Source organism: Podarcis bocagei (genome assembly GCF_964188305.1).
Source record: "Podarcis bocagei genome assembly, chromosome: 8".
Classification (NCBI taxonomy): domain Eukaryota; kingdom Metazoa; phylum Chordata; class Lepidosauria; order Squamata; family Lacertidae; genus Podarcis; species Podarcis bocagei.
This window is the reverse complement of record NC_138133.1, coordinates 51,689,310-51,833,488: the sequence shown is the minus strand read 5'-3', so window position 1 is coordinate 51,833,488 and position 144,179 is coordinate 51,689,310. Positions and strand designations below refer to the sequence as shown.

Sequence of the window (144,179 nt, the reverse complement as noted above, 5' to 3'; positions counted from 1 at the left end):
GGTACCACTGTACTTTGGTACTGCAAATACATCCACATTTGCTAGCAGCCCTGCACTTCATTCACATTTATACTGCACTTATTAAATGTGCACAGGGAGTTCAAGTGTAGTTTTCTGAGCTGTGTGACTTACATGAATGAGGGAATTACACCAGGGGTTGAGGGAGTAGCTGTGTTTGCCAGTTGCAGCAAAGACTGTGGAGAGTCTTGTGGCACCTTAAGGGCTGATACGTTTATTGTTCATGGACTAGGGCCCACTTCATCAGTCACTTTTCAAATTTATCTAAGAAGAGATAAAATAGGAAAGGGGGTTTCATCCTGACGGATGTGCCATATCACGTTATTCCGTCTCTTGCAACAGCTTCAGTGGGCGGCACATCCCGTCCCTTCTCTGAAGCATCAGAGCTGGTTTAGTCATGTCTCCAGTACAGCATTGCTCAAAGTGCACTAAGTTCTAATGAAAATGTAGACTTGTCCATGAATGTAAACAAGTAGCAGACGTCCCTTTACTTAATATGAAACCTTCACCTCGTATGTTGAAGTGGCATTTTACACTGACCTCCTGTCAGTCTTAAATGGCAACTTATATACTGCTACTCCAGAATGGGAAACTTGGAGGCTTGCCCCAGGTTAAAATAGCACAGCTGACAGAGATAAGTGTCTGGAAGTGGAATGTGTGCTAAAATTAGTAGGATCACTTACTGTTTTGCTTTTTAATTTGTCGTGATATACCGAAAAATGGTCCGGATGCTGGGTAAAGTAACAGACATAAAGTGTTAACATATTAAAGGAGCTCCTTCTGCATTTAGATGACTAGTGTTTTCATTATGTCCACTGAGGTGTTTATAGGGAGCTAATCATAAATCTGCACTAATTTTATCTCTCCCTCACTCTTTTGGCTCAATGTTTTAACCACCTGTCAAGTCATATTTCTTCACTCAGAAGGGAATTTGCCCCTTTGGGGACTGTTAGATTGACTGACATTCTTTTGCTACAATAGGGTTTTCAGAGATGGAGTAAACATATGCTGTCCTTCAGTAGAGGAAAATCCTGAGGAAACTGGGGAGATTTGAGTAGGCCTGAGTAGCTGACTCAAGATATTTTGTGACCTGAGGTAAACAGTTCGCTCCCCCCACATCCCCATGTGCATGCATGCGCACATGCACATAATCACAGATTCCCTCTTTACCGTCCCAAAAAGGTGGACGCTATATACACAGCACAGGTGCCCAACACAAAAACCACTCAGCAGGCATGCAATATACATACTGCGCACACACACTCACCTCACATGCAGACCAAACACACATGCACACAGCGTACAAACTATCTTTCGCACAGAGATAACAGTCTCTCACACACACATATGTAGGCATCCAGTTCTGTTTTTTTCACACCCCACAAATGCAGGGACACCACAAATGGTAGGGCTGAGCCACTAGAATCAGGAGTCATGAATGTGCTGCTTACAACCTTCCATATTTTAAGCATGGAACTAGCAGGACAAAATAAGATCATTTCTCTTCTCTCTCCCCCCACCCTGGCTTGCTTAGTTTGGGCATGGTAGTATATGCATTTCTGAGAGGTGTTAGACTCTAGAATCCTTGGTGCCCTTTAATTTAAGGAATTTGTGTTGGCAAGCAGTGATCCAGACCTGGTGACACCGCTGCTTAAACAAAACTTTGAGCCCATGACATGTGCCTACAACATGACTACAACAAAGTGGGCTAGAAAGGTCATTTTTAATGGTAGATTATATTCCCCAAATCTCTGCGAAAGATCGCATGTTCTAAAACAGCATTTGCACAACTCTACAAATATTTACAAAGAAAGGAGAGGAAAGTTCATGCTCATATAAATACATGAAGAAGTGAAAAGGTTATCTGATACGAGTACATTTTTTGTTATGCAGGCACAGCGGTGACTACTGCATGATACTGTTTCATTAAGGCTAAGGTCCTTTGTTATTTGCCAGATTTGAATTCATAGTGTGTTTTCGAGTCAATTAAAATACATCTTCTGTTGATGCTCAAATTATATACTCATCAAGATTGATTAAGCAGCCACAGAACACTGCCTTGCTTCGTTCATTTCTAGAACAGTATATGCAAAGCTTGCGGCTCTCATCTGGGAGTGTTTGATAGTCTTCATGTCTCAAATGTTTTTAAACAAGTAGCCTTAAGCATTTGAAATGTGTCAAAATAGAGAATAAAGATAATAAATCATAGTCTCACCAGGTGGAATACACGCTTCACAACTATAGATTTAAATTACAGAAAGGGAGAGGGAGGGAGAGAGAGAGAGAGAGAGAGCTCTTTGAGGACTCACCAACATGCTGTCTGTAAGTGATGAGAATAATCAATTAGCCCTCTCAAGTTCATGTCCATTTTAGAACTGCAAGATAGAAAGGTTACGGGCTGCTTCACACATGCATGTTCATCACCTGATTTCTGATCACTTGCCTGCTCAACACTTAACTATGAAATATCTGCCTATATTTTAAATCTGTGATGCACAACCTGTCCCCTCTTCATGCTGGTCTTCCAGTAATGAAAATCCTGGCGTGAACCAACCTCGATGCTTATGCTGCACAAAACACTTCTTTAAATTTTTACTTCAATCCACCCTTCCTTATTCCAAATATTCCAAGTTCCAGACATTTTTGGAGCAAGTACTATGCACATTTTCTTTCATCTCTTGACCTGGAGATAAAAAAATATTTTATATAGAGAATGATAGGGCAGACATTCTGCAGAATGTCCCTCCTGCTAGAATGTTTGATGTTGCTTTTCTAGAGTTGTACTTTTTATCTTATTATAATGATCTTGCTATTTTATCATGGTTTTAGTATTTTATAACAAGCTACCCTGATAATGTATTGAAGAGGTATTGAACAGTGGGGCATAAATGTGTGTGTGTGTGTGTGTGTGTGTGTGTGTGTGTGTGTGTGTGTGTGTTGTGTGATGACAAGCAAGACCAGACTAAAATGGTGCAATTGGACAGGAATGATGATAAAAATAAAATGTTAAAAGGTCGTAGCAAAAGATGGCATGCACAGTAATAAATACATTATTATCTTGACATTTGGTCCAAAATATAATACTTTGCTCTCTTCTCTCTCCTAACTCTGAAATAGCATTCCTTCCTGGTTTTGATGTGTCTCATCCTTTGCTTTTGGTCATCATTTCATCAGGTGTAACTCTAACCAAAAGCTGTGTACTATTTTCCCCTGAGTAGTCAGAAGTAAGTCCTGTTGAGTTCATTTGGGCTTACTCCCAGGTAAGCGGGCATAGGACTGTAGCCTTCGGTTTCTCTTTGTGGTATACAAATAGGTCTAATAAAATAAATAAATACATTTTTATTTGATAACACTTTTTATCATTTCAAATGTTCTTTGCTGGATGGGGGGTGGCTTTGTAGGGAACTCCACCATGATTCCCAACCATCTTAATCCGGTCTTGATGACAGGGTCCAAGGAGTGAAGCAAGGGCTAGACTTGGTGAACAACACATAGGACAGTGCTGGCTAAGCAAAAGACTACAGTCTGAAGCAGCGGCAAGTTATTTTGTCACTCACACTGACAAAACCATCCATCTATCCTTCCACCCACCCACCTTCTGCCACTCACTGTAATACTGTTACTGCATGATAATAGTTCAAATTCCAGCTGTACAAAAAAAGGGGAGATGACTCATTGGCAGGGGCAATTGCAGGGGTGGAGATTTCATCACAAGGCCTACTTTGGGGTAGCAGAATGATCCAAATCCCAGCCAAGCACCAGCTGGAGCAGTGAAGCCGACATCACATCCTCCGACGCATTGCTCATCCCAGATAGGGCAGAAGATGAGAGCGCAGGCAAAAGCCCACTCCAAGCCTGCAGCTGGTGTGGCAATCAGGTGTGTATCACACCTGATGCTGTCAAGTGACAGCAGTAGGGCTGGCTCGGGATTAGGAGATCCTGGACTAGCTCTGCCCCTTCCTGTCCCTGAAAAAACCCTGTTTCATGACTTTCCATGGGCTTCTGCATGTGGAAACATCACCTGAAGCACTTCCATGAACAGAATGGGGATCTCCAACGACACACACTCAGCACCATGGGGCTGGAGTTTGGATTGCACCCTGAATTGCCCATGAAAAGCAATGCCTTTTAAGAGGATTTACTGTGGCTACTTTATATACATCATAATAACAAGACATGTAAGTACTGCTGATGAATAATCACATATGACAAGGGTGCAACTGCTTCTCTAAATGATAGCCATACTGGTTGGACTGTTACAACAGTAGCATGAGAGAACCTGTGTCTTTAGTCCATCTCTCTGTTGTGGGATTGTTCAGAGATATTGATGAATACCATCTCCAAATCAGTGTTGACAAGCTTTCTCCATGGATCCATGGCTACAGCCTTAGCAAAACACCCAACAGTGCCAGATTTAGGGCAGTGTTGGTGTTTCCCTGCACAGGGTACATAGCTGAGGGGGCACAAAATAAAAATAGTAATAGTAATAATAATAATAATATATGGGTACCTACTGAGAAGATCCATAAAAAGCAACTGTACCAAAAGAAATTATTGTTCAAATAAGAAACATGGGGGGGGGGAGTGCCAAATGTTGTTCTCGTTCAGGGCACCATATTACAAAAGTCTTCCCCTGTACTTAACACCCCCAGCAAAAGCCTACACTTGTCCACTTAGTAATGAAAACATCAATCAGACCTTGAGAATGCTGTAGTAACATACAAAAGTTCACAAAAGTAAAGTTCATGATCACACAAAGCCAAGTGTACAATATGAAAGGGCATCCTGATCAAAACAACAGTCAAGATTTTATTATCTCAGCAGTGTGCTGGTAAGTAATCTTTGACAGATGTGTCAGGCAGAGGCAGTAAAAGTAATCTGTAGTCTTTGCAGAGAATGAGGAAACTGTAACTATCTTCATATTTTCATTGTGGTTCTTTGAATGGTGCAACAACTATAACTCATGTCCTCTCCTGTGTAGGTTTTGTGAGCGAACTGAATGTATAAACATCAGCAGGACACACAAAGTAGACTAAAGGTGATGAAGGTTCAAGAAAAATAAAAGTTAATTCTGAAATTCTTATACCTGTACTCATCCTTATTTTAAAAGCACTGGGTATTTGCAGATTTAATTTAAAGCATTACATCTTAATTTCACATAGTTCTTTTAATTTACACCCCTCCTTTTGAATTAGAGTTCCAGTTAGAGTAATATTTCAATTTTCTATTCTCATCTTAATTAGATACTGCATATATTCTCATTAAAATTAAAAGTGTTGTATAAGTTCTAAGGCAGGTGTGAGCAACCTTTGGCCTCCAGATTTTGCTGGACTACAGTTGTCATCCCTGACAATTGGTCATGATGGTCAGGATTGATGGGTCTAGGAGTTCAACAACATCTGGAGGGCGAAAGGTTCCCCACCTCTGTCCTAGGGTTATCATTTGTTATGTCTTAATTGTGTTAGCCTTTCAGATCAGAGACATATTTTGTATGCTCCGTTAATCCCAATACATTGGCCCTGATGATCATTATAAGAAAAAGAAAAAATGGAACCCCACTGTGTAGCCTAGAAGTTCATGTTGACTTTGTGTTGTTTGGTGCCATAATGTATCCTGTTTGTGGAATACTAGATATGTTGCACCCTCTCTTTCCATCTGTTCTAAGAGATCTCTGTCAGTATCATTTATTATTTATTTACTGCATTTCTATCCCACTTTTGCTTCCAAGGAGCTCAATGTGGCATGCGTTCTTCTCCTCCCTCCTCATTTATCCCCCACAACAACCCTGCAAATTAGGTTAGGCTGAGATGCAGTAACTGGCCCAATGTCACTCAGTGAGCCTTATTGCTGGGTGGGGATTTGAACCCTGGTCTTCCAGGTCCTAGTCCAACACTCTAAGCACCACACCACACTGGCTGGACAATGGGATGATGGGGCACTGAAGAAGTTATGAGGAACAAATGTGCGTTTGTAGAGGGAAATGCTAATGACAGCATCCAGCATCAAATCCACTGCTTGCCAAACACCGCAAGGGCTCATTAATGGTGCCTCAGGACCAAAGTTGTTTTAAGTGCAAGTTAAGTGCAATGGCATAACTTGCTCATTGATAGTTTCATCAACATACAGCAAATCTGCCTGTGGTCAATTTATATGCCCCATGAACATTGATTCCGATCTATAATTAATTAGGAGTTATTCAATATTTCAGTATACCAGACTGGAGTAATTCTTCAACTCCACCATCTTCTCTGAAATGAAAAAAGTAGCATTTTAATAGTGTAGTTTGCTACAATGCATACAGTTTATTGTTATATATTTGTGAACAAGGTTAAGAGTCTATAATATCCTGTCCCAGTGCAATCTGATACTATATGGTGCTTTTATTTCCTGACTCTTATCTCAATTCTCTTGGAAAATTCATCCATGCCTGGTTCTGTCTTCTTTGACTGATTATATATTATGAAATGCTTTCTGTATTTGATTTTTGAAATGACAAATGAATGGCTTGAGGCAGTCAGTGTAGTTTAATTTGATTGAACAGATCATATCTGGTAATCATAACTTTTATAGATAGAGCATTGGTAGGGAGTAAGCAGTGTTCCTGTGTGTGAGAGAGAAAGAAAGATAGAGCTATATTTATGGCCTTTCACTCCCATTATGCCAGTCCTCACTCTGCTGTTTGGACTAGTAGGGACAACGATCTTCTGTAGAAAATACAGTTGGATGGGCAGTGTAAAAGTATAATAAATACACAGTCCTTATTACATTCAGAACAAACCTTCCACCAGGGGTGGTGGACCTTTGACCCTTCAGATGCTGCTGAACTACAATTCCCATCATCTCTGACCATTGGCCATACCTGCTAGGGCCGATGGAAGTTATAGTTCAGCAACATTTGGAGGGTCAAATGTTCCCTACCCCCACTCCTGAGTTTTGTGGAGACTTCTGAGGGGAAAATTCTAAACACTATATCGAGTTAAATATATTTAAGCTCTTTCAGTTCACATTTCCCCCCCAGAATGAAATATAAATCGTAGGTCCTTTTGACCTGTGGTTCCCCACAAAGTTCTTCTATTCTATGCTCCTAAGGGATTGTGCTAATTCATGGGTAGGCAAACTAAGGCCCGGGGGCCGGATCAGGCCCAATCACCTTCTAAATCCGGCCCACGGACAGTCCGGGAATCAGTGTGTTTTTACATGAGTAGAATGTGTCCTTTTATTTACAATGCATCTCTGGCTTTATTTGTGGGGCATAGGAATTTGTTCATTTTTTCCCTTCAAAATATAGTCCGGCTCCCCACAAGGTCTGAGGGATAGTGGACCGGCCCCCTGCTGAAAAAGTTTGGTGGCCAATATGCTAATTATACTTGTTCCACCAGCCTTTCTTAATGTCTCTGGGTCAAATTACACATTATGTTACACACACATTTTTAGTGACATGCCTAGCACTGGTGATTTTCTGTTGAAAGAAAAAGCTGCCAGGTGGGGCCCCGAGCCATATCAGGGCCATAGCACATGCGCAGCAAATTTTACCTCTTTTCTTGCACTGCCTCCCCCACTGCTGAGAATCCCCTCTCTTCCCAAGCTGCTATTTTCTCTGAGGGTGCTGGTTAATCTCTGTTTTCATTGCGAACCAAGAATGCATTTTAAAACAAATGCAATTAATAGGTTAATCCATTAATCAACTAAAATCTAACAATGGTCTCAAAGTCTCTCCCTCTGGAATTGGAATTTCAGCTCAGTTCAACAGCATAGCAAAAAAATTTATTGTTGGTAGTCAATGACCATTGCAATACAGATGTGTGACTAGATGCAAGGAAATAAGAAAAGGGTGTGTGTTTTAATGCCTTTCAGCCTTGGTAGGTTCCAGAGCAGTGCACCAAAATGCAATATATCTTTCCTGTCAGCTGTTTTCCCCTTTGTGGTATTCTTCCAGGTACCCTTGCACATCCACTAATAACTCGGCCCTAAATATGCTTTTCATTTAAGAAAATAACAAAACCAAAAGGCTACCAGGGCTTCTTACATGAATTTATGTGTAATATCTTCTAATCTACATTATTTGTTTCTTTTGTAATTGTACTGCTGGAAGCCACCCCTTGATGATGCCTTTGTCCTAAAAGATGAGGCATAAATTTGTATAAACCAGAACAGGGAACCAGGCTGTGGCTCTCCAGGTGTTGCTAGATAGACTCACTGTTTAGCATGCTGAACAAGTGAATTACTGATTAACAGATTATAAAAAAACACTCAATCAACAACCATGCACTGCCTGGATAGCATCAGAGTAAGGTGATAGTACTGTGGGCCAAGTTAAACAACTCTCAGGGGAGAAAAAGTCCCTATGGCATTCTGAGAAGTGAAGCAACAAGGTTAAATTTATACCAGACACCTCTGCTGCTGGGAAGAGAACAAGTCCTTGTTTGTTGATCCAGAATATTCTAAATTATAATGTGAACTCATTGCTCTCCAGCAAAGGCCAAAAATGTTTGGGGGAAAGGGTCAAATCAGGATGCAGTATATTCTTCACCAAGTGAAACATTTTGCAAGTTACCTTCTAGTAATTGGTACTGGAAACTTAATGGATCTGTGTGATCTCAGGCTTGCCCAGTTGTTGTTGTTTCAACATAATACAATACCATAGAAATTATGTTTAGGGATAGATTGTTTTTGTAATGTTATGAGAACTTATAATGTGCTTTAAGGAGATTTTTTGGCTATTTGTGAAATGTTACAATATTTATTAAAGATTAATAGCCTAGTCAGCCATTTTATACAACACCATCAATTTGCATCAACCCCAACTGAATTGGCAGGGATAACAATTGGACAAAATGAATATAAGGTAAAGGCATTTGCAGACGATTTGTTAATAACAATAGAAGACCCGACGAACTCAATAAAAGAGATATTGGAAGAATTAGAGCAATTCGGCAAGGTGGCTGGCTTCAAGTTAAATAAAAGAAAGATTAAATTAATGACAAAGAATATAGATCTAAGTGCAATTGAAGAAATACAACAACAAACAGAGATAGAGGTGGCCAGAAAGGTGAAATATTTAGGAATATGGATAACCCCAAAAAACATAGAACTATTTAAGAATAATTATGAAGGGGTATGGAAAGAGATTAAAAAGGATTTGGTGACGTGGGGGAAGCTAAAACTGTCTTTCTGGGGTAGGATAGCCATAATTAAGATGAATGTACTTCCGAGAATGCTGTTTTTATTTCAGAACATTCCGATAATCAAAGGCACTAAGATATTTAAAGAGTGGCAAAGAGAGATCTCAAAGTACGTATGGCAGGGCAAAAGACCGAGGATACAGTTTAAGTTACTGACAGGGGCAAAAGAAAGGGGGGGATTCGCACTCCCAGATCTGAAATTATATTACGAGGCATCGTGCCTATGTTGGATAAAACCGTGGATAAAATTAGATAATAAAGAACTCTTAGATCTGGAGGGCCACGATAATAGATTTGGGTGGCATGCGTATCTATGTCATGAAAAGAAGAAGGTACACAAGGGATTTGAAAGCCACATCTTTAAAGGCCCTTTGATAGAAGTATGGGAGAGGTATAGATTTTTATTGGAACCCAGAGTCCCACATTGGATGTCCCCACTAGAAGCCACGAGTGTTAAAAAGATCAACATGAGAGACAAATGGATTACCTATGAACAATTGCTAATTAAAGATGGGGGGAAGTGGAAGTTAAAACCGTATGACCAGGTTAAGGAAAAGGTGTTTGATTGGTTCCATTATTTTCAAATAAACGAAATGGCTAGGAAGGATATTAAAGATAGAGGATATGCAGATAAAGATTCTAAATTCCAGATTGAGATAATAAATAATGATTATAAAATTCTATCAAAAATGTACAACCAGCTGCTAGAGTGGAATTTAATAGATGAGGAAGTGAAGTCGGTAATGACACACTGGGCAAGGGACTTTGGCTATAATATCTATTATGAAGAGTGGGAGAAATTATGGGGAAAAAATCTTAAATTCACGGCATGTGTAACGTTGAAGGAAAACTTAATGAAGATGTTATACCGTTGGTATATTACCCCTGCGAAACTAGCAAAAATGTATAAGACATGCAGCAAATGCTGGAAATGCAGGGAAAAAGAGGGAACCTTCTACCACATGTGGTGGGATTGCAAAAAGGTTAAAGGTTTCTGGGAAAAGGTATATACGGAAATGGAAAAAATTTTAAAATGTACTTTCGAAAAAAAACCAGAGGCCTTTTTGCTAGGTTTATCAGGAAAAGAGATTAAGAACAAAGACGGCAAATTTTTCCAATATGCAACAACGGCAGCAAGAGTTCTACTAGCCCAAAACTGGAAACAACAGAAAATACCGACAATAGAGGAATGGAGAGAGAAACTATTAGATTATGCGGAACTAGACAGACTGACGGGAAAAATCAGATATTTAAGAGATCAAAGGTTTATAGAGGAATGGGGAAAATACGTGGAATATCTGGATAACCTAAGTGAGGGACAAATAACGCTAGTAGGGTTTAAAAGAGCTCTGTGATATCTGTAAGAATATTGTCTAAAGAAAAGGGTGGAAAGGATTTTAATAATGTCAATAGATAGTAGGAGATGCGAAAGTATGTGTTGATAGACAACGGAAGATTTGCGGAGAGGCTGAAGGAAGTCACAAAGAATGAATCTGTTGAATACAAGATGTGGTTATTTAATTTTTATTTGTTTTGTTGCAAACTAATAAAAATTATGCATGAATTGGCAGCTTATTGCTGAAGTTTGCTAAACACTTTCAGCTGATGCCAAAGAATGAAGAGCAGATGATACTGTGTAGCTGCTTTCAAATACAGTGGTACCTCGAGTTACAAACACTTCAGGTTACAAACTCCACTAACCCGGAAGTAGTACCTCAGGTTAAGAACTTTACCTGAGGATGAGAACAGAAATCACGCACCTGCAGCGCTGCGGCAGCAGAAGGCCCCGTTAGCTAAAGTGGTACCTTAGGTTAAGAACGGTTTCAGGTTAAGAACGGACCTCCGGAACGAATTAAGTTTGTAAGCTGAGGTACCACTGTATTGAGCTGGTCTCCCTTCAGGCATTGCCATTCAAATGGTGTGTGCACACCGTCATGTGAACAATTATGCAGGGAGGGATATACATGCCCCCAATATTTTACTCAAAATGTCTGCAAATGAAACACGAAGACTGGCAACATTAACCCCACCCCATGGGGATCCCTTACAGATGATAGCAGTGCCTGGAGAAATGCAGTGAGGTCATGTATCCACAGCATTGACCAAGAAGGATGACCACTGGGAGGACCATAGAGAGAAGGAACGCATGGTGCACCTGTAGCAGCAAAACCAGATGCCTTCACCAGCCCCTATTGCAAGAAAACATGTCTCTCTCGCATCAGTTGCTACAGCCACAGCAGGCACTGTAACTCTCCAATGGTATCACTTTACCCCCAAAGGTGTACTCTTCCATTGTCTCCCAAGACAGACAGATGCCAACAATAGCAACAATTAGCACTTAGAAAACAGAAGAGGAAATGCAAATGGACTGTGTTGTCTTTGCACATAACATAAATTTTTCTACTCTTGTCACTTTTTAAAGAGTAGTGGGTGTTCAGTTCTAATCCTACTCAGAGTAGACCCATTGAAATTTATCACCATGACTAACTTTGGTTCATTCATTTTAATGAGTCTACTCTGACTAGGACTTAGTTAAATAAGTTAAATTGATAATGTTGTCATATGATAAATTACGAAGTTTATCATTCTCTATGCACATAAGGTACATAAGACTTAGTGCAGACAGCTTTTCTTGTAGCACAGTTCTCCACAGTTCATTCTTGATATTTTTCAGCCATGAAAATCACCTTTCTCTTGAGCCGTTTGTCAGTCTGAGACTTAAAAAGTGCCACAATGTTGCGTCTACATTAGGGAAAGTCAATTGCCTCTTCCCTTACATGATGACTTGATACAATTTTTTGTGTAATAAATGTTTTTTATCCAAGTGATTTGTTTGATATAAGCATGGATGTTCTTTATTTCCTCAGTAAGGTTAACATCAACATTGTTGCCTGAAGCTTTATACTGCCACACAACTGTTTTTCTGAAGTTGCGGGATTAAAATGTATATGGTTGCTGGTTTCATCAAGTTGGTTTCAAGTGCATCCATCACAGGAATAAAGGACTCAAAACTTGTCTCTTTGAGAAAGCCTTTCATCAGCATCAAGTGCATCACCATCATTACACACACACACACACACACACACACACACACACACACACACACACACTTTTTATCTTATTCACACATTTGCAGTTTACATCAGGCAGATATTCTTTCGCTTTGAGTTCTATTTCATCAAAACTTTCTCAGGTTTCTTTTAAGAAGTGAGAGAGTGGTATGTAAATATTTGCACATGTGCTAAAAGTTATCTGGGGTTCCTGCAGAGTCCTGCTGCTTTTGTGGAACTGAGCTAACCAACAATTCCACAGTTCTGGCATGAACATAAACTCTCATTCCTCCATTTTCTCCTGAAGTGTGGCAGTTCTCTCCTTTTATCACCCTTTTCAGAATCACTAGGTCTGACCATGAGCAAGGGCCACCCACAACTGAGTCATAGCTCTCAACTATGGCTGAAGATGCCTTTGCATGTGCTTCCCACCTCAGCTGTGCACATTTAAAGCACATGGCAACCCCCTCCCCCAGAACTGTGGGAACTATAGTCCATTAAGGTTGTTGAGAATTGAAGATTAGTGAGGGGTAATTTACAGTCCCATAGGGGCGTGGGGCGCACTGTGGTCTAAACCACAGAGCCTAGGGCTTGCCAATCTGAAGGTTGGCGGTTTGAATCCCAGCGACGGGGTGAGCTCCCGTTGCTCCGTCCCTGCTCCTGCCAACCTAGCAGTTTGAAAGCATGTCAAGTGTAAGTAGATAAATAGGTACCACTCCGGCGGGAAGGCAAATGGCGTTTCTGTGCACTGCTCTGGTTCGCCAGAAGCGGCTTAGTCATGCTGGCCACTTAACCCGGAAGCTGTACACCGGCTCCCTCAGACCAATAAAGCGAGATGAGAGTCGCAACCCCAGAGTCGTCTGTGACTGGACCTAATGGTCAGGGGTCCCTTTACCTTTAATTTACAGTCCCAGGATTCTTTGGGAGAAGTTGTGTGCTTTAAATATATGGCATGCATGCAGCTCTAGTACCAGACAGATATTTTGGCATTGTGGAATCATGACCCAATAATGATCTAGATACTGTGCAGCATTTTGTAGAGGCACAGAAAAATGTGCATCTTTTTTGCACAACAGTAACATTGGAATGGCATAGATGGAAGAAGTTAGGCTGTCCCTTTCCAGATGGGGAAACAGCTGGGCCTCTAGCCAAAGCTGATGGAAGGCACTCCGGGCCACTGAGGCCACCTGAGTCTCAAATGACAGCAAAGGATCCAGAAGAAACCCCAAGCTATGTACCCACTCCTTGAAAGGGAGTGTAAACCCATTAAGAGCAAGCAAACTTCCACCCATCCTGCCTAGGTAACCAGCCCCTAACAGTGCCTCAGCCTTGCCTCGATTGAGCTTTTTTTGAATCTCATCCAGTACATTACCAATGCAAGACACTGGTCCAGCACATCCACTCCCCCACCTGCAGATGTAAAGGAGCAATAGAGCTGTGAATTATCGGCATATTGCCGATACTTCAAAACTCCAGATAACCCAACTCAGCCGTTTCCTGTAGATGTTAAACAGCATGGGGGCAGTGGCGTAGGAAGGGGTGTGCAGTGGGTACGGTCCACCCCGGGTGTCATCACTGAGGGGGTTAAAAAAATGGCAAAAATATGGTGTTTTTTTTAAAAAAAGAAGTGTGTGCTTCTTCCCTTGCGGCCTCAGAGCAGAAAGTGCACGAGGCTCCTTTTGCTGGCCTGCCTGCCTGCCTCTTGCCACTTGCTCTCACCGAAAGAGAGTCAAGCATCAGCGCCACCAGGTACAAGAGCATGGAGCTCAAGGTGGAAACCCCATCCTCCAGTCTCCGCGTCCTTATGTCACATGGCTCCCTCACTTCCTCTTCAAGGCGTGGGCAATGGTTTCTCTTCGCCCCCCCCCCACCTTTGTACTGAGACAGCAGGCTGGACGTGCTTCGCCCCCTCCTTCATCTTACCCCCCCCCCCCGTTTCTTGTCCTGAAGTAATGAGTTAAAACATTTCTTCTCCCACTCATTTCCCTTGATTCTATGAGGTCATTTAGGCAGGACAACAATTTTATTTAGTAGCAAAGTGGCTGCATTGTGGGCAGAGAAGTGGCCCAGGCCTCCTACATGGTATGGGTGGGGGTGGGGCTTCTGATGAATGAAGGTTAAATCCCTTATAGAAACCAAACCCCGCGCGTGAGATCCTCCCAAAACTGCCAGGGGGTGCCAACCTGCATTGGCAAGCAGAATGCAGGCACCAGCACTCAGCAAGAGAACAAAGTTAAGAAAAAAGGTTTTAAGTGCTTATGCTCACAATGTTAAGTAAATAAACCAGAAAATAACACTTGCAACTGTAAGTATCTTATTTTTCCTTCTTTTAATAATTTCAATGGGGGGGGCGTGACAAGAATTTTTCCGCACCGGGTACCATCTGACCTTGCTACACTACTGCCTGGGGGATAAAACTGAACCCTGAGGCTCCCACATTGAAGGCTCTGCAGGGCCGAAGAGCACTCCCCAAGCATCACTCTCTGGAAACAACCATCCAAGTAGACCTGGAACCACCGCAAAGCAGCGCCACCCACCCCTAACTTAGACAGCCACTCCAGAAGGATACCATGGTTGATGGTATCAAGAGCTGCTGAGAAGTCAAGGAAAACTATACTTTCCTGCCATGTTGGTTGCATTAACATAGGTCTTTCCATCATGGTGCTGGGGAGGGCTAGTCCATATATCTTATGACACTCCTTCCCCCTGCACAAAGGCACTCTTTAACACCATTGTCTGGTGGGTTGGATGAGAGCAAATAAACTAAATCCTGAATTAAATCCTTGTCAACTGAGCCCTGCCAAAGTGGAAGCGCTGTTGATAGGCCATTTTGGGCCTGGGAATTGGGTAGATGGCATAATAGGGTGGGCTCTGAAAACACACCTCTCAGCTGTCAAAGGCCAGGGTAGAGAGGTACATCTTCAGGATCCACAGAAAGCTATACTATGAAGAAGCCAGAGACACCTCTGTGAGGAGGGAATTCCACGACTTAGGAGCTGCCACAGAGAACGCCTCTCCTGGGCCACCACAACTCAAACAGCAGAGAGAGGTGGAACAACCACAATGGTGCCCATTGCTAATCTTAACACCTGGGTGGGTCTGTCGAGAAGGAGCACTCAAAGCGCACTCAGCCACTTCAGCTCCTACCTAGACTAGCAACTAAGGTCATGCATTAAAAGTCTCAGGGGATGTGTGGGTTAGCAGTATTCCAGTAATAAGACAGTCTTTAGTGCTCAAGCCCAGTTATTTATGCAGGCGGGTGTTCCCCAGCTGCAATAATAGCTCATTTGCCCTAATAGCTGCACATCAGAAGATCTTTTCCTCCTATGAACTGCTGCACCACAGCCATTGACTTTCCAATAAAATAAATAAATAACCAAGATCTGTGTCAGCAGCTCCTTGTGTTATCTATTAGCCACATTAGGAATGCTGCTTTATGCATGCACTACTGGGGGAAGGCATTTTAAGGTGTTTAAAAATTGATATGTTTTGGAGTACTTGCTGATAATGCTGAGCTCAGCACAGAGGCTTCCCTCCTTTTCCATTTTCTTCACGCACTGCCAAGCTGTTTGCTAACCAGCAGCAACCTTTGACCCACTTTTTCAGAAGACTCTCAAAATAGGCTGTTGCGAATGTGATTCTGCTATTCAGTGTTGACTGAATCTTCTGGTAACCAATCGGGTCTTTCTGGAGCAAAGGTGGCTTGTGTGGGCTGAGAAGCCCGGAAAACTAGTTGTAGGTTTAATCCTACTGACTAAACAGCTCCCACCTGACATTTAAGCAACCTTGGGACTCAGATTTTCCAACAGAAATGGTTTGTTCCATGCATTCTAAATAATCACAACTGGCTGACCCAAAAGGAGATCAAGGTGCTTAATAAGGGCTTGGCTTAAAAACAAAACTCATTAAGGCTAGAGAGAAAGTGAAGGTTTTATAACCTTCCACTATTAAAAACTTTCAAAGGCAAACACAGATTTGTTGCTCTGGTGTTGCTGCACAAAACTGGAGGGAGATACACAGTAATAGCTTTTTACTGGGTCAGCAATAGTTGTGTAAAAGGTCCAAAGAATCATGGGAACTGTAGTTTGTTAAGGATGGTGAGAACTGTAGCTCCGTGCAGGGTAAATTATGGTTCCCGGGATTCTTTGGGGCAAGTCGTGTGCTTTAAATGTGCATTAAAAATACTATACATGTGTACTGTGGGCATGAGCCTAGGCTGCACCACACACTTCTGTTGAAAACTACAAATCAGCTTGGAATTACTTTTATCATTAAAATGTGCGAGCAGAATTCATTTTGCAATGAGGTTGCACGTCTTTGTGAACAAAAGGCTAGGCGTGATTGCCTGGGAGAACGTTTGCTAAATGTACTATTGCCTCCAATGAAATAACCAGTTTTGAAATGTGTGGTGGGGAAAGGGTTTCTTGGAAGCACACCAATAACTGATTATCTCCTGTTTTAATGGTGAAATTTCAACTGAAAACCAATTTTCTTCTGAGCCATGTCATATCAGTTCAGAAAGCATCTTTCCCCTGAAGGACCTGCCAGTTCTGAAATGGGCATGTGCTAACTGTTGGGGTTCTGGCTTTGAAAATACCAGACCCCCCACGAATTTAATGCCCCATCATCTGTCATAATGATTGGCTTTTACTGTGACAAATTGCCTCCGTGCATAGACAGGAACTATAAAAACCTGGCCTCTCCTTTCCAATGTACCCCAAAACAGGCTGTTTATAATCCCTCTATATAAGTACAATTATCCCATGTAACTAAGAATTCTGTTAGCTGTAATGCAATTCTGAACAACAGACGCCTTCTGAATACTATGCGATACTTTCGTTTTTGACATGGAGCCCATGACTTTTTTCCCTCCTCCTTTTCTCTCAGCTTCACACTTGATGTGACTAGGGAAATCTGTATTTAGATCTCCCAAGATTTGGGGTGATTCCTTGGATATTGGGTGAGACCTTGCTGGAAACTGGCACCCCGATACCCCTTCTCCACCATTGGTGGAGGCAGCTGAGCAGGTAGCGTGCATATGAGGGTGCCACCTTGCGGCTTCACCATCGGCAGAGGCAGCCGGCTAGGTATTTTAGGCAGCTGCAGTGGCAGGTATGGTGGCACTGGCAGCAGGGCAGGGTGACACATCCCGTTTCACCTCAAGTGGTGATATGGGAAGCACTGCCCCTGCTTCCCAGACTCCGCTAACCCAGAAATATTACCTCGTGTTAAGAACTTTGCTTCAGGATGAGAACAGAAATTGTGCTCTGGCGGCGCAGCAGCGGGAGGCCCCATTAGTTAAAGTGATGCTTCAGGTTAAGAACAGTTTCAGGTTAAGAACAGACCTCCAGAACGAATTAAGTTCTTAACCAGAGGTACTGTTAATAGTAACAAAAAACCACCATCAGTTCACATTATGGATACAGTAACCATCAGAACATATGCCTCTTAAGTTAAACACATAAATTAATATATGCCCTCCTCTGGAGGCCAATGAAGTTCTTGAAGCCCTAGTGAGACATATTCACAAACCAGCCACATCTGGTAGGCTTTGTTTTGAACAGCAGGCTCCTAATAGTCTTCCAAGGCAACCCTACACACAGTGCATTGCAGTAGAGAACCAGAGCATGCATAACAGTAGCCCTGCTTCTTTATCAAGAAAGAGTTGCAGCTTGCATCCCAGAAAGGCATTCTGTGCCATTGAAGCAGGGCTGCCCCACCTATGAAACAGGGTGAGGCAGCCACCCCAGGCAGCAAATCTGGGGCTCCATCATCACCACCTCCTCCTCCTCCACCACCTCCTCTCTTTCCAATGCTGATCTTCATTTCCCCCTTTAATTCCAATGCTGATTTTCACTCCCTGCTTTAATTTTGATGCTGATTTCACTCCTTCTTTTCATCTCAATTGGAGAGGAGGAGTGGGGGGGCACCATTTTGTGGTTTACCTGGGTTGCCTCTAGTGACCGTGCTGGACCAATGAGCACCCACGGTCTGCAGACCTATTCTTTCAGAGAAGAGCAACCCTAGCCAGAACAGGTTGAACAAAATCTGATATGATTCCTTCCTTCCTGGCAAAGAAGTCTGTTATTGTACAATAACAAACAGACAATAATCTGCAGTTGTTCCGGAAGATATTTGGGTCATTCCCCAGAATGAAATACCAGAGGAACACTCAGCCAAAGCAAATGTCTTTAAACATTCTAACAAACATTCAAGTGAATCATTTCTAAGAGTTATGCTTTGGCTCCTAGGCCTCTTAAAGAGATCGGTTTTGGATCACTGCCTTAACGTCTGCAAAACAAACGGCAATTCTTATCTTCCAAAGTACTATAAACATCTGAGGTGTTGGCATGCCCAGCTTATTCTCTCCCAGGCAGAACTACTGCCCTTGATTTCTGAGTACATGGTACAACATGGCAGTGACGAAGACATGGGTCAGAGTCTCCTGGTCTGCAGTGCCTTTCCCAGAAAAAAACACCAAACGTTTGTTCTTCTTCTAATGATTGCAGCTGAGGTTAAAGTCCATTCACCGCACTGCTTTCTATTTTCAACATGGGGTTGAGTAAAGAAAAACATCTCTCGCTTTGTTCTGCTTTCACAGAACAACATTTGTGAAATGAATGTTATTTATTCTGTAAAAACATTGTAACAGCACATCCTTCAAATCAGGAAGAAAGCACCACATAGCCATTATAGCATTTCTGTTGGATGTAGACTGTGATCATACCTCATTGATCAGAATAGATGCATGGGGTCTGCGCTGTCAACCAAGCAGACTGTCAACGTTCTGAACAGAGCATAATAAAGCTTTTGTGTGTCTTGCTTGGAAACAAGAGACTTCTGAAGATTGACAGGAACTCTGGCAGATTCGCATCTATTCCTGTTTAGCCACTTTGCCTGTTTAAAAGATGCAGGTATTTCCACATGATCAGTTTCTTTTAAAATTGTAAATGCACTGTTATTACTTGTAAGCACAGTCCAGCAAAAGTCAAGACTTTTTAGACCTATTGATTTCAACAAGAAAAACAAACACATTTTGATGTTTCATCCACTGATATCAATGAGGTTTCAAATTAAGCAAAATTTGGCTGGATTGCATTCAGAGTTTTTGGATAAGTTATGTTCTCACCTTGCAACCACTGTACTGGTATTTATTTATTTTTTAAAAAAGTGTGTGTGTGTTTAATTTTGCAAATGACAAGGCTACAAATCATAAATGCCAAACATATGAGAGAAATCCCTAGAATTTCAGAAGGTAAGTAAAAATAAATAAGATATAAAACAAAGGCTGGCATTTAGTCTGATCATTCTGTCAATTTCCAACAGTGCCATAGCGTGCAACCCAGAGTTCCCAAGATAGTGCATCGGTAATGACCGCAATGTAGAATGCATCTGAGTCAATATCACAATACAGGCAACGGCACTGGATAATATCATTAGTGATGAGTGACAATCTCTGCCCACTCCCACACTCATCTCTGGGCCATTTTGAAACGTTTTTAAATGATTGTATTTTATTTTAAAATCCTTTATAGCTGAGCCACTCAAGCGTAGGAGCTCTGAAGTGGTTTTTTACAGTAAATGCAAGCACTTCATTCTTCCATAACAATGCCCCGGCAAAAATGAACAGCTTTTTTTATTCCCCCAACCCTTTTGTGCTTTTAATAATCTCCATTCCTCTCTCCTAGCACCTTTTAGGAGAAAAGCAGTATACTCTCTGCACTCAAGCAGATATGGTCAGAGCTAGCCCACCCATGACACTGGGTGCAGAAGTTGCTTTGGGTGGCAGAAGTCCAATTGGAGGTGCACCCATGAGCACCCCACAACCTTTGCTGCCACTGGAGAAGTGGTGGCAGCAGCAGTGCCTGCGTCCATTGAGAGCTCACAGCATCTCACAAAAATCCCATGAGATCTCACTGAAATACTGTGAGATCTTGCGAGATCTTGCTGGAAGCTGCCATCACTTCATGGGTGCTGCCGCACAAGCCAGGTAAGGGAGACTTTGGCGGCGCAGTGGCACAGCGGTGGTGCAGCACATTCCCATTTTGCCTCAGGTGGTGAAACAGGACACCTCACCCCATAATACAGTTATGCATTGAAACAAGGTCTTCCCAGAGCTGGGAAAGTGTATGTTGCTACCTGACACTGAATCAGGCTAGGTCAACTGTAGTTCTAAGCCAGGGGTCTGCAACCTTTAAGACAAAAAGAGCCACTTGGACCCGTTTCCGAAGGAAAAAAAACTGGGAGCCGCAAAACCATTGCGACATTTAAAACAAATATATCTCCGGAGCCGCGATCTGACAGCGGACGGGAAGGCAACGTTGGGACGGTGCGTGACTAACGCACACACCGCCCCCATGCGACATCACAGCCAGTACAGCGCCTGCCATAGTGGGGAGTGTCGGGGCGCACAATGCGCCTCCTCCCCTCGCTAGTATCTGCCCTGGAGCCGCGGCAAAGGTGTAAAAGAGCCACATGCGGCTCCGGAGCCGCGGGTTGCAGATCCCTGTTCTAAGCAATGCTTTTTTTCTTAAAAAATGTTTAGGGGTACTCTCATTTTGACTCAAGAAAATCACGATTTTATAGTTCAAATCAGGAAAAATACAGTACAGTGGGACCTCTGGTTACGTACTTAATTTGTTCTGGAGGTCCGTTCTTAACCTGAAACCATTCTTAACCTGAGGTACCACTTTAGCTAATTGGGTCTCCCACTGCTGGTGGTACTACTTCCAGGTTAGCAGACTCTGTAACCCAAAGTGTTTGTACAGTGGTACCTCGGTTTACGAACTTAATCCATTCCGGAAGTCCGTTCTTAAACCAAAACTGTTCTTAAACTGAGGCACGCTTTCCCTAATGAGGCCTCCCGCCGCCAGTGTCCTTCCACCATTCTTAGACCAAGGTAAAGTTCTCAAACCAAGACACTATTTCCGGTTTTGCGGAGTTTGTAAACCAAATCATTCTTAAACCAGACTGTTCTTAAACCGAGGTACCACTGTAAATGGACAAAAGTTTCACAAAATGTTTAGGGGTTTGGGTACTTCTGCGCCCCCCCCCCCGAAAAAAAAAACACTGGTTCTAAGGACAATAATGGAAGGAAGGCCTCTAGAACTTTGCCAAAATTATCTGATTTAAATTGGAAGAGCTGAAAGGTGGCTTTAAGGGGTATACAAAGCATCCTCCCAAATCCCTACCTTTCAGCCTTTCCTATTTTATGCACCTCTTCTGTCACTCTAGCCAGTACTTTGTAGGGCTTCTTTTCATCTCACTGTATGATCCCACCCCATCTCGGATCATGTCAGGAATATGATGACGCCATGGTATCACACAGCTAATCAAATATGGTTACATGGCAAAGGCATTAAGAGTGAACAAAGCAAATAGTTGGCCTCAGACAGAATGGAGAGGGAGGAACTCGCATCTTGAGAGGAATGGGGAAGGGAGGAAATGCATCCCGGTTGCCAAGGCAACAGGCCTGATACACCATGATTTGCAACCGTGTAGTAGGATGAATTGCAGCAGCTCCAGGCCTCTCTGTCTGATCCTTGGGACTCTTCCCAGGCCGCCACCACACTCCTTGAGTGTTTTTGCCTGATTGAAATGTGCCCTTAAATTCTGATCATGCCTTTTATTTTATTTTTTATTTTATTTATTGAATTTATATGCTCCCCTGTACCTGCCTTGAGCATGTGCGAGTGGATGTAGAAGCCAGTCTAATGTGCAAATGTAACATTTATGTCCATTGCTCCTCTTGGCCTCACCTAGCACTGGCATGCGGCCCCTGGGAGGTGTCCCAGGAGGAAATGTGGCCCTTGGGCTGAAAAAGGTTTAAGAGCCCTTGCCCTGCTGCTCTCCCTCCTCCTTGCTGTTGCTGCTTGCTTGCCTTCTTCTCTGTGAGTGAGTGAGCAGTGGCGGGAGCAAGGCAAAGGAGCAGCAGCCAACATTTGCCTTGATTCACTGGGAGTCCACGACATCTGGAGGGCACCATGTTGCCATTTTCTATGTTAAATAATGTGTGAGGGGAGACAGAGAAAAGATACTGCATCTCCAGTTACTGCTGAAATGCAACACCAAGACCCAGAGCTTTCATGTGCTGGCATTCTCTTTTCCAGACATCTGGCAGCCAAAAGTAATGCAGTCTTCTATGTACAATTGGGGATGTTGTTATGGAATTCTACCCCTCACAACTTTACTTACACCTGTGAGGTCTTAATCAACACAGTATCTTAGACACTGTCTGCTTGTGTGGCCAGTCAAGTATTAAAAAGTAAGCATAATTTTGTACATTTACATACTGTAATTTCACAGCTCATTGTATCATTTAGCAGAGATTAATTCTGATGCATTCAACAGGATTATTGCATTATCTTAAGAGCATGGCACATTCTCCCAGTAATATATTGATTTGTCAGACTTCTAGACAGTGGGGTGTTGTTCCCTGGTGGTCTTTGCCACTTGACTTACCTAATGTACTTCATGCACTCTGCTATGTGACACCTTCAGTAATTGTAAATAAAATGACGAAAATTGGATTTTGCAAGCATTTCATCACCACATGTAAACAGAAATTATCTGAGGTTTATATTAGGAATGTGTTTCATTAACATAATTGCACTCTATAATAAAGTGATTTCTTTCTATTACAGGCCTTATTGTCTCTGTCACATGAAACTATTCTGTTCTAATTGTTTGTCTATGGCCTTTCATTGCAATCCTCTTATACTGTATAGTTATATACAGGGGTACCACTATACATAGTGGTGCCCCTACACTGATGGAAGACATCTGGATATGAGTTAGGGAGAGGGGCAATACTCAACACAGACCCCAAGTCTACTCCAGAAGGTCGGGGGACACTGTGGGGCAGATTTGAAGAGGCACAGAGGACTACAAGGAGGAAGAGGAATCACAAAAGAATCCCTTCCTGCTCTGCTGATTGTTGCCTTCTGTCAACATAGGGGACACGAGTGGATATCAGCATAAAGATGATCTGTCTGCTATTAAAATATGCAGCACTGTGAAGCTGATGCTGTGGTGAATCATGTCTCCATGACTGGCAGAGGTCTGCACTATCAGCACCTTTCCTCTGTTCTGTCTTGTTTTTATTGAATTTGAGACAAGCCTTTTGCTCCACAATGAACACAACAAAGTGGTTTAACCCTGTGCAGCTGGAAAGTCATGCCTGTACAATTATTTCTAGGAAGGGAGCAGATTGACGGTGATTTGTGTCCAATGATTCATAAGATTTACCAGCGGTGAACTCCAACAATATGAGATAAAAACAAGGGCATAATCTTATGTCATGGGCTGTGAAATAAGTAATGCTAGCATTTCAGTATGATACAAAGCTGGACCCATAGCAGAAGCAAACACAAGGGAGGACAGAATGCAGAGTTGTGTCCACATCATCTGCAGTGTAGACGTGCACATGTAAAGTTTTCCAATCACAGGTCACCTGCTCAGAGAAAAAGAGATGCTGGGGTATTCCCTATTCATCTTTGGAATGCCCTCTCCATTGAGATATGCCTGATGCAAACATTGATTACCTTTCAACACTGGTTAAATACCTCTTTTGTCTTTGCTAAGGCTTTGTAGGAGGCTGGTGTAATTATTTATTAATCCACATTGCAAAGGGTGGATGGGTGGGGGTGGGGGGTGTTTTAGTGGGAAATGTAGCAGCATTCCTGCCTAAGGTCTCAGCTAAATGCCAAATGGTCATGTCACCCAATTCCACATTTCTGGAGAACCTATGTAGCCACCCTTAATCTTCCCATACAGCTTTGAGCTTTCCCCTTTTCTATGGTGTTTGGTCATTTAGGACAGTGTTTCCCAACCTTTTTTGGGCAAAGGCACACTTGTTTGATGAAAAAAATCTCGAGGCACACCACCATTACAGCCCCGTGACGTCAGCGCGCAGCGTCACGCACGAAAGTGTAAGTTTCAATTTTTTCCCCTCCCCCTTGCCGGGGAACCTGCAAGCTTTGGGGGTGGGGGGGGGAGGAGGCAGCAAAGCGAGGCAGGAAGGAGAGCGCGGCTTGGCTGGGTGAGCTTTGGCAGGGGCAGGGAATGAGAGCCGCGAGGCGGGCGCTGCGGACGGAGGCGCTGCCCGCCAAGCTCGCAGGCAGCCAGGCAGGCAGATGGCGAGAGCCCCGCGCTGGGCGGCCTCTCCTCACCGCCGCCGCCCCGCCTCTCGCCGCCCGACTCGCCCGCCTCCCTCCAGGCAACATCTCGCGGCACACCAGACAACATCTCGCGGCACACTAGTGTGCCGCGGAACAGTGGTTGGGAAACACTGATTTAGGAAACAAAAGGGCTAGGTGTGTTCATGCATTTGATAGGGGGATTATCAATGCTTTTCTGTGGGGGCATCATGTAGATGGCTCCCCTGTGGGTTGGTGCCACAAGCAGAATGCAGATGTGCCACAGACCATGGATGTCAATAAAAGGGAAAAAAATCAGATCACTCAAGCAAATGCATCAGATTCAACACTAAATGGGAATGCACCATATATCCAATCCTTTCCTGCTGAATCAGTCCAGATGCCTATGCAGACTAGCATCTTGCTTCCTCCTGCAGCCAGCCAAATGCCTGTAAGAAGCCCATGAGCAGGATGTAACCACAATGAGTCTTGAGCTTTCATGAGGCAATTATTGAAGCTTTCCCCAAAAGCTTCCGTCATGTTTCATAGAATCACAGAATCATAGAATTGTAGAGTTGGAAGGGACCCTAAGGGCCATCTAGTCCAATCTCCTGCAATACAGGAATATCAAGTTACCAGTAAGTACCCATGGCAGGTGGCCATCCAACCTTTGCTTAAAATCCTCCAGTGAAGGGAGCCTGCCACTTTCTGAGGGAGTCTGAAAATTCTTCCCAATGTTTAGTTGACCTCCTACATTTTTTTCACGTATACTGCTGGTAAGCCAGATGAAGGGGCGTAGGAAATGGGGGGAGGGCGTCCCAGGTGCCATCATGGAGGGGGGTGACAAATTATCAAGGAACAATCACTGCCCTACTAGCGTGCTTCATAAAAAAAACTTTTTTAAAAAAATGCCTACTCCAAAGGTCTTATGGGATTATATAGCTACATATGAAATTTCATGCATATCAGTTAATATCTTGATCCTCCTCCATGAAAATAGCTGTTTACTTGGCTGTTTTCCTATGTTGTGAAGGCTGAAATTTCAACAAAGCATGTGCCTTTGCTAGACTCTTTCCGGGCACCTGCTAAAAGCATTCTTCTTTAGGCAAGCATACCTAGATGCTTAGGAAGTTGAAGAAATTTTAATCTTAATATTTTAGCTTTTTATGTTTTAAAGTAGGATTGTTAATTTTTCTTGATTTTACTGCTGTGGTGTTCTTTTGTTTTGGTAAACCACTTTGCAGGTTTTTTAAAATAAATTTTATAAACTAAATAAACAATAAATATAAATAAAATAACACAAACCAAAACACAATCCATCCTGTAGATTTAAGTATCTGTCCATAGTCGCTTACTTGTTATCAGAGGCTCAGAATCCACATTCCTTTGAAATAACGTAAAACCATTTTTGCAGGCAAATAAAAAAAAAATTTAATGTGCGGCGGGGAGAGACAAGAAATTTTCTGCACCGGGTACCACCTGACCTTCCTACGCCTCTGGCCAGATGTTCCCCATCTTATATTTGTGCAGCTGGTTCTTCGTGCCTAACTGTAGGACCTTACATTTGTCCCTATTAGAATTCATTTTGTTAGTTGTTCCCCAGTTCTTCAAACTTAATGAATCTCAATTCCTTTTGCATTTCACAATAAAAACTGTGGTATTTTCCACTATTGACTGAAGGCCCTCAATTCCAAAGGCAAAACTATTCTGTGTTAGCAGAAGGGATTTCTCAAGAATTTCTCAAGAAAAAGACATGAATAATAAACCAGTATTCTGTTTTTTCTCTCATAAAGACACACATTTCTTGATTATATTTTCATTTTCTTTCTGTGTCCTCATGTTAAGGGAATACTGTAAAGCATTCTCCTGTTTCTCATTTATTTTAAATATATGTACAAGGTAGAAAAAGGATTTTTCACACCTCAGACATGCTGACAGCCTGATAAACAAAGTTTCATTTGCATGGAAATATCATTTAGCAACTTTAAGTCATTGCCTAGCCATACTGGCTTACATGTACAGTAGTACCTTGGGTTAAGTACTTAATTTGTTCCGGAGGTCCATTCTTAACCTGAAACTGTTCTTAACCTGAAGTACCACTTTAGCTAATGGGGCCTCCTGCTGCCGCTGCGGCACGATTTCTGTTCTCATCCTGAAGCAAAGTTCTTAACCTGAAGCACTATTTCAGGGTTAGCGGAGTCTGTAACCTGAAGCGTATGTAACCTGAAGCGTATGTCACCCGAGATACCACTGTACATATTTCCTGTTAGTGGAACAAAAAATTATTAGTATTAGCTTGAGTGGAAGGGAAGCGCCCTCATTCTTTCTGTTTAAAGAAACAAATATTGTTGAGTGGAATCTCTGCATTTGGATCCACTTCTAAATCTGATGCTGGGTGTTTAAGCATAAATAACAATAAAACAAAAAAGAAAAAAGGCTACTAAAGTGACAATATCATTTTCAACACTATCATCTTGTCTTTTCAAGGTGGGTCATGACATACAAATAAATCAGATTCTGCTTCATGAATAAACCTATAATCCATAAAACCTGTAATTTTGTGTTCTGAAGTGACAGCCTTCATTATTTGTACCTTGGCAGAAATCCATCCTTCTTGTTCATTCACTAGTCAACGTTTGTTTTTGCTTCCACACGCTATGAGGAAAAGTATAGTGATATGATTTTATCTGCAATCGTTTTTATCCCTACAACACCATCAGTCTCTTAATAATGCAATTGTAGAATTGTAGAGTTGGAAGGGACCGTGATGGTCATCTAGTCCAATCCCTGAATGCGCCAGGCACCACATTTTGGTATCACACAGGGCACTGCCAAAATTTGAAACTCCAAGGCACACCACTGCATAATCAAACCTGGCAGACTGTGGAGGGGACACCTGGTGAAGGGGATAGAATCACAAAAGATCATTGCAACTCTGCCTTCTGCCCCCACACCTCACCTGCTGCTGCACCAGGCAGACAGAGCCAAGAGACACATACAAAGCTCCATCCAGCCAGGTATCTGTAATGAAAGCCAGGCTAGCACACTCATCCAGGATCAAGTCCCGAATTGTTGTTGTTTTTCATTCAGGTTCACCATTCACAGGCACTATTTTCAACCCAGGGAGCCCGTCACCATGGCTATCCAGCTTATTTGAGCTTGGGTGGGTGGGTGGGTGGCAGTTTGGGGGCAACCAACACCCTGTAGCTCTCCTCTCTCCCATGATGATACAACTGTCTTTCCAGCTCTGTATCACCACCTGCCCCTTACAATTCCAACGGCTGCCCCCTGTTTCTCTTCATCTACCCGCCTCTTAGGATAACACATCCCCCCTCTAGCCACAGAAATCACTGTTCCACCACAACCCCTGCTCCATGAGCAGGCGGGACTAGTGCCACCCTGAAATGAACCCCCCAAAAGATAGAGTCCCCCCCTTAATGGTGTCGCCAGGAGTGGCCGTCCAACCCTTACAGGAGTCCAGCCTTTATCTCTCTTTCCCTGGATGTGGTAACAGGCAAAATGCAAGAAGATGCTAACTCAGCAAAGAGGTCATATTGTCAGGCTAACATCCCAGTGGTGAGCTCATTACTGCATATTGATTATATTTCCAGACAGTTGGCTGAAAAATCTTCAGAAACCATGAATCAAAATACATAGATCCGTTTTCTGGACAGCTTGTTACAGTTTCTAGCAGCCAAGAGTTGCTCAAGATTGACCACCTCTCCCCAGTCTCCTTTTCTATCTCTTTTTGATTAAGGCCTTTTTTACTTTAACTGATCCATTCAACTTATAAATACTTTTTTCTGCAAAAGTAACTTTCTCCGAAGGACCAATTCATCAAAATAAGATACAGTCAGCACTTTCCTTCAGTCTAGCGATGAGGGCTAATCTACTTCCGATTCTCCGTTGAAGGATATGATGGCCGATAAAGAATTAAACTAAAGAGGTTCAGTCAGATAGGGAGTTTTTCCTCCTCCCTCATCGTACTAGAACTTGGGACCATCAGATGAAGCTGAATATTAGAAGATTGAGGACGGACACAACTCATTATTGACACAATAACATCCAACACCCTTTTAGTTTTTTTTAAAAAAATGATATTTATTAAAGTTTCAAAAAAGGTTACAAAAATAAGAAAAAGAAAAAAAAGAAAAGAAAAAATACAAAATACAGAAAAATAAAAACACTTAAAAACCAATCAATCTTTCCATGTCTTGTCTTTCATTTACTTGTTTCCCTGACCTCCTCACACCTCCCTTTTTTGTATTCCAGTTCAGTTATTTAATTCAGCAAATCCTTTCCCTCTTTGTTTTTATCCTAATCCTTTAACTTAATATATTTTAACTTTGAATTCTCACCTGTTTACAAACCATTTTTACATACTCCTTTGTAACATTGCTGCTAAAACCACTTAACTTCATTCTGACATCATTCTAACATTCATTAATTTTGCAGTATTTCTGTAAATAGTCTTTAAATTTCTTCCAATCTTCTTCCACCGGCTCTTCTCCCTGGTCTCGGATTCTGCCAGTCATTTCCGCCAGTTCCATGTAGTCCATCACCTTCATCTGCCATTCTTCCAGGGTGGGTAGATCTTGTGTCTTCCAGTACTTTGCAATAAGTATTCTTGCTGCTGTTGTAGCATACATAAAGAAAGTTCTATCCTTCTTTGGCACCAATTGGCCAACCATGCCCAGGAGAAAGGCCTCTGGTTTCTTCAGAAAGGTATATTTAAATACCTTTTTCATTTCATTATAGATCATCTCCCAGAAAGCCTTAATCCTTGGGGACGTCCACCAAAGGTGAAAGAATGTACCTTCAGTTTCTTTACATTTCCAACATTTGTTATCGGGCAAGTGATAGATTTTTGCAAGCTTGACTGGGGTCATGTACCACCTATATATAATTTTCATAATATTTTCTCTTAAGGCATTACATGCCATAAATTTCATTCCGGTGGTCCACAACTGTTCCCAGTCAGCAAACATAATATTATGTCCAACATCTTGTGCCCATTTAATCATGACCGATTTAACTGTTTCATCCTGAGTATTCCATTTCAACAGCAAGTTATACATTTTTGACAAGATCTTAACTTTAGGTTCTAGCAATTCTGTTTCCAATTTAGATTTTTCCACCTGGAAGCCAATTTTTTAATCCTGATTGTAAGCCTCCATTATCTGATAATAATGGAGCCAATCTCTTACTTTATTTTTCAATTTCTCAAAACTCTGCAGTTTCAATTTATCTCCTTCTTGTTCCAAAATTTCCCAATATTTTGGCCATTTGACCTCCATATTGAGCTTTTTCTGGGCCTTTGCTTCCATCGGTGACAGCCACCTTGGGGTTTTATTTTCCAATAAATCTTTATATCTCATCCAGACATTAAACAATGCTCTTCTAACAATATGATTCTTAAATGCTTTATGTGCTTTAACCTTGTCATACCACAAATATGCATGCCACCCAAAAACGTTATTAAAACCTTCTAAATCCAAAATGTCTGTGTTCTCCAGAAGCAGCCATTCTTTCAGCCAGCAAAATGCTGCTGATTCATAATAAAGTTTAAGGTCTGGCAGGGCAAATCCACCTCTGTCCTTTGCATCAGTTAATATTTTAAATTTTATTCTAGGCTTGTTGCCCTGCCAGACAAATCTAGAAATGTCTTTCTGCCACTTCTTGAAACAGTTCATTTTGTCCAAAATTTGCAATGATTGAAATAAAAATAACATTCTTGGCAATACATTCATCTTTATAACAGCAATTTGGCCTAACAAGGAAAGCTTCAAATTTGACCAAATTTCTAAATCCTTTTTAACTTCCGTCCAACATTTTTCATAATTATCTTTAAACAAATTTCCATTTTTAGCTGTCATGTTAATCTCCAAGTATTTCACCTTCTTAACCACAGTCAAACCTTTTTCATTCTGGAACTTCTCTCTTTCCATCGATGTTAAATTTTTCTCCAAAACCTTAGTTTTTAATTTGTTCAATTTAAATCCTGCCACCTGACCAAACTCTTGAATTAATTCTAATACCCTTTTAGTACTAGATTCTGGCTCCTGTAACGTCAAAACCAGATCATCTGCAAATGTTCTCAATTTATACTGTTTAGCTCCGACCTGTATACCTTTAACCAACTGGTCTCTTCTAATCATATTCAGCAGGACCTCCAGGACCGATATAAAAAGCAATGGGGAAATTGGGCATCCCTGTCGTGTCCCTTTTTCTATCTTAAATTGTTCCGTAACCACATTATTTACAATTAGTTTAGCCTTTTGTTCAGAATATATTGCACCTATACCATTTTCAAAACCTTGGCCTACCCCCATACCCTGTAGGTTCTTTTTCATAAAACTCCAAGATATATTATCAAAGGCTTTCTCCGCATCCACAAATATCAAAACTGCTTTAGTGTTTATATTCACTTCTAACTTTTCCAAAATGTCTATTACATTCCTCAAATTATCAGATAGATGTCTTCCCGGGAGAAAGCCCGCTTGGTCCTTATGAATCTCTTCAATCAATACTTTTTTCAGCCTCTTAGCCAAAATATCAGCAAAAATTTTGTAATCCACATTTAGTAAGGATATGGGTCAAAACTCTGCAATTTCAATCTGTCTCCCTCTTGTTCCAAAATTTCCCAATATTTCGGCCATTTAGCCTCCATATTGAGCTTTTTCTGTGCCTTCGCTTCCACCGGTGACAACCACCTTGGGGTTTTATTTTCAAGTAGGTCCTTGTATCTTATCCAGACATTAAACAATGCTTTCCTGACAATATGATTCTTAAATGCTTTATGTGCTTTGACCTTATCATACCATAAATATGCATGCCATCCAAATACATTATTAAAGCCTTCTAAATCCAAAATGTCTGTGTTTTCAAGAAGCAGCCATTCTTTCAGCCATCAAAAAGCTGCTGATTCATAATAAAGTTTAAGGTCTGGAAGGGCAAATCCACCTCTTTCCTTTGCATCCGTTAGTATTTTAAATTTTATTCTAGGCTTCTTGCCCTGCCAGACAAATCTAGAACTATCTCTCTGCCACTTCTTGAACACCCTTTTAGAATATGGCTTTGGGGGGTGTTATTGGGTTTCTGCTTTTGGTTTGATTTTATATGTTGTGGTTTTATACCTCCGGGTTTTTATTATTATTATTATTATTATTATTATTATTATTATTATTATTATTAAACTGTGGAATTTGCTACAATATGGAGGGATGACCAGTAACCTGGATAACTTCAAAAGAGGATAAGACAAATTCATGGGCGAAAAGGCAATCAGTGGCTACTAGCCACAATGACTATGTTCTACTCCACTATTGACTCTGAATATAAATTGCTAGGGATAACAAGCAGGGAGAGTGCCATTGCACTCAGATCCTGCTTGAGGGCTCCCCATAGGCATCTAGTTGGCAGCTGTGAGAATAGAATGCTGAATTAGTTAGGTCTTTGGCTTGATTCAGCAGGTCTCAAGAACATAACTGGGGGGTTAAAAACACCCATTCTGTTTCAAAAGTAGAGTATCAAAGCAATGGACAGTGGGAAGACCTCTAAGAACGTGCTTCTGAAGAAATGTTCTGCCACTGTGGAGAAATATTAGCATGTCAAATCTCCTTTCGCTGGAATTTTAAATTACTCTTTCCTGGTCTTCTCCCACACAGTGCTGATGGCTTGCTACACACCAGACTGCTGCACTCTGTCTGCCACTGTCTTTCTAACAAAGACAGCCCCACTTAAAGCAGCTTTGTTAAAAGCCATATAAATCTCCAGGGGCTTTTTATACTCTTGGAGTGATAGGTCCTGTCCAATTACTAGCCTTACTAATAGGTCTAACTGATTATAGCATCTATCTCGAGACATGACAAGCACTGGAACATAGCTGTAAGTAATGGCAGATACAGTGGGCATCCTGTCTAGATAAGGAGCCGCAACTGCCTAAAATAGAAATGGTAGTGACAGGTAGCTTCATATCTAGACAGGGCAAACTTCATGTTCACCTGTGTTGTAAATTGGTTGGAGATTCTGAGAAGAACTTTGCTCAGTGGACATTTTTCAGTGAACCAACCTCATCTGCATCCCCCAGTCAAATACATGGATTAGAGTAGGGCTGCCATACGTCTGGAATTTCCTGGACATAGCTGGAATAATACAGTCAGAAACAGTTTCTGGGCAGAAATCACTGAAATGTCTGGGGAAATATGTCAGAAGTCTATATTTTGGTGAGATTTTGCAAACAAACAAACAAACAAAGCTTTCTCCCCCCAAAGGAAAAGTTCAACAACTTTGCCAAAAAACACTCATATTTCACAATATGGCAACCCTACATTAGAGTGTAATGATGCTTCTGAGTTCACACTACTTCAAATTTTGTGACACCAAAACCTAAGAATGTTCTACTGGAATGACAATATTAGGTTGGTTCTGTTTGATTTAGAACACAAAATAATTCATAGAATCTATTTTTCAGCTCAGTATACAAATTTTCACACCCATATTGGAATTAATGTGTTTCTGGCTGCAATTCAAAATGATGACCTACCAAGCCTACATGACCTGGCATTAAAATACAATGATTTTAAGAGAGAGGCTCTTCTTTCTGTCTGCAGTGTCTTAGGGGCATTTGGCAGAAACTCAAAAGATGATCTTCTTTAAATCCTTGCTAAAGGAGGGACATCTAGCCCCATCTCTGATGTCCTTCCACCAGCAGTCAATGATTCAATTAGGGCCTTGGCCCATTACCTGACTTAATATAGCCATGGTAAATATGATGTGATTGGTTTAATTGGTTCTTTTTATCATGGTTGCTTTTATTCTGTTTTATTTTTTATTTGCCTTTTTAACACATACGTGTGTGTGTGTGTGTGTGTGTGTGTGTGTGTGTGTGTGTGTGTTATGTAATACAGAGAGAGAGAGAGAGAGAGAGAGAGAGAGAGAGAGAGAGAGAGAGAGAGAGATTTTTTTCTGGGGGTATGCATAACCCTAAACATTTTGTGAATCTAAGTTTGGCCTCATTGAGAGGCAGTATTTCAATATGAATAGGAAAATGAGAGTACCCCTAAACATTTTTTTAGAAAAAGCACTGTGTATACTGTATATGTATGTATGTATGTATGTATGTATGTATGTGTGTATTACTTTGTATTTTCTTTCTGTTATCTGCCTAGGGCATTATTTGATGAGAAAGCAGGGTACAAATTTAATACACCAACTACCGTAAATAAGAAAATGTTTCATATGCAATGACTGAAAAAAAGTTCAAAGTGGTTTTGGGCCCACAAACAAGACAATGCTGTGCTTTAAACTGCCACTCTTTAATCCAGAGAAGGGGCACATGGCCCTCCATAGGCTGTAGAACTCCAATTCATGTCACCTCAGCTGGCCTGGTCAGTGATCAGGGATGATGCAACATGCTACAACAGGGATGATGCAACATGCTCTAGTCCAACAATCTCTGGAGGGACACAGGTTCCCCACCCCTGCTTTAAACTAACTCCAAAGTCTATTGATTCAATATGTCTGCTCTGAATATGTCAAATGTTGGATATTACCCTTCATGTCCACTTTCTGGTTTAAAATCTTTAATTTTATGATGGGGTAGGAAGCCTCCAGTCCACGGGTCCTCCATCTGGCTCCCGAGACTCTGCCAAGGCTATATCCTCCTCCACCACCTGCTCTCCTCCACACCCTCAAGTGCTTTTGCTTGGAACATTTACTTGCTGTGATTATGCTTCTTGCTTAACTGGAGGTACAGATGGGCAGGGCACAGAAATCTCTGGCCCAGCCACCACTGGCATGCAAAGCCTGTAAGGTTTCCACAAGGGAATGCATTCATTGTGCTGAACAAGGGGCCCACACCCACGTTTTATGGTGTGATTCTCTCAGCTATCTGAGTGGTGGGCTATAAACCTTTTAAATTTTAGACAAGCACACAAATAAATCACTGCTGAGGTGCACCTAGAATTGTGAGGCCAGAAGATATTGTGATGATGCCTTCCCAAGTATTGCAATTGGCTGTGGACTCTCTATGAAGTCACAGAAGCACATGGCAGTTGAGTGGACATAAGGGTGGGCCAAGGGAAAAGCAAGTGGAATGAGATCCTCTTCCCCAACAGAACACTGCAGGAAACAGCTGAGACATGTCACATTGCCTGGTCTTTGTCCAGGTGGAGGAGGTGAATTGGTGAAAGGAAGGAGGCCGTCTTCTGGCTTCATGATGCTATTGATCAATAATAAGGCAAGTTCGCTTGCTGAGTGGAATCACAGCTTGAAGGTCTCTGATATCTATGGTCAGAAGCTGGCTGATGTCTAGTAATGGACCTAGCAGAAGCTAGCAGATGCTGGTGGGCAGAAATGGTGGTGTTTGCATTCAGAGGCCAATGGATGCTGTAAGACTGAAGCAACTCAATATTTGCAGATGTATGTTGGTTTAAGTTCACCTTTGGAAGCTCATTGACAGAAGCCAGTGGATATTTGTAGGTTGAAGCCAGGGCACCGAATGTGAATGAATGGAGAGTGAAAGATGAGTGAATGTGTCTGTTGGCATTCTTCAGGGATGTTGGCTGGCCTATGTTTGTGTGTGAAAAGGAAGTTGTGAATGAATAGAGAGTGAATGATGAGTGAATTTGCCTGTTGAATGTTGGCTGGCATATGTTTATGTGAATGAATGCAAGGGTTTGAATGAATGGTGGGTGAATGATGAGCGAATGTGTCAGCTGGTGTATTTTTGTGTATGTGAGGGAGAGGTTTTGAATGTGGTCAAGGCAAATGAAGTTGCCAGCCAAAAGCCAATGGAAGTAGATGATAGCCATTCCACTCATTGTCCCTGTGGTTTTTTTCTTCTAGGGATGTCTGAAGCCACTGAGGTTTTCTCAAAACCACACATGAAAGCAATAAAGAGAACTGCAGAGCTTAAACAAGCCAGCTTATATTTCTAAATAAATGTCTTTTTAAATACACATGCTTTTAGTGTTCATTCTGTCTTTTCCTTCAGATAACGGGATATCAAATACTTGAGTTTTATGGTGTTCCCTCTCAGTATCACTAGACATGAAAAGTGGGCAAGATGAGAAATAAATAATAGTCACTGCTGAGATGCCCCCACAATAGTCAGGCCTCAGGGAAGTTGTGATAATGCCTTCACAACTGTTGTTATGGGCTGCAGACGGCCTGTTTCGACCCACTGATACTCATTAACTCCATGTCACTATTTGTTAAGGGAGGAATGTTACAGTACATTTAAACCTAGGAATCCAAAGGCAACTCTTAATGAATAATTTTGACTAGACTCAAATTAAATTGGAATCTGTGGAGCCTCAACAAAGATAAATTTGGTGAGGAGATTCATCTCAGACATACATCTTCAGGCGATATATATTATTCTGCCATAATGAAAGTGAATTCAGTCCATCTGCTCATTTTATAAACCTCCTCAACACGGAGCTGACAGGCCATATAATGCTTGCCAAGCCTCTTTGTCTTGGCAACTATCAGATGTACAGGATAGATTATAGCCCTGGAAGAGCAAGACAAGCGCCAAGGCTGGCCTGCCTATTTACTTAAACATCAGTATAGACGCTCATTCTGTCCAAGTACGAAAGTACTGCCAGAGCCATCTATCTTTTTTAATTTGTGAGAACATCTTGTGCCACAAAAAAAAAACAGTAATTTAACTTAGCCTGCTTCTCTGAGGAAAGTTAAAAGGTACATGGGTAATAGTGCATGCCTAATTGAAATGGAGACAGTAACAGCTTCATCTTCAACATAATGCCTGAAATGTTCATGCCACACCATATTTTGAGATGTTCTGTTGGCTACGCATTAGGTGATACACTCTACGTTCATGCTGCATAACTATTTTTGCTTACTTGGGAATAAGATCCATTGAGATCTACAGGGGGCACTTCCAAGGAAGCATGTGATTATAGCTGCTGCTTGCAATCCTTTGTTATCCATGATGTTTGGTTGACTCATTACTGGGAACCAATGATTAGAAGTTGGTCTCCTTACCTTTGTTCATTTATGGCTCGCTTTCTATGAAGCATCTCCAAACAAATTCACAATAGAGGACAACAAAACACATGTAAACAAATGTCACATATAAAAACCAATTCAAACCCAAGTCCACAGATACTGACTGGGAACCTCTTTGTGGTTTTGAATGAGTTACCCATCAGAGTCTGGATAAGGTGACAGGAGAGAGGTGAAATCAAGAGAGCAGACAAACATGCTGTTAAACATCTACAGGAAGTTACTGGGTGAGTAATCCAAGGTCTTAGAATGAGGTGTTTTTCATTAGGGTGATGACACCCAACTCTATTTAGCCTTTCATCTGACTCAGATGAGGCTATGGGGTTGCTGAAACATTGCCTGGAAGGAATAAGTAATGGGCTGGATGGAGGACAATAAAGTTGACCTCAGTCCAGAGAAGACAAAGATGCAATTGGCCTGTCTGCCCTGGGAACGGTATTCAACTCATTCTGGGTGGAATAACGCCCCTCCTAATCAAGTTTGCAACCTGAGGGTGCTGTTAGATACTTATATTTGTAAGACCAACTAATTCCCATGGTACAAAGTGGCATTTGACCAGCTGAGGCTTGTGTACCAGCAGCAGTCCCTCCCAACGGGTCAGTCATCTATTCTTTGGAGCACCCTGTTTGGAGTACTGCAATACATTGTACATAGGGTTACCTTTGAAGGCTGTTTAAAAACTGCAGTTGGTTGACATCCTAATTTGTACATTTTTATGTACTTTGTCATCTTGAAACTCTTTGAGAGGTTCCTCCTCTCTGACTGATGCAGCTCAATGGATAGATGGATGGATAAATATTATACAACTTATATCACTTGAACAGGTAGCCACATACATGAATTTGTTATAATGGCTTTCTCTTTTTTTAAATCAGCCCATGCAATTCTGTCAAGTCACACAACACTTTTCCTAGTGGAATTTAACTTCCAGCGAGTCGCCATCAGCATCACCTGGTGGCAGATGTAGACATGGCATCTGTTCTTAATTAGTGTACACAACATGTCGTAATGCCCACTATCTCTTGGGCAGATGCAGATGCAAAGGCATCTCAATATTTGCCATGCTTTCAGCCTAACACAATCTTCACTAAAGAAAGAAGGCAAGAGGGTGTCATGTTAATTTCTATCTCATTCCAATTCTGCTGATCTTCTTCCCTATCATTAAGTAGCATAAAGGAAGGGTGTATAAGAGTTTCCTAGTTTCTCACAAGTCTGAGCATGTGTGCAACATTTCTAACTCCTTGGTCAACATTTACCCAGTTAAATATATTGCATATAAGGGTCGCCGAACATATAGTTCACTGGAATTCTATAGTGGAATCCTAAAATTGTAGGAAGTCTGGGAGCTTGGATGAAATAATTGTTTTAGTGTTATAAATAATGATGAGTGTTCTTTTTTATAAAAAAAATGTTCAGTGACCTCATTCACACTATTTTTCAAAGAGCTGTTTTAGCAAGAATGATGAATGTTTCTGGACACACTTGTGCAAGTTAAAGACTTCATTATCATAAATGGCTATGTGTATTAATGATAACACCTCTCAATTTTTCTTTTTTAAAAAACATGGTTTTATCAGCACTGAATCAACTTTGTGAGAGACTTGTGGATTTGCTGTCCACTTTCTTTAGATTACTAATGCCCTCTTGTGGGCAGAAGCTACCAGAGAGCCTGTTCTCCAAACAAAAAACAAAACAAAAACAAAACCCTACGTCTGATTTTTCATTTCAAGCATGAAGCACTTTCTGATTCCATTCCCCTAGTAGTACACAAATTAGATTGCAGTTTGGCAACTGCACTCTTCTCTTGGCAACTGAAAGCTTCTCTGTAGATTTGAAAATGACTATGAGTATGAAAAGTTTATTCGCGATCCTAGGTTATTGGCAAACATTTCAGGAATATTTATTCTACTTATCCTATCCCCAGAGTTGATATTTTGTCCTCAGAGCACCACTCTCTGTGAGATTGTTTTAAGAGATGGTGACTTGGAATACTTTCAGTCAAGCAGAAATCAAAACCAAGAGGTGATAAGGCATTACTCAGGGTAATCCCACTGATCTGAATATCTCTGGATACCAATCATAGTCTTTGAAATAAAAACACCCATACAATTCTAATAATCCATTTTATGATATCTCTATATATACTTAAAGAGCTTTTTATAATCTTAGCTATATATGCAGCTTTGGGTATATATTCTAAACTTTGGCAGTATGGGGAATGATTTCATTGCAAAGGTCTTCCTATACCACCACCTGCCCCAGCCCTTCTCCCACATGCACTGAGCTGCATGCACTCATTGCCATAAAGAGATCAAGTGTAGCTGTGCATTTTTGTCACAAGAAATGATACTGAGGGTATGTTGAGCCTGGTAGTGAATCATTAATATCAAGATTGTAGTTTATGTTGATAACTGATTCCATCTCAAATGAGATCTTGCATGTATGACAATTACTGTGCGTTCAGCAACTGCAAACTACAGATGCCATGATGCAGAGTCATTCTGAGCAAACTGCAGGTGCATTCAAGGGCTGCTTAATGTTCTAAAGAGCGACTAAAACAAAAAACCCCCTGGGGGAGAATGATTGAAGGTCCTGATGGTGCTCCTGTCACACTCCCCTCATGGATGGTTAATTCTACTTTTCACTGAGGTGTCAAACCTCTGACTAGATTAGATCACTAGACTTCAGGTAGCATCTCAGCTATTTATTTATTTAAATCCAGCACAAAGAAAGTCAGCATATTAAGAAGAGGCCAACTAACACACACACACACACACACACACACCCCAACCCAGAAAGGCTAGTCTTCAGTTTTGTAAGCCTTCCCCTGCAGTCTGAGAGTTGCTGCAGCCCTGGATGCAACACTTCCTGGATAGCTCAGCTGGTTAGAGCATGGTGCTGAGAACTCATACCAAGGTTGCAGGTTCAATCCCCATGCGGGACAGGTGCATATTCCTGCATTGCAGGGGGTTGGACTAGATGACCATTGGGTCCCTTCCAACTCTACAATACTATGATTCTGTACTGTGATAATTAGCATCACATTCTATGGACACAAGCTTCTGGTCTTAAACACACCCTCCCCATCAACCAAAGCATCATATAGGTCAGTGGTCTCTTCTAACTCTATCATTCTATGATTCTATGAATTAGCATCACATTCTATGGACACAAGTTTCTGGTCTTAAACACACCCTCTCCATCAACCAAAGCATCATATAGGTCAGACGTCTTGCAAGCATGATAAATTGTAAGGTGTAGATTGTGACCAGCAAATGACTAATGTACGTAAAATTCCAGGCTGGTGAATGCTTGCAGTTGGCTGTTATAGATGATAGTGAAGTCTTCCCAGAATTGCTTTAGAAGATAATGTCTGTACTAACTTAGTAGCTCTTCTTCACAAATCTAATGGTAATGACTTTGGAGACATCAATACCTCAAGACTGTGTTTGGATGTAAGTTCTCCTGAGGCCTTCATTTAAATCCTGTAAGACACACACCATACACCATGAAATACTTTTGTAATGACAGCAAAGCAGCCTCGGGTTCCTGTGCTCCATCAGTTCCACTTCTTAAAAGCGAAGACTGAGGACAAGGATCTTTGCTGTGTATCATGATTGCTAAGTTGCAGTTTGCTGAGTGAAAATGCTCAAAGTGTATAAGCCTGGTTTCATCTCTAGATAAAAGTGCAATCATTTATTTTCAATGAGCTCTTCATATTCATCATAGAGGCCATCTTTTGTCTGCTGTTTAAAATAAATCTTAAAAGTGATCTCCAATCTCTTGAGATTTATGTGGGACAAATGTTGCCATTGGAACACTGTTCCTTTGGGCAATTACTTTGGAATGATTTCACCTCCAATAGTCACCTTGGTATAAAAAATAGATCCCCCCACAACATACACATGTGCAATCTCTCTCTCTCTCTCTCTCTCTCTCTCTCTCTCTCACACACACACACACACACACACACACACACACACACCGGGGCAGATTTAGGGAAGCACAACCAATTCAGTTATACTGGGTGTGGAGCCTTGGGGTTACTGCAGGGGACGCTGCAACTATTAATTAGAATGGAGCGTGAGAGATGGGGGTGCCGAATATTGCCATTGCACAGGGTGTTGCTGAAATTTGAGACCCAACACTGCACACATATTTGCTGTTCTGTCAGCAGTGGGAAGGGTAGGGGTGCATAATCTTTGGGAACTTTACAATATCCAAATGCAAATAACTGCACACAAATTCAAAAGGAGTACTGAATGTTATGCTTACAAAAAGCAAGATCTTCTATTCACATAAAAACTGATGTAGGGGCCTCTCACCTCTTACTCTTCAACTGGAAAAAAAGCTTTCTCAAAAGCAAGAGAAGGGCAAGAAGGTCAATTGAAAAACATATGTTGTTGCCTCCTTGACTCCAAAAGACTGACTTGAATTTCGTTACTTGACATTCATGTATTTCCCCAGTGAACCATTTTCCCCAGGTTGAAGCACATTGAGGATTCTGAACTGTGCTTTGTTTCTTCTGACTGCACTGCCCTTTGTGCAAGGGGAGTATATTTATGACAAAAAAGAGAGGACATACTGTCTTTCTCTCAAAATAGTACAGGCATGGTGAGAACAGCAGTTCTAGAGAAGTGAGCATTCTAAACCAAGACCACCAGCATTTGGGGCTTGCGAATCACTCCTCTCTTCATCTTTTGTGGGGTGAGAAAACTACGAGGCTATATCACTGGGCCAACCCTACCATTAGGTAAAATGAAGTGACTATCTTAAACCACAGGTGTGGGGTGGGGAGGACAGTGCTGGCAACCCCCGGGTGTTAGAAGGAGCAGCCATTTTCATCTATTAGACAGAGATCTGTGTGCAGCACAGCCTGCAATGCACCCCGGAAGCAAGCCTGCTGCCCTCAGTGGTGAATCCTGTCTTGTCACCAGGGCTGAAGAAAGATTCAGCTGCCAGTCTGTACATGGATAGAGAAGAGGATGCGCCATCTTGTCTTTTTCTTCAGGCAGCAAAATGTCTTAGGCTAGCTGTTCTACTTCATTTCCTAGAAGGAGGAGAAAATCTTAAACCTGATTAGTATTTATCAGTGTTCCTGTCTTGGCTTTCCCAGTTACATAGGGAATGAAAGAAAGGCTTAGAGTAATCAAATGAAACTTTAACACATGGCATGATAAAACCTGGAATTCATCAGAACAAGTTATTTGTTGTTTATTGTTGTAATAACTGTTTTTTCAAAATTTATCTTCTGTCTAAACCACAGAGCCTGGGACTTGCCTATCGTAAGGTCGGCAGTTCGAATCCCCGCGATGAGGTGAGCTCCTGTTGTTCGGTCCCAGCTCCTGCCAACCTAGCAGTTTGAAAGCACATCAAAGTGCAAGTAGATAAATAGGTACCGCTCCAGCGGGAAGGTAAACGGCGTTTTCGTGCGCTGCTCTGGTTTTTGCTAGAAGCGGCTTAGTCATGCTGGCCACATGACCTGGAAGCTGTACACCAGCTCCCTCGGCCAATAAAGCGAGATGAGCGCTGCAACCCCAGAGTCGGTCACAACTGGATCTAATGGTCAGGGGTCCCTTTACCTTTACCATGAAAAATAAATAAAAACATTATTTTTAAAAAAGAAGAAGGTTGGAAATATATGGGAGCTATGCTCTTCTCTAGTGACTGGCATTCATAGGTATGTTACCTCATCCTGTAGCTATAAATCCCCAGAATCTCCAGTTAAAACATCTCAGACTGTAGGCCTCAGAAGATCCCTGCCTGAGAACTTGGAGACCCTGTTTTCAGTGTAAACAGTACTGGGCACAATGGAGCAATGATCTGGTCCAATGTAATGCAGCTTCCTATAGTCAGCCAGCAAAGCTTGAGACTCTTAGTCTCAGGGCTGTGGGCTTCAGCCTCACATTGGGAACAAGGATTCCTGCATTGCAGGGAACAGGCCCTCTCCCTGGTTCCCTGTAACCTCACTTCTCGCAGCAAGGGAACCGCGATAAGTTGTCCACCTCTCAACTGTACTATGATTCAATGATCTCTTTGTCCTGTGATAAAAAAAATAGTGGGCTGGTGATCCATCCATTCTTTTACAAAGATGTTATACTATCTGTCTCTCCCTCCTCAATGTATGACATGATGAAATAATCAGAGTGCTGTAACTAGTTCAATAATACTGAAGTTAATTCTTTCATTTCAAACACTTCTATTTATTCCCAGGATTGTGTGTTGTTGGAGCCTTTCAGCCACTGTGTAGCTCTAGGCAACTCCACCAGGAGTCCTAAACACTAGTTTTGTACTCACTTGGGTTATGCACAACCCTCAGCCAAACCAAAGAGGAGAGAATTTTATAATGCTGATATTTTTAAAATGATACTAGGGAGGACAAGCGGTTATAGGATAATTTTGTACCTATAATTTCACCTCCATCCCTAAATTCCACCCTTGCCAGAACCTGCAGTACCTGTACAAAACATTGAAAGGGCATTGTTCATTGGTTGAACTATCTTTCAGAGATATATCCCATAGCATAATAGCAGTGCAAAAAGACTGGCATACTAGCACACATACTTAAGTCTGCAATGAACTAAGGGCGGGAAGGAGCAGCAAAGTTAGCAGCAATTATCCTGCCTCCAACCAATCTGGGGTAGGCTGCAGGTTAATGCTGAGCTCATACAGTCCTGCCCCTGGCGCTGGCATTATGGGACTTAGAACCGTGACCTAGTCACTTTGAACCTGAACTTTTCAAGCTTGCAAATCAGAATGTGGAAACCTATGGCCTTCCATATGTCATTGGTCTCCATCTCTCATCATACCTGACCATACCTGATCATGCTGGTATTTTGATATTCTCATGCTTCCTCCTGAGTGTTTTGTGCCACTTTGATGAATTGAAAATTGGCTGACAGTCTACTCTTTCACACATTTTGTAGTTTCCATACTTTGATTTAAACATTTGAGCCACCACTTGCAACCTTCAGGGTTATTTTAGACAATTTTGGTCTGAAGTAGCTTTGTGATCAAATATGGATAGGATACCAAATGTATGAAGTAGGCAATATTTTGCAAGTATTGTATACAAATGCAAGATTACAGATAATTTAGTCTTCAAGGATAGGCTTTCCACATAAATTTCAGCTGTCAACTCTATTAAACAGATATTTAGTGGTACGATCAAGGTGGCAGTGTGTACTTCCTAAAAGTTACGAAGAAATCCTGGTTTGTTTGTGTGACAGCAAATAAATATGCCTGTGAAAGTAAAGCACACTATAAACAAATGCCTCTGAATTGCTCAGAGTTGTAGAGACGGCTAAGCACTATCAAGAAAAGTATATACACTCATTTAAAATAATTTATAGCTGAGGTGCCTTGTGAAATGTCTGCTCCTCACATGATTTCAAACCCTGTATGGTCAGGATTCTAAATCACTTAGGGAGCTGACACAAGAAGAAAAGGCTTCCTGATGCAGACATTCACCCTCAGCACATGGAGGGATGTGGGAGCAGCATCAGTGATGGGAGGGAGGGAGGGAACAGGGAGCTTCCCCCACTCCCTGCCCCTAATTGCAGTGTTCTCTCTCTGAGATTAACTTTGCTCGCTTTTTTGCAATTTCCCATATTTGAAGGCACTTTGTTCAGCTTGTTCCTCCTGTGACATCAAAGTTCTTGTGCATTTTCAAGAAGCTTTGAATCACAAAAGTGTAAGAGAGAGCTACCGTAGTTTTATAGCATTTAGATAATGATCAAGAGCTAGCATTTTCACCAGATAATCCTATACATGAAAGAGTAATCTCATCCATTTGTGAAATTCAAATAGAGCCTACTTATTTTAATTGGGGGGAAATATTGTACCCAAGGCAGCAGACTGTTGGCTTTGGATAAGGGTTGCTATGCTCATAAATACTCCATTAGGATGGCATGCACCCTTTATATTTAATAGTAGTAATAGTAGTAACAACAAAATCAACATCATCATCATCATCAACAGCAATAAACAACTTATTAGTAAGTTTCTACTATCGCTGTTTCTGCCCCTTTTGTTGCAGTCTGATACCAATGAACAAATGATTTATATGCTGAAGGGCCAAGTCATGGAGAGAGAAATCACATGCAAGATTTTTGCATGTCAGGCTGATGTCAGAAGCACACAAGCAGGCCTAGTTCACAACAAAAGTTGGCAACTCTAATCATAGCTGGATAAGCTGACACAAAGCTCCAATTTAACATGAAGGACTTTTTTTAAAAAATGGTAAATTTAAGCTGCAGTTGTATAGTCCCTGGGAGAACATCTGGAGGCCATAGCATGTCAGATTTCCCTCTCCCACATTGGATGGAGAGAGCCAATGTCAGATCTCCACCCCATCCCTCGTCCTGATGCTGAGGAAACCTCCAATGCTGGCCCAGTGGACACTGGAGATGTGTGTTTTCAGGGTCTTCCCTGTTCCTGTGACTATACAGGGGTACCTCAGGTTACATACGCTTCAGGTTACATACTCTGCTAACCCAGAAATAGTGCTTCAGGTTAAGAACTTTGCTTCAGGATGAGAACAGAAATTGCGCTCCAGCGGCACGGCAGCAGCAGGAGGCCCCATTAGCTAAAGTGGTGCTTCAGGTTAAGAACAGTTTCAGGTTAAGTACGGACCTCCGGAATGAATTAAGTACTTAACCCGAGGTACCACTGTAAACCGTTTTTAACTGCTTTTAATACTGAATTTTAAATTGAAGTAACTTGTCTGGGACCTGCTGGGGAAAGTCAGGTAATAAATATATTAGGTGATGTCTCTAGAGTGCAGTTCCACTTCTCTTCCAGATTATTGTCTTATGACATGAATAAAATGGTGCGTTCAATTGTAGGGCCACATGTTTGCCCTCAACTACTAGTGTTGCATATGGATAACAAATGAAGTACTACTGTCACTCCAATAGGCCTTTTCAGTATACGCTGGCTTTCCAGAATGAAACAGATTTCTTATCTGGTATCTATCCTCTGCCTCTTAGCATAAATCATATACAAGAGTGTCCATGCTTGCAACTGAACTACAGAGATACAGTCTCTGGATTCAATATCCTTTACTATCCAAACAGATGAGGTGCACTATCACTGATAATCTACTATGGGGCTATATGCATGTATAGTTAGATCATGGCCAATGACTGCAAAATTTTGACACAGGTATGCAAGATTAACAACAACAACAACAACAATAATTTATTTATACCCCGCCCATCTGGCTGGGTTTCCCCAGCCACTCTGGGCAGCTCCCAACAGAATATTAAAAATAGAATCAAACATTAAAAACTTCCCTAAACAGGGCTGCCTTCAGATGTCTTCTAAAAGTCAGATCATTGTTTATTTCCTTGACATCTGATGGGAGGGCATTCCTCAGGGCTGGCGCCGCTACCAAGAAGGCCCTCTCCCTGGTTGCCTGTAACCTCACTTCTCGCAGGGAGGGAACCGTGGTAAGTTGTCCACCTTTGAATTCTCTCCACAACATGGCAGTGCCATGTGACCATTTGCTTCTCAGTTCCTTAAATTTATCAGAAGGACTAGAGGCAAGCAGTTCTAGGAATCTTGAAGTTTGAAATTCTACCACCACCTCCCCCCAGAATCTGCCTTTAAAACATTCAACATGTTCATTAATCTTTTAATAAAGCTCTGATTTCATTTTAGAACTAGCATTTTTACAACTGATTGGGTGTAATGCACTAGCAGAGACGTACCGTAATTCCCTTTCAATCTAAAAATTAATGTAATCAGTGCATATTCACTTCTTTGCTCAGGTTCCATTGCTTATACATTACATGAATTATATGCATATTACATAATCCAAACACAGCATGGAGTGAATATACACTGATTACATCCACTTGGGGAATTAATATAAATTGAGGCTAAAACTGACTCATAATTTCATGTTATTAATTATCACAGATTTACTGGTCCATCTACACTGGTAATTTTGTTAGACCTATTCAAATAATGTACCTTTCAGCACTACTGTGCCCTCATAGATATTGCTCACATGCTTCAGCCAGAGTATGCTATTCAAAAACTCCCATGATCATAGCTGTCAACTTTTCCCTTTTTTTGCAAGGAATCCTATTCAGAATAAGGGAATTTCCCTTAAAAAATGGGAAACGTTGACAGCTATGCCCATGATACAGAATGTAAAAAAAAAGGACACAGTTCTCAAAGTCAGGCATCTTAACTTCCTAAAAGAGCAACTGATTTCCCAAAATCTGTACCTCTGTCATATATCCTTGGCTTGCTTTGAGTCCCTTCAACAGACCCCACAATGTGTGAATCACATCAAAAGGTTGTCATGCATAAAAGAGAGCTGTTGGACCACCCTGGGCCCCCTCCATGAGGTCACCTGCCTCCTTGATCCAGTCCTTAAGTCCTGGGTGTCTGCAGGGGAAAGCCAATGCTAGCCTGATCTAAGCAGGCCTGATCCATGCTGAGCTGTTACCCAGCTTCTTTCACGTAAAGTGGAGAATGCACAAGATAACATCATCACAGATTGTGCCCAATAGATGCATATGCTTAAAATCTCACTGTGTGTGTGTGTGTGTGTGTGTGTGTGTGTGTGTGTGTGTGTTTGGACTTTATTTTGATATCATGGGGAATTCAAGATAGGAGTTTACTGCCACAATCCTAAATAGGCTTATAAAGCATCAGTAAAAGAATGCTCAGGACTATAATAAAAATAAAAATAATGGAATGAACGGAGGCAGGTTATACAATATATAACAAAGGAACTTGGAATAGCTGTGAGTGGAGCAGATTATTTGTTAATGTTATAATGTAATATAATGTGAGAAAAATATTTTAGAAGACTATGAAATGCAAAGTATTTCATATTTGTTGTTTGTTATTTAAATACATCCTGTTTGCAATATTTGTACTGTACATGAACTATTTTTAATTCTTAGACGGTATAAGGAAGGCATTGATTGCATGAAATCATATGATGCTGCATATAAAGAAACTATTTATTACTTAACAAAACTAACAGATATTTTCTTGCTTTATTTGAGCTAGGAGTATTCTGAGGTGCTTTTTACAGGTTTCAAGTCGTTCTCAAATCAGCATAGTGTCTCCATTATTCCAGAGGCTGACAAAAATCTTAAGGTTCCTTCTAGGTGAAATTCATTTATTGGCCACTTGGTGACATAACTTGATCTCTTTTTCTCCTGACAAACATTCTTTAAACTAAGAACAACAAAGGTTGGGGTTGCAGAGTATGGATATGTCCAGTAGGTGTCTCTTCCTAACCATATAATAATCCCTGAAATGCCTATTTCACTCAGTAGGGCAGAAAAATAGCCTTTTCAACATTTTTGCTGTCTTCCTGAACAACTGCTTACATAAGAAGCTTAGGAAAAGACAATATGATGCTTAGAATACTATCTAACCAGCTCATTGCTCCACAGTACATTTTCTTGTCATTTCTTAAGCCCACATGTATGGAAGAGCCTAGCAGAATTTAACTGTGTTGTTTTATAATTCTTTAGTCCAGATGTTGCTGGACTACAAGACCCCACCATCCCTGACCATTGACCAAAGGTTCCGACTTTGAGCCTGGGCAGTTCCTAAAATCATAGTATAACTTGCATTTGTCTCTCAAGGGATGCTCAGGGTGGTTCATAAAAGGATCAGCATCCGATTGCCTGATGGCTCCACAGAGCAATAGGCTGCCTTGGGAAAACCACAGTGGACTCATGGTAAAGGCTGGATTTCTAGAGGACAGGAGGATGCATAGCTGGTGCACACATTCACTGATAACACATCTATGTTGACACCTTAAGCATCTGTGAAGTAAAGGGGGAAAACTGCACCCCTAATGTTCAGCTTGCATACCCATGATGCAAATTACTGTGCTCCAGCCTCACTGGTTGGTGAATGTGCTGGAAATGTTTCTGCAAATGACTTTCTTGGACAGTTTCATTTTTAGAGGCAGGCCTATTCCTACAGTCACACAAAGGTGGGGTAGTCCTCCCATCCCAGGGCTCTTGTTTATTTCTAGCACTTGCTGCTTCCACAGAGCTGTTTCCACAGACACAGAATGATGTTATAATGGAACTTGGTTATTTATTATAGAACTGGATAGATGCTTTACAGCTTAATTAGCTATCAATTAGCTAGCTAGTGTTGCTGTGTTTTTCAGATTAAATTTCAAGAATGTTTAGATTTGGAAGGAAAAATTAAAATATCTGAGTTCAAACAGGTAGGAGGAAATTTATCAGTGTGTTATAATTAATTCTACACACTGCTGGGATCATGACCTAGTCCTTTTTCTTGCTTTCTTTGTCTATGGTACTGGATTTCTTGCTTTAACCATTGACCACATAATCCTGTCTACTGGATCATATCTACTGAGTGCTGACACAACAAAAACCTGTGACTCCCTCCAGAAACATTTGTGCTTAAGTTGCATTGAAATCAATAGGACAAACTAGTTGTAACCATGTTAAGTCCCATCATTTCAGTTTCCCCTGGACTAGGGTAAACGGATGAATACAAAGCACCAATCCCTGTTCTCTTGTCAGATGTCAGTAGTGGCCAGTTAATAGTTTCATGTTATTGTTAATTATGGTTTTCAAGTATATAATGACCAAGTACATGTTGCTGCTAACTGATTGAACAGAGGATAAGCTATCTCTCTAGAATTGCAGCTGTGGTGTGCGTGCTTCCCTATATTCACTTTCTCTGATTTCTGTCACTGGCCCCATTCCAGAAGTTAACCGTCAGAAACTGTGCGGCTTCTAAAAGGGGGGGAAAGATACATAAATTACCTAATTACTCAAGATGTAACATGTTAAATGTTACTTCACCCTTATATGAACAATAGACAATTGCCCTTTACAACCAAAGTTTCATCTACCTGTTCAATATGATTTCCTGTAATTTGATAGTAAAATAAATACGTAACATTAAGCAACCTTCAGGCTTGAATCCAATACGTCATTTCCTGGAAGTAAGCCTCACTGAACACAATAGGATATAGTAATGAGTGGCCAAACATAGGACTGTGTTTCATGAGCCAACTAGTAGTTTGTGATTTTTAACATTCATTTTTTTCGCCTGACTCTTTTTGTCTGGAATGCAAAAACATACACACGCATTGAAAATAAAATAAAAGAATACTGTCAGTCACTGGTATGTCAAAATGTGTCTCCCCTGCCCCTCCCATAACTCCATCTTGTATAATGAGGGCAACTGTATCAAATTCTTCTATATTGATGTCTACTTGGTAACATCTTTTGACATCCAAATGTGTGAGAATAGACTCTCAGCTTTGATACTGAGGGTCATTAATAACTGCGTGTCAAAGGGAGGTTGAACAGATATAGCTTTCCACATAAAAGTTAAGTTCTGATGGGAGAAGCTGTAAACTATACAAATTCTCCCTGCTGTTAAAAGCATAAGCATGAAGTTGAGACAGAACTGGGTGCTTTTGTTGATTTAGGTAAGATCTCAGATCCTGCTTCACCAAGCATAGAGTTACCCTTTATGCTCAACTTGGGGCTGCCTCAAAAAACAGTTTACCTGTGTTACTTTCTCCTGACATCGCCCTTGTCCTGACAACATCGTGTTGTGCCTTTCTCTGTCCTAGCTCCACATCACTGACTATGGCCAGCAGAGCTGGAACAGTACGTACAATGTGGTCATTTTACAATGAGAGAAAGGTGACCCTACACATCATGGAAGAAGAACCCATTTTCAGTGGCATTCTCATATTAACCATAGCATATAACTCTGCACTAAGATCCCTTCATTTCCTGAGATGCTCAGTTTTTGGCTACTCTGACAATGCATTGTGATGTTTGGCATGCCTATTCATTTGCTCGTTCCACACAAATCTGCCATAATTAGCCAGCCTGGGTTAAAAGAAGAAGCTATGTCCCTTTACCCATAAGAATGGAGCAACCTGTTCTCTGCATTCAACTTAAGTGGAAGTATAGTTCACGATAGCCAACCCTCCCGCCTTCCAAGATAATCCAGCCAATGTGAGTTTATAGATGATGCAGCAGGTGAAGAATGGGAAGAGGGTTCTTTCTGCCTGCACAGGAAGGACTGTATTTGCAGTTTCCTCTTTCCACACCAATCCAACAGGAAACTAAGCACAGACTCTGAGATCCCGGCTCCAAATCTTCCTTTTTGCTTTATCACTGGTGAAGAACAGTAGATCAAGAACAGCCATTGGCAATCGCTCCTGCTAAGGTGAAGTCTATCAATTGCTCAACTGGCTGGTTTTAAAAGTTGAGAAATGTACACTGTCTCTAACAAAGCACTGGCTGCTGTTGTCCAAGCTCAATCCATTGATAACACGATGGGTGGTTTGATCTCAGATTTTCAGGAAGCTGATGCAATGCTTCAGAATTAAAAGAGCAGCCTGAGGGTCCATGAAAATGTTTCCTTCTCCAGCTTTCTGAATGAAAAGAGAGATCTGCTTTTCCCTCTAATTTCCTTTCAACTGTGATCTTTTTCCTTCACCCCATTTCACCTTTCTGGCACTATGGTATCTCTGGCCATCTTCATACAAACTCACTGGGTTGTTTAAAGAAAAGGAAAGAGAAAAAAAAGAGAAAACCCCGCTCAGGCAACAAGAGTCATACTAATACCATTTCAAAACCATGTAATGACATGCCTTGCACCCAGTGCCCGGTGCTATTCGTTTTAGCCTAGCCACTTGGCTGACATGTCAAAACATTATGATTTATACAGAAGTCTGAACAGGGGAGCCCAAGGGCCTAATTCACCAAGGCATTACTACACTGCTGTACTGGCGCAACTGCATTTGGCACGAGGCAATGGAAAATGAGAGCATTTATGCCTTTTGTGTGGCATGTACAAGCCTATCTCAGTGTTAGCTGGCATAACTGAACAGACTGGCACTTCTCTGGAATCGTACCCACAATGTAAAGTGGCTTGATCCCAGAGGTATTTTCTGCAGAAGTTACTGCATTTTCCAGAATTAAATAGTTATAGACATTCAGGAAAAGGGCAGCAGATACATTTTCTGAATGTATTTTTCTGTTATTGGTAGTCTGCTGAGGACTTTCACACATTCCATTAAGGAAGGAGTAAGTGGCTGTGTCTTGGGGGGGCATCAACTAATCTTGCTACTTAATGTTTATTTAGCACCAGCCACATGGCAAGACCTGTGCCAAAGACAGAGGAGACACTATTCTGCCCAGTTATCTAACAATGATATTCAGAAGCTGCTTACTTTTGAAAGGGCTATAGCTCAGTGGGAAAACATCTGAATGGCATGTAGAAGGTCCCAGGTTCCATCCCAAGCATCTCCAGGTAGAGCTGGTAATGTCCTCTGTCTGAAGCCACTGTCAGTCACTGTAGACAACAGTGAGCAAGATAGACCAGTGGCCAGACTTAGTGTAAGGCAGCACCTGTTTCATTTTGAAGGGATTTACCAAGAGAAATGTGGTTTAAATGGCAGAACTGGGAAACCTGTGGTGATCCATAGTGTTCAGATCAATGGGAGGAATAGTACCACTCTATTCTGCCTTGGTCGGAACCCACCTGGAATACTGTGTCCACTTTTGGGCATCACAGTTTAAGAAGGATAGTGACAAGCTGGAATGTGTACAGAGGAGGGCACCCAAGATGACCAAGGGTCTGGAAACCAAGCCTTATGAGGAACAGTTGAAGGAGTTGGGTATGTTTGGCCTGAATAAAAGGAGACAGAAAGGAGATATGATAGCCATCTTCAAATATATCAAGGACTGTTACATGGAAGATGGAGCATGCTTGTTTTGTCCTGCTCCAGAGGCTAGGACCCAAACCAATAGAGTCATTGTTACAAGAAAGGAGATTCCGACTAAATATCAGGAAGAACTTTCTGACAGTCAGAGCTGTTCAACAGTGGACTGTCATGGAAGGTCGTGATCTCGCCTTCATTTAAGGTCTTTAAACACAAGTTGGATGGCCATATGTAAATGAAACCTATGTTTCATTTACATCTTGTCATCCTCCTGAAGTTATATGGTTGTATAATTCCAGATGTTGTTGGACTCCAGCTACCATCAACTGCCACCAGCATGACTGGTGGTCATGGATGATAGCAATTGTTGCCTAACACCTGGAGGGCCCATACGTTTCCTAGCCCTAGTGTAAAACAAGAGAGAAAATGGTGAAGAACGTGAACCTAGCTTGAGCATGAAATTCTAAGTTTGTAGCAGAACACACACAAGATGAAGCAATGGAGAAGCAGGGAAGCTGCTGCCAAAGAAGCAGATTTAAAATTGAGATTTCAGGGGTGAGAGAGGTGATCCAACACCCCAAAGTAATGTTGGGCTGTATGCATATTTACTTGGGAGTAAACATGCTTAGAACTGGGCTTTATACTTGCACCCCGTCTCGATCCTGCCAATTGAACTGAATAGACCATAGCTTCTGTGTGTTTTTAAAGTATTTTTTTAAAAAAACCCTATGCACTTTGCTATAAAGAAAACACACTGACGATTTTTCAGCATAGGTGTTCTTAAAGGGGGAAAAAATCAATGTAAACCACTCATGGATAAACACCAGCCTTGGAGCCTGTTAACAGTTGAATTGCTACATGAAAGCAGATAACTTTACTTCTGCACTTGTTTTGGCATCTCCCAGATAAAGAAGTTATGCAGCTTGACAAAGCACTTTGCTCTTACAAGTCTTAACAGAACCACACAGATTTCCCCCCCCCATGTCTTCATTCCAACACCTGTTGCAGAGAAGGCTGGGGTGGTCTCAATGCAACTTCCCTCCACACTTCCTTCATTCTATATATACACCCGTTTTATAGCCCTCAGTCTACTGGTACATTTTGTAGTACAGCTGAGTAGGAAAATATAGGTTTCAAGTGCACTCAGAAGTGCAAATATTCCCCGCCCCCCGAATGAATTTTAAATGTTTAAACAGGATGAATCTGTGCTTGTGTTGCTCAAATCCTTTCCATGCCTATAGGTTTGTTGGTAGTTCACAGAATCATAGAATTGGGAGGGACCTGGAAGGGTCATCTAGTCCAACTCCCTGCAATAGTTGAAGCTGTTGACCCCAAAAAGCAGCAGCAAATGAGACTGGTACTGTGTATGACCAAAGCAAATAAGTTTACTGGACAAGCAAGAAGATACCACATGATACATCAAGCTACTCCAAACTAAAGCACGAACCTTTGAATATTCTATGCTGGCTAAGATGAAACAGGAATGATGTCTTTCAACTGAAGCTGAAGAAAGTGGCTGTCTCAGCCATTCCTTTAGGAAAGGGGAGCTTGAATGTGCTGGGATCATATTCTTGCCCGTCCTTTGTGCATTCCTCAGTCACTGTCAGCTAATCGAAAATGAGCACCGAATTAAAAATGTGCAGCCAAATAATTTCCATTTACGGGAGTGGCTCAATTTCCTCTAGAAGGGAAATGTGCAACATTGCACTGAGAAATTGGGGGAAAGTCCCATGCAGCTTCATCCATTGCATATTTACTCAGACGCAAGTCCAACTGAGGTCAGCACAGCTTACTTCTGAGTAATCAGAGTGCAAATGGTTGCAGCCCTTTTGTGGATTCTGCATATCTCAATTACTGTCTTCCTGTTTTGCGTCTGAGTTGTGCATATGTTTTGTCTTACAAAATGTCCCTGATCCAACTAAAAATCAGTGCACAATTACAGCAATGGGTCTTAAACAGAACTAATTTTAGTTGGATCGGGGCCACGGCACCTCATTGCCAGTTCTTCAACAGCAAACACAAAATATTTCCTTAATCTATTAAGCATCTCGGCTCAACTCCTCTTCACTTCCAAAAATAGTAAGCCCCACATGACAAGCCAAAGACTCTCGTTAGTGTCTAAAAAAGCTGGACTGTTTATCTTGGAATAACTTCCCCTCTACCCTCTGCCCTTTGCCCCTCATAATGAACAGTTTGTCCTTAGCATTTTCATTATCCCACATCTGGGAAGCAGCCTTGTTTTTTGAAAGAATTAATTTTCACTTTGTTGGGATGCAAGGCACTCCAGAGAATGGTGAGGAAGTACAGTGAAATCTAAGCTTATCCCTTACTGAACCTACTTAAATTAGCCCCACTAGTAGGCAGGAATTCTAAGACATTTTCTAGGCTCCCTCTGACAAGAGATTCTTCTTCCTCTGTTCTTCACAGCTATCCCAGTGGGAGGAGTTGAAACCTGACCCAAGTCCTCAGCTCCTAGAAGGGATTGGATCCTCCTTGCGAAGAGCAAGGAATAAGTCTCTTGGCCAAACAGGCAGAGTTCGTAAAAGAACTTCAGCAAATCAGGAGTGATTGGATGAAAAGGAAACCCCTGACCCTCCCCTCCTGCACCTGACGAGTGGGTATTTACAGCACTTTGCAAAGAGCCCTGCACTACACAATTTTACTGCATGGGGTGAGCAGAGAGGACAATGCTGTAGAGGACCAATGTGCAAGCAGTGATTCTGTCTGCTGCTGCTGCTGCTGCCCAAAAGCTGGGGACCGTTATTCTGAAGCTGAAAGGAGGTTTCAGGAAGAAGGCAGCCCTGCATTTCAAGATGCCACGATCCTTCTTGGTCAAGAAACATTTCAACTCTTCCAAAAAGCCAAACTATGGTGAACTGGATACTCACACAGGTAATCCAAGGCTGAAAGCTGTATTCTAACTGCTCTGATTGTTGCTGCTGAAGTGGGACTTTTCATAGCCTGGTGCAAACTTTTAACAAACTTTTTTTACAGATCTCTCTCTCTCTCCCTCTCTCTCTCTTCCTCCCCCCTAAAAAATGTCAATGCCAACAGAATTAAAGCTTCAACTTAGGAGTTTGCTTCATTGCTGAATTCCCCCCCCCCTCTCTGTTGCAAAATGAGTCTCTTGGAAATGTAAGAGAATGGTGTGGATTTTACTGCTGGATTTCCTCTGGCTGCAGCAGAGGCTTGGGGAGGAAAGCTGTTACTTTGAGCAGACCTCCCAACTTATGTAAAGTTTTATCTAAAGTTACAGAATGTTACATTCATTCTGTGTGTTTCACTGGAGCAGACTAATGTCAGTAGGATTTCATCACTTCCAATCTCCATGAGTATTGGATATATTGTACTGCTGTTATAAAGAGAAAAATCTCTGTTGTCTTAAAACGATTCTCTTTTTTTCTTTCTTCCAGTGATCATTTCCCCATACCTTTATGAGAGCTACCCCATGCCTATCATTCCACAGCCTGAGATCCTGAGCTCAGTTGCTTACAACCCCATCACAGTGTGGACTACAACTGGGCTGCTGCCTTCCCCTTTACCCAGTGACCTCTCACCTCTCTCCGGATACCCTTCGTCTTTGGGAAGAGTCAGCCCACCTCCACATTCTGACACTTCATCCAAGGATCACAGTGGCTCAGAGAGTCCCATTAGTGATGAAGAAGAGAGGATCCAGTCCAAACTTTCCGACCCTCATGCAACTGAAGCAGAGAAATTTCAATGCAGCTTATGCAATAAGACCTATTCAACTTTTTCTGGACTGGCGAAGCATAAGCAGTTGCACTGTGATGCCCAGTCTAGGAAATCTTTCAGCTGTAAATACTGTGACAAGGAATATGTGAGCCTAGGAGCTCTTAAGATGCACATCAGGACCCACACACTACCTTGTGTCTGCAAGATCTGTGGCAAGGCTTTCTCTAGACCATGGTTACTTCAAGGACACATCAGAACACATACTGGTAAGAGGGGAAATGTGATTTTGCATAGTATGTATTGCTGCAGTAGCATGTATTGCTGCAATAATTCCATTTTTAAAAATCCATAGGGCTTTATGGTCAGTTTCATGTTTACCAGTTATACTGTTTGCTCTGCTAAATGTTCACCAGACTTCTTTTCTTTTTAAATCATTTATGAGTGGGTCAGCTTATGTACTGGTGTAACACTTTTTCACTTTAGAGAACTTAAAGTTTGCTTCGGCAAGCTGTCACAAGACAGGGATCCATTTGACCCTAAGAATTCCATGCTTCAACATGAGTGTTGGAACACGCTTTTGGAAGGAATGCAGGTGCAAGGTAGACAGATCAGACAGCAAACAAGAGAGAAGGAAGTAAGCAGAAATACCAGGTTCCCTATGCAATAATCTGTAGTCAAGCATTGTATCCAAGCAATGCACACAGCAAACCCCCTTAGTCAGCATATAGGCACAGAATTTTACACTCTGATCAAATGTGCAGTTCTTGGAAATGAGTTCCACAGAAAGCAATAAGTCTTACATGTAAGAAATATGTGTACTGTAGAAAGTCATTTAGAAGATCTGGCATCTCAGTGCTAAACACAAAGGACCTGATCCCATGAAGTAAATCACACAGAAATAAATGGGAATTAAGGATTGCATTTTAAATAGAAGTTCCATTCCATTGACAGTGCAACTGCATTCCAGATTAATGGACGAATCTGCAAACTGCAATCCAAAACTGGAATTTTATGTACAGTTACCTAGGAGTAAGTCCCATTGAACTTAATACAAGATGAATGTCACTGTGAGCAACAAAAGTTAACCTTAAGACAAATTACACTCTGATTCAAACACTTATCATAGAAAGAATTTCTGATTTTCTTCAATGGTACTAAACACCTTAAAGTTGCAGTCCTGTGCTTCGTTCAGTAGGGGGAAGCTCCACTGAGTACAGCCAGCCTAATTTCCAAAGAGAATTTGGCTGCATAGCCTTTAAGCCCAACTAAACTCAGCTGCACTTACTTCTGTGAACAATGCCTAGGGCCAGAGTGTAAGTCTGTTCACAGACTTGAGTAGCTTGTGCATTAATTGCAAACTTTTATTGATCATGTGCAAGTGACTCCTCTTGCTACTCCTTGTCCTGCCTCTGTTTCAAGGAAGCAGAGTGCAATGCTGAAGCATTCAATCTGATGGGAATTCTGCCATTCACACCAATGGCATGTAAACTACAGCCTTGGGCAGCAGTAGGCGTTGCACAGGATACAGTAAATGAATGGAAGGAACATATGAAAATGCTGGGTGGAGCCCAGCCTGCAGGCACTGGCTGCACCTGCTGAAGCAGAAAGTGTCAGTGGCTTGTCATTCAATGCACCATGAATCCTGCAAACTCTGAAAAGTATGAAATAATGAATGGACAGCCTGCAGTGTAATGAATGGACCCTTTAATAATATATAGAACCCAAACACCATTTTCACAGGCATGATGTTTTTTTATTCCTCTGCAAAACTACTTGTCCCATTTATACAGAAAGTTTCTTACTTGAGCTTTAAAATGATTAAACCTCTTTTGTGTATTTCTTTCCAGGAGAGAAGCCTTTTTCATGCCCTCATTGCAACAGAGCATTTGCAGACAGGTCAAATTTGAGGGCCCACTTGCAGACCCATTCGGATGTGAAGAAATACCAGTGCAAAAACTGTTCAAAAACTTTCTCCCGAATGTCTCTTCTGCACAAACATGAGGAATCTGGCTGCTGTGTAGCTCACTGAATTTGCCTGGGCTCTGAACATTTCTCTACTCCTTTTCAACAGAACAGGAGGAACCCTCAGCCCTGGAGGCAGTTTATATTTTACTTCCCAACTCAACAACTCCACTGGAAGATGCAAATAACATCAAATTGATTTTTAGTTCAATTGTTAAGCTTGACAATTGTGTGATACAAAGGAAATCAAAACATCTTAAATACGGGAAGATAGAAAAGCCAAATAGACAACTTTTTTAAAAAAACTAAAATTTACATTCCAAAACTAAGTTTTGCCAGATACCAAATATCACAGGTGCTTTCCAGTGTCTTCTATATCAAGTCATTATGTGGTGAATAGGACCATGGTATTTCTTAGAATAGTGTGCTTCTTGATCAGCACCCTGAATTGTCTCAGATGTCATCATTAGAAGAGAACAAGAATGTATGTCAAGTTGTCTTAACAGTATGTGCCTTTGTAAAACTGTCACTGCAGACATTCCTAGGCACATGCTTGATACACACTTCTTTTTTTAAAAAAAAAACTATTGTGATTGTTAACTTGTGATGTTGTTGTTGTTTTTATAAAAAAATGGGAATAAGTGCAAGCGTGAGGGTTAATGGGATTTTGACAATGGATTTCTTAAGAGCTTTTTTTCCTAAATGCACAAAGGAAATGCAATAGCCTGAGCAATACCCTCCAGTGCCTTTTTTTAAAAAAAGAAAACGAATACCTTTGTTTATTGACATAATGTAAATAGTTTTATTTTTATATGACTGAATGTGTTCTGAATCAAAATATTATCTATAGCCACGTCTATAGATATCTTGAAGAAAGTATGGATACAAATTGTATTGTTTTCTAGAAATAATTTTTGTATAAATAAACATTTTTAAGAAATACCTGTGCAATTTCTCCTGCATTAGGAGACCCAGAGTCCCATCTGCACCCACATCTCCCCACACACCCCAACACACACATGGACTCTGGTGCTGATTGTCAGTAGGAAAGCATGACAAGTAGTGGGTGGGATCTCTGTGTAAAGGCTGGAGTCAGTGTTAACTAGGTCTGTAGGTCTTAATCTCTGTGGCTAAGGACTGATCAAAGAACAGTCTTCAAGACCCTGATAAAAATCCCATCTCTGAAGTTTAACAGAGTCACGCTAGTAACCAGTTGCACCTCTGGGTTTCCTGGAGAAAATGCAGTAAAATATGAAAATGCAGTAAACTATGTAAGTGTCAATCTTGAAATCCGTTCCTCATAATTGTAGCAAACTGATATGAAGTCCTTTGTTAGAAGCAACTAACCATTTTATCTTGATTACAAAACATATTGTTGCATAATTAAGGATAAATAAAAGTATGCCATCTGACTGTACACTGGTCTCACTACACACCAAGCGGTCAAAGGATATATCAAGCCAATCTGATGGCTCCAAATGAACTGTGGATGTAAATGCACAACCAGAAGCACAATTGCATTGATTGATGTGCTTCTGCTTTCTACACTTGGGATTTCCCTTGCTATATCAAAGCTCACTGGCCCTGAAACTCATTTCTTGCTGCAAATGCTTGATTTCACATTAATCAGCAACACCTCCAACCCTTTTTAAAAAGCTTATTTCAAAAATTTTAAGTGTTCTTTCCAAGCAATAAATGCGAAAATTTAAATCAAAATATGGTCGTTGTGAACATCACTTTGTTAGGCACCTTCATGAAAGGGACAGTATTTTTGTAGCCCAATGTGCCTGAAATATGGCAAATAAGCCATTTAAGTGGGATTGCAATGGATGCCCAGGAAGATGGAACTGCTCAGTTTCCCCACCAAATAATGCTGTTGTAGCAATGATGTAATCACATCTTTAGAGGTGATGACATCCCTCACATCTGCAGATATCTATAGGATCAGGGAGCATGATTACTTTGAATGCAGGTTCAGTCTGAAGATGATTGAAAGCACCCTCCTATAACTTGTACCTTCTATGCTTGAGACACTCCATGACCATCAAAAGCATTCTGATTGTGACATGAACAATAATAACAACAATAATTCCCACTGTAGTGGCTGGCCTTCCGGATTAAATTATCAGAAGAAATGTAGTGTGGTTCAGCAAAAATAGAGGACCTTTTAAGTCTCGTTGATTTCAAGCCAAACATGTGTTTAATTCTCCCATTTTAACCATCAGGACTTTAACCTTAGACACTGTATTTCATTCCCTAGGTGCAAATACATGCATGTTTTCGGCAACCCTGAGATCCATATAACAACCCTGCATATCCCCATATTACATACAGAGAGCTGAGCCTGAAAGGTAACCAGATTGCCTGAGACCATGTAGATCTCAAAGTTGAACTGGGGACCATCCATCTCATACCTCATGCGCTTAGCAGCTCTGCTGTACCTCTGGTAGAGCTGCCATCATTTCCAGTCATTTCCAGGCCACAAGTTCCAGCAGGCACACAATACTAGCAGTGGCTCCTGCTACTTCAGCACAAGGAAGTGGGTGGCGGAACTTGCTCAAAGGTCCAAGGGGTTCCCAGGCTCAGTCTATGAGCTAGCATTGCATTAGAGAACTAGCCAGAGACTCTAAACCACAAAGCAGTTGTAAACACTGGATTTTTTTATTATTAAAAAAATTAGTGGCTTGACTTATGTTTTCCAGGATTTGACTCTGTCATTGTGGCACGGTGAATGACACAAGCAAACCCTGTATCAGAAGTGTGAATAACGCTTTTACGTGCCCTGGATCAAATTACATAGGCATGAGTCAGGGCCGCAGCATCTGCTCTGCAGTCCTAAGAAGAGTTAAAAAGTAGGTCAGTAAAGAAAGCAGATGAGACTGAACACAAAGCATCTGGTTTCTTCCATGAGATGTCATTTCATTACCATTGCGTTTCAGATCGCATGGTCTTTGTAAGAGGACTCTGCAGCAGGCGGTTGCAACACCCCCATCTGTTACTATGTACATTAGCAGGTAAGGTCAGAAGCAGGATTTTAGTTTTGATCCACAGCAAATAAGAATGCAGTACTTACCATTCCAAACAGCGCATCGTAGCTCCGAGAAATAGTGGTTGAAGCCCACAAGCCATTTTCATGGGCGTGTGAACCAATTTCATTCCACTGCTGTCGGTGAATCCATGACAGTTTAATATGGCTTCACTTGTCCCATAACAATGTTTATTTTCATAAAAATTAATTTAAATATCCCACCAGCAGGAAAGTTGCAACTAGGGTATGGTCTGAGAGCACATGAATCCATTGCCTTGCTGAAGCTAAGCTGGTCTGGGCTGGTTAGTTATCTGGATGACAGACCACCTCTGAACCACATGTAAGTTGCCTTGGGTTTGATGATGGAAGAAAGGTAGGATATACAGTAAATGTAAGAAAATAAATAAAATCAATTAAATACTGTTTGGTATTTCTTGGAGAGCTTCTTCATATGATTTAAAATCCCACCCCACTACAAGAAGTAGTGTCCATGAGTGTTGTTGTTGTTGTTTAGTCGTTTAGTCATGTCTGACTCTTCGTGACCCCATGGACCAGAGCACGCCAGGCACTTCTGTCTTCCACTGCCTCCCGCAGTTTGGTCAAACTCATGCTGGTAGCTTCGAGAACACTGTCCAACCATCTCAACCTCTGTCATCCCCTTCTCCTTGTGCCCTCCATCTTTCCCAACATCAGGGTCTTTTCCAGGGAGTCTTCTCTTCTCATGAGGTGGCCAAAGTACTGGAGCCTCAGCTTCACGATCTGTCCTTCCAGTGAGCACTCAGGGCTGATTTCCTTAAGAATGGATACATTTGATCTTCTTGCAGTCCATGGGACTCTCAAGAGTCTCTTCCGGCACCATAATTCAAAAGCATCAATTTTTGGCGATCAGCCTTCTTTATGGTCCAGCTCTCACTTCCATACATCACTACTGGGAAAACCATGGCTTTAACTATGGCTTTAACTATCCATGAGTGTAGAACGTCTATTTTCCTGAATTATTTTTAATATCATCTAAGTTTGCCTGGCAATTTGCAGCCTATCAATCATCCACATTAGTCGAGTCTTCCAATATTTAACATTGTTAAGTGTGACGTGCAGTTAATAAATTGCAAACTAAACAAACACTGGTGTTCTAGTTTTATTGTTTGTTAAATAAAATCCTCTCACTGGATTTTGGACAATGTTGTCATTCAGCCCAGCAAGAGTGGAACGAGGCAGCAGAATATTTACTGTATTTTTCGCTCTATAAGACGCACCAGACCATAAGGCGCACCTAGTTTTTGGAGGAGGAAAACAAGAAAAAAAATATTCTGAATCTCAGAAGGCAGAACAACAAGAGGGATCGCTGCGCAGCGAAAGCAGCGATCCCTCTTGCTGTTCTGGCTTCTCGGATAGCTGCGCAGCCTGCATTCGCTCCATAAGACACACACACATTTCCCCTTACTTTTTAGGAGGGAAAAAGTGAGTCTTATACCCACGAGCAATATGAATTTAGAAGTGTTGCTAGCATTTGATCCCAAAGGTGAAGAACAGGGAATGCCTTTTATCAGGCCAGCTTCTGTTCTGAACTCTTCATTCATCAAGAAGAATGGAAAGCAATTAATTCTGAGCCATAAAGAGAACAAGTCTGCCTACAATTACCATTCTGTTAGGATTCTAATAAAAAAATACTGTTACCTCAAATGCACATAATATACATTGTTGGTTATTATTAAAATAAAAATCAGTGTGATACTACCCAAATTGCTTTAGAAATGTTAGATACTATGTTGAGCTGCTCTACATGTTGGAGCTAATCACTTTGAAGTTCTAAGGTTTCCAATCACTTTCTGTTTGTGTCAGCTTTTCCTTTCCATGACAGTTTCTAAACAGTAAACCTGTGTGAAAGTTACAGCATTGACAGATGCTCAATGTAGCATTGTTTCCTATCTGCTTTGGAGACATTTTGGTTTGCTTCAGTTCACCTGACTCTGCAAAGGCAATTTCCTGCTGCAGTTTGCGTGAACTTCCAATAAGTTTTTTCTGCCACAGAAAACAGGGGGGAAATGAATGGGCGTGAAGGGGTGGCAGAAAGGATGGTCCACTGTTTTAGCGACATTTCAGCTATGACAATAGAACCACATCCATTTAAAATTAGCCACTAACCTAAAATAGTTAACATACTCTTTAAAAAGTATGCCTACCAATTCCCATGTGGCCATTAGTTTCCTGCATTTTCAAAGGTGGGGTACATAACATTTAAAAAGAATTTTAAAAGAATACGTATGAATATAGCAGGTGTAGGGACTCCCCATGTCACACCCCATCTCTCTAGGCCACATTTATCCAGTCTGGCTTTCCACCCTCCTGAAGTACTTTTGCATCCATCTGGTGCTTTAGCACAGAACAGAGCCAAACTTGCTGCCACTTTGCCCCTCCCCACTTATCTTGTGGTAAGCATCAGCAATGCAACTGACCAGGGGTCAGGTGAGTGGCTGTGCCCCACCATGCCACCCGCTGCTGTGTTATGTGTCAAAACTGCCAGTACTAATCAGATGGAGTGTTATAGCAGGACAAGGTAGACAAGTCTTTATCAACGACTTGGATGATGGACTCAAGGGCATCCTGATCAAATTTGCAGATGACACCAAACTGGGAGGGGTGGCTAACACCCCAGAGGACAGGATCACACTTCAAAATGACCTTGACAGATTAGAGAACTGGGCTAAAACAAACAAGATGAATTTTAACAGGGAGAAATGTAAAGTATTGCACTTGGGCAAAAAAAATGAGAGGCACAAATACAAGATGGGTGACACCTGGCTTGAGAGCAGTACATGTTAAAAGGATCTAGGAGTCTTGGTTGACCACAAACTTGACATGAGCCAACAGTGTGACGCGGCAGCTAAAAAAGCCAATGCAATTCTGGGCTGCATCAATAGGAGTATAGCATCTAGATCAAGGGAAGTAATAGTGCCACTGTATTCTGCTCTGGTCAGACCTCACCTGGAGTACTGTGTCCAGTTCTGGGCACCACAGTTCAAGAAGGACACTGACAAACTGGAACGTGTCCAGAGGAGGGCAACCAAAATGGTCAAAGGCCTGGAAACGATGCCTTATGAGGAACGGCTAAGGGAGCTGGGCATGTTTAGCCTGGAGAATAGGAGGTTAAGGGGTGATATGATAGCCATGTTCAAATATATAAAAGGATGTCACATAGAGGAGGGAGAAAGGTTGTTTTCTGCTGCTCCAGAGAAGCGGACACGGAGCAATGGATTCAAACTACAAGAAAGAAGATTCCACCTAAACATTAGGAAGAACTTCCTGACAGTAAGAGCTGTTCAACAGTGGAATTTGCTGCCAAGGAGTGTGGTGGAGTCTCCTGCTTTGGAGGTCTTTAAGCAGAGGCTTGATAACCATATGTCAGGAGTGCTCTGATGGTGTTTCCTGCTTGGCAGGGGGTTGGACTCGATGGCCCTTGTGGTCTCTTCCAACTCTATGATTCTATGATTCTATGATTCTAAGTGGTAGGCAGTTGTCCTTCTGCTCCTTGAAGCCCATGACCAAACTGAGAAAATGTTTGAATTGATCTTCAAGCCCTTTGAAAAAGCTTTCAGGAATAAGATGACATTAAGTTAATACAATGGCAGTGTTCTGTACACTTTGAAGAATATATTTCCCTGAACGTCAGTCAACTGGAGATCTTGTAAACCGAGTTCTGAGGCAAGAATCCTGGAAGATCAGCTCTGGCGCAGAAGTTTCAGCAACCTGTTTAAAGTACTCATGACTTGAAGGATGCCAAGCTGCCCATATTCCTAAAAGCTGCAGTGCATGACAAGCTCTGCAGTAGCAAAAGACTATGATGCTGTCTGGATGCTTCCATAAAGTTGTGGCAAAAGAGGTCAGCAAGGTAGTTGCAGAAAGTGGCAGGAGCTGTTGAACAAAAGTTTTCCTCCTCCACTCCAAGAACAATTACAGTGGTGCCTCGGGTTACAAACACCTCGGGTTACAGACTCTGCTAACCCAAGAAGTAGTACCTCAGGTTAAGAACTTTACCTCAGGATGAGAAAATAAATTGCGGCACAGCAGTGTTGCGGCAGCGGTAGGCCCCATTAGCTAAAGTGGTACCTCAGGTTAAGAACAGTTTCGGCTTAAGAACAGACCTCCAGAACAAATTAAGTTCATAACCAGAGGTACCACTGTACAGGGTCTTTCTGCTTAAGTTAGTCCCAAATAACAGAGATCAGCTGGAGCACAGGCTCCATGTGCGTTCATGTGTGCATGGGCTGGCCAGCACTGCTCTGGCTAATTCCTCTCAGACAGGGCTGGAGACATCAACATCTGAGACACGGCTTGGAATGAAGATCTAGTTTGGGCATGCTGAAAGTAAGACTTTGGTGAGTCATGCAGGCAAAAAATATTGAAGAGGCAGGTGGAAGCACGAATGTGGGTGAAAGGGGAAAGGTCATGAGGAAAAGAGATGAAGCTGTGTGTCACCACCAATGAACAGGTGGCAGTGAAGCATGCATGCAGCACAGGCCAATGTTGCAAATAAATTTGTGAGCAAATTGAACCATGCCTGTGAAAGCTTGCAGGGAAAGAGGCATGCTTAAGTAGAAGTGAGCTGTGGTGAAGAAAAAGACAAACGGCCAAAACGCCAAGGTTACCACCAACTGAACTTTATACGAAATGTTCATTTCATTGGTCAGAGTCTCAAAGAATAAACCGTCTTCAAGAGAATTTGTCCCCTCTGCCACAATTACATCCCACCAATTTGTAGCTGTCTTGAATACATTCCCCTCAACTCCACTCAACAGACCTGGAGGGTGAAAGATGTCGTGCTATTACAGTAGTAACCATCTTCACTTTTCTCCATCTCATGCAAAATATGAGAGATATTCTGGCCACAAAATGTTGTGCTTGCATTATTCTAGGAGTTCAGCAGGGAATCTGCTGTTGGCTTACCCTATGTCAGTACTACGCTTTAAAATATAAGTCAGTTCCTCCCCCAACCTCCACACCTTAAAAGAAAAAAATCTCTTTTTTGCACTGTAACAATTGCTCACAAATAGGAATGTGACATGATGGACGACAGCAGAGAAAGACAAATTTGTGGTGGAACACTAATGCATGAAATGACGAAAGAAGAAAATGTCTTTTTATCTGTCTGCAATTTTGTTTTCTTCATGACTGCTTTTAGTGAAGAGACCAACTATATGGCGTAACACCTCTGCAATAACTCATCATGACTGCTGTGACCTTTGCTGCTTCAGCCAGGCTGATTAGCTGCAGATTTCTTTTTCCTAACATCAGCTGACAAGTCAGCCCCTATGATTCTGCTTTGTTATTTTTTGTAAATATATCTGAATCATACAAGGATCTTTTGTGTTCCCCGTCCCCCTTTCGTGGGGAAAATAGTAAAGCGGGAATGGAAAATTAAAATAAAATATCTTTCACAATTAACCTTTCACATATTTCTTTCTTTTTTTTAAGCAAGAGATCTGTTGCAGCAGATCCTATTTCCTAGCTGTGATTTGTTTTTCTTAATAAAAAAAATCTAATTTCTCAATAGTACTCTCTTTTTTGAAACTATACAAATACTTCTCTTGTAGGCTCTTTCACAGCATAAAGAGCAAGCTATTCCTAAATACCAAGTTGTCAATAGGGTCACATTATCTGCCAGACAGTAAATAAAAAGTGGGGCCGGGGGGGGGAGTTGCATTATGGCAGAGGCAGCAACATGGTGCCTATGGACACAGTGGTGCACCTATGGTCTTTCCGTGGCACCTGTGAAGTCTCTGAGCCCCTCTCACTACCCTATAGTTCATGTGTGGTAGAGCTGCCTACCTTTTTCTCCCTTGAAATGCACATACAGCTGAAAGAGGAAGTTGAAGCAGTAGCACTCTTCCCCATTTCCTCTTTCAACTATACAGTGGTACCTCAGTTTATTAACATAATCCGTTCTGGAAGTCCATTCTTAAACCAAAACCATTCTTAAACTGAGGTACGCTTTCCCTAATGAGGCCTCCCACCGCCGGTGCCCTTCCACTGTTCGGCTTCTGTTCGTAGACCAAGGTAAAGTTCTCAAACCAAGACACTATTTCCAGTTTTACGGAGTTTGTAAACCAAATTGTTCTTAAACCGGACTGTTCTTAAACCACTGTATGTGCTTCTCAAGGCTCAGATTAATGCTACCTAATCCAGCTTTTACCCAGGTCACTTGGAAAAGTGAGGCGTATCGTATGTGTGCACTTTCTCTTTCTGTGTCCTAATGGGCAGAGGGCTGCTCCGGGAGAAAGGGGGGGGGAATGGTGAGAGGGGGGGAACCCACAGCACTCACTCAAAAATCTAAATGTGCTCACAGGCCTATAAAAGTTAGCAACCTCCTACAGTACTGAGTAAAGGGACACGGGTGGCGCTGTGGGTAAAACCTCAGTGCCTAGGACTTGCCGATCGTATGGTCGGCGGTTCGAATCCCCGCGGCGGGGTGAGCTCCCATCGTTCGGTCCCAGCTCCTGCCCACCTAGCAGTTCGAAAGAACTCTTAAGTGCAAGTAGATAAATAGGGACCGTTTTCTAGCAGGAAGGTAAACGGCGTTTCCGTGTGCAGCGCTGGTGCTGGCTCGCCAGAGCAGCTTCGTCACGCTGGCCACGTGACCCGGAAGTGTCTTCGGACAGCACCTGCTCACGGCCTCTAGAGCAAGATGAGCACGCAACCCTAGAGTCGGACACGACTGGCCCGTACGGGCAGGGGTACCTTTACCTTTACAGTACTGAGTGCTCCTGATCAGGGTTCCAGACACTCCACTCCATTGCCCCACCTTCAACCTGCCATTATTTCCTCACTGAGCATGCTCAGTCCTTCTTGGATTGTTTTGGGGATCATCACCCCCTAAGGGTTTTTCTTAAAGTCTTTTAAACTTCTGCAACCTTGGGGCTCCCCTAATCATTGCAATATTTCTCTCTTGTGCTTGAGTGTTGCACTTATAAAGGTGACAAAAACACAAAGCAGAGGGGAACAGGCTCTGGTGATCACCGGTACAATGCTTTTTATTAGAGTTCTGTGCCTTTCAGAGCAGAAACTCCTCCTGCAAGAGATTGAAAAGCTTGCAAGTCCTCAGAATTTAGAGATGCCTCATTCTTAAAATCCAAACCACTCAAAAACTAGGGACTGGAAAAAGTGGTAGAGCAAAGATTCTCTCTGAATTTTAAGAACTTGCACTAGTGAGCACTGGAGCCTGCTGTCTTTGTTGTTGTTTTTCCTTCATAGAATCATGGAATTGTAGAGTTGGAAGGTATCCTGAGGGTCATCTGGTCCAACCCCCTGCAAAGCAGCCATCTCAACACTCAGTCCACCATCCAGTTTGAAACCACACCAGACCCTGCTTAGCTTTGAAATGTGCTAACAGTTTTACTGCTACACCTTATCCAGTATAAGGATTACAGTCAGAGCACTGAGATCACCATTAGTACAGTGGTACCTCGAGTTGCAAACGCCTCAGGTTACAAATGCTTCAGGTTAAAAACTCCGCTAACCTGGAAGAGTTACCTCGAGTTGAGAACTTTGCCTCAGGATGAGAACGGAAATCCTGCGCCGGCGGCGCAGCGGTAGCAAGAGGCCCCCATTAGCGAAAGCACGCCTCAGGTTAAGTTTCAGGTTAAGAATGGACCTCCAGAACAAATTAAGTTCATAACTAGACGTACCACTGTATGTACAAGTAGTGACCCACAACAAAATGTTGCAGGATATCCCTGAGTGATACCTAAGCCTGTGGCTAAGGGAGTTGAAAAATCAAGTTAGTATCAAAGACCAGAAAGTAAGAGGATTAGGTTGTGTGTGTGGTACTACACATAGTGGAGGATTGTCTACACATAGATGCCACAGATGCACAGGACACCAATGGGCAGTTTTCACCCCAAAGCAAATACTAATTTTAGAAAATGAATTTTCCTCAGGACCACAGCAAGGGAAGCAGGATTTGCCTTACCCCTCCCCATGCTACCAGTGGCGGAGCTTCATACTCCGGCACCAGGGGGCAGAGAGCAGGTGGCGGCACCCAGCGCAGGCAAGGGGACAGCCACGATGGCACCCACCGGGATCGCGCTGCCGCGGGCGGTGCACTCCCCCTGCACTCCTCTTCCTTAGCCAGTGAATGCTACTCTGTTCTGCATTTGGATCATTAGTTGGATCCACCATCTGGCTCATGGTGACTATGCTGTGCTTCCATGGGTGAAGGCAGCAGTGCTTCTGAATACCAGCTGCTGGAAATCACAGTAGGGGGCTGCGCTCTTGTGCCTTGTGGGTTTCCCAGTCACCTGGTTGGCCCCTGGGAGAACAGGATGCTGGACTTAGGTGGGCTAGTAGCCTATTCCAGCAGGCTCTTCTTATGATGACATACTCCCCAACATTTATCCGATGAAAATAGGGAAATCCCATTCCTTAATGATAATTTTACTATTTATCCCACACACATCTTATTGGGTTGCCCCAGCACTCTGGGCAGCTTCCAACATATATACAAACATAAGAAAACATTAAACATTTTTTAAAAAGTGCCCTATACAGGATTGCATTCAGACGGCTCAGGGGTTGGATAACTGTATACCCTCCAACATTTATCCGATGAAAATAGGGTCATCCTAAGGAAAAGTGGGATATTCCAGGATCAAATCAGCAACTGGAACAGTTTCTCTAAATCAGAGAAGTCCCTGGAAAATAGGGACACTTGGAGGGTCGTGATTATTAAGTCCCACTCAAGATGCAATTTGGATTTAAAATAAATATAAAAATTAGATGCAAAGAGACATTTGACATCACATGCAGTTTCACATTAGTGCACCACTGAACTTACTCTTTAGGCATAAAATCCACCAGGAAGGCCTTGTGCGTAAGACCATCTGAACTGAATGGAAGCTGTGCAACAGCTGCTTCTTGCTCTTTGCAGCTCCCATTTGTTGCAATGAGTGTTTGTTTGTTTGTTGGCATTTAGAGCCTGCCATTCATCATCCCTGTTTTTTGTTTTGGTTTAGGTTGTAAGCTGGTATGGGACCCAGAGGGTGAAAAGAAAATTTAAGAAAATTTGATCCCAGGTAGGTTCTACACAACTCAATACCATTACACCATGTAATATATGCAAATTAAAGTTTTCTTCAGCACACCAATACAGATCCTCATTATCTGGGATAATCCAGCAATGGCGTAACACAAATGAGTATTCTAACATTCATCATCTTGTAAGCATCCCCACTAGGTTCATGTGGGGCCTGGCTTTGAAATGTTTCCATCTTGCAAGAGCACAGAATACTGCTTATCATTTCTTTGTTCCCAAGATTCTGTCTTGACTTAATGGCAGTGCTATTCATCTTCATAATCTATGTATATCCTGTTCCCAAAACTCTGTGAACATTATCCAGGAACCACAAACAGGCATAATATTGGTTAGAAACTTTATAACTCAGGCCTTGGCCTTCCTTCTCTTTTGCATATTCCAGATAATGAAACACTCTCACATTGCAGCTTTTGACAGGAAGTATGTGCTGTACATGCATTAGGGTTGGAATGTCACACACACAGTGAATTTTAAAAGATAGGCTGAGAACAACTTCCTCTGTTCCAAAATTACAACAGCAAGTAATTAAAACATCCCATTTCCTTTCCTGCCTGTGCCCTTTCCCAAGTCTGTGTATGAATTTCATCAGTGGGGAAACTCAAAGGAATAGTTTCAGCTATCTCCACATTACTTCTCAAAGTCTCTGGATGTTTGGATTTCGTATCTCCTCCTCTGCACAGTTGTCTCATGGGCAAGCCAGGAGCTAATGAAAATACGTGTGTGTGTGTCCATTCCTCTATATCTATACATAGATATAGGTAGAAACACACTTTATTTCAAGTTTGTTTGTTTTGTTTGTTTGTTTGCAATTACAAAAGAGCAATACATTTCATTCACCAACATTACACTAAGGACTTGTTTCAAACTTAACACCAATTTTCACTTACATATTCTCTTTTCAGAGATACCAGAGATCAAACCCAGTGTACCTGTGTTTGTGTGTGTTTATTTCAACATTTACCCCCCAAAAATGAAAACCATTTCCCCAAGAAATCATCCTTGCAATTAGGGTGCAAAGCAAACCACACCTTAATAGGAGATACGTAGCTGGGGACGTTTTCATAGACACTGTTAATAAAAGGCCTTTTAATTCACACTGTGTACTTGGGAAATTCACTTTCTGTAAGTAAACCAGCAGAATGGTAAGTGGTTGTGGAACCTGTAATGGACCATATAAAGTCCATTTATATAGTTGAGGATATGCAAACATGTCCCTCTGTTACCACACCTTTCCCGATGTTTATTAGGATATTTACTAGAGTGTGGTACTATCTTATTACTTCAACAGTGCAATCCTGTTCATTTCTACTTAGATATACATCCTAATGAGTTCACTGGGGTTTTCTCCTAGTTAAGTGGGTATAGGATTGCGGTCTAAAAGTGATTTCATTAATATTGATTGATGGTAGGGAAAAGGAGGCATGAAAATTCCACATCCTTATCATTTGTATATAATTTTCTGCCCCTCAGAGACATTAACAAAGAAGTAACTATAGAATGCTTGCCCTTGTTAAAAAAAATATGAGAATATTGCAAAAGATCCAGCCACTTTCAAACCTCAGCATTTGCCTGGAATGATCCGAGTTTTCAATTAAACAAAACCAAGAGTTTACAAGATTTAATTTTCTTCGGGTGTCACTGTCTACCTCCTTCATTAACACTTTTGCCTTTATTTGCTGGTGGTGTTTCAACATTTGCCACACTTAAGCTGTCTGCATCCAAGAGCCTATTGTATTTCATATATGCTTTGGCTGCAGAGATCGCAGGAAGCCTCCAAGGGAGAAGATGCCTGGTGTCTCCTAGCTTGAACATTTTTCATTCTGGCCTAGCTACTTTGCCTGCAGTGTTGCAATCCACAGGGAGGCCTTAACCTCTGAAACCTGCTGACTTAAGAATAATTGGCTACCATGATGCCACTGTGACCAACAAGTGGAACAAATAAAATTACCCACTATTTCAGTACTGTGATTGTTCTGTCTCACTGCATGACTCCATGAGTCTCTTAGAGGAACTGACCTGCTTATAATAAACAAATTGTTTTCTGGGCTCCATTTCCAGTGCCTGTAGGGTAACTACCAAAAGACAGTACCAGTCTGTGTTGACTATATTTAATGCTGTTTTCATTGGATGATTCCAGTGGTAGGTCAAATCTTAAGATGAAGCATAAAGTTGTTCAGTGTTCAGAGCTCAGATCTACAACATCTTATGAAAAACTGTAAGCAAAACCTTTACTAAACCACAGCTTCAATTATAGAAATTTGAACTAGCTAGTGAATAGTTGTTAAAAAGCCACTGGGGCTTGAACCAGATGCCTTTGGATCTGCAATCAGCTGGCCATGCAGTGGGCTAGAGGTTCATAAGCAGAAGCTTCCCTGGTTATACTGATACATATGTATAGCTATCCTCTGCTTATACCAGGAATGGGAAACATTTGGCCTACCATTTATTGCTGAACTACAACTCCCATCAGCCCCAGAAAGCAAAGCCAATGGCCCGCCATTATGGTAGTTGTAGCTCAGCAACATCTGGAGGGCCAAAGGTTTCTCACACCTGGCTTATACCTACTTAACAAGCACAGTACTCTTACCCCCCCCCTCACTGTGTGCACAGGTTTTTAGTGTCTACCAAATTTGTTCCTAATATTGTAGTTCTCTTGCCATCCAAAACTATTGGACTGGCTTCATGCTGTCCATCTTAACAATTAGCATTATACTGTGTACTACTTTTGAAATGGTCCCTCATTAACAATGCCAAAAAAATTAAAACTTACAACTGTTAAAATCACAAATTGATGGCATATAAATACAAACACGTGCTTTCTGGATTGTAGATAAATGTATATTTTGAACTTTTCAAAATGTCTTTGGTGGCAGCATCTCAACAAAGATCCAAGGAAGCAGAACATTCATTTGAGTTGCTCACTGTCAGATTGTGAACTCTCTGTCCATTTAACATAAACAAGTGTACCTGTTTTCCTCTGCCAAATGTTGGAGGGCGTGATAAATTCAGAGTAACTTCAGTAGACCTGGTTTAAATACACATTAGGGTAACTCAAAGCAAAACATAAGAGTGCAGGCCAAGTATTCATTTATTGGGAGGGGACAGATACTTTCCATGTTTCGCACAACTTTTGACACACTATGTTACTAGGCAATAAATTAGGTGCTCCCCTAATGAATGCATTGCTTGTTGCAAAGCTCCATTAATTGAAACATGATTCAGCAAGGCATTTAATTGGGTGCTCTTTCTGAACACCAACACATGGGTGACTACAAGCTTCTCACACAGTGAAGTCTTAAAAGAGAGAGAAAAAGTATGTACAGTATATAAGAAAATATGCTGATATGGGGAAACGTATTCAGGTTTTACATATGTCTGCAAGCTGCAGATATGAGACCAACAATTCATTTTCTGTGACTTTATTTAATTATTATGTGACAAAGCAATGCACAACTTATGCACATTTACCTTGAGTTTCAAACTGTTTTGCTGGTGTACACTCAGCTGAGACAAATAATGATTGCATTGGTTCCTTAATCGTAGAAACAGAGGATGATGTTTTTCCAGAAGTAAGCAGATGCAAAGCATTGATAGAGATGCCTTTACATTGAAAGGGAAAATAAATAGCTACTTTTAAACAGTTTAATTATGGTTATTCCAGAGGTGCGACCACATGGCAATTCCCACGAAGGATTCTGCTTTCAGAATATTTGTGCACAAATATTTCAAAAAAGAAATGATGGGTGTTTCATTATGGGAAAGTCTCCCTATTGTATCTCATCTCTCCACTTCCTGTGCAAATGGCGCGGAACACACTTTGTGGTTGACACAAAGATATATACATCAGAGGTCTGTGTAAACACTGAAAAGCAACATAAGCACATTTTGAAGAGGTAAACAAACAAGTTCTGTTTCTAAAATTCTAAATGTTGGCTGTTTACTCATCAGTCAATGCTGCATAACAACCAATGAGCAATCAGCAATACTAAATAGCATAATTTTTGTCTGCTCCCTCTTCTCCCTCTGACCACTCATTGTCATCCCACCACCGAACCCCTGGCTCAGAGCCTTCTTGCCCTGGGGCTTCCTTTGGCGGTTCCCCAGCTGGTGCCTCCCACCACTCCTCTGTATCCTGCCAGTCTGTGGCAACTACTCTCTGAAATCCTGGAAGGCTGCTGCCAGTCAATGTAGATGATACTGAACAACAGATCTTCTGGATGATCCTGTTTATTGAGCTTTCATTTGCTTGCACAAAGCTTATGCGGATGGTAAAGGTAAAGGGACCCCTGACCATTAGGTCCAGTAGTGGACGACTCTGGGGCTGCAGCGCTCATCTCACTTTATTGGCCAAGGGAGCCGGCGTACAGCTTCCGGGTCATGTGGCCAGCATGACTAAGCCACTTCTGGCAAACCAGAGCAGCGCACGGAAATGTAATTTACCTTCCCGCCGGAGCAATACCTATTTATCTACTTGTACTTCGTGCTTTCAAACTGCTAGTTTGGTAGGAGCAGGGACTGAGGAATGGGAGCTCACCCCGTCACGGGGATTAGAACCACCAACCTTCTGATTGGCAAGTCCTAGGCTCTGTGGTTTAACCCACAGTGCCACCCGCGTCCCTTATGCAGAGGGTAAGGCCCTCCAAAAAATTATTTTTCTTGCACATTCATGGTTATTTTTGCTCATGACGCTATCGGGATGGTAATAGGTGACCTTGCTTTCGGCACCATCTGTGCCTGCAAAGGTTTTGGGATGGCCATACTGCTTCCTTTCCAATCAATAACTTGCTGCTGAAATCCTGTAGCTTTCATATACCACAAACATTGTGCAAGTGTTTTGTCCCACTTCTGTTGCACTATAGCCCCTCCAGATAGCAATAACATGATAGCATTTGGGAAACATCGCAGAACAATTAATAGAGCAGAATAAATCCACCACTAATGCACTATTGTTGTGTCAAGAACATGTTACAGAATACACCTGCAATAAAACACTAATCCAGAGGGGCCCCTATGTCTGCTTCCAGGCCTTACTGATCAATCCTTCTGGGGAGAGTGTATAACAATGAGCATTCATTCTGATTTGCCTGCAGTCTTCCCATTAATATTTTGTTTGTCCTATACATTTCAGAGCATTTTTCTGTCACTTTCCAAATCACAAAAAGTCCACCTTTTGCTGCACTAGGACAACAGGTAGCATTTAATTGCCTCTTTAATTGCACAAACCTAAATTTCTGATATATGCTTCCACAAAATACTGAATGTCTGAAGGCAATTCTGGATGGACTAATTGTGTGACTTAGCATCAGGCAGTGCCCTATGTTCATGTATTTACTATCTTTCTTCAGTAGGACTTCTTCTTGCAGCAAGTACCTGCTGCATCGTCTATAGAGGAAAGAAGTATTCTATCTGCCTTTGTAACTGGTGTCAGGGAGCTTTAACATGTCTGAGTATGTGGCTGGTGTTGTGTTTTGCTTGGCAAGGTGACCTGGAGCCTCAGATAGCATTTCATACAGAAACGGAGAGCTTAGTGCCCACTTTAAGACAGTTGGACAAACGGCCCACCCTCACCTAAGCTGCTTGACATCTGGCTCTCCAGCTAAGCTGAAAAGCATCTCATGACACTTACATGATTGGATGAGATCATAATCATATGCTAGAAGCCATTAGCCCAGAACTGGAAAGCAAAACAGAGTGCATTATGTTGCCTGCAGAATGTACCCATTTAATAGAACTAACACAGCAGACCAGGTTCAAACACCAGGGAACATCTGGCTAGTATTTACATCTCCTGTTTAATTTGGATGCTGGAGTTTAGTTTTCAAGATGGCAGTAGAGAAACAAATTGAGCCCATCACTCTGTTGCAGTTTAGAAAAGCAAGCTTTGTTTATACTTTCTCATATTAATACCTCATCCACTTAGCCAGCAGGCCCCCTGAAAAATATACCTCAATCACACAACTCCCCTTCAGTAACAAAGCTGTAATTCAGCGTAATGCTTTGTTGATGAGAAGAGAAAGGGATTCAAGTAAACTGCAAGTATTGGAATCATGGGACAAAGTTGGTCCATGGGAAACTGAGCTGTAATGTTGCACAGTTTTACTGGCGCCTGTTGAGAAAGCCAGTGGAAGACGTCAGGGGTCCAGCCCTGCTTCCGTGTGTTACAAATGTCAAAGGCATCAATGGAATACGTTTTCACTTTTAAAAAATGATGTCCAATTTGGGGAAGGTGAGGGCTTTGTACTGAAACTGCCATTTCGAGACGCTTTTGAAGCTAGGAAAAGCATGTCTAGATAGAATTTCAATAAAATCTAGCATCTGAAAGCAAAGTTGGCCATGTGACAGTACAATGAGCTAAGATCCAGGATGCTCGTGTTTATAAACAAATGGCAGCAGACTCAAAATATTACACAAGATTTCCATTCCTGATGCTACAACCCATTACAAATTCAAGAACCTGGGCAGGGGGAGTGCAAAATTGGGGGAAGACGTAGAATACAGAGAAAAATAATAATTCTATGCAATCCCTGAAACTGCTTATGTCGAGGCAAAGGACCAAGCACAAAGACAGAGCACTTCTCTCACGTAAATAACTACAGAACATATGAAACTTATATTTGGCCAAAGGTTCTGGGTCAGTGGTCATGGCCGTCTAGGTCTGCCATCAGGTTTGCTTTAAATCAGGGATGTGGGGCATCAGACTGAGGGCTGATGCAGCCCTCTAGGTCTCTCCATCTGGCCTCCAGAACTCTCTCCGGTCACACCCCTCACTATCCCTGCTTCAACCCCAAATAGGTTTGCCCTGCCTGGATGTGTCCCTGTGCTCTGACAATGCCTCCTGCTTACCTAGTGTGAGACTGTGTGCAGAAACCAGCCTATTATATACGCAGCTGACATTTACTTTTGTTGCCCACCATATTGCCCTCGGAAGAAGGGAAGGTGTCTCTCAGGCTGGAAGGGATTCCCTGCCTCTGCTTTAAAATGTTCAAAACCCACGTCTGCCTGCCTTCATTCTGGTATCAGATATTATAGACGTGTCACTGCTAAAGCGTACATGCAATTTATGCAAAGCAGATAGTGATGTGGGGCATATATGCTCCAGCAGGGCAAAACTCCAGGCACTCAAGCTCCAGGTGACCTGGTGCGTGGAAACGGCTTGACTCATCATTGGCTGCCTTCTGGAATCCTGGGATAGACTCCCACTGGGGCTGCCCTTGATACTGCTGCCTGTGCTGCTGCTGCTGCTGCTGCTGTCACTAGCACAGCCCAAGGGATGGGGACTTGGAGAAGAAGAACTGCCTCTGGCCACGTTGCTCCCATTCTTCCATTTTATGTCCTGCCAGGCATTATTGGCATAATGGCGCTACTATGGAACCAGTGTGTTGGTTTATTTAAGATATTTACATATATCCTACCAATTAATGCTAGTTCTCAAGATGGCATACAAATATGTGTGTGCATGAGTGCATGCACAACTATGCACGGTGCTGCCATGTTCTGTGCATTAGTGACATTGTGTTCTTTCTGAAATGAGCTGGGAGGAACTCGTCCATCACTTTAGGGAACTTGGAGAGACACTGAAGTATAGCTCCGTACTAGAGTGGCTAATCTGTGATCCTTCAAAGGTTGTTGAACACCCATTAACCCCAGTCTGCATCATCCATGGTGAGGACTGATGGAATTCAGCAAAATCTAGAAGGCCAAAGCTTAGCCACTCTTAAGAACATAAGAATATAAGAAGAGCCTGCAGGATCAGGCAATGGTCCACCTAGTCCAGTGTCCTGTTCTCACAGTGGCCAAACAGATGCTTTTATGAAACACAAAATTGGATCTGAGCACTAGAGCCTTGTCCCCTCCTGTGGTTTCCAGAAACTGGTATTCCAAAGCATTATTGCCTTCAAATGGGAAGGCAGAGCATAGCCATCATGATGAGTAGCTTTTAGCCATCATGATGAGTCCATAAATCTGTCTAATCCTCTTTAATATGTCTCTATTGGTTAGCCTCACCACAAATCACACAAACCAGCATACATGACGTTTTCAATATCTTCTACACTGATTGAGTGCAGTTCTCATGACAAAATGCTGGGATGCTAATGGGTCCCCAAAAAGCCCATCCCGGGATAAAAACAGATTTGGTCTTCAAAAACTTTCTCTGCCATTGACCAAAATTCACGTGGAAAATCTATCTTTCCAGCAGTTGCCTAAAATAGTGTTGAGGTTACGCTTTTCTAGTATCCCCCCACATGAATACAGATAATAGTGAAATGAGAAATTTGATGAGAAATGTTATTAAACATATTCTCCCCATCCCCAATAATTTGAAATAAATATTAGGACAAATAATATAGGCTATATTATAATATGTAAGCCGGCCTTTACAAATCAGCATGCCAACTCAGGCTTTTTCTTGTGCATTCATGTTAATGTGGGCTCATGATGGTACTGAGATGGTTATATGTGGTCCCACATTCAACACAATTTGCACCAGGAAATATTTTGGGCTGGACATACTGCTTCATTTCCAGTCAGTGCATGTCTCATACTGTAGTTTCCTGTTGAAATTCCAAAACATTTTAAGCTGCAAATGTTCTCAAAGGTGGTGGTGTCTCACTTTTGTTGCACTATCGTGTCCCCTCACAACTGCAAAAATGTGATACCATGGAAGATGCATTGTAGAACAATGAATAAAGTAAAATGATGTGTGTGGACAGTCCAGTACAAACCCACCCCTAATGTCCCTTTAGTGTGTCAGTGACATGTTTCAAAAAACACCTGCAAAAAAACCCCCATCAGTCTGGTGTGGCCTTTAGGCTTCTGTATGTTCCTTTCAAGGCTGTACTGTGATTTTACTATAAAAGATAGAAGTGACAGTTTTAAAAAAGTACCTCTCACTTAACTGGTACTTTCCTTTAATTTCTGGGCCTCATGAGCGCGAGAGGAGGAATATATCTTTACAGGCTCTTCCTTCTTAACTAAAATGGCACTGGGATTACCTAGACATCCTGCCTATAAGGTTTGACACTTCTTGTGCTCAACTGATGGGAGGAAAATCATTAATGGCGAACCTGGTGGATGTATTTGTTTTGGACTGAGTCTTGGGGTTGATGCAGCCAGGCTCTAACTGTTTACCTGCTGCACACTCTTGACAAAGAGGCAAGGTGCTGCATGCTCTGTGTCGGAGTGACTAACAAGCCCTCTTGTCTAGGCTTGAGTGTTCATACCTGCTTGCAGCTCCTTACATACTTTTGGCTCCCCCCACCTCACCAGCCTTCCATTAGAGCCTTCTGACAGAGGTTCTCGGAGAAACAGGATGCCAATTGGATAATCAGCAGGAAACAAAGCCTCCTCAGAGAAGATAGCAGCCTCAGGGCCGTCTAATTACAAGTCCCTGCACTGCTTGAAGTTACTCAGCTGACATGCCTGAACTGTGCAAAGACCTTCAAGTGAACTGTTATACAAAGCTCAATGTATCACATGGTTGTGAAGCAGCTGCTAAGTCTCATTGTAAATGAGGCACAGAGATGATAAGTCACATACCCTCCTGCTCAAGGGGAGGGGAGGAACCTTCCTTAGGCTGTGGTTCTGGAGACTGGGATGGAGCTTGGGAGGTGGAGAGGAAGTCAGAATTGGGACACGAAGAAAGAGCTAGGAAAGATGTTCTAGACTAGAAGCCTACTTTCGTTATGTCCCCGTCTGTTTGTGCGAAGGGATTTGTCTGATGCATTTAAGTTCTTTCAGTGACATCCCCAAAGCTTGGCCTTTAAATAAAAACAGAAAGAGGGCTTTGCATGCAAGCTAATGGAGAGCAAAATAATGAGTTAGGTATGTTTCCCCCCTTCTCTTTTTCACCAAGCTAGTTGATAAACAAATATTCTTAGAGAGAGCATGTTGGAAAATCAGCCTTAATGCAAACAACACTCGAAAGCAGGAAGCTTAGCCAGAAAATGCAGCATGATTAGAGAATGAACTCCTCTTATCACGGGGTAAACAGAGTGGCACAAAGGAACAATATGCTATTGAATATCATTTTTAAAACACACTGAAGTGATGCTTTTTGCCCAACTCTGGCTGCTTTGTGGACTTTCGTACTTCTGTAAAGGATGCATGTGTGATGCACAATTCTCTTTGCATACTTCTGAGATGCCTTTAAAAAATGGAAGTCAGGTTCCTCCACTGCAGGATGTTGTAAGATCCTCATCGTCACCATAGCAATTCTTATTAAAATAAATAAATAAATAACATTAGAGTGCAATGGGTGCACATAGGGACAGATATAATCAGAAACACCCCCATCTCAGCATGCCCGTTTCTCCAAAATAAACTTAAAAATAGTGGATCATCTCAAAATTTATAGCCTAATCCGATGTATGTTTTACTGGAAGAAAGTTTAATAGGGCTTGCAGCATTCACCAAATATTTTCAAAGTGATTTAGCACTGCATGCATTCAGGGGGGACCACACTGCTTTTGAAAAATCTAGTTCCAGGACTCTTTAAACCTCTCCCTTTACAAGAGAGCAGCTACCAAGAAGCCATCAACTGGCTCACATTCCTAACAGGTGGATTGGGTGACTTCCCCTTTCATGAGTTTGGCTTTGGAAATATATTTTAGCAGGAGGTGGAGAGGAAACAGAAAAATGATCTATCCTGAAGACTCTGGAAATATAAGCTGTCCTTGCACATGTGCAGCATTGGGATATCTCACGCCAACATTGCAGCAATTTTATGGTAACAGTTAAACTGAATAAATCTTTAGGTTGAAAGAATATGGAAAATTGTTCAGAGAATATGAGATCTGTGCTAAGAAAATACAGCTATCCTCCCCTGCATTCCCTTGCAAGACCTAAGATTAGCCCACAACATTTCCTTACTAGTATCATCCATGTACCGCATTTCAGCATCAATTTATAGAGATCTTCGGAGTGGCTTCCCCGCAATTATGGTCAGACCACTTTTCCTTTGGAAGCTCATGAAAGCCAGAGCTTGAACATCTTTCTGAAGCCACATGAAGTCTTTTTTTAACTCCTGGAGTTGGCTTCAGGCAGGAGCAGCTCTACTATGAAACCAATGAAGCTTAAGCTTCAGGGCCCCAAATCCTGGAGGGACCCCAATAGTGATTTTAGTCCACTTAAAATGTTGGGGTCTATTAGACCCAATAGGATCCGCATAACTCAAATTGATTAATTATTTGTTGTATATATCAACAACCCCAAAGTTTGAGAGGCAGCAGCACAGATGTTGTAAAGGTGCGGTGATCTGCCATGGAATAACCTCACTGAAAAAGATAACAGTGGTCACCCAGACCTCATTGCTGGTTGCGAGGGGGGCCCCATGACAGTTCAAGCTTCAGGGGCCCCAAAATGTAGGTCTGCCACTGGCTTCAGAAGATTGGTATTAGGATCACCAAGACTCAGCAGTATATATATGTAAAGGCCAACTAGGGCTTTCTTTATTTGCACGGGCCTTCGTAGGATGCTGTGCTGCTTTCCAGCTGTACTACTTTACTTCTATTGGTCATAAATCTAGATAAACTCCCATCAGCCACAGCCAGCATAGCTAATGGTAAGGGACTTGTAGGTCAACAGCATCTGGAAGGCTGTCAGTTAGCGACTCCTGGTTTAAGATGTTGTATTGCTAATACAGCCATGCAAATCTATGCTTTTGCTTATATTCAAGAAGATCACACCTAAACCAGACTTGACTCTATTCATTGTGGTTAAAAACCAGAGTAAGTCAAAGTGGATTTAATTCTTTGTTCCATAGGGTTCTTGACCTGCTACAATACCTCAGAATATCACGCAAACGAGTGTTAGCCAACACTAGAACACTCTGTCTGGGTCACGTAGCCTTATCACATCCTTATGCAAAATAAATTTTGTCTTCCACTGGAGAAGATCCCTGTGTTTAATTATCTCACTCTTGCCTTGTGTTTATTTTACAGTGCTTGTTTTAATCTTAAGGATGCCATGGAACAAAGCTTTGGTTCTGATAGTAGCACCATATGGGAGCAGCTGCTTGGGGTTAGATGGTGTGCTGATCACGAAATGAGTTACATCTTCCTTTAAATGGAACAGCTTTTATGCTTTGCTCTTAAACCTGAAGTCAAGTCAGTACAAAATGATAATAAACATGTCTGGAGAGATGTCTCCAGCTCAAAGCTGTCCATGAACTCTGCTCCTATTCCGTTTCCATTTCCTAAGACAGAATGTTGGCATCTTCCAAAGAATGGCTTTAATGCAAAAGAACTACTGTTAGTTTTCAACAGTCTTTTCCTTTTGCAAATGTTGAGGAGTTTCAAATACATCCAAAAAAATGTTAAATTAACTGGAAAATTACATGTATCTGCCCATGTATTTCACTAAAAACCTAAATATGAAACAAAAGTGAATGTCAAGGCCATGATCTGTCCTCATTGCAAGCATAGCACAGACTGGGTTCCCTTCAGTCTGAATAATGCATATAATGCTCAGTGGGGCATTATGGAGAATGAGATGTCTGTGTGCTCTTCCAGCAACCTCCTTCAGCTCTGGAAGAAAATGGAACAGGGCTTTACTGTATGGAACAACATGCAGGTCCTGCTCCTACAGAGGGGTTGGATCAGGTTCCAGTTCTTTGTAGAGTTGGTGTCATTCTACTTGTCACATAAATTCTTGTTTTAAGAAATTGAATATGTATTTTATTTTTTGCTATGGCAGCCACTGGTGCTGATTTTGGACATACTCTGTGAGATCAGGTTGTTTCACATGATAAGAAGTAGACAAATGCTACTACAACTCCCATGAAGAGCAACTCCATAAACATGCAGCAGTCAGCACCCTACGTGTTAGCATGGTAACACAAAAAGAAGCCAGGAAAGTGTGTTGAGTAAAGTTGCAATAATAGCTCCAGGGTTACGCAGTAAAACAAAATGGAAAATCAGAATCTGGGTTTGTCCTGAAGCAAACACACAAGCTCTCCACCAAATCTTCAGAAGGGGGGGGGGGAGTCAAAAGCACACCCTAATATCTCAAAATTTTCATGTGAATTGGACCTCACTTGCACCAGTGCAGATAAAGGATGGCTACAGGAAACAGCTTTCAAAAATCAGGCACCAAAGGAGGATTAGGTACATTTTCACAACATTATTTTAAGCCTGTCAGTGGCATAAACAGGAAACTGGATGTTAGTCGCAAATTCATTTCTCCTTTGTGGAATCATACAGTGTGCCAGATGGTAAAAGCAAGGGAAAGTTTACATACGCTACATTACCATAACCATGTTGCTTCGTATCATTCAAATAGAAATAAACTTTAGATGGAATGCAAACTAACCTACTGCATCAAGAAGTTACCACTGTTCTTTGTAACACAGTAACATAATTTGCTAATGCACCAAACTAGCATTTTTAAAAGTGATTTAGTAGTTAGGAACAAATGAAAGTAGCTGGAAGTCATCCAAGCTGGCGAGGGTCTGGAAAACCAAGCACGACGAGGAAAGCTGAAAAGAGTTGGGCTTCTTTAGCCCAGATTAAAGTGGGGACATTATGATGGTCTATCTGACGGGTTGCTATACAGGTGATGGAGTGGACTTTGCTGTCTGTTGCTCCCTGGTTGGAGGCAGATATGCTGGAAAGAGCAGGAGGGGAGAGGACTTTTGTGCTCAGGTCCCTGCTTGAGGATTTCCCATAAGCATCTGGTTGGCCTCTGTGAGAACAGGACACTGGACTAGATGGGCCATTGGCCCAATCCAGCAGGCTCTTATGTTCTTAGATGAACTCCGATGGGTGGGAAATTACAAGGCAAGAGACCTGCTAAGCTTAAGGAGAAACTTGCTAATAGTAACTTGCTACCTGGGGAAATGGTTCATTTGCTAGAACTATTTAGGCATATCCTGGGAAATAGTATGTCAGAGTTGCTCCTCTAGAGATGCATCCTGCATTGCAGATCTGTATTAAATAATAAGTTCGAAAGCACGTCAAAGTGCAAGTAGATAAATAGGCAGGAAGGTAAACGGCATTTCCGTGCGCTGCTCTGGTTCGCCAGAAGTGGCTTAGTCATGCTGGCCACATGACCCGGAAGCTGTACGCCAGCTCCCTCGGCCAATAAAGCGAGATGAGCACCGCAATCCCAGAGTCAGCCACAACTGGACCTAATGGTCAGGGGTCCCTTTACCTTTACCTTTTACCCCGCCCATCTGGCTTGGCTTCCCCAGTCACTCTGGGCAGCTTTCAATAAAACATTAAAAACACAATAAAACTTAAAACATTAAAAACTTCCCTAAACAGGGCTGCCTTCAGATGTCTTTTAAAAGTAAGATGGTTATTTCCTTGAAATCTGATGGAAGGACATTCCACAGGGTGGGCACCACTACCAAGAAGGCCCTCTGCCTGGTTCCCTGTAACCTCACTTCTCACAGAGAGGGAACCGCCAGAAGGCCCTCTGCACTGGACCTCAGTGTCCAGGCTGAACGATAGGGGTGGAGACGCTCCTTCAGGTATACAGGACCGAGGCCGTTTAGGGCTTTAAAGGCCAGCACCAACACCTGAATCTATTGCACAGTAGATTCAGATTAGATAAAATGCAAAGACCCTTCCAACTCCAAAATTCTGAATTATGTAGTTGCTCTTCTTGTTGTTTGAATTTCCATCCCACCCTTCCCCCCAAATAAGTCCAGGTCCAGAGCAGTAAAAATCAAAAACTTAAAATAACCTTTAAAATAAAATAAAGCCATATTGAAAGCATTTAAAAATCAACTAAGAACATTTCAAAACATTTGGAATATTGAAAAGCAACCACATAGCCTCGCAGGTGCTAATTTCAACATTGCAATGGTCAGTATCTTGCAGCCATCAAATGCCTGGGTAAACTGGAATGTTTCTTTAAAAAATTCCTGAAAGTCAATAACGATTGAGACAGACACACCAAATGTGAAATTCCTATTTCAGCCAAAGATTTGTGCATTTCCACCTAGCAGATAGAAAATCGAACATTTTTCCAGCCCAGGTCAGTGAGTACAGGATTGCATTCTAACAGTTTTGCATTGTGTTGCTTAATATTCTCATTGGGTCCTTTTTGAATACTATTTGCTATAAAGCCTGAAGATGCTTGTGGTGCCTTGCAGTCCTATGGCTTGCAAAGCACCACCACTATGATTCTGGATTGCTGAAGTAGCACAATACTAAAATGTGTGGAGAATCTTCAACTGATCCTAAATTAGGATGCAATGCTAACAAAACAAAACAAAAAGCAACAAAAGCCACCATTTCCTCCTAACAAGTCACAAAATAACAATTCCTGGGTCCTTTGGAAGGACAGGCAAAACTGATAGCGTCTTGGAACCTCTTTCCAACTTTTTTGTTCCTTCCTCCCTGAGGATTATTCTCAGAGGAAGGGACACTTTTCCTGTAAAGTGGCTTGGTATCTTGTTAAACATCAGAAAGAGTCTCTAGAAAAGCAATTGTTATGACCCAAGCTGTTAGTTCATGGGGGGAAATAGGTATAAAAAGGAGAATTTCTGAATGCCAAGATTCAAGTTTGGGGCAAGTAGTCTTTGGTGAGAGAACTCCAGCAGAGAGACTTAAAATCACAAAATATGCAGCAAAGTGTGGAAATAAATTATTATTATTTATTTAATCTGTGCTCTTTCAAGTTCCTTCCAAAGTTTCTCTCTTCCCCCAGCATGGGGGGTGGGGGTGGGACACACCTTTGGTATGTTTAAAAAAATGATTTACTTACAAACTCTCCAAAGGTCAGATTCATGTGCTTCTGAAAACGTTGCATAGGCAACTTGGCCTAGTTATAAAGTTCTTTATAACTTTATAAAATTATTTAACTATTGGTATAGCAAATCAAGAGAGGCTTGTTAGATCCATGTGGGTGGGGGAATTATCTCAGGATTTAAAATTTCAAATCACTTTATAGGAAAAATTCCGCTATCTAATGCTATCCTTCTTAGTTGCTGCCTGCCCAGCATTCAAAAGCTCTTCCCTTGTTTCATCTCTTCTGGCAGGTTCCATTCTGCCTTGATAATAATATATGATTCCCACAAATTCAAGCAGTTTACTACAATGAGCCTAGAACTGCTTGAATGTCCAAGAACTCTCTGCTAACTTAGACAATTCATTCATGTTACCCAATACATTGCACAATGTGATATAATGTAGGATTGCATTGCATAATTACAAACAAAAATGCATTCGTTACAATAAGCTGTCACAGGTGTTCCTTTTTGCAGGAAAAGTGTCCCTTCCTCTGAGAATAATCCTCAGGGAGGAAGGAACAAAAAAGCTGAAGGCAGCCCTGTTTAGGGAAGCTTTTAATATCTGATTAATTATTGTCTTTTAAAAATTTGTTGGAAGCTGCCCAGAGTGGCTGGGGAAACCCAGCCAGATGGACGGGGTATAAATAATAAATTGTTGTTGTTGTTGTTGTTATTGTTGTTGTTGTTGTTGTTGTTGTTGTTGTTGTTAAATATTTTGCCAGAAGGAAGATATGTGCTATTGAACTTCTTCTAATTCTCAATGGGGGGGGGGGATGTTTGCACAATTTCATCAAAAATTCCTTCTCAATCAGAGACCACCAATACTTCAAAACATCCCTTGCAAGTATATTGCTTTGTAGCAGTTATTTTCTTGATCTGTTTCAGCATTTCTTGTTTTATGTTGCATTTCTGGTATGGGTGAATAGTTGAATCTGTTTCCAGACAAAATTCTGCATTTAAACAAACATTCCTAAACATATTTTCTCTTGAAATACACATTTTTAAATATTTTATGAGCCAAGAACTGTGCCAGAACATTATTGAAGTGTGAAAATGCAGTGTACAATTTAATTCTGATCCACACACTTGTCTGGGAGTCCCTTCATGTTGGAAATCACAAATATCACACTTACATAATTTCAAGTATTCTTTTGGAATCTCTGAAAGCCAGGCCAATATTTTTAATGCGCAGAAGTTTCAGTTTTCTTCTTATGTAGAATGGGCTCTGAAAGAATAATGCATGGAAGTTTAGAAGCTCCAAACATCACCATTTCATTAGTTTGCCTGGACATTTTCTAGATCCCCCCCCCAAAAAAAATGCATTATTTCCTTGGCAAATCTCTCATTTCAGTGATGGATTTTAGTTGCCAGTTTTTAAAAGTGGAGACACAATTATCTATCAAAAAACCGTGATGAAAGGAACAATAAGGGTCAATTCACATGACTCTTTTTGCACATGGACAACTGTGATTTCACTAATCAGTGTGCAAAGCGAATACAAAGAATTAAGCTGTGATCCCACACTGAGTTGTTAATGCATAACTTCAGCAGAAGGAAGTGAACATATTGCTGGAAGAGAGCATTTGGGGAACTTCTGGAGTAGTTTAACATTAGCATATATGCATGGCCAAAGGCAGCCATTGTACCGTCTCCCCAGTTTGGTTCAGTGGGTAGAAAATTAAACCTGGATCTGGGAAACCTGGATTCCAAAGTTCCATGTGTGCCTTGTGTAGCCTTTGGGCTAGTAAGCAAATTGGCTTTAATTTTTCAGCATGAACAAAATTAAACAACGCTATATATGTGATGAAGGGATGCGGGTGGCGCTCCACAGAGCCTAGGACTTGCCAATCAGAAGGTCGGCGGTTCGAATCCCCGAGACGGGGTGAGCTCCCGTTGCTCGGTCCCTGTTCCTGCCAACCTAGCAGTTCAAAAGCACGTCAAAGTGCAAGTAGATAAATAGGTACCGCTCCGGCAGGAAGGTAAATGGCGTTTCCGTGCACTGCTCTGGCTCGCCAGAAGCGGCTTAGTCATGCTGGCCACATGACCTGGAAGCTATATGCCGGATCCCCTGGCTAATAAAGCGAGATGAGTGCCGCAACCGCAGAGTCGGTCACGACTGGACCTAATGGTCAGGGGTCCCTTTACCTTTACCTTTATATATGTGATAAAGAATCAAAGTTGGTGTATTTTACTTTCCTGTAAGCAATTTTTCTGTAATTCTTGCTTTTCCTTCTTCAACTATTAATAAGCGGAAGCAAACATTGTTCTCTGCAGTTGAATGTAGTGCAAAAGAGAAGGAAGAGCTTTCCAAGGCTTAGGGCAAAATTAGACATGGCGTTGCTCATGCCCTTGGTGCTTTTTTTCTTTTAAAAAAATGTTTAAGGGTACTGTCATTTTGACTCAAGAAAATCACAATTTTATAGTTCAAATCAGGAAAAATAAATACAGTAAATGAACAAAAATCCAAAGATTCACAAAATGTTTAGGGATATGCGTACCCCTGAGTACCCCCAGAAAAAAACACTGCCCTTAGTCCTTGCATGGCTGATTTTACTTTCACTAAGTAGCCAATGTTGGGAGGCACAACTTCAATCAGGACCATGGTGTACAGAGAGGAGGAATTTTAACCATTTGCACCCAACAGAGTTCTGATCCATATCAGTACACGCTATTTGCAGTGGGAGGGAAATGTCATTTGGAAAGTCAATGGGCAGTTCTTCCATGTCTTCCCCCTAAAATTGCTATACCAAGTCTGCCCCACTACAAGTTGCTCTGATGCAATAGAAGGCCAAAAATTAGCCTGGAGGATTCAGTAACAAATATCAGATAATCAGTTGTTTGTTGAAACATCATCAGTAATGAAGCGCATCATGCTTTCCGGGTGCGGTCATCTACTAGCCTGAATACCATTTGCTAAGAACAAACCTCTATTATTCAGTTTTGCATCCCGTGGTTCTCATAAATAGCCATTTTGGGCAGGGTTTCTAACTGCCAAACCTACACGGAGTCAGATTGTTTAATTAAAGTAGTTGGTCCAAAAAGCTTCCTTTTTGATAGAAAAGTGTCATTGCAACTCATAAAGCAATGACGTGATGGCCTTCTGTCTAAATACCAGAGATTATCTAGATTTCTTTATCTTCATTCTGTTTCTGTGAGCTGGTTAACAGATCACCTGCCTGTCTCAGAGTGTAAACTTGAACAAGTACCGTAAATGCAACATGTGACTTGGGTGCTGGCGGTCATTGACTGGCAGCACTTTCTGTGGTCTTGGAGATTGGGGAAAGTATATTCAAGACTACAGAAGTTGCTACTAAAACTAACCAATAATTGTGGCCTCCCAACTTACAATGCAGTTCTTGCTTTGACAGAATGAGTGACTTTGTTAGATTCTGCCCACAAGCAGTAATAGTGGTGCTGGCAATAATAGTAGTAAATATATAATAATTTCATTTGTGCATCGCTTCCCATGAGGAAACTGTTTATGAGTAGTTGGTGTAGTGCTCCAGGGCTACTCACATTAGCAAGGTATTGCATAAACATCACTGGGTCCAGAAGCAAAGTCAGTGCAGTGCTGTCAAGAAAACAGCATACAGTTCAACAACATTTCCTGGCAGGTCTTGCCTTTATAGAGCAGTTGCCAGGACTGAGTCTCCCTTCCTTCTACCTCCACTATGGTAGATGTCTCCCAAGCAGCCTCAAACTGCATATGGGCACCTGTGCTCTCTGTTCTGTTCTACACATCAGCCTGCATGTCCTTGGAGACAAGTGGGGAGGAAAGCGTGTTGCAGTAGGAGAAGCAAACTCCTGAGATTCTTCTGCAGCCTCTTGCCCCTTCCTCCTCTTCTTCAGTATCTGAGTATAAACTGCTCCATTTCACAGGCTCTCCTTGCTCACTAAATTCTGTTGCCTCTTCAGCATCCAACAACTCCCCCTACTCTTCTTCCTCTGACCTCTCCTCACTGTCCCACCACCAATCTCCTGGCTCTGAGCCTTTCTCCTTTGGGGTTTGCTTGGCTGGTTCCTCCCACCACTCCTGGTCATCCAGCCAGTCCCTTACACTTGGGGCAAAGACTATGTTCAAGTGATGACCATTTGAGACAGCCTCGTGGTTTTCATAGAAGCCATGAAGTTGGCCCAATAGCAGCCACCACATGAACATTAAAGCGACACAGGACTACTGTTCTGGGGTTCCAACACCCAGGAAGGCACTGGGCATCAGGGTGGTCAGTGCACCAGCAGCATCCCCATTCTGGCCCAACACCAGATACAAATCCTCTAAGCCTGTCTCAAGATCAAGAAGTTTTCCAGGAGATGCAACTCCTATGGACAATGGTGACACTCCATCTGACCTTCTGGTGTGGGCTGGTGTTTCACCAAGTACCTGGGTGGGCCAAGTACCTAAGTTAGGTCAGGTCTCAGCAGCGCATGCCAGGCTTGTCCCTACATCAGTGTTCAAGTTGTTGATTAAAGGTCCATTAGGACCATTAGGTCCAGTTGCGGCACTCATCTCGCTTTGCTGGCCGAGGGAGCCGGCGTACAGCTTCCGGGTCATGTGGCCAGCATGACTAAGCCACTTCTGGCGAACCAGAGCAGCGCACGGAAACACCGTTTACCTTCCCGCTGGAGCGGTACCTATTTATCTACTTGCACTTTGACATGCTTTCGAACTGCTAGGTTGGCAGGAGCAGGGACTGAGCAACGGGAGCTCACCCAGTCGCGGGAATTCAAACCACCGACCTTCTGATCGGCAAATCCTAGGCTCTGTGGTTTAACCCACAGCGCCACCCACTTCCCAGTTGTTGATTAGCATGGTGTTATTGCAGACCAATCTGGCATTAGCACTGCCAGACCAGAGGGCTCAGCTGATAAACAACTTCTGGAGGAGTGGATTAAGATGGTGGCTGTTTCACTGGTGTCGTGTCTATCTCTCACCCACCAAACAGAACTAGTGTGTAAGATCATTCAGTAAACCGTTTTAGCCATCTGTAAAACACAACACTCTAAAGAGAGCAGGAAACTTCCTCAATACTCTGTGGAACCTGGTCCTCCTTACAGTGACTGACTTAGCTGCCAAGGTTTTGCATGGGAAACTAATTACAGCCTCCTATCATAGGAGGAAGCAGCTGAGTATAATAAGTGAAGTTTTTTTTCTTCTATCTAAAGAAAAGTGATTGTCTAGTTTAACAGCCTTTTTCAGGCTGGGTCAAACATTTAAATTCTTCTTTCACTAGCAAATGTTTTGTGATACATTATGCTAATTAAGACTTCCTCCTCTACAGAAGCTTGCTCCTTGGCTGCCAATCAATTATGCAGATAAGGTGGTACATCCACTCTTGCAAATAAATGCAATATTTTGAGCCTTGTCAAAGTCTTCTACCAACAGCAGTGAAAGCCTGGATGTTCAAGATGTGGGGTGGAGTCTGAAACAGGTGGAGGGTACCAGTTTGGGGCACAATTGTATAAAATATGTGAGCCGCAATCCAACAGAGAGGTAAGCTTCCCAAGGCCACTGAAATCAAGGCTCTTGCACATGTGAGGACCAACTAAGGAGAAATGGCTTCAAAACTTAATGGACTATGTGAAAATGGTGAAACTGAGAGCAAAAAAAAGAGACAAAGTGTTTATGGAAGAGTGGAGACCCTTTTTTGAACTATTTGAAGAACTGTTATAGTCAAATGAGAATGCAGCAGGGATCAAATTATGAGCAGCAGAATGAAAACAATGATAAGTGAAACAGAATATAAGTGTATTAGATTAAAGTATGTCATATAAAGCCGGAGGTATAAGGTGGGAATATAAAGATCATGGAAGTAAGGGTGGGAAGTCAATTTTTTAAGAAAAACGTTTATTGAAATATAAGTAAAACTTGTGAAAATCCATAAATTATGTCTAAAAAAAGACTCTTACACATGTGAATGTATTGTGTTAGATTTTGCCCATGCAGGAGCAATCCATGCACTTACCCCAGCTCCAGTCAACATGCATATTAGAAGCCAGTGCAACGCAGCCCCCAAATTAAGTGGAGATTTTCTTTCTAAATGGGTGGCTCTTTGGAGAGGCTGATTCCAGGAAGTCATCTCTGTTGATCCTACTCTCCTAAGGTGGCTTTTCCTCTATCTGGGTTATAAAAACAAAAGGTAGATGAGATAGAGCCTTTCCATATGGGCCAATAAATGCCAGTTAAGGTGAGCTAGCAGCAGGTTAAGACTCCCGTTTGGATTTTGCAACTCAGCAGAGCATTTTTATATCTCCCTTGGCATTTTGATTCATTTCTAATTTACTCATTCATGCCCTTCTGTTGAAAATTATATGAATTAAAACTACTATGGAGGATATTAAAAAAACAGCTTGGCAAGGCTTCCACTCTGCAAACCCCATGGCAGCAGTGCATCATCATTACAAATGTTCCTGCAAAACTTGCCACAAGATACATGCCTAGCAGTTGAATTCAGGCTCTTTCATGTTGTGACTTAACAGTTTAATTACACTGAAGAGTTCCATACATGAAAGAAAATGCCACGTGAAGTGTACCAGGTAGGCTAGTAAAAAGAAAGAGAAAAATAATTTTGATCATAGGAATATTCACTGGCTTTGCAATGTATCTGACAGATTGAGAGAACTGAGGAGTGGAAGTAACTCTCAAGGATTGTTCCACATTCAAGTAACAACAACAAAAAGAAAATCTTGCTGTAATTTATCTCTCCAGAACTTGAGGTTGAATTCGCATATAGCTTCTTCTTCCTCCTCTTTCATTTTATATCTGTAAGATTTATGAAATCCACCGTGATTTCACCTCCGTACAGAATTCAGCACAGGGCCTGAATAATTTATGATGGATCACGGAGGAAGAATTGTGGCCCTGACCTATGATGAGCCACCAACCACAACCAAAACAAGTGACAAGATGCCAGTGCTTGCTCTTCAGACGATAATGCTTCATTTGGGAGCCCTCCTGCTCATTCTGTTGAGTGGGGTCTTAGACTTCAGCCCTCAGTCATCCTCCCCCAATGGCACAGAAGAAAGAGAAATCTGCACTGTTTCTATGCAATTGCTGGCACTGAACATTATTCTCAACAACGGTGCAAGAGTCAACCATTAAAATAGTGTTTCCCCAATCACATTGCAGGAGCTAATTCTGCTTAGTGCAAGACACAGGGTGCATGGTTTAAAAAAGGCAGGACCATCACTGACATTGTGTGCAGAGATGAGCAACATTCCTACACCTACACACACAGAGAGAGAGAGAGAGAGCTCAATTCATGTTAGAAATTTGCTAAGTTATTTCTGATCCTAATGGTGAACATGTTTAGATTCCACTGTGGTCCGGTGATGATGCCAACAAGTATGTAATGGGGTCTGCATCCTTTGCTCAAACACACCTGCATCCCTCCTTCAATCTACCTGCAAGTACCCATCTCTTTCCCCAATCCCCTCAAATATGGACTATTGTTATAGAGTGACCCATGTGCAACCCTGGTATGTGCAACTTTCTCAAGCTGCCTAATGTGCACATCAAAGGAGGGAGCAGCCAGGTAAATGGAAAGTGGGAGTAAAGTGGCTGGCTGGCTGAGTGAGTCAGGGCAGAAGAGAGTTAAGAATCCTTGCCTGAGTTAGCTCACTGTAATAGCCACCTTCATACTGAAGGTGAGCATTATGGGATACATACTCCTAACTATGAACTTTGGTGACATTGATAATTGTGTGGGAACCTTATGTCAATCCAAGTGGTTCAGCATCTCCAGTGTGGTTGTTAAAGATGTACCCAGGATTATTAGCCACAGTTCGCCTCTAACTGTAACTAGTCGCTTACCACTAGTCATTATGGCTAGTAATGTGTAAATCCATAAAGATCATAGAATCAAAGAATTGTAGAGTTGGAAGGGACCTCCAAGTGTCATCTAGTGCAGGAGCCATGGCTAAAGAATCCCTGACAGGTGGCCACCTAACCTCTCCAACGAAGGAGAGTCTGCCACCTTCTGAGATCATCCATTCTGCCGTCAAAAGGCTCTTTCCCCTTAGAAAGTTCTTCCTAATGTTCAGTTCAAATCTCTTTTCAAGAAAGCTTCCAATATATTGAGTCAGTCCATTTTTTGCAGCCTAGATGAGCTCCTGTTTGCACAGGAGTTGACTTCTGGGCACAAATCTGCTTCACTGAATTGGGGCAACAGCCACTAAACAAAAGTCAACACTATTAAACAGAAACTGGAGCAGGAATAGACTGCTGGTTGGGGACCAACCAATTCTTCTACTACAAAAGGACACATTATATAAACACTAGAAAAGTCTTCAGTGCTACCCATGTGCACATATAAAACAAATTTACCTCTCTCTTTAACACATCACAATCACGCCTAGAACCTCTACCCATTGCTTTGGACTGGACAGTTCAAGAAGAATGGGCTTAGGTTGTTTTGCTGTTTTTAAATCATTCATTGTACATTGCTTCTCAAAATACAATGCAGCGCAGTATTTTAGAAGTTATGATCCATGTGCAGCCCTTGATCTGGAAGAAGAACTGCTCTTGATCTCAGTGAGAAATATGAGCACCAGCAGGAAACTGACTAGAGGGCTGAACAGGCCTTTTCCATCTCTAATTTCCATGATTAAAGTGTAGGATCAAAGGCACTATAAGGCTCTAAGTATAACCACATTCATAGAATGAACCAGGTTCAAGGACTAACACATTTTAGGAAGTGAGAAGGAAATGCCATTATAAATTTATTCAGATACTAGCTGCTTTCCCCAGGATTTTTTCAGTCTTTTTGTTCTTCTGACCAGGTTGCCTATGAGCTGCTGAGGTGGCAAAACAGTTTATAGGATCTGGTGAAAATACTTCTGTGATTGTGATTCATAATTCTGTAGCACAGGGAATGTGAGCTGACCAAGGCCAAAGTACCAGAGCAGAAATGTGTGTTGATTCTACATTACAACCATTTCCAGATAAAGTGTAGGAAACCAATTTCAGGTTTGAAACTGAGAGAAAGGTTCATATATACACATGCTTTTAGAGGTGTTAAAAATTAGACATGGGTTTCTGAAATATTTCTTTAAAAAAATGATTTAACTACTTCATGCTGTTGAAGATAGAAGTAACAAAACGCAGGTTTGAAAAGTATCTTGTGGTCATGATCACAAAGAACGGCCTTCTGGAAACACATTGTAAATGCTATCAAAGATATACCAGAAGAAACAATATATTTCAAAACTGAAGCTTTGTTGCTGGGACTGTTTGAACAACCTATTAAAAACGGAATACCAACTTTGGTTATTACAGCAGGGATAATTGCAAAAATAAAATAAAATTAAATTAAGATGGAAGAAACAGAACTTACTAAAAACAGGCTTTGAAATGCTTGACAGACTTTGGTAATGATAAAAAAAATTCCTCACATCAAGAGCATTGGTCCACACTAATGGGGCAGTTGGAAGCTTCTTTTGACATATTGGAATAGAACTCTAATTTATGAAGGACAACATCAGGAAATATTGAATGTTGACATGTCAAGACAGATGTATATTGTGGGATTGGTCCTCCAACTCATGCACACTTTTCACAGCATCCACATAACATCATGAACAATAGAAATGCCAACCCACCTCCCCCCCCCACTAATTTAATCCAGATTTACCCGTTCTATAGAAAATCTGATTAAAAAACTGCTCCGAATGACCCGTTTGTGATAGCTGAGTGACATGTTTATGGTATTAAGCCCCCATCTGGAAGCACCCCAACTATTTTTATTCATATAAAATGTAACATATTTTCTGGCAAAAGTAACCACAGATGTCCTTCCTTTTTGTTTATTATTTGTTCTGTTATTTGTTGTATTTTACCAAACTAAAAATTGTTAAGGGAAAATAACTGAAATAAGTAGAGTGTTTCTAGCACACTTGTTGAATAATTTTGAGGAATAATCATGTGTGGCTCCCCTGAAGAACATTGTGAGGTTCAAGCCTATTATGTAGCACTGAAGTGGGAGGAAGGGAGCATAGGCCTTACACCAAATCAGATCATTAGTTCATGTAGTTCACTGCACTACTGGGAGTGGCTCTCCAGGACTTCCCAAGCCCTACCTGGAGACAGCAGAAATTGAACCTGGGACCTTCTGCAAGCAAAGCCGTGGTCCTTCCCTAAGATGGCAACAGACAGCAGAAAAGGGAAGCTATACTTAGCTCCTTTTGTGCGTGCCACTGCTATCCTACATACCTCTTCCCATTTCTGACCCCTGACACATCAAGCAGTTGCTTTCTCCTATTTTATCCTCACAATAATCATGTGAGGTAGGTTAGGTGGGAGGCGGGGAGAGAGAGATTTATGGCTGCATTGAAATTTGAAGCCAGATTTCTCCCGTCAGTCAATCACTGAAGGCACACTGGTTCTGATAATTGCAATTTCCCCTCTGCTTTCTATACTCCCTTAGGCTATGTACACACCACACATTTAAAGCACAAGGCATCCCCTAAATAAACCTGGGAACTGTAGTTCATTAAGGCTTCTGGGAACTGCACCTCTGAGCAGGGTAAACTATAGTTCCCCTGATTCTTTGGGGAAGATATGTGCTTTACTTGTGCTTCAAATGTATGGTGTGTATTCAGCCTTAGTATAAATGCAAGAGAATATGAAGTGGCATCCAGTCACATTAGCTGAAAAGGTTCCTGCTCTCTCATATAACTGTTGTGCAGAAGGAAGAATTGCAGCAGGTGCAGCTTTCCTTGTCTCTTTCACAAACTGCTCTTGCCCTGCAAATCTGTGCCACCTTTGCATCCGGGTTGCTCTGCTGTCCAACTCCATGTTAAATAGTGGACCTGTGTACAGTGCAACAAGCATAGTACTTCATTGCTGGAGATAACGCAGTTGCAAACTACTGCTGCAGGCAATATGAATGCACATCTACATATAGGCGTAATTATCTACAGCCTTCTGGATTATGAAATGCTATAATTAGTCTCCCTATTAGTCTGAGCTGCTGTAATGCTGTGATTAAATCTATGAGCTGGAAATCTAGAGCTCAAACCTCGCCCTTTCTTCAGTTCACTTGTAGCTTTAGAAAGCCCCTATGATTCAACCTCATAAGAATGTTAGATGAGCCCTGCAGGATCAGGCCAACGACCCACCTTGTCCTGCATCCTGTTGTCACAGTGGCCAGCCAGAAGCCTATGGGAAGCCTATATAGCAAGACATGATTGCAACAGGACCCTCCTCACTTGGGTTTTCCAGTGTTTGGTATTCTGAGGCATCCCACCTCTGGTGCTGCATGCAGTATATACAGGCATCATTGTCAGTAGCCATTTGTACTGTTATGGGCACAATAATATTGGTCTGTGTTGTACAGGTGTTGAAAGAATTGCTAAAATAATATTGGAGAGACACTGTGGGATAGTATATAAGACTTCTGCTCTACATCTGGAATGAAGACCCAAGACAGGGATCATGGTAAGAGGTTATAGTCATTAAATGCTTACACCAAACCAAACCACACCAAATAGAAATGTGGGCAGGCATAGCCTGTGCTAGCAGAAAATCTCAACCCTACCACTAAGGGCCAGACCACCCTAGAACAACTTCCTCACCCCAGCTGTCATGAAGGGAGGCAAAAACAATATTCCCTTAAAGATAAGCCATAGGTGTGTGGCCCGGCAGGTCCCAGGTGTCTCTCACTGCTCAGCATTCAGCTGGTGGCACTTGCCAGGCCCTGAGAGCCCCAAGCTGGTTAACAATAGGAGGTGGTTCATGGCATGCCCTCCACCCAGCTATCAAAGGCAAACTCCCCCCACTCTACCCTGTTGTTCCAAATAGACCACATGCAGAAGAGTGGTTTCAAACCCTTGTTTATCACTGAAGCTCATTGGGTGATCCAAGAGACGCCATAATTTCTCAGCTTGACCAACCTCATTGAGTTGTTGTGAAGATAAAATTGGCAAACTGTGTGTACCTTGGATGAAGGGCAGGGTATTCATTTGATACATAAACCAGATAGTGAGAAGTGTTGAGCACTTTTTAGATGGACTATATCAATGCTAACTTTTTTATGACGCTCTCGGTCAAATACAAGCAAATATATGCATAAACCTTATGTATTTAGATGCTCATTAACTTCCCACAAAACTTGTCCACAAGCTGTACTGCATACACTCTTGGAGTTTTAGATACAAGGTGCTGATTCATATTATATTTACATTGGATCAAAGTGCTAATTTAAGGTTTCTGTGAAATACTGTCTTGTTTTAGTGATACATTCCCTGGACTTTTGGGGTAAACCCTAGGCACACTGGCATAAACAAAATGTTAAAAGATAAATTAAATTATGAAAAAGGCAACTAAACTTCAGCTGCAACCACACCATAAAACATATAAACAGAGAACCTGAACACTTTTTTTCTCTTTTTTTGCTTTCTTCAGCAATGCATATTAATTTGACTTGCAATCTTCCATAATTTTTCATTACTTTCAATTAAAGTATTGCTTGAGAGACAAGACATTATTGAGACTTTCTGCCACTTGATGAATTGCAGATGAATACAGATGCTAAAAAGTCAGATAACTAATTTTAAAACATAGAATCTTGAAACCAAATAGATCAGCCTGACAGAATATATGGGGGAGCTTTGACACTAAATATCAGCAGAATCAGGAAAAAATATGGGAGCTTTAGTAGGCTTTTGAATAAAGCCTACTAAAAATTATACATGAGAATTTGTGCAGCTTTTAAAAACCATTAGAAAACAATTCTTGGGGCCAATGGAGAAAACACTGTGTGTTCATTGCTATTTACAATCTTTGAGGTTTTCTACAATCAAATGGTATTAAACTTTTAGGAAATAAAAATAAATTAGACCTGCCAGCTTTTTCACTATATTCCTGATGTAGATATTCACTCATCCCTTCTTCTCTGGCGGGGGTGGGGGTGGGGGATTGCCATTTTGCGGTTTGCCTCAGGTGTCAAAATGTATTGGGCTGGCCCTGCTTATTATCCTAGTATTTTTCCAATCTCTTCCCCCCGCCCCTCACCCACAGTCTCCACAAGTATTTTATTTCCCTTGCAGTACTATGTAAATTGCCTGGACCCTCTGCTTAAGGCAATGGAAATACACTGCTCTAAAAATGTAAAGGGGAAGAGAAGAATCAACCCGTTAGTCTGTTTAACTAGGTCAATGAAACCATTTGTAAATACCGAGATCTGCAGTCCATGCCAGGACTTGTGCAGCCAAAAAAACACAACCAGTCAGTGATACCACAAAGCAGCATGGAACCACTCTGGAAAAGAAACAATAAGGAATCAACTAGACCCACATGGAGGAAATAAATATTTAGATCTCAGGACATGACTCACAACAATTTTTTGGCCATTAGGATACTATACTATACTATACTATACTATACTATACTATACTATACTATACTATACTATACTATACTCCTCACTCTCTTAAATTTCCATTACCCTATGTTCCCTGCAGGTTGCAAAAGAAAACAGAAACCCAACATCTTGGCACATCAGGTGAAGGAACAGAGAGTATTCAGCCCAGAGGGGCTGGAATTTTGGATTTTGGTTTCCTTCTGTAGCACTAGTGTACAAGAAAAATAAAATAATGGTAATCTAACTCCATTGGGTGAATAAATGAGTTTGGAAAGCATAATCTAATTTGCTTTTGGAGTGCCTAAAGTTATGAATGGTTATTAACTAGTTTTTGAAAAGGAATGAGATGAGAATCCCTAGGGCAGCCTGACTCAAACAGATTTATCAGTGAAAAAACAAACTAAGTATAAATAGTAGCAAACTTTAAGTGCTGTTGTTAATTCAAGAAAGACAGGACTTATTCTGCAAATCCTCAGTCCTATAAATAATGGCTACTCTAGATTCTTTCACAAAGAAGAGAAAGGCAGGTAGTCAGACTCCAGCAGACTCAGAACAAGAATCAGTTAAGCTTGATGAATCATGGATAGTTGAACAGAGGACAGCAAAGGATTGCAGCAGATCACTGCCTAAGAACTACACAGGCATGCACAGAGAGCACTTTGGAGAAATGGGCTTGTGTAGGGTCTGAGCACAGTTTGCAATGCACGCAACAATTACTATGGTATAAAATATAGCAAATCCATTGGCCAACTTTGCCACCTAAGATTTTAGTACAGGTCAGACCAGGGTCTGGGTTCACCATACAAGTTCAGAACCTGAAGCATAAATGTTTGAAATATGGAAAATGAGCAACAAAAGAATTAGGTAATACAGTATTGATGTGTTGATATAAGAAATAGAAATTATTGTGGAGGGAGGAAATTAAAACACCATGGAAAATGGGGCAGGAAGGCAGGAAAAGACAAATTTATCATGTGTTGAAGTATATATGTAAAACTTTTTAAAATTCAATAAAATTTTATTCTAAAACAAACAAACAATGCACTGAAATGAAAACATGGAGGGGGAGGACAGGAATGTGGAGACCTCACACAGACCAAAGATCTCCAGAAATTCACAAGGGCCCTGAAAAAGAGGGAGAGAAAAAATGGAAGCCTGTTTTGCAGAAGAAGAAAATGCTCATTGTACTAGGGGACAGATTTTGGCACAGTACTGGAATAAATGGCCAATGAGAGGACCTTTATTGTCATGAAAGAAGCGACCAGTGACCTTTCACAGGCTAAATATGATTGATGGGTCTGCCTGAATAATATTGTAAGAGCCACTGATTTAAATCGTAGAAGTGGCTATATAATTTCCATAAGACCTTTCCCCCCTCTACTCACTTTTTACTGGATAGGAGCCCATGAAGAGAAGAGAATCAAAAGATTTCCAGTGACTCTTGATGTCTTCAGGACTATCCGACCTGGCAGGTTAAGACACTCACATTTTCCTAAAGGGTGGATTCATGATCTGTTCTATTGTTTTAAGATTATATCATGGAAAATGCTTTGCCTTCACATTTGCAATAAAACTCTGCAATAAAACAAATTTAAGAATAAAGGCTTTTTGACACACAGATGGACAAATAAAAATATATTTCTTTCTGGGCTGACATCATAATGTATATAATAATAGAATATCGTAGGGCAAAATTTGGGAGGAAATAAACTAGCTGCAGAGATAGGAGTCTCTCTCTCTCTCTCTCTCTCTCTCTCTCTCTCTCTCTGTGTGTGTGTGTGTGTGTGTGTGTGTGTGTGTAATTTGAATATAATAATATACTGATCGTTGGATGGTCATCTGTCATGGTTGCTTTAACTGAGATTTCTGCATTGCAGGGGATTGGAGATGATCCTTGGGATCCCTTCCAACTCTACAGTTCTATGATTCTGTGAAACCTTCATGACTATATGAAGGTATATGTATAACCTAGCTTTTCCTAGCCTGTTGTTCTCCCAGATGTTTTGGACTACAACGTCTATCATCCCTGACCACTGACCTGGCAGGCTGAGGGCACCTCATTGGGGAGGCAGACTAAGCCTCGGTCATACATGTCTTACATTGCAATCCTATATAGGTCTACTCAGAAAAGAGCCCCACTGAGTTCAATGAAACTTACTGCCATAGATATAGATTAGATATAGATATAGATATAGATATAGATATAGATGTAGATATAGATATAGATATAGATATAGATATAGATATAGATATAGATATAGATATAGATATAGATACCTGGGGTGATGGAACTGAAGCCCTCCAGATGTTACTGGACTACAACTCCAATCATCCTCCACCATTGTCCATGCTAGCTGGGGGTTAGAGTCCAATAATGTCTGAGGGTACACAGGTTCCCCATTCCTGATGTATGAGTTTGCAGCCTGCATCACTTCCACATTAGATTACAGAAATTTGCTCTGTGTGTGGTTGCCTTGGAAGATATTGTGAAAGCTTCAGTTGGTTCAAAAGCCAGCTGCCAATATTTTACCTGCAATCTGCAAATTATATCACATCAGTACATTTCCGAGCACAATTCAAAGTGTTGGTGCTGACCTTTAAAGCTCTAAACAGCCTTGGCCCAGTATACCTGAATGAGCGTCTCCACCTCCATCGTTCAGCCTGGACACTGAGATCCAGCACCGAGGGCCTTCTGGTGGTTCCCTCTCTGCGAGAAGTGAGATTACAGGGAACCAGGCAGAGGGCCTTCTTGGTACTGGCGCCCACCCTGTGGAATGCCCTCCCATCAGATGTCAAGGAAATAAACAATTACCTGACTTCTGACATCTGAAGGCAGCCCTGTTTAGGGAAGTTTTTAATGTTTGGTGTATTTATTGAGTTTTTAATATTCTACTGGGAGCCTCCCAGAGTGGTTGGGGAATCCCAGCCAGATGGGCAGGGTATAAATAATAAACTATTAAATTATTATAATATTATTATTATTCCATTCTCTATGCTGGCTGCCAATTCATTCCTGGGTTCAATTCAAAGTGCTGATTTTTACTTTTTCAGCACAATCCTATACATGTCTAAGCAAGTCCTCACTGAGCTCAGTGGTGTTTACTGTTCAGGAAGTGAGTAAAACCTTACTGGCCAGAGTGTCTCAAGAATTCCCTCCTGATTCTACCTCTAAGGAGCTTTAGCCCCCTGTCGTCAAACACTTAGTAGTTAGGTCCAACAGAGAGGTTTCAGGTGGAGTAACCAGAGCTATACGCAGCATTCCAAGTCTGGTTGCACCATATATGGCATTATCATATTGGGAGTTTTATGTTCCATTTCCTAATGATCCCAAGCATAGACTTTGCATTTTTCACAGTTGATGCACACTGACCCCATAGATTCATGTCTCCATTTAATAGTAGCCCTAACTCAGATCTTTCCAGTTTGGCAACAGCCGCCCTCCTTGCTTTATGAAATAAGAGCTTGTCCTCTGTCTCTTTTTTAGTCTCTTCCCTTTTAGTCACTTCATGTATACCACATGGTCCACCCAATCTCCCCCAATAGCACAAACCTGAATTGATATCCATTTTGATAAATATGGTCTTACTGTCAAGAAATACCTATCTAGGGACATTATGGAGATACAGTTGCATATATCTTCAGATGCCAACATTGAATTATATCTGATATATTATACAACTTCATTTCTTGAATAAAGTCACAAGCATATACTCTCTGCATTCTAAAAAGCAAATGTCTGGCAGTCAAAGCTTATTCTTTATATTTCTGGATGCAACAGAGCAAACATAAATTTCATGTCCCATGACTCTTGTTTTGCTCCAGAAACATGATGAGTCCTCTTAGCTAAAGATGAAGCATAATCTGGCAAAATCCCAGTTTCAGAGCTAGCAGACAGCAAGGATGTATCCTCCTCCCGTTGCTATTAAATTCTGGCTCCTAGGGATTAGTAAGTGATGTGGACTTTCCTAGGGAGTACAAAACCAGAATGCTTTTCCTTTTTTAAAAAAGTCTTACTTAAGGATACTAAAAAAAAACATGTTTGGTCCACATTTGAATTGTCCTGATCTGCACTTCCTGAACTAATATGCAGATCAGAATACATTTATCCTTTGGTTCTTGTACTTCTCTAAATTGAGTGAAACAATTCTCAACTAAGCATATAAAATAGGCATTTTAGGTTACAAAGTCTTCAAAAATTGCATATTTTAAAGGAAAATGTTAACCAGAACTGTGAATGTTCATGTTTCTTTTTTAAATCACAGAATGATGCAGAAATGGAATGGAGGGGGTTCTAAGAATAAACCAAGGTTAAGCAAACATTGACCACCCCTACACCCAATAGGAATGTCTATGTCAACCTGGACTGATAACACGCAAGTGAACAGAATTCTATGAAGACTCAGCTAACCAGGGCTTACATTTAGACAATTATGGCTAGGAATGGGCTGCAAAGCTGCTAATGATTTCAATTAAAACAGATTTATAGCCACAGTATCCAAGAAAGTCTGTAGTTCCTGGCACTGGAAAGAGCAAAAGACAACCCTCCATTTTGACAATTAACAAAATATGCTAGCATTCCTATCCTCTGTCTCCTGCTGGAAAAGGAAAAACAATGTGAAGGATTTATTCCTTAGTTATCACTTTCCATGAGAAGGATAATTCCAACAAGCAGAGCTACTCAACCAAGTGACCTCAGCATTGCCATAAGTTATTGAAACCCCCTGGCTTCAGGTTTGGATCACTTGGTTAAATGTAACTGTTATGAGCGAATTTGGTTGTGTGGAACAGTTACTGTTTCCTTTCACGCAAATATAGTATGTCTTAATAGGAAGCACATTTTTCATCTGATGACTCTGTCACTATAAAACTATGATCCCAGCTGGTCAAGGATGTGCTAGAATCAAATTTTCTGCACATTAATGATTTTTTCATTAAAACGAACTGGCTGTGCAATCAACACAATCAGGTCTCCTGCAGAAATCTATTCCTTTCCATAGAGAACCCCATTTTAATAAGTGTAGGCAAAACACAAAGACTGCTTGGTGCGTTTGTGCCTAGTATACATTAAAAAAAAATGTTAAGAGGTCAAACCTTAGCAAATTTACTCTGATCAAGTTTCTCCAAAGTAAATGTGCATGGAATTGTAGAGTTGGAAGGGACCCCAGGGGTCATCAAGTTCTACCCCCTACAATACAGGGATATTTTTTGCAACATGGGGCTTGAACCCATGGCCTTGACATTAAGAGCTGCATGCTCTACTGACTGAGCTATTCTAAGACTGCAGCCATACAGCACAGCTATATGCATCTTAGCTCAGAGTTAAGCCCTACTATGATCCATTCCCAGGCAAATGAGTTTAGGATTGCAGCCTTAGGTATTGTCACTTTTTAAAAACAGTGGGTATGAAGAACATGCCCAATGATCATCTAATACCAGTGGACCCTCAAGCATCATTATGGCTAGGTTAAAACTGTGATACCTTAAAGAAAGCAATTTAAAAATGTCAAGATGCTCTCACTGAGGGTGGGGGAGGATCAAAAGTCAAACTAAAGTAACAAAGCTAAAATGCTGAAATTGCTAAGATCTGTCCGTCTATCTGGGATTTAACCTAGAGATGTAATGGGTTTGCATTAACACCTTCCATGTGAGCATTGGGAGATTTTGTGAAATTCAAGATTTAAAAGCCTGCAATCCTCTCTAGATAAGAATGGACTGCAGTTCTCAATGTATAATGTTTCAAGAGCACTAAAACCAGAAGAATTTGAAATAAATAAGAGTTTTTTCTGTGATTTAATGATAATGTGTGGCTGTGACACCTTTTTTAAAATATATAGATAGATAGGTTTATAGAAAGCTTCTGAGAACTTTCCCAGGACTCTAACCTTTATTTTCTTGTGGCACTTCTCTTGATGCTTTTCCTGGCAAGCTGTGACATGACATCATGGGACCTGATCATCTGAGACCTTGCTGTGATGGGTTCAGTCCTTTTGTCTGAGAAATGCCTGTGTGAACCTATGCAGTTCTCACAGCAAAAGACATCTGAACTGGGCCACTGAACAAGCCAAATTACAATGAATCTGAGTTCTGTGGATTTTTCAGTCTAGCTCTACAATAATTGAAAAATGTCATTGTGTAGGCATGTATGTGTGGTGCCCACAAACTTAAAAAGGTTGGTGACCCCTGGTGCAGTGGCTAGAGTAATGGATTTAGGGCAGAATTCCTGGCTTAAAATTTCCAATCGGCTACAAGGCTCACCCCACCTTGGCAGTTAAAGGTGCAAAAGGGGCTCCATTCACATACAATGTTATGCATGTAAGCTCTTTCCCACCATCCCATTTGGGGTCCCTGGTTGTGTGCACCAGGCCTATGTACATAACATACATTAATGCACAGAGCCCCTTTTGCATCTTCCTCTGCAACTGTTGAGGTCCAGGTCTGGGGATGTGGTCCCACTTCCCAAGTGTACATGGAGAGAAACTGAAAACAAGACTTGGATGACCATGGGCCAATCATTACCTCCCCCCCCCCCCGCCTTCCTCCATCTCTTTGCAAAGATAATGTTGTGGGTCGAGGGAGAATCCTCCTGAGCACCTTAGAGGGAGGCTGGGATAAATGAAAAAATAAAATAATATGGATCCACAAGATCCATATTAAGGCTTCAATCTAAGAAGCTCAGGGGCACCCAAGGGCTTTGCACATTTGGTATGTGGGGGTGGGGGGAGGCAAGCATTCAAGAAAAAATAACCTCAAAGGGCTCCATGGGTGCAGAGTGCTACCCTCATAGTTCTTTCAGTCAGTCCCATCCAAGAATAATCAACACCAGTTTTGCCACTGCCCATCAGATGCAGACAGCAGGGTTGCGACACCTTCCACAGGCACTTAGGCAGACAGAACACTGCTTTTCCTAAAAGGCATCCTGCATCTATTTCCACACTGAATCAGCATCTGCTGCTATCATACGATACAGGCACAGACCCCCTCAGAAAAAGACTGATCTCCATCACATCATCTGGCCTCACATTTGTCTGCCATGCTGTGGCAGGGAATGTGATACTGAGCTGACGAAAAGCAGCACACATTATGCCTGCAGAGACCTTTTGTTCTTCTGCATCTCCCCTGCTGGTTTTCAAATTCCAAATGGATTCCCCCTTTTCTCTGAGTCTCTCTCTGTCTCTCATTCATACAGACATATTCTCTCTCTCTCTCTCTCTCTCTCTCTCTCTCTCTCTCTCTCTCTCTCTCTCTCTCTCTGCCTTTCAAGCCAAATGGCCTGGTCAGATCACAAGCCAGCAGGTGTTCTTCTGCTCCACATTTGCATCTCCCAATCCAAACACACACCTCTCTCTCTCAGCCTTAAAAATAAATCAAGGGAGACTTATCAGTTTGTTTAAGGCTTTGAAGTTTGGCTGGGCTCTGTTTATATATTAGCCTGTTTCTGGGAGGATATACTTGACATGTTCAGGTTGGTAGTAATTAGAGGCAAGAAGAAATTGTTTGAATAAGGTGCAAAAAGGAGAAGTGGAAAGTGGATGGCCTGTGCCTGGGAGAGCCAAGTTTTTTGCTCATTGCAGTATTGTTGCTTGGGTGGAAAAGATAACCGCAAAGAGGAATTGCAATAGCTTTAAAGCCAAAAGTACATATTGTGGGGGGTGCAATTTACTCCTAGACTTTTGGATGCACCTTTTTGCAATTATGTGAACTTATTTTTCCACAGAGAATTCAGCTCTGCAACGTTTCAGCAATCCCTGCAAGGTGGCCAGTTTCCTCATCAGTCAAATGCTCAATAGCATATAAAAACACATCTATAACCTGGAGACACATTAGGCCTGGCCCAGCAGTAAGGGCAAATATCCAATATGGTGATTTCAATAGGACTGGGGATGCGTTAGAGAATCACACATAGGACTGAGTCCAAAGAGCATAATAACAAGATGAAGTAATGCTTTGCCGAATTGACTGCGAAAGCTTCATTGTCCATTCATTCCTCTCTTGACTATCATTGACCTTGCATCTCCAAAATACCTACTAAAGATCTTCCACCTACCTGAGAGTATGACACATTTAAAAACATCATAGTTGAGGAAACTCTGTTTCTGACAAATGTTGTATCCCTGACTCCCGTCTAATGTATTCAGTCTACACTTCCTTTTTCTGTAGGGCAGGAGAGCAGAACCCCCATTAGCACCAGCCAGCACACCCAGATGGTCAGGGGTGATGGGAGCTGAAGTCCAACAACATCTGGAGGGCTGCACAGATTCCCCATCGCTGATGTAGGATGCCAAGTCGTTAAGCTAGGCCTGCCTACTTTTTCAGGCCTTGCTTCTGTGCCTGTAACAGCAGCATGAAATGCAGAAATGAACTTTCCTCACTTTATTTCCCTGCTGGGGAAAACTTCTTCTGCAAAATGTCAGTGCATTGCTATTGTTAAAAACACAGGAGCAAGGTCAGAGAAAAATGATAGTTAATTCTAAACAATTAATATATCTCTATTTCTCATATGTAAACCTATATACTTCTATTTAGAAGATAGCTGAAGGAGACATTGGCCAGTGAACTAAGGCAGTTCTTTAGCTATCGAGACCAGCGCTATTTAGAGCTTTAAAGAGATTACAAAAACAGCACACTAGTTAGTCAGTGAAGCTCCTTGAGTACTGGTGCCATGTGCTCTTTGTTCAACCCCCGTTAATAATTTGGCCACCACGTTCTGAACCAGTTGAAGTTCTGAATATAATGCAGTGAAGTAATCTAGCCTTTGCCCTAGGGAAAAATAGAATTACCACCACCACTCTAACATTTTCATGTGCTTCCATACATTACAGCTGCATGAGAAAGAGGTACAGATGATACAAGAACCCTCCACCTTCCAGAAGCATCTTCTGAGTTCATCTTCACATTCCTTAAAGCACACAGAGAAAGTTTGCCAAAAAGGATTTATTTACAACATCCTGTTGTTCTAAACTTCCTTACACATTAAACACCAAGTCACTTAAGAAGTAACTGAGCTCCAAGACTATATAATGAGCTCTGTGCCTACATAATACCTCTCCCACAACCTACACATACAGTTGGAATCCTCCCCTTCCTTCCACTTTAGTAACAACCCAGTTTGACCACAAATCTGGATTACAACCTGGAAGTAGGTCCTACTGAGTTCAATGTGTCTTACTTCCTAGGAACTGTGCACAGGTAGTGTGCCAGTGTAGTGTAGTGGTTAAGAGCGGTAGTCACGTAATCTGGGAAACCGGGTTCGTGTCTCCGCTCCTCCACATGCAGCTGCTGGGTGACCTTGGGCCAGTCACACTTCTGTGAAGTCTCTCAGCCCCACTCACCTCACAGAGTGTTTGTTGTGGGCGAGGAAGGGAAAGGAGAATGTTAGCCGCTTTGAGACTCCTGAAGGGGAGTGAAAGGCGGGATATCAAATCCAAACTCTTCTTCTTCTTCTTCTTCTTCAACACTGGGTTGCAATCTTGGTCTGTGGACAAGGTAACCCCCAAAATTATTCATATAGCAGCTAGCATTGACATTACATTGGAACCAACGTACTGCACACGTCACACTTTCACACTTTGGCTATAAAGATCTCTGGATTCTAGCTCAGGAGTAGCCAATGTGCCCTCCAGAGGTTGTTGAACTCCAACTTCTGTCAGACCCACCCAGCAAGGTCAATGATGAGGAATCATGGAACATCTGGAGGGCATCCCATTGGTTGCCATTGTTCTACCTGATAGCAATAGGTCTCAGGATTATTGTAATTCTTCAAAACATGCCATCATTTTTCATGTCCCTTTTTTAAGGATGGCAAGTTGCTGTGCTGGTTCAACTCAAAGAGAAACACAGGATATGTTTTTAAAAATATCACTTCATTAGAATACAGTAAGCCCACAACCAATGCACATTTAACTTCTGCGCGTTCAGCTGTACACACTTGACAAAATTGTTTAATTTGTTATTTTTAAGGGGGTGGGAAGGGGCCCGGCATCTGGGGGAAAAGACTTTTGCAATGCCACCTGCCATTGAACCCTGTGTATTTTGACTATACAAAATTTTGGCTTTAGGCACAATCTCTGGAACATAATCCCCACATAAGTTGCAGCCTATTTTCAGCAACTATTGTTGGCCCATTAAGGCTGCAATCCTGTGCACAGTTCCTAGGAAGTAAGACACATTGAACTCAGTAGGACCTACTTCCATGTAAACATACACAGGGTGGAGCCAAGTAGGATATCTTCCTTACCTTTTCTCTTCTTCTAACTTTAATTATTCAATACCTACGTAGCAAAAGGATTAAAGCTCTGAAACAGGATGTTGTGAGTCACCCAGTTGGAGAAATGAATCAAGGAGGAAATTGCCTGATTTCTGATGACATTGTTTAGTAGTACCTGTTGTGACCATGTCTGCTTGTCATACCATACTCTGCCTTTTCTTGGAAATTAGACAAGTAAACATGCCAGGCACACTTCAGCTATAAACCACTACAAAGGGACTTAGCACTGTTTGTTCTTTTGCTCTGCCTTTCACTGCTGACAGCTCCCAAACTAGATGTGTGATGCCAACTATGCCAAGATACTTGAAATAAATTGATTGAGAAGAATTCTGCAGGAGAAAAAAATATGAAGACAGAAAAGAAACAATTGCCTGGAATGATTGATCTCTTCTCCAGATATTTATTCCTTTACGCATTCATGAGTCATCTACTACAAATGAAGTTTGCTTTCTTTGACAGAAGGATGTGCCTATTGGGGCACCCAGACCTGTTGTAACTCTAACCTCAATCAGGAAAAGGAGTGGGCCTGTAGGAATTCATGCAACCCTGATTCTCATTCCAGATGTGCCGCTTCCTTCCTGTGTGTCCTTGTGCCAGTTTCTTTAGTTCTCTGCCTCAATATCCTCTCATGGGGATTCTGCTAATAGCATCACTGAGACTTTGTGGGATAAACGAGCTTCACTAAAACTACTTAAACCTTTTATACCAACAGCAGTGGTGCAAAAAAAAACCTCCTCCCCTTTTCAACAATTTTTGGCAATCATGGGGGGGGGGGACTGTCTACTTCTTCATCTACATTGCCTCCATACTTCTTTACCAGCAATTGCAGCTGTGATGTCACAAGTGTCAGAATCTGATTGGATGTGTAGCACTGTGGCATCATCACATTCACTCCTTGATTCGGTGGAATCGGGTATATGACTATTCTGGGAAAGAAAAAGCAACATGGGGGGGGGGAGATAATGGTGCCAAAACAGCAACAACTAAGGAATGCCTCGTTGCCAAACAGGCAGTAGTGGATGGTGTGGTGGGAAAGAGGTGTTTACCTGACCTCCCAGCAAGTAAGTCCCTGCTGCTTACCAGGACGGGAGATGAAGGGGTGAGGCCTGCATAGTGCAGATGTACCAGCAGAGCCAATCCAGTGCTCCTGCAGGTGTGTTTGCACTGTGACATCTCCTGCCACTTCACCCCTCCACCTCTCCTTCCTGTTAAGCAGGAGCAACAACTGATGGGAGGTCAGCTAAGTGCCTCCCCACTGCCTGCTATTTAAAAAAGGATTGAGGAAAGCCAATAGTTATATACTGTAAATTTCGCTCCAAAACACGCACTTTTTTGCTCCGAGAAAGTAAGGGAAAATGCCTGTGCGTGTTAAGGAGTGAATGCACGGATCAGAGCCATGGCTGCCATCAGTCAGGCAAAGCGGGAGCCACTTACACGCTCTGCGAGGCTCTCACTTTGCTTTCTTTAAAGCGACCTGGAGCCAGGAAGGAGGGAAGGAGAGCCATAGCAGCAAAGCCGGCAGCAGCCGCTTACACGGGAGGAGGGACAGACGCTAGCAAAGGTCTGCGCCCTCTCTAAACAGAGCAATGAGGCTGCAGAGAGACGGCAGGAAAGATAAAATTTAAGCAACCAGCAGCAAAATAAAACCAACCTCGAGCTCTGAGCCAGCGCAGTGAAAACCAGGAAGTAAAAAAAAAGGCTGGGGAGGGCATGAGGGAGAGGGGAAAACTTCGCAAATCCCCGCGTCTCAGCTGATCGGCTGGGACGGAGCAGCTTGTTTTCAGGCAGGATAGATTTGAGCATTGTCTGGGTCCTAGTGCCCCTACCGCTTTGTTGTGCTCCATTCTATTGCTGCTGGTGGCTGCTTATCGTTCAGGCTGCAAGGAGGAGCGCTTTTACACAGCTAATGGCGAATCCCCTGCAATCAAAGTCCTCCTCACTTGCTCAAATCTATTCCGCCTCAAAACAGGGAGCGGAAGGAAAAGGCTGCAAACTGTTAAATGGAAAAAAAAAAACCCAGGCACAGGGCAAATACCTTAAGTATACCTTTAAAGCAACAGTGCTCTTTCCCTCCCTCCTCCCCGCGGAAAAGCTCCTTGTCCCTTGAGTTCTTTTCCTTCCCTCCCCACTTAAAACTTGGTTACAAAGCACGGATCCACATGGATCCTCAGGATTTTTGCATTGGGCTACCCCAAACTCACTGTCAGATCACATGTCTGTGGCCACAGCATGAACCATAAAAATCATACATCCACTGTTTCATTTAGAATATTTTTTCCTCGTTTTCCTCCTCTAAAAACTACATGCGTGTTATGGTCAGATGCGTGTTATAGAGCGAAAAATACGGTAATCTATGTGTTTTTTGAAGGGGGATTTCTAGCATCCTCAAATGCCACATTTCTACCCTGCCCCCAAATCAAAATGGTAGAATATTTGGGGAAGCTCTAGAGCATGTACAGTGGTACCTTGGGTTAAGAACTTAATTCGTTCTGGAGGTCCGTTCTTAACCTGAAACTGTTCTTAACCTGAGGTATCACGTTAGCTAATGGGGCCTCCCGCTGCCGCCATGCTGCCACCGCACAATTTCTGTTCTTATCCTGAAGCAAAGTTCTTAACCCGAGGTACTATTTCTGGGTTAGCGGAGTCTGTAACCTGAAGCGTCTGTAACCCGAGGTACCACTGTATGTTTAAAGATGTTTAACGTAACTTTAATGCCCATTTGCTTCAATAACCAGCTTGTTCATTTGATGTAGCTAATGCTGAAAAGTTGACTTGTGTGGCAAGGTCCTGAACCCTCCCCCATTGTAGAATAAAGATACAGTGGTACCTCGCAAGACGAAAAACGCGCAAGACGAAAGAGTTTTCCGTTTTTTTAGTCGTTCCGCAAGACGAATTTCCCTATGGGCTTGCTTCGCAAGACAAAACGTCTTGCGAGTTCTTGCAAGTTTGTTTCCTTTTTCTTAAAGCCGCTAAGCCGTTAATAGCCACTAAGCCGCTAAGCCGCTAATAGCCGCTAAGCCGCTAAGCCGCTAATAGCCGTGCTTCGCAAGATGAAAAAAACGCAAGACGAAGAGACTCGCGGAACGGATTAATTTCGTCTTGCGAGACACCACTGTATCTGACACCAGAATTAAGGTTAATGTGCTGAAAAAAGGCCACTACTTTATTGATTACAGAATGTGAGTGGTATTGGCTTAGATATTGGAACCAGTGACTATATCTGACTCCTGCCTGCCTGCTGGGAGTCTAATAAGGGTTAACCACCGATAGGGGGAGCCCTGTTGATGCACATCAACTAGGAATTCCCCCAGGGTCGTGCTATGGCCCTGGCCCCCGTCTGGGCTTTGGACAGAGGACACACCCCCCCCCCCGTATTCCTTTAACAGAATACCCTTGAAATTGGAGGGGTAGGTCTGGCTGCCACCTCCCCTCCAATCAAATACTCCATTGCCTAACTGCCACCCGAGCCAAACAAGTGGGGCTGCAACTTGTATTTCTTATTCTTTTATTGGGGGGGGGTCAAAATTTGCCCACTTCCACAAACAGTGATGGAGCTGCTATTGGTGGCTCGGTAAACCACCACACACACACACACACACACACACACACACACACCATGGTTGGCATGGAGTGATACAACATCTCAGCATAGTATCATTTCAGAAGAAAAGACGGTGGGAAAACAGAGGTGGAAGTCGATCCAACTGGCCCCCAACAGCGGGCAGGGACCTTACGGTAAGCACTAGATGCTAAGCTCAGTCCACAGCAATGGGGTAACATCAAGTTCTAAGTGACAATAGTTTAGTGAAGGATGCAGTCTTCAGCATACTAGGGCTGCATGCCCAATTTGAATTTAGTAGTGCTTTTGAGTAAACATACATAGATTTGTGCTGTGGAAGTTTCACTGAGCTCCATGGGAGTTGCTAGCAAGTGCCTGGGCACAGGATCCAGATTCAAATGCTGAAAACAAGAAAACATCTTCATGATGTTTGATATAGAATTGGTGCTTTGTTACATTTTTGGACATGTAGTCCCAGTTAGAACTGGAACAAACTGTTTAAAAACTGGCTGTCCACTCAAAAGAAAGCATCAGAAACCAACAGAAACCAGAAATGTGTCCCGTTGCTAACACATTTCTTGCCTAGAGTCTGCCACTCCAAGGGCCCGTGTGATGCTATGCATGCCTTACGAGACGTTTACAAAATCTTTGAAGAAATATGCCTTGTCAACGGAAGAGAAGATCATCATGAGCATGAAAATCTTGCCAATCCCATGATTTGGAGTTCTTTACACAGTGTTTGCTGCATTCCAACATTTAAAGGGCTGATGTAATGTGACATTTGGCCTCCTCATGGGATTTCAGTTCTCAAATGGTGAAAATACCACAAGAGGACCAGATGAGATTTTATTTGACATTATAAAGTGTTCCTTGGGGCTTTAAAGGAACCAGTAACAAAAGTCATAACACAAAGTACTAAAATTCTGCACATCATTCTACTCTCCCTCTCTCCCTCTCTCATAACTTTGATCTAATTCTATTGGACTTCTTCTCATGGCCTTTATTAATTCCTGCTTCATTTCAATGATGCTGGATTTCCCCTTCTGCCATACACAACCAAATGGGTACCATCCATTAGTTCTTTTAATGGTCCAGTTTTTGCTAAATGTAAACAAACACCTTTACATCTGGTAATTCTCAGATGATCCCATCAGCTCTCTTTGGGTTTATGAGTGTGCTGTGTCTGCCAGCAAGTCAATGGGCACAATCAAATATCACTTATACTGTTATATTACTCTGGGACCTTAGGGAATACATTCATCATCATCATGAAGTTAACCAACTATATTAATCCTAGAATGCAGTTATGGCAGGACTTCATTCTACAAGCATATTCCCATAGTGCAGCCTCAAATCCATGAACACAACCTCTTGGGGGGTAAAATCAGATTACCAGTTGCTGTGTGGTTACTAAGGATGAGGGAGGAAATTTATTTGCATTTAAAGGCAAACCTATCTAATTCACACTTTCTGAAACAATATGCAAACTGAATCACAGTTATTCTGTGAAATTTGCACTTCTCCAACTCTTACAACGCCGTTCTCCAACCAGTGATGTGTACAATAGGGCATATACTACTGTGCATGAAAAACACAAAAATTACATACAGAAATATGTTATGTTATGGGAAATCGCTTTGCAAAAATCTGTGTATTAATATGATGCATATGAAAAGCGCAAAATGCACTTACTAGGAGAAACTAACATGCAGGTGAATTCTCATGGAGTTAAGCATAGCGAAATGGTTATGGCACAATGTATCCCAAACAAGTTAGTTAGTAGAAGTTTGTTTCACGTAGTTACAATCTAGGGGAATCAGATAATAACCTCCCCCTGCAGTTACAGATACCATGTGGCAAGACTGTAATGTAGCTGCTGATCATCTGCTGCTCCTGTGAGTGTGGAGGAAAGACCATGCACTGCTGCAAGGCCTTTCTCCATCTGACGTAGGAAGCAGGGTCCACACGTGCCTAAACAGCCAAAAGGCTCCGGGAGGCAATCGGGACACTGCTGCTGCCATTGTGGGTGTGGAGGGAGGACCACTCCCTGCTCCAAGGCCCAGCCCCTGAGAGGCAGCAGCAATCAAAAATGTTTTAAAATAGTCTTAAATGTTGGTTGTTATTTTTTGTTTGGTTGTTGTTTTTTTGCTATGTTGAGGGTAGGTTAAATGTTTAGTTGGGGCTGCAAATTAGTTTCATTTTAGGGTTTTTTGTTTGTTTGTTTGTTTGTTTGTTTAGTTTCTACTGTTTTATTGGTGTAGTACATAATTTATATTTTGTTCTTAAGGGGAGAGAGTCAGGGCTGCCTGGGAGTGGGCCGCAACAACAGAATGGCTGGGGCAGGTTCCACGGGGGGCGAGGTGCACTGGGATGCCCGATCTCAGTGATCATGGGTAGGAGGAGGAGTTAGGCTAAGGTCAGACCATGTCATTACCGAGGAGGCAGGTTTAGTCATTGTTTGAAGACCATCTCTGCCTCCAGGTCTGGTCTTGACCGGAGGGATACCAGAATCAGCAAGGGAGACCCATATGACCTTAAGGTGCTGCTGTGCAATGCCAGGTCAATGATTAATAAGACCACTGCCATCCATGACTTAATTGTGGATAGAGGACTCGACCTGGCATGTGTGACAGAGACTTGGTTGGATGAAGCAGATGGGCCTGTTCTTGCTGCTGCTTGTCCACCAGGTTTCTCTTACACACAGCAACCCAGGTCATATGGGTGGGGAGGAGGGGCTGCAGTGATTTTTAGGAAGTCATTAGTTTACACCAGGCGTACTATTGGGAAGACCCAGTTCTCTGAACGCATGTTCTGGAAGCTGGGCAATAGGGGCAGTACAGGATTCCTTTTGGTGTACCGACCTCCCTGCTGCACCAAGGATTCCCTGGCTGAGCTGCTTCAGGTCGTGGCGGATGTGCTCCTGGAGACACCTAGTTTGGTTGTCCTAGGGGATATTAACATCCATGCTAACACAACCTTACAAGGGGCCGCTCGGGACTTCATGGAAAGCATGGCCTCCATGGGGCTGTCCCTGAATAAGTTTGGTCCAACTCAGTCGTGGACATGCCTTAGACCTGGTGTTTACCTCTATGGATGTGGGTGATCTGACACTAAGTAAAAGCGAAATAAATCCCTGGGTTCTCAATTGTGGGGTGCCTCAGGGTTCCGTCCTCTCCCCCATGCTTTTTAACATCTATATGAAGCCGCTAAGAGAGATCATCAGGGGATTTGGGCTGGGTGTTCATCAATATGCAGACACCCAGCTCTACCTCTCTTTCAAATCAGTACCAGTGAAAGCAGTGAAGGTACTGTGTGGGTGCCTGGAAGTGGTTGGAGGATAGATGGTGGCTAACAGATTGACGCTGAATCCTGACAAGACAGAAGTACTGTTTCTGGGGGACAGGGGGCAAACAGGTGGGGGGACTCCCTGGTCTTGAATGGGGTAACTGTGCCCCTGAAAGACCAGGTGTGCAGCCTGAGAGTTATTTTGGACTCACAGCTGTCCATAGAGGTGCAGGTCAATTCTGTGTCCAGGGCAGCTGTCTATCAGCTCCACCTGGTACGCAGGCTGAGACCCTACCTGCCCACAGATTGTCTCGCCAGAGTGATGCATGCTCTAGTTATCTCCCGCTTGGATTACTGCAATGTGGGGCTACCTTTGAAGGTGACCTGGAAACTACAACCAATCCAGAATGTGGCAGCCAGACTGGTGACTGGGAGTGGCCACTGAGACCACATAACACCAGTCTTGAGATACCTGCATTGGCTCCCAGTATGTTTCTGAGCACAATTCAAAGTGTTGGTGCTGACCTTTAAAGCCCTAAACAGCCTCAGCCCAGTATACCTGAAGGAGCATCTCCACCCCCATCGTTCAGCACAGACACTGAGGTCCAGCACTAAGAGCCTTCTGGCAGTTCCCTCCCTGCGAGAAGTGAGGTTACAGAAAACCAGGCAGAGGGCCTTCTTGGTAGTGGTGCCCTCCCTGTGGAATGCCCTACCATCAGATGTCAAGGAAATGAAAAACTATCTGACTTTTAGAAGACATCTGAAAGCAGCCCTGTTTTAGGTAAGGCTTAATTTTGGCCATTTCTTTTGCTGGTGACTCATTGTACTGCTTAACCATGAAAATGTCAGCCAGGTTCAGGCTGCAATTTTATGTGTTGGCCTCTGCTTTGGGCAAATGCAAGAACAGTGCCTTAATAATAAATCTTTGAGATCCTGAATATTTTCCCCCCTCCGAAGCAACACAAACCTGGAAGGGGGCCTTTTGCTTCCTAAGCAGATTTTCTCTGGCTCTCAAGCAAAATCCCAGGACAAGAAATGCTTTGTGGATACATTGTTTTCTGCATACACATCCAAGGGCTAAGCAAAAATTGGTTTTCAGCAACTGCCCTTTGTCCACCCCCACCCCCCCTGCCAGGCTACACACACCTCCAAAGTGAGGATATTATGCACTCGCCTGTTTTGGATATATGGCTGTAATCATACAAAATATGAAGCAAGGATTGTTTGGAGATCAGACCAAATTCTAAGCCAAGTGTTATTCCATACCAACATGCAGGCAAAATATTCCTGAAACTGTACACTGTAATTGTGATGCAATCTTCTTCATGCCATGCCACAGTAAATTAATAGCAAGGAAGAAATGTACTTAACACAGCATAATGCGTTCTAGAAAGAAGGAGTTCTTGGTTTAACCTCAGGGTTTCCTAGGACTGAGTGAAACAGTCTTGTAGCCTTGTTTATGGAAATGAGAAAGTGAATGCTGAAAAGCCTGAGGAGACCATAGGATATGCTGATTACATTATGGAGGAACAAGGTTTCTTTGTCTGTTAATGTGTCACATGTTGAATACAGAGTCCTTTAAGCAAAATATCTTCTTGTGTATGCTTGATTTATACTCCTCCATCCTAATCTTAAGCATAGTAGGGGGAGATTTCAATGCTTTCATTGGAACCAATTTCCAAACAATTTTCCAAATAAGTGTCCTTAGGAGTTTAAGCTTAAATGTTCACTTTGCAACCTTCATAGGGGTTTACACTGTCTGTCTGTCTGTCTGTCTGTGTGCGTGTGTGTGTGTGTGTGTGTGTGTGTGTGTGTGTGTGTGTGTGAGAGAGAGAGAGAGAGAGAGAGAGAGAGAGAGAGAGAGAGAGATTTTTTATGTCAACAAACAATTAATTTGGCATCTCTGGACAAATGATGATAAAACAGGCACAAAACTGCATTCATGATAAAAATCTGCACACCCACACTCATAAAGCAACAGGAAACTAAAATATTAAGTGGAGCAATCTAATAGTCCCACTTCACTGGCAAGCAACATACACTGGTGTAATTTCAGCATCGCTTTCTTGGGATGCTAAGGCTTTCCAGTAAATGTAAAAAGAGTGAAGGATTGAGCTCTTGTACTAACTAATTGCATAATATCACAGAAGATATATTATAGTATTTTGCTCCAGCACTTGGTCCTGTCTTCAGTCAAGTACCCAGCTCACAACCATTCTTGATATTCCACCTACTTTTAACATATAGCTTCCTGTAAGCTGCTCATTTTATCAGTTCAGTTGTTTCCCATACTTTTAACAGCTCTTTCAGATTCTGTTTCATCTTGCTAGTATCTGGCATATGTTATTCTAGCCACTATTAATAGATTTAATACCAACCAAAGCTCATGTCTTGGTGATCCGGGTTTCCTTTTTAGAGGAGGGGGGATTTAAAAAATACACCATCCTATCACAACATAAATGTTCATTTATCATTTCTTTAATTACTTTCAGAAATCTTTCCCAGTATTTCTGGGCCTCAGCAGTTGCTGTTGCCATATAGGGGTCATAAGACAACAACAAAAAAGGAGGTCATCAGTGGGCAATGCCAGAGCCAGTGACAAGAACAGCCACAGCCAATGACAGGCAGACCCAACTAATTCCTGTTTGTCCCCATCCTCCTCTCTGCTGAGCAGGGGTGCCAACTTGAATAAAATATTGTGGGTACCCAGGTAAGCTCCTCCCCACATGACATAGTGCACACACACACCATTTGAATGGGAATGCCCATCAACTTTGTGGGGGCCCAGCCCCCTCAACTATTTTATTGTGGGGCTGAAGCCCCCACAGCCCCCAGAAGTTGGCTCCTACAAGGGCAATGCTGAAACGAAGCAGAGAGGTACTGCCACCCCCTGGACTGGTCCTAAGGAAAAAGGCAGGTGAGCTTGGAGGGATCAAGACTGGGGTGGGTGGGCAGTGCCCCATTTCCCATTGGTTTAATTTGTTGACCAATATTTTCAAGAATACTTTCAAGATCTAACTTCTGTCATCCTCATAAAAGCTTTGGCTGCACTTTGTTCCCAAAGAATGCCTTCAGACTATTTGGAGGGAAAGCATAAAGGGATTCCCTGTGCCCAGCAAACATGTGTTTGTGGTACTGCCGAGGTGAAAGATAATAGTGCATTACTTTTTGCTTTGTCCCTTTGCCAACATATCACAAGCAATATCAGTCCGGCAACCTCTTGCTGTCAGAAGGTCTCTCAAAACACAAGCTCTGCAATCTCTGTACAGGGGACAATGCACAAAGTAATGCACTTTATCTTCCACCTCCCCATCGCTTCTATGATCAGCTTAGCTTGCTTAACAAAAAGTTTGGTGGTTTCCTAAAATAGCCATTAAAAGTGGTATGGTTCACAGGCTTGATACAGGGGGTATATTGTATATTCACAAAGTGAAGAGAAATCCTTCTGGACAGAATATAAAACCTGCTAAAAGATAAACCTAGGAGTTCCAACAGAAATTCACATCAGACAAAAATAAAAAAATGAATTCCCTGCCTAACCGTAGAGCAGCTGTGTGCTGCATTTGTTATTACCCTTAATAATGTAAGTATCCAATAATACTTGCTTAGTCTGAAGGAATAAAAATCACTTGAACCTGATGTCATTACCAAAGGATCCTGAAGGAGTTAGCTAGGCCACCTGTTAGCATATCAGAGAAATAGTGGGAAACCTGTGTGGGCCCAGGCAAGTGGAAAATACCTAATATAGACTCATTAGTTTGACTTACGGACATGGAAATATACTAGAGCAAGATGAGTAAATTTCAAGCTTTTAGAAGAAAGCAGAGTGATTGTTAGCTGTCAACATAATTCCATAATGAAATTATGTCAGACCCACCAAGTCCCACTCTGATAAAGATACATTTATAGCGGCCAATTTTTTATGATGACAACTGCTGTTTAGCTTACTTTTTAAAATGTATGTCCTGCCTTTCTTCCAAAAGGAAATTAAGAGTTAGCAAATAAAACCACCAAATAGGACCTGGAATTTGTATTTTTATTTTTATTTACAATGTGAGCACTCCGAAGTTCTAGCTAGTCCACCATGCTCTCTCCCAGGATACTCTGTTCCTGTCAAAAATGGGATATATTGGCTGTTACTCAGCTAAAGTATAGTCAGAGTGGAGCCAATGAAATGGAGGAGCATGAATTTCAGTAGGTCTACCTTGAGGGACGCGGGTGGCGCTGTGGGTAAAAGCCTCAGTGCCTAGGACTTGCCGATCGAAAGGTCGGCGGTTCGAATCCCCGCGGCGGGGTGCGCTCCCGTTGCTCAGTCCCAGCGCCTGCCAACCTAGCAGTTCGAAAGCACCCCCGGGTGCAAGTAGTTAAATAGGGACCGCTTACTGGCGGGAAGGTAAACGGCGTTTCCGTGTGCTGCACTGGCTCGCCAGATGCAGCTTTGTCACGCTGGCCACGTGACCCAGAAGTGTCTCCGGACAGCGCTTGCCCTCGGCCTCTTGAGTGAGACGGGCGCACAATCCTAGAGTCTGTCAAGACTGGCCTGTACGGGCAGGGGTACCTTTACCTTTACCTTAGTTGAACACCACCCTATGTATTCATGACTATTTTATTTTTTACATCATGAAAGTGTTGCTGTGCAGGTGAAAACTACTCATTACCGATGACAAAAATGGCTGATAATTTTACCAGGCTCAAAGGCTTTATTTTTTTAAAAAAGGCCATCATGTTTATTTCCATCCAGAAGGAAGTGACCACCACTTCTGGCCTACAGACTTTTATCTACTGATTGTCAACTGGTTCTAACTGTTCAAATATTTGCAGGGATGTTTTCAATTAATTTAGCTATAATTTTCCCCCACATATTTTCACATTTGCATCCAATGAATTTGTCACTGAAAAATTAATTATATGGCAGCTAGTTTATTCAACTATACATCGCAGAACTAGTTCACTATGTGCTATTTAAAATTTGTAGTCAGGATCTAATTTTTGACACTATATCAATGTCTCTGAGTACCACACTGATCCCTGAGGAGATAACTATGAAACTCCAAAAGTGTTTTCAAGATAGCCACACAAACTCCCTCTCACAGCCATAAGTATCATCAAGAATTCAAGACACTTTCCATTAAGGCAAGTATGTTTGTGAAACAAACATTTTCTCATCCCAGTATTTGGCAAAAGGGAATAAAAGGGTCTGTGGGTACCAGGTAAGCAAATTGTGGTGTTTATTTGAGCAAATGTTTATGAACATATTCCCCCCCCCCGTGTTTGCTCAGCTCTAGATGAGAACGAGCAGTGGAGATAGTGGGTCATATAAGACATTTGGCCAGAGAATTTAGGATGACTTCCAGAAGGCAGACGAGGAATAGAAAAGGTGGGTACAGCCAACTCTAATCAACCTAGCCAAAACATCACCCAATACTCTGAATTGTACCCCAAGATAGTCAGCCTCTTATTATTATATGCATGTTAACAGGAAAACCCAGCCAGATGGGTGGGGTATAAATAAATTATTATTATTATTATTATTATTATTATTATTATTATTATTATTATTATTAACTGTAGTTGTTGTTGTTGTTTAGTCGTTTAGTCGTATCCGACTCTTCATGACCCCATGGACCAGAGCACGCCAGGCCCTCCTGTCTTCCACTGCCTCCTGCAGTTTGGTCAAACTCATGCTGGTAGCTTCAAGAACACTGTCCAACCATCTCGTCCTCTGTCGTCCCCTTCTCCTTGTGCCCTCCATCTTTCCCAACATCAGGGTCTTTTCCAGGGAGTCTTCTCTTCTCATGAGGTGGCCAAAGTATTGGGGCCTCAGCTTCAGGATCTGTCCTTCCAGTGAGCACTCAGGGCTGATTTCCTTAAGAATGGATAGGTTTGATCTTCTTGCAGTTTATGGGACTCTCAAGAGTCTATAACTGTAGTTATAGGAGAAAGCAACTTTGGAAGATGGTAAATTTGGGCAGGTGCTGAGTCCCTCAAACAGCAAAAGGCCCACTGCCCCAACTTCATCACAGTGTCCACATTGTACTGAATTCTCAGGGCTAGGGTGATGGGGCCCATTGAGAGTACATTGCCAGTCTACAAACACACACACATGCAAAAAGAAATCCAGATATCCAGATTGTGAGCAACACAGACTAATCTTGAATTCTGTTAAGCCTGGGGAAAAGACACTGAAAATACAGAAGGGATTATTTTTATTCAACTGGAAGGGGGAGTATTCTGTCTGAATACTTGTGTTGAATATTTGTGTCTGAATTTTTCTAGTCAACACACAAAGAGTTCATTTAGCTATGTACCTTCCAGCCAGGATATTAGTTATTCTGTACAAAATGTATAAAGATAATTAATTAACCAAAATAGTAAAAGGCCTGTACATATCTCTCAGTTTGGGGTGGAGGGGGAAGAGAAGAGTGAGCTGAACTGGAAGCGGGGTGAGGGTGGGGACACAAAAACTCTAACCTGTCACCTTAGGTCTTTTGGTGAGAGCCTACCCCATCCATCAAAGCTTCAATAATAATGCTAGTCAAGGAGCCTACAAATAATATACATATCATGGAGATTACACCATTTATTTGGAAATGTTTTCTTATGGTAAAGTAAACTTCAGAAAACTACAGTGGAGCCTTCTTATAAATTAGCTCTAATGCTGAAAATCCCATGAGCTATGAAATGTTATATAAAAAAAAAGTTAAACACATCAGTTGCTGAGCAACACGGCTTCAACTCAAACAACATCTCCTTATATAAAGTCTTTTCAGAAAGAGGCTACTGTGGAGCTAGTGTGAGTCCTCAGCTTATGGGTAGTGTTATTTCATTACAATCCTTTGAGAAATAATTTACATATATAAAGTTGCCAGCATTTGATCTTTGGGAGCTTACAGAATCATGACACTGCTGATTTCTTTTCATAGGGTAACGTCAACTCCACTCCCAGAACCATTCCGCATATGCTTAACGTCTAAATCTCTCTTTGGACCTTGTGTTCCCCACATAGGGCTAACCATATGGAGCAGGTTGGTGCTTCTTGACCTGTCCCTTAACATCACACATGACATCAACCCCCACCATGTGGGCATCGGTGCATTGAAGTGTATAATTGGAGAAGCCTACATATGCATAGACTTCCACACAACTGGATGCCCTGAAAGGTTATAGGCATGCACATGCTTAAGCTTTCCCTCTGCAGACATCATGCTCAATGTGTCGTGTTCTAAGGAGTGCAGCCAAGGGGATTTTCAGCATTGGGCGTAGCCGGCTCCCTTGACCAATAAAGCGAGATGAGCGCCACAACCCCAGAGTCGGCCACGACTGGACCTAATGTTCAGGGGTCCCTTTACCTTTTAAGGAGGCACAGCTTCCTTCCACACGATTAGCCAACATGTGGTAGGCAGCTTCTGAGGAAGGCTTAACTTTGTTGTTATCTGGAAAATGCTCACATACAACACAGTTGTAATATAAAATTATTATAAATATGTACATAAAAGGGCCATAGTTCAGTGACAGAGCATCTGCTTTGCATGCGGAAGGTGTCAGGTGTGGACCCTTAGGTGCTGAAGATGCATTTAGATTTGTGGCATACCCAATCCCACAATTTGAAAGTAGGCACCAAAAGTAACAAAATATTTTAAAATAATATGCAAAAGGAATTCAAAATAAACTTAATAAAGCCTAACAAATATTAAACATAAAGATGTTCCTTATTCGGTTTTCCAAGTCCCAGGCAACAGATTCCCACAGTGTCAAAACCAAACTGTAGCTGATTCTCACACAACGATTTCAATCAAGAATGCACTGCATCATGGGGATTGTGGTCTTAAAGATGCACAAAGTTCCAGAATCTTCTTCATCTACAATTATGCCACCAAATATGCATGCAATCAGCTGATAATGCCTCCAACTTGCTGCAGTGGCAAGTTATACATTAGAATCATAGAATTGTAGAGTTGGAAGGGACCCTGAGGGTTCATTTGTATCCTTACTCTTGACTGCAACAAGGAAAGCTGGTAAATGACAAACACAACAATAAAGTTCTGACATATGCAAAATCACCATTGTTCACCATGTGAAAGGGTCTTATGTATGAAGGGGACCAATATAGACACCTAGGGCTCTTCACTATGTGAGTGAATCCTGGAAAGAACTTAACACACACCCCTTTGAACATGTAACTGAAGGTCATGTGAACCATCTCACAGTTGACACCTTTTCTACAGAGACAGACTCTGTGGTTAAGACAACCCCTCCAGATTAAGGCTGGATGGTTACTGTGCCCTGCCTTATTCATTCCTTCACTCAGTAGATAATGCTGTGTGAAGAAGGGAGAGGCATGGTAATTTCCTATTATAAAATTACAACCCTTTCTGGAACAATGAAAAGATAGGTGAGGAAATGTGACTCTCTAGAGGTGTGCCTCTGACTCACAGTGACTCCTGACTCATACTAGTGGGCTGCATTCATCTGTAGACATCACTGAGCATCACTGATCCCTTGAAACCACATTTCAGATCTTAAGTCCCTATGTTTAGGTTCAACAATGATAGTTTCTAAAGAAAAGAAAAAAAGCTTGGTGAAGCAGAATACCTGTTCTGGGCAATGTGTCTGGTGCACTTCAGGGAATGGCTATGAACATCAATAGAATGACTAAGCTTAGGATATAAGCTATTTTTTGAGGTTCAAGGCCAAACAGAGAAGTCTTGGCAAAATGAAATACTGACAAAGCAACAGGCTTTAGAGGTTGTCTTGACCTCAAGGTCAGGTGATGCAGAGGTCAACTCCTCCAAAATATTCTGGAGCATTCAGAAGACTCAATGCTTGCAGAAAGCAATGCACATATTCTAGAAAACTGGTTAAGATCCAAGTTCTTCTAAGGAGATGGATGAGTCAAGAATGGAAATGGGACCAGCAAGCAGCTTAGACATAGCACAGAGAAAAGTAACAGGATGTGAGGACTTAGGTGCAGTTCCAGATTGTAGCAGAAGCTTTATAAATGCAATTTATTGCAGTGTCTACACTAGCAATCCCAAACACAATATTCTGAAGTTTCATTAAGAAATATTTTTATTAGATGTTAGAGAGACTAAGGAACCACCATAATTACAATTAGAAGGACCAGTGGGAGCAATGATTAAAACTGTTTAATACAATATGGCGCTTTACTATGCTAAAGAGTAGGAAAGAGATGAAGAGAATGTCCAGTAGCTTCGCTAGCATAGTTCTGGTTTAGCCCTACCATTAGGCCAGAGCAAGATGATTGCCTCAGGGAGCAGACGCTAGGGGTAGCAAAGGCAGCTCCCTGGCTGTTCCTCCTGAACCTCCAGCCATTCCCTTATGGTGAAGGACAGATTTGTGTATGCCACATACTCTGGCACCCCAAACAAGCATTGGAGGACACCATCCTCTTGCCCGTCAAATTGAACTGCCAGTCTAGTTGGCTTCTACAGTGGTACCTCGGGTTAAGAACTTATTTCGTTCTGGAGGTCCGTTCTTAACCTGAAACTCTTCTTAACCTGAGGTACCACTTTAGCTAATGGGGCCTCTCACTGCCTCTGCTGCCGCACGATTTCTGTTCTCATCCGGAAGCAAAGTTCTTAACCCGAGGTACCACTGTATATATGGAATGGTAAGAGGTGCCGTCTTGTCCTTCACTTCTGGCAGCAAGCTATATTGGGACAGCCCTGCTGATCCATGCATGGAACCATGTACCCCAGCAGAAGTTACCTGTCATATAACCAGTTAAAAGGATCTTAGGGAGATGATTTTGGAAGAACCCTTGTCTAAGACTCCTCCCAGGAGCTACAATAAGGCAGAGTAGATAGATCAATGGTCCAACTCAGTGGAAGGCAGCTTCATACTTGTCAGGGGTTCAGGAGCAGAGGCGAGGGCAAGGGAGGAAACAGAGAGTGAGGGGGAGGAGGCAGAGGAAAAGATGAGTGATGACGACGACCCGAGATCTCCGAGTCTTTCCAGTGAATCAGAAGATTCACAGAAAGGAGCACCAGTGGCCAGAACAAGGGGGGAACCTAGGGGGACACCCCAGGAAGAAGGGTCCAGAGGGGGCTCAGAGGGGAGCAGTTGGAAATCGGGACCAGCGTCACCAACAGAGAGCAGGGGAGAAGAAGGGCGCCAGGTATCAAGCGCTGGCAGCTCGCAACAGGAGGGAGGGCACGAGTCAGGAGTGGCCACACCTCCATCGGGGAGCGAAGAAACGGTCAGGCGGAAAGTGGAAGGTTGGGCGCGCGCGCCAAGTTCAAATGCACAGGAAGGTGGCGCAGTAAGCAGCCCGGAAAGAGAGCCAGGTCCTAAAGCCCGGCGCAAGGAGACAGGAGGGTCTGGGGGGTCCGCGTCAGAAGAATCCCGGAAGGAAGAGACCACGGGGGGCAGAGGGACCCAGAGAAGAACGGTCAGGCGGAAAAGGTGGAGTAAGGCTAGGTTAGTAAGCTGGTGCACAGGGGGCGGAGACTCAGACGGAGCTTCGCCGGTCTAACCTGTAAGACGTAGAGCTGCGCGCAGCAGCTTGAGAATGGAAACTGTAACTCAATAAAGACTTTTACAAGTGACCGCTGGCTAGCGTGATCCTCTGTGAGCTAGGATCTGGAAGCAGCTCTGACAATACTGTATGTTCATCAACTGATATCACTCATAGAAGTAGAGGGGTTATCTCATAGAATCATAGAGTTGGAAGGGATCCTGAGGATCATCTAGTCCAACCTCCTGCAGTGCAGGAATATGCAGCTGTCCTTTAAGGGAATCGAACCTGCAACATTGGCGTTGTCAGCAGCATGCTCCTGTTTAGCACATGCCTTGCCAATTACAGAATTCTCTGCCTTCAGTTGGACTTACAGCCAGTCATTGCTGCTTTAGGTCCGGGTCTTTGCAGTATTGTTCTGAGTGGGCCAAACAGCTTTCTGAGCTTCTGCAACAGACCAATCAAACTAAATCCTTCTCTTGTTGCTCATATTGCACCAAATATGCAGCTCTTCTTCCAGTGAGATCAGTAGCAAAGCCCCCTTTGATTTTAACAGGGACAGATTGCAATCCACACCCCCTTCCCCACCAAAACACACCCCCTAATTTCTTCACTCTAATTCGTCACTCACTACTCCTACTTGCCGCTTTTGCAGATGGTGTTATCAGGAAGAAGCATATAGCATGAGTGCTTGGGTGCACACAGATACACTACTACGTGCAGAGTGCTAAAGAGCCAAGTACAGGAAATTACCACCCTGAATATGCATTCACACAGAATGACGCATGTGTGCACACACACAAACATGCAGAGCCAAGGCCTTCGGCAAGCCATCTGATTACAATCAGCATTTTGTGGAGTGATAGCTCATCAGACAGCCGGCTTCATGTTCTGTTATAGCAGAAGATATTCCTAACTAGCAACATTAGCAAAACAAACACAAAAGGACAGAGCAACTCCTCCTGCTGCAAAAGGGCTAGAATGTTTCTGGCGCCTTAAGCTGATGATGAGGAGCGAGAATCAAAAGGGCCTGATTTATAAATATGAAATAATTCAGTTCCGCCACTACTCTTCCAGGTTAGCAAATCTTGGAAGCACAGTTGCAGTACTGGACCTGTCTGCTGTTTGGATGTTTCAGCTCAGAAACAGAGGAGATTGCTCAGAACAAGAACGTTCTGGGAGAAAAGTAAAAACACTTTCAACCTGCTGCAGTGGAATAGGGCAGAGGTTCACATCAAATCTTCAAGAGCAGTTAGACCTGGCCCTACAATTAGACAAAGTGAAGAGACTGCCTCAGGCGGCAGATGCTGGGAGGCAGGGGCAAAAGCGGCAGCCTTTGGTCATTCTGCTCTGGTGGAAAGATACGTGTGCCATTATCTTACTTTACATGTAAAGTAAGTCACCACCAATGAGATTAAATACAATAATCCAGTTTCACACTTTGTGTGTGTCTTTCGGCATTCTTTATAAAGCAAAAGGTTCAAAAAATGTTGAAGGCTTATTTGACTTTCTACCAGCCAAGCTTGAACATAGTGTGTCATTGAGATGCAGGGACTAACAACAACTGTACACAGCTCTCAAATTATTTACAGCCTTATGGTCAGGCAGAAAGGTTTAGATGGGGACATGTGAGACCGAGGTTCATGTCCTTGGTCAGCCATGCTGCTCGCTGGGTGGCCTTGGACAAGTTAAAATCCCTCAAAGGAGAACTGCACATTACACAAGGCAAATGTGGACAGAGAAGAGACACAGCAGTTAGGAAGGCAAACTTATTTCTGCCTTACCCACTGATTCCCCCCAGGGGAAATGCCCCCCATTTTAAAATCCTTTCCAATCTCTGAAACCAGAAGTCTGACTGGCAAGAGAGAAAATGGTCATAGGAGTCATTTCTGGGAAGAATTGATGGGCATGGAACGAACGAAGCAACCCTGACCACCAGCTCTTCACTTCTTTCTGATTGCAATGGTATTAATTGTGGGTTGGGAGCACACATTTGCTCAGCAGGAATGGAAGAAAATTTTATTTGGTCTGTATTTTTAAGTGACGTGATCTAATTCAAACCTTCTGCACTAATATATGAATCGGAACATAATTATCCTTCAGATTTTGCACATTTCCAAATTTTGTGAAACACTTCTTGGTTCAAAAAATGTACCAAAGTGGATTTTAAAATGTGGATTTTGGGATCAAATGTATGTAGAATTATTATTGATTGATTGATTAAATTTGTAAACTCTTAATCCATAGATCCCAGGGCGGTTCACAATATAAAAATGCAACATAAAAACACAAAGCATATTGAGATAAGGTACTTATTTAAATACTTATTTTGTGATAAAATGCATACCTAAGTATGTTTGTAAATATATATTTCAATATAATCATGGTGGAGAGGGGAGAGTAGGGCGTCCTGTTATGCAAATGAAAGTCATATTAGTGCAGTTATTTAGCTGAAAACTAAACATGATTTTTAATTATTTTTCAGCACTTGTGAATAGTAACAATGAGCTGAAGAGAAACTTAAAAGAAATGGTTTTGACATTATATCCTATCATGCTTCATGTACTGGATTCTTTGATACTATTCCATTAATTGTGAACATAAATCACTGGCTTTAGATTTGGGCATCCAATGCAAGAAAAATGTGATTGTGGCTCTCCCTAAAGCTACGCCAAAACTCTAAAAACCTGCGGATATTTCCTGAACTACTGACTAACTGGGGTGCATTTAAGGATACAATTGATTTTTATGAAAGCACCTGGATTCCTCTGACAACATAAAACAAATAACTCTAAAATACAGTGCTTGAGTGTTTTGACTGAAGTATACATAAGCCATGCTCTCTGCCAGCATCGTCTTCTTTCAGTAAGGAATTATAAAACAAAGTACAGAGAAAGGTCTGAAATCAGTTTTGGAATCCAACTGCTTCTATCAGAAGCAGTAAAATGATGCAAGGTTTCGACACATGATTTGGCTCAATAGAAATGTAGCTATCACAATTTGGCATGCATTTTTATTGAATAAAGAGAGTTTGCTTTAAAAAGCAACTCCACCTTCCATTCAAGGAGGCAATGGCTCTGTTTGTATGTGTGTGCATTTTTGCACGTGCGTGCACACACTTGTTATGTGTATGTTTCATTACCATATGTCTCAGGAGCACAGATCGGCTATCAGCAGCAGGAGAAGAGTGTATGTGTGAGATGCCTGACCTCGTCCTTCAGTGCCGAGGGCCTGTGGGTTTGGTCGAGGAACAGGAATTCCCTGTACAGACACTGAGTCTGCTGAAGGAGACAGGAGAGGAGCCGCCACAGAAGAGGACTTTGTTCATTGCCACCAAGGAAAATGTACACAACAGACACACACACACACACCATGGAGAAATGAAAATTTTCTAAAGTACCCTCCCCTGGCATAAAACATAAGGACTTTATTTCCTTAAAAGGGAGAAGAGGATGTGTGTGCAATACAAATTAGCTGAGACTAAGGGTATTTTGTGAAACAAAATGTATCTGAGAGCCAGATCGGATATTAGTCTCTACAAACTTGATATCCATAGCCAGGTCACTGAAACAAGATCAGAGTGGATTGACAATGTATAATGAACCCTTAAAAAAATATCAGAACATGTATTAGCCATCACATCTGGGAATGGGAATTTGGATTTTTCTTTCATCTCATCAAGGAAGGTAGCTGCTATCTCACAGCTTTACGGAGCATAAAGTTAGTTGCAAAAGAAAATGCATGTTGTTCATCTGAGGTTGTATTTACCTAGTTTTAAAAAGTAGAGACATCACCTTGCCAACAAAGGTCCGTATAGTAAAAGCTATGGTTTTCCCAGTAGTGATGTATGGAAGTGAGAGCTGGACCATAAAGGCGGCTGATCACCGAAGAATTGATGCTTTTGAATTATGGTGCTGGAGGAGACTCTTGAGAGTCCCATGGACTGCAAGAAGATCAAACCTATCCATTCTTAAGGAAATCAGCCCTGAGTGCTCACTGGAAGGACAGATCGTGAAGCTGAGGCTCCAATACTTTGGCCACCTCATGAGAAGAGAAGACTCCCTGGAAAAGACCCTGATGTTGGGAAAGATGGAGGGCACAAGGAGAAGGGGACGACAGAGGACGAGATGGTTGGATAGTGTCTTCGAAGCTACCAGCATGAGTTTGACCAAACTGCGGGAGGCAGTGGAAGACAGAAGTGCCTGGCGTGCTCTGGTCCATGGGGTCTCGAAGAGTCGAACACGACTAAACGACTAAACAACAACAACAACAACAAAGACCTGCTAAGGAACAGATGGTTGTTATTATGTGCTCAAATGTAGAACTATGTGCTCAAAGAGGGTGTACTTCCACTCTTACTTTTCAAAATCCCAGCATCTCTCATTGAGTATTAAGGATGGTGGATAAATTTATTTCAGTTCTTATTTAAAGGAGAACCTACAAAATTTGCATTTCCTAAAACAAACAAAAATGCAGCCAATCTTCAAAATTCACAGTACTCTGAAATTTGCAATGCAGTTCCACAGCCAAGTAATGTGTACAAAAATGCACACATTGGGGGTAAAGTGTGACTAAAAATGCATTTATGTTTACAAAAATAGCATAAAAATGCATTGTTTTAGTGAAAAATGCTTACAATAATAATGTATATATTAAACAAAATCTGCTGATGAATTTTCATGAGAACTTCTGTAAAAAAAAAAATCACAAGCTGATGTAGAAATGTGCACAACTTGTTTTTAAGATTGGGAAAATGAGAAATTGAGTGAAACCGCAAATGACAGATCTGAGTTATTCAACATTTCTTAAGGTACAGAAAGCACAACCCAGGAAATGCTAATTGGCTGCAAGTCCCATTGAATCAATGGGATTTAGGTTACATGTTATTTACAGCCTGATACTATGAATATTTACTAAAAATTTAATCCCACTTAGATTAATCAGGCACAAGGATACAACCCCATGAATTCTCTCAAGGGGGCTTACTCCTGAGTGAGGTTAGAACAGCAGCAACAGTGAGTTTTTCGTGCACAAGAAAATTTATTGGAAGAATCAGGCAGAGAATTGTCTGTACAATAATAAGATTGTGCTCATACCAAAATAAAACAATTCTTCTTCTGCAAAACAAGAAATGGATGCAGCAACTAGCACTGACAATTGTTGGCTCTCTGACATGCAAACACTGTAATGATATTTGCAGCCTTTTTGTAATGGCAGTACCCACAGAAAATCCAACTGGCCTGGAACAGATATATCCTTTATGGGAAAAACTGTGGCTTATATTTCCCTTTGGAGACTTTCCTTATTAAATAACAATTTTCAAGAGATGTTAAGAGAGTATGGTCAAGTGACAAATCCTTTACTATGTATTTCCATTTAGCGTGAAGTGTGTTCCTATTCAGGATCACCAGAGCAGACGTCTTTTTTTGATCTAGTGCCTGTGGTAACCCCTGAAAGAACTGGTGCTGTTATAATGGCTAGGAGTTGAATTTTTTTTTTATTTTTTTTTAGGCAGCTAAGCCTTAAAAAAAGAAAATAAAACTTGCTTCCCTTCCATGCTGAGCTTGTCAGTTCTCCAGAGCAATGCTGTGAAGTGTATTATTCCACCTCCTCCAAAAGCAAAACACATGAACTAGTTCCATTGCAGGAAGAGTAGTTTTGATTCAAACAAGTGAATCTTTATCTGGTTACAATTATACATATATAAGGAAGGTTATAAATCTAAGATGGCAATCCAGTGCCATTAAAATCAATGTAAAATTTGATCTGACTTGTGTCCTATGTTCCTAAACTATTCATAACAATGATGTAGAAAAGGCTGCCTTAGGCAGTAATCCCATGCACACCTATCTAGAAGTAAGCCCCATTGATCTCAGTGAGACTCATTTCTGAGCACAACTTTGCTATGGGACTGTGCCCAGGCTGCATGGAACATCACCCAAGCAAATCATTTTGGGTTGCCTATCACCACATGAAAATATAGACCCAGTAATCCGTTGTCACATAAAGCTAAGAAACATACTGTTGTACAGATAAGACGTTCTTCATCTCACTCTGCATTTGCCTTGTCCAAAGGGCAGCTATGATTTCTTCAGCAACCAAATATACCCTCAAGTATTCTTCAGGGCAAACTAACCATGATAGGCTCTATGACAATTACCATAGATTTTGTGTAACTCACATATAACTGATTGCCCAATAACTAACCAGTGTAAGCTTTTATGTAATACTGATGTCATAATTCTGGGGTTCCACAGAGAGCTCCCCCTCTGACCAATAAGAGTAAATGTCTATACAAGTCACCTCACTGGCTTTTAGGGATGCTTCAAACTTGATCCACTTCCTACATGCATAAGAAGCAACAAGCATGCCATGTGTAGATTATCACACATAGTCATATTTCACTGAAAACCTAGGCTGGAAACTGCTATTGGTGGCAGCTATTGGAGGTGGCTACCACATTTACAACAACTAATTACATAGCAAAATTGACCCTCCTGATTGTGGAATGTAACCGTCTGTATGCCTGTATGCTTTTTCCAACACAGAAGTGTAGGCAATCCAGCATGTTTGATGCATGCATTCCTTTATTTATAGTATTTGCACCCTGCTTTTCATCTGGAAAAGCTGTGCATTTTTATGAATGGTCGTAACTGATTCGCAGTTGAATCACAGAATCCTTTAACAAGAACAATGACAAAGAGTTATGAAATGTGTAAAAGAAAATTGTCCACAGATTCAGACAAATGTCAGACTTGTCCGATGACAAAGGCTGACAAAATTTTATAGATTCATCTTATGACAGTTCTTTTGTGTAAGGCATGGTATCTAAGAACAGCACTGGAGGTGATGAAATTTAAGAAGGGGCGAGAGAGGAAACAGTAAAATGTTGAGTGTGTCTGATGGAGGTTCGATAGGTAGCTCTGAACAAGAATGTATCTGATTTCTACTGCCATTTAAGCTCCGCTGAGCCCTCGCTGCCTGTCTCTTAACAACAAATATTAGGCATTACTATTTACAGACATCTCTCAAGGAGCCTCAGATAACACATTGATGGTGCGAGGACAGTGTGTACTTTCAGCAGCTGAGAATTATTCATTTTAATGAAAGACTAGGTTATACATCTGCAGTATTTTATGGCTGGTGCTTTAATGGCTATGCAAAATATTTCCTCAGGAAACTACATTAGGAAATGGCATGGCCTGGCAGAGTTGCAGTAGATGCCTTGGTTTTGAAACGTAGCAAAGCAGAACAAGGGAAACAAGGAAAAAAGACCATGTCCACTTCTAGACAACCTGTTCATTGAGCACTGATCCTGATTGGCTTGCATATGGGTAGATTAGACAACACCAGTTATTTATTGAGCCTTCATTCTGATTCATGGGGCAGTTATAGGAAGCGGCACCAAGCACTATTTAACACTTTGCAGTATATTATTGCCCCATTGCTTTCCGTATCGCAAAGAGTCCATTTTGAATGGAGGGCGGGGGTGGAAGAAGTGAGCTTGATGCACAAGAGCTCTTTAATTGTGCAAGCTGAATTTGCTGATATGTGATTGGATCCTACCCAAAAATAGTGACAATCTCGAAGCACACAATATATCTACAGGTAAAACTCGCCCATCCACCCTCTATGCTGTGGTTATTTGTATGCTGACCTTTTTTCTTCCTTGCACCACTAATTGACCTTGCTGTGGTTCATTAATGTTTGCCGTATTCAGAGCCGGAAAGGAATTTTCCTGCAAACAGATTGGCCCCATTTGGATGTTTTGCCTTCCTCATATCAAATATTCACAACTTTTGGTAGATAAGGCATTGGGTGCAATCCTTAGTCTAATATCGGGTTGGGGTGAAGTGGTGCATCACCCCAATGCAACCAGCTGCGATGACACGGTTCCCCCATTAAAGGGTTCTAGTGGGAAGACTCTGTCCAGAAGCCAAGCATGGGGGCGGACAGGCCATAGAACTTCTGGCAGTGGCCTCAGGGGGCCAACTAGGTAGACCCACATTTTGAGGAGGTCCCCTAATCACAAGCACAACCTGGCTTATGCATCAGCCATTCAACTAGAGGCCGACAATGGATATACACCCAATGCCTGAGCCAAAGCTTACCTACAACTGTAATCAATAAAACTTGTGTCCAATTTTAAATCCCAGAATGTTGTATTGTGCAGTTTGTTACCCTATCATTGTCTAGGCCTTTGTGGGGGTCATTGCAAGTTGGTCCGCAACAGAATAAATATCTACTGTGCTTGCTTCTGTTCTTGCATGAGCGTTGTAGAGGTTGATACATGAATGTCCATGGTCCAATGCGCCTCTTGTACAAAGCTAAAGTCCATCTCAACTTTCCTCCTTTTCCATTTTATTTTGCTGAACTAATTGGACCCACCTGCTAACGTGATTCAGGAATAATTACACTGTCTCTTAATTGAGGGGGTTTAGTACCTGAATCAAGGGTGACTCAACAGAAAACCTCTGTCATTACTGCCATGTAATTCTACACCAAAGCCAAACTTTCCTTTGCCCTGTAGAGCAATGTTTTAAAATATTTAAATAGTGTGCTCACTTGGGCTGCTAAGTGACTTTCTGTAGATTAATCCCAAACAATTCCATATCAAGAGAGTAAAATTAATCCAATGTCACTCTCATAGATACACAGAATAAAGAGAAAGGGGAACTCTGGATTTCTAAACAAAATTAATTCTTTTCATATGGAAAAAAATTAGCAGCTTGATTTCTCTTGCTATTTAGCTGCTGTTACTTGATGAAAACATTTTGATTCTTCTTTTTCTTTTTTTGGGTACCTTAATAAGAACTAGCTTATACTGAATCAGGCCATTGGTCCCTTTAGTTCAGTAGTGTCTACACCAGAGTTAGCCAATGTGGTGCTCTCCAGATGTTTTGAACTCCAACTCCCATTATCCCTGATCATTGGCCATGCTGGCTGGAGCTGATGGGACTTGGAGTTCACAACATCTAGAGGGCACTGAGTTGGCTACCTCTGGTCTGCACTGACTAGTAGCAGCTCTACTCTATCTGGAGACCTTGAACCTCAGACCTTCTGAATTCAAAGTAGATGGTTTACCACTGAGCTGTGGGAGAAAGATGCAGCTTCGTTTCTACATCACACCCTGAACTATGGCGTCTTTCACCAGGGAACAATGGACCAGCCTGGGTTTCCTATTATGTTAATTAAGTAACATGAATAAGTGGGCCATTTTTGTGGGCGCACCCGGTGCAGCTGTACTAATTGAAAATAATGAAATATATGGGTTAATGCATGAATAGACTTATATGCCCCAATCTGGCATATAAATGCTCAGAGTCTGCACAACTTTTCCATTCATTTACTTGGGAATTGCTGGAGGTTGATGATGTTGAGAGGATGCACAATTGTGGATTGAGGCCTTGAGAAAATGCTATACATAGATACATTAATTTTAACAAAAATAACAGGAGGTAGAAAATTGAAAGAGTTAAAATGTGTGTTTTCATGTAATAGAATATTGGGGTGTTAATTAGCAAAGCTTATCCAGAATTCCAATAACTTGATTAAAACCCTTTATTATTATTTATTGCATTTATAATCCCACCTTTTTCTCCAAGTGGCTCAAGGTAGCATCCATGCATCTTCCCCTCTCAATTAATCCCAACAACAATCCTGCGAGATAGGTTAAACTGAGAAGCAATGACTGGCCCAAGGTCACCCAGTGAGTTTCATGGCTGAGTCAGGATTCAAACTCTGGTCTCCCAGGTCCAACACTCTAACAACTATAGCACAATCCCTCTTTTTTCAAGTAAGAGTAATAAACATTAATTTGGAAGAAGGAAAACAAAGCTATGAGTTCACTGGTAGGATAATATAGCCATGAACATTGCTATAATGAAGGAAAGTAAATGATTGTAAAATGCTATTTTTGCTCTATAACTGCAGCAAAAGGTAGTGAAGAACATGATTCCCTCCCACGTTCATTTTCTGAAGAAATATTATTCTGAGCTTGCTCTACCTCTGTTATCTCAGATGAGTGAATTTATCCAGATCTGTGTGTAGCTGTCTAGTATATCCTTCCTGTATCATAGTTTCTATTTCTTGGAGGTGCATCTGATTGGCCCTCCATTTTCAGCTTGTAAAATGAGAACACATTACATCATATGATGCGTATGTGCCTAAGCAAACTTACAGAAAGATGCCTATGGACATTGCTCAGAGCTGTTGACTCTTCTTATAAACTTGCTGCTAACTGCTAGTGCAGGCTTGCATGCTCCTTCTCCTAATACTAGGGCTTGACAGTAATATATACTCAGCATGCTGGAAAAGGTGGTACTTAAATAAATTGGCATGAACAAAGCATGTAAAGCCTGGAAGGGGTTTCCATCTGCACCAACAGCTGCCCATATTTTTACATACAGTCGTTACAAGATTTCCCACTCCCCACCCTGGTGAAATGATTTAAGTTGCATTCAAGATTCCAGTGAGTTTGTGTTTCATCCCATTCTCCCCCTCCTTTAAAAAAAGAACTGGTCATTTGCAGTTCAGAGGCTAATCTATTTCTATTGTTGTATGCATATTCAAATGCCCCATTCAACCAAAATAAACTATCAATTTGAATTGGGGTGTTAGTGTGAAAAACTAACATGAACCATCCAGGTTTATTTATGACATTCTCTGCCAGAATGTGGGACATCACACCTAGTAACTTCTGTGACTTGTTTGTTCATTTCAACAGAACTAGCACAGGAGTAGATTATTTATCTATTATTTTTATTTGTTCTCCTTCCTTTCAGCCAAAAATGACTCCCAAAGAAGCTTGTAAGGTTACATATCCATTAAAAAAAAAGGAGTTCCTACCCAGAGACATATAATCTAAAAAGGGAAGGAGGAGGAAATAAGCAAGCTTAGGTTCAAATTCTGAGTTACAAGTTGTTTTCTTGACCAGCTGAGATGGGAAAGTTCAAGGAGATGAGGCACCAAAAGTTTCTGGTCTGTTGGCTGCATCAGCAGAGTAGTCCCGCATCCCTTTTCCCTTTTCCTGTGCTGCAGCTTTGTGTAATGAATGCTTCCAAGTGACACTTGGAGGCGGATCCTGGCTTCTTAGTGGAGAGGAAAGTGGCCCTGCATCACTTCTCTCCCCTCCTCTATTACAGCCTGATACAGTGACAGTGGCTTTCCAGGGGGTACTTGATGCACAGAGCAGCCTGGTTTATGTCATGGATGATTCTGGCACTGGGGCTGTATTTCTGGCACTGGTGCCGAGTTTACTTATGCAACTGCCTTATAACTGAATCAGACCAATGGAACCATGGAGCCACTGAACTGTGAAGTCTCTGCTACACATTATCAGAAATCTGTCCCATTCATCCTTTTCATGTTCATCAGGAGCACTTTTCTAACCACGCTTTGAGGATATATTTTTTGTAGCTAACATGTAATTTGGCTACCGCAAACATGGCTTCTGATACTGAAATAATACTACTGCTTTGGGGCACTTTTCTTGCAAGGAAAACAATTTAAGTGATCTAATAACCCGTCTGCTGATCCTGTTTGCACATTAAAGGAAAGCGCTCACACTGTACTCAGAGAGCAATGGCTTTTTTTAAAAAAAGAAAAACTTCAGAAACCCAACAGGGCAGGACCATAAATTGTGTAAAAGTAGTGATACACGCCACCTCAATCTCCACGAGCAGTACAAGATTCCAAGGTTTGCAGGCGTGCTTACCAGGGTCTGTTTTCCCTTTGGGGACAATGTGGCACAGAGGAGACTGTGGTGTCTTAATGAAATATGGTTTTATTTACACATATATACAGCCTGCACCTAGATAGAGGGATTGCAGAGCATTCACACCCTACAAGGGTCTGGCTTCGCTCTTAAGGGCAGCATTGGATTCAGAGGACAGCAAAAAACCATCCACTGTGTCTCTCAGTTCCAGCCTGGCACCCTCAGCTCACATGGAGTTCTGTCCCTCTCGCTCAATCTCGCTGCTGACTCCAAGGACCTTCCCCTAGCCTACGTCTAAACCTGGCCTTTGGCTCTGCCTGCTAGCACCCAGCAAAGAAGGGGCCCTGCTCCCCCTTGCCTAGCAGTCTTGCCCTCTGATGGTTTCCTTGATGGTCCATCATTGGCCTTTGTCCCGTGCTAATGGCCCATCCAGCTAGCTCTGCTGAGCTGCTTTTAGTATAACTAAATCCAGGGGGTTTAATCAAACCTTGGTTAATTTTAACTTTTACTAAATCCAGGAATTATGGGGAATCTGCCCTGCCTTCATAAAAGCAGATTGTTGCCCTGATTATGACATATCAAATTGCTCTGCTAAATTGCCCATTTCTGCTGCTGTTTGTCTCTCCTTCTATAATCATGCCTCAATTTTTTAATCAGGGTCCCCTTTCTTTTGGGGGTAAAATTACTGCTCCTCTGTGCTCTGACAACCATTTGAATCTTTCTTTCTACCTTTTTTCCTTCTTCTGTTCTTACATATTTATATTTATTTACATTTTACTTCTGAATTAGCTGCATCTACAGTATCAGGAGAGAAAAAAAGCATGCTCTGCTAAATTTTAATGCTAGATAGTTGGGTACCATTAAGACATACTTCCTTTGTACAAATTGTGTGTGTGTGTGTGTGTGTGTGTGTGTGTGTGTGTGTGTGTGCGCGCGCGCGCGCATGTACTCATGAAGATATTGAGAATGTAGGGATATGAATGTTGTACAGTTTCTTATTTTATAGAACCTAAAGTTTGTGAACAGTTGTGAAGGACAATACAATGAAGGATTCACAAGGAGGATGTCTAGACAAGGAGATACGATCAACCTTAAAACAGAATCACCTGGAGCCAAATTGTACCAGACACAGATGGAGCACAATAATATGGGACGTTCTCCCAGGCAAGCTGCATCCAAATGAATGGGAAATATGCAACCATTTCAAAAAGCCCATTCACAAGTTCCCAAGGGTATGGTGTAGTGGTTAGAGTGTTGAACTAGGACCTGGGAAATCAGGGTCCGAATCCCCACTAAGCCATAAAGCTCACTGGGTGACTGTGGGTCAGCCACCATCTCTTAGCCTAACCTACAGTACCTCACAGGGTAGCTGGGAGGATAAAATGGGGAGGGAGAGAATTATGTATGCCACCCTCAGAGGAAAGGGCAGGGTATAAATGTCATAATGAAATAAATAATAAAGGTAGCCCAAGTAATTTTCCAGTGCATTATCTTTTGGCAGCCACGAAATCTCTGACACACCCCAAATTCTTTTTCCCCTACCCCCAAGTCTTCTCCTGCTTTTATCCTGCATGCACCTCTTCCCTTCCTCCGTGTTTTTGTACGAGAGAGCAGTGCAGCAGCAGACCAATCCCATCTAATGCCACAAAACGTTCCCTTCTGCCCTAAATCACTGCAGCAGTTGGGAATGGTTATCATGAGCTTACCTGGCTCCATGAGTCACAGGCCCCTCCCTGTCTCCAGAGACGCAGCCTAGGAGCAGGCTGCCACGCGCCTGCTGCACCTGATTGTCTCATCGGCACATTCCAGCTAACAAAGGCGGACGAGCTGAGGCAGAGCCCGGGACACTGATACACTTGTTCTATCCCCACAGGTGTAGCAGCCTCCTGTTTTGAAAGCTCCTGGGTGTAGGCGTTGGGAGCCACATTCTTTCTTTCATTTGTACTGGAACAGCCGCCAACAGCAACACTTAGAGCAGAAACACAGACTTTATGTATGAAAGGAGACAGTGGCATAAAATCACTGCCTCCCCCCCCCCCGCCGCCAATCCCATTTGATTTTGTTGTTCATCTGTAACCCCCCACCTGACATCTTCCTGGCATCAGGAAGTCCAGCTAGAATACCTTAAACATTAACTGAAATCAGCAGCATGGATCTTCTTACAAAAGGAGGGTGCCGTGGTGTGTATCCCCTCATGTGCACACTGATGGTCTATGAATTCCTTCATCCAGCAATTTTTGGGGGAACTTAAGGTCACCAAAACACTACAGAAATAGGCAGTAGCAGCCACCTGTATCTTATTCCATGGGCTAAAGTAAAAAATTATAATAAATCCACCCCCATTTTTGTCTGGTGCTCGATGCCTAAGCTTTTGCAGAATCAGGCTTCGGAGATGGTGGAGAGCTTCTGGAGCAGAAGAGACAGGCTGATGCAAAATATAGGATAGACAGTGGAGACTGGTTGGGCCCACTGGGACTGGTAGGGCAGAAGGCAGGGATAGCAACAGAATGTGGATCCAGAGCCAATGACTGGCTGTAGGTTAGAAGGTAGCAGAAGTGGATTAAGTGGATGTGAGTGGTGCACACGTATGGGGTGCTGAGCCAAGGGGGTGCCATCTCAAAGCCTAGTAAGCAAGACACTGGACTTTGGGAAGGAGTCATGACGCTCTGTCAGGGTCCTAGAGCCCTTGTGCCTCCTTCCCAAGGCTGGGCACCTCCTTATCCACCTTCTACAGGTGAAGGTAGCAGCCAATGTTTTGGAGGATACAGCATAGCAGTGGAGAGTCCAGTAAGACAAGACAAGGAGCAGGAGGTAGGCAGCAATGCAGTCAAGTAACTTTGTCATGGAGAAGCCATAGTACCTTCTTCAGGGTCACATACTTCAGCTGAGTATGAATGGTTCCTGACAGACACCCAATTTCAAGGCCCAAGAGGGTTCTGACTGGTGTTGAAATTCATAACTACTTGATTTGATGGCTGAAGTTGCCAAGCTCACAAGGTCTGGCTGTATTACAAATCCAGGGATCATTTTTTAGATATTATCTTCTCTGACTCTGAAGTTTGAACACTGAGCCATGCTCAAATCAAGCTCAGCTTTCCCATAATTATAGCTGGGTCTTTTGGAAGAATCAATAAAAACAGAATTCAGCAGATTAGTATGCTCTTTAAAAATACTACAGTAACCCATGTGAAGCCCTCCAGATATCTGGGACTGCAGCTCCATCATCCCTGACCATTGAGCATGCTGGCTGGGGCTGATAGAAGTACTCCTCTGTACAGAGCTACATGCAGTCTGCAGCATGCTTTTTAAATGTCAGGTAGGTTTAAACACAGGCTGAGAGACATATGTCAGAATACTTCATCTTGTATTGGTTTTGAAGATCTTTGTAACAGAGCAACAGTTACACCTGCCTTTAAGGTAGATCTTTGCCAATTTGGGAAAGTAGATCGTAAATATCTGCTAATTTTACACAGGCATGCTTCTGTTATCTTGAACTCCCTTTGATAGGTAACCTTCAGCTCTTTTTTTGCCTGCTCTTGCAAAGAAACAAATCCAGCCCCATTTCCAATACAAGTTTAGACAACATCATTAAATTAACAGCTTGAACATTAGAAGAAGGAGAAGGAAAAGATTAGGATAATTAATGCCAAGATTATAGAACTGGGAGTGTTTTATACTGTTGGTAGGGCCACTCTTTGGGAGGCCAAATGAAAACTTTTACCACCAACTTAAAACAGGTTCTGACAGTGAACTGTGAAAAAGAATTGCTCCATGCCCTTGAAAGCCTTGGGCCAAGTTTTTAAAAGGGAAGCCTAAAGGCAGCGACTTAAAGCTGCAATCAAATGCACACTTGCCTGGGAATGAGTTCCACTGAACACAGAGGGTCTAATGTGAGGGTAGACATCCATAAGACTGCACTGCAAGGGTGTAATCCTATTAACCTGTACTTAATAGTAAGCCCAAATTAATGCATTGAGATTGATTCAATGAACTGGAGTCTAGATCATTTTCACCACCACCCCTGACTTCTGATCTTGGGAAAATTTGATGTGAGTAGTATAGCACAAGCTTCTCTTTGGTGACAGAACCCTTCTTATCCAACTATATCTTCCAACCCTGAAATTGCAGTGATTTTGTTCTCCATAACCCAATTCCAAACATATTGATAGCTCTCTGTATGGTGGTTGGTTTCAAAGCACATGTATAAAAGCCTTAATCTTGTGGCAGTATTCATTAAACAGCTTTCTCCATGCCCGATAAACAACACGGACAGTGCCGTCATCTGGGTCAGGTTAGTTAGGCTGCGATTCGAATAACCTTAATAAGGAAAGGATTTTGAATATCATGTCCGGGAGAGAAACAAGTGGAATCATGCCAACTGGCATTCAGGAATGGGGGGCTGAGTGCTTTCTTTTCTGTTTGTCCTAATAGGATTGCCAGATATCGAATGGCAGATATCCGAGTGACAGCTTTTCTTTTCAAAGGCTATTGAGAAGTAAAGAAGATATAATCATTTGCGTAAAGCAGGATACAGAGCAGGCCAGGGCCTGCACTGAAAGGCATTCACCCAGTTATTTCACTGAAAGACAGAGACACTTGCCTATGGCAGGTGCAAAATTCAGGCAGTGCTCTGATTGCCTCAAGAAAAGGGGGGGGGGAATCTGCAGAAACTGTTGGGACACGTTCTAAATCTTCTCAACAATTATTCATTGCCTTCTCTTCCCCAGCACCACCACCAGCGCCACCATCTTGCCTGCTCACTCCCTTCCACCCAAATGCTTAAGGTTCCGCCTTTTCTTTGCCTGTAAGCAAGGCTGTGGTTTGCAAGGATTTGAGTGGCGGTGGTAAAGAACAAAGAGACTGTATAAAACTAGAAGCCTTATAAAAGCTTCAAAATCAGTGATATTATGGCAAAGGAGCTTTAAAAAAAAAAGTCTGGGAAACGTATTCATCTACCTAACTTGGCACACCGAGTTAACAGGGGAAGACAGTTGGCCACAACTCTGAATTTTAAATAGGTTGCCTGCACAGTTTTAAGAAGCATCTGTATTCCCCTCTAAAGGGTGGTCTCGTATCATCACAGCATAACTTAAAGGCAGGAAGAAGAAAAGATTCTGCTTGATCTTCACACAGATGCAAGCTCCAAGTGTTATTTACTTATTTATTTATTTTACACAAATGTTACTGCTTTTCTTAATATGTAACTACCACACAGATGGTTCGCGGGTGGTGCGGTGGGTTAAACCACAGAGCCTAGGACGTGCCGATCAGAAGGTCGGCGGTTCGAATCCCCGCGACAGGATGAGCTCCTGCCAACCTAGCAGTTCAAAAGCACGCCAAAGTGCAAGTAGATAAATAGGTACTGCTCCGGTGGGAAGGTAAATGGCATTTCCGTGCGCTGCTCTGGTTCACCAGAAGCGGCTTAGTCATGCTGGCCACATGACCCGGAAGCTGTACGCTGGCTCCCTCGGCCAATAAAGCGAGATGAGCGCCGCAACCCCAGATTCGACCACTACTGCACCTAATGGTCAGGGGTCCCTTTACCTTTACCACACAGATAATCCCATACAATGGGCTGCTTCCAATGCCGTGTGCACAGAGACCCACTCAGGCAATGGGACTTCCCTTTCCTCTCTTCTGACCATGTACCACCCAAGTGTGCTCTGGAGGTCCTATTCCATACCCTCCAACATTTCTCTAATGAAAATAGGGACATCCTAAGGAAAAGCGGGACATTCCGGAATCAAATCAGAAACTGGGACAGCTTCTGTAAATCCAGGACTGTCCCTGGAAAATAGGGACACTTGGAGGGTCTGAGTGTAGCAGGTGAAGAACTGATTTATGAATGCGCACATGTGAAATTGTCACAGACCAG

At 42.0% G+C, this 144,179-nt stretch overlaps 1 protein-coding gene and 1 long non-coding RNA gene across 2 annotated transcripts; one reads left to right on the top strand and one right to left on the bottom strand.

Moving 5' to 3' along the window:
• The first annotated feature begins 54,672 nt into the window (after positions 1–54,672).
• Positions 54,673–58,733, top strand: SNAI2 (snail family transcriptional repressor 2). Its single transcript, XM_081205396.1, has 3 exons — positions 54,673–55,030; positions 55,552–56,097; positions 57,679–58,733. Exons 1-3 carry the CDS (start codon positions 54,952–54,954, stop codon positions 57,858–57,860), a joined length of 807 nt encoding a protein of 268 aa, XP_081061522.1. The 5' UTR covers positions 54,673–54,951; the 3' UTR covers positions 57,861–58,733.
• A 27,757-nt stretch (positions 58,734–86,490) lies between these two features.
• Positions 86,491–140,134, bottom strand: LOC308593386. Its single transcript, XR_014010936.1, has 3 exons — positions 140,011–140,134; positions 91,609–91,762; positions 86,491–86,870 (listed from the first exon to the last, which is right to left on the bottom strand). It is a non-coding gene; the product is annotated as an uncharacterized lncRNA (long non-coding RNA).
• Between the last annotated feature and the right edge of the window lie 4,045 nt (positions 140,135–144,179).

What these genes read in the sequence shown, in the direction of transcription:
- SNAI2 (XM_081205396.1), top strand. Translation starts at nt 54,952, where the DNA reads ATGCCACGATCCTTCTTGGTCAAGAAACATTTCAACTCTTCCAAAAAG. An exon ending in TGAACTGGATACTCACACAG is followed by an intron (nt 55,031 to 55,551) that starts GTAATCCAAGGC and finishes TCTTTCTTCCAG; the next exon opens with TGATCATTTCCCCATACCTT. An exon ending in ACACATCAGAACACATACTG is followed by an intron (nt 56,098 to 57,678) that starts GTAAGAGGGGAA and finishes ATTTCTTTCCAG; the next exon opens with GAGAGAAGCCTTTTTCATGC.